Genomic DNA, 144,179 nt, shown 5'->3' with positions numbered 1-144,179 from the left:
CAACTGAGAAACAACTGAGCTTGATAATGAAAAATTTGTTGTGTGCTAGAGAACTGACGTATTGTAACTGAGTGTGTGTTTATGGAATATATATAATTAATCGCCTCTGGAGTTATGTCACGAGTTAAGTCACGAGGGCGTGATTTAGCACTATGACCAGCTTCTTATGTTTGAGTATATTATCACTTCCTGCTCTGGCAGTAATAAGCCTGTCTGCACACATTATTAATGACAAAGTAGTACAGATATTTAAAGTGGTTAATTCTGAATGTGAATGGCTTGTGGGTCCCTTGTAGGCCTATTCCTGTTTTAAATTTTTCTAATGTTTTAACGATTGTGTTACTCTGGATACTTCCCAGTTGCTGCGTGGTTTTATGTTGTTTCAGTGGTATAATCAGCGGTGCGCGTCGTCCGTTGTAGCTGGTCGTTTAACTGGGGCCAGTTTGAAATGTAACCGATAGCGCGGTCGCTGTATTTATTAGTAGACTCCAGTTCTTCAGCGAATTTGAGTATTTCATTATTTGTTCCTGGTGACGCCGAGGCGTCCGTCTTTCCTCAGTTTCCGCGCGCCCCTGATGTGTCGTTACTTGTCACTGAAATTTTGTTATACATGAAAGATGTCTTGCATTGTACAGGGTTTTTAATATTTTATTCAGAAAGAAACTGTGAGTTGTTTCTGCTGTTTTATCTTAAAAGGTGTCCCGATTCTGTGGAGGTTTCCTCAGTAAACTATTTATTGTTTGTATGGGTCTTAAGATTTATGTAAAGAGGATTTTAAAATTATTTGTTATTTGGTGTGGGCTTTGACGCCCGTAGACATTTTGTCTGTTTAGTAATGTTTCAAATTCTGGGTCAATTATGTATATTATTCTGGGGTAACAGCAGTTTGCCGTTGTCGTACAGTTGTTAAATATAATCTGTTGGAAATTACAAGCCAGAGTTTGTATTTGCGTGATAATTATTGCCTTGTCTTTATTGAGTTGAAGTATCCTTGAGCGTCCGTCCCACGTCTCACAGCGTATAAATCATGTCCGTCATTCCTGACTCTCAATGAGAATTGTTATAAAAAGAACAAACTGGGTGCTCTGAGACAGCAAAACAAATAAGCTCACCGACCAAATAATTATTCACACCCAGTAGACATAGCGCTAGTATCGCGTGATGCTGTCTCTACCGTTGATAATTACCTTACTTCGGAGAGTAATACAGTCCACAAGTTTCTTCTTAGTTCCTGTATAGTCTCCAATATGCAGGGATGTCAGCTGCTATTTTTTTTACATACTGTTCCAATTGTCCCAGGCATGTTATATGGGTTTAAAATCTGGTGTCTTCGAGGTGTTGGAGGATGCCAGAGTGTTCATCAAACCAGAACCTGTGGAGGTGGCTGTTGTCCTCTTGGGGAAGATGACTGTTGTCCTCTTGGAGGACGGGTGTGTCCATAGCGTACTCATAAAGAAGATGTAAAAAAAAAGGACAACACTTTGTCAACGAGAAAGTTGAAATAAATATCCCGATGGGCCCAATTATGGTGCGACAAACACCGCCAAAACATCACACAACCACCACCGATCTGAACTACAGCTGACACTGATCCAGTCCGCCCTGTTCTGGAGTACTGTTGTAAGGTATGGGATCCGTATCAGATGGGATTGACGGACAACATTGAAAAAGTCCAAAGAAGAGAAGCTCGTTTTGTATTATCGCGAAATAGGGGAGAGTGCTACGGGTATGACACGCGAACTGAGGTGGTAGTATTAAAACAAAGGCATATTTCGTAGCGGCAGGATGTCATGAAATTTCAGTCACCAACTTTGTCTTCAGAGAGTGAAAATATTTCGTTTGTGCCCAGCTGCATAGAAAGAAATGATCATTGTAATAAAATAAGACAAATCAGAGCTCACACTGAAAGACTAAAGTGTTCATTTTTCCCGTGCGCTGTTTGAGAGTGGAAAGGTAGAGAAATAGCTTGAAGGTGGTTCGATGAACTCGCTGCCATGCAGTTTACTGTGAATTGCAGAGTAATCATGTAGATGTAGACGTAGTTGTAGATGGCGTCATATGGATGCGATATAGAGGGACATGGTGTCAACATACCACTCTCTCGCCCGTTGTAGGCTTTTTAGGCCGTGGAGCCGCGTCAAGTAGCTCCTCGATTGACATCACCTCGTTCCTGCCCTCTCAAGAAGGAAAAAATCCCTGGTAGTACTGGCAAACGAACCGGAGTCCTTCGCATAGCAGCCAGACACACTGATCACTGAACTACGAGGAGCACTTCATATCGGAGATGTTTTTAGCTTTGAATTAACTTACAACAAAAACTTCACATGATGTTTTATAATTGCGTAGACATCCGCGGCCAGAGTCAGTAGACAAAAAAGTTTTCTGGTCACGGTACCGCGTCATAATGTATAAAACTACAGCTACTGAAGAAAAACCAACGTTTCCGCCGCGGTTGCAGCGGCCTTCTTCTGGTTCTACTGGTCTACTTTATAAATTATGACGCGGTACCATACGCAGAAAACTTTTATGTCGATTTACATTATGTTTGTTTAATTCTTTCACTTGCAGCTCAAATAAAAACATCTTAACGGAATACACACGTTAGTTCAAGTCGTGACCAACTCTAGAATATCGGATAGACAAGACAAAAGACATGGTCCAAATGCAGACCCGCGCTGCTAAGATCGTAACAGGTCACCATACGCCGTACGAGTAATGTCTATGCTGCATAGCACAGTCCAAACAGTAAATCTGGCAGAATACAGTGGTTTCGCTTCACACAAGTGGGAATTTTTCGGAATCCCAAAATCGCCAGTTTTTTTATTTACGATTCCATTCAGGTGACTCCATTCAGGTGTGAGCCAAATGCAGCCAATATAAAATCCTTCATTATCAATCATCGTGAGACTCTGGTACACAAAGTCAGCCCTCTGTTGCACACCTATGGCCTGATGGCTTTGGACTTGGAATGGAAATATGTGTACATTCTGTCGCAGTATTTTCTGCGTGCTGGAAGGCTTGAAACCAATCGCTGCTGCAATCCTTCGGAAGGATTTACTTGGATTTTACTGAATACTTCCAGAAACTGTAGCGACATTTCCAGGTATAACTACAGTTTACCTGTGGCCAACATTCCCCGCTACCACGTCAGCCACGCTGCCTGTCCATTGGAGTTTGGCGAAGAGCTTGTGAGTGGTTTTGGCATCGGGTCCTTTTGGAACTTCAAATAGTATTTGAAAACTGCATCTTGTTGCCACAAGACTGTGTTCTAATCTGTGGTATTCTAGTATCAAAAAACACGTTATTCAGTGGAATATATGATTTCAACCTCTTCCTTCGGTAAACTAACCTCGTTTCACGTTTCAGCTGTGGAACTGTTGGTCTGACCTGCGGCGCACAGTTTATAGGCACTAAGTACTGCGATTATAGCGCCACCGCTAGCAGCTTTCCTAACTAGTCCGAGGCTTCTGTATAAAATTCTCATAGCTTTCGAAGTAAACATACTGTTTGTTGCACTCGTCTATCGATCTTATTGCAGCGCCGTACGAAAGAACTCTTGAGACATTCGCGTCGCCAGTATAATGGGTTCTAGCAAGCCAAGACTTACTTCTGGAAGACGTCGAGCATATACCAAAACAGCTACGAAATATTAGATTACTTCACTAAAACTTGAACAGTCTGAAATACTTAACTTGGAAATAATTCAACTCCACAGAAACGTCACTTACGTATTTGTTACTTCCGCCGAAAACTATAACTAATCACTTGATGCGCCGAAGAAACTGGTATAGGCATGTGTATTCAAATACAGAGATATGTAAATAGAAAAACACGGCGCTGCTGTCGGCAACGTCCCCTATAAGACAACAAATGTCTGGCGCAGTTGTTAAATCGGTTACTGCTGCTACAATGGCGGATTATCAAGATTTAAGTCAGTTTGAACCTGATTTTATGGTCGGCCCACGGACGATGGAACACAGCATCCCCGAGGTACCGATAAAGAGTGGATTTTCCCGTAAGACCGTATCACGAGTGTGCCGTGAATATTAGGAATCCGGTAAAACATCAAATCTCCGACATCGATGAGGCCTGCAAGAACGAAACCAATGACGACTAAAGAGAATCATTCAGCGTGACAGAAGTGCAACCCTTCCGCAAATTTCTGCAGATTTCGATACTGGGCCATCAACAAGCGTCAGCTGCGAACCACTCAACGAAACATCATCGATATGAGCTTTCGGAGCAGATGGACCACTCGTATACCCCTGATGACTGCAAGGTGCAAAGCTTTACGCCTCGCGACGACATCGAAATTGGACTGTTGACGACTGGAAACATGTTGCCTGGTCGGACAAAAAGGTTCAAATGGCTCTGAGCACTATGGGACTTAACTGCTGAGGTCATCAGTCCCCTAGATCTCAGAACTACTTAAACCTAACTAACCTAAGGACACCACACACATCCAAGCCCTGGGCAGGATTCGAACCTGCGACCGTAGCGGTCGCGCGGTTCCAGACTGTAGCGCCTAGAACCGCTCGGCCACACCGGCCGGCCCTGGTCGGACAAGTCTCTTTTCAAACTGTATCGAACGCATGGACGTGTACACGTATGGAGACAACCTCATGAATCCATGGACACTGCATGCAAGCAGGGGACTGCTCAAGCTAGTGGAGGATCTGAAATGGTTTGGGATGTGTGCAGATGGAGTGATACGGGACCCCTGACACTTCTACACTCCTGGAAATTGAAATAAGAACACCGTGAATTCATTGTCCCAGGAAGGGGAAACTTTATTGACACATTCCTGGGGTCAGATACATCACATGATCACACTGACAGAACCACAGGCACATAGACACAGGCAACAGAGCATGCACAATGTCGGCACTAGTTCAGTGTATATCCACCTTTCGCAGCAATGCAGGCTGCTATTCTCCCATGGAGACGATCGTAGAGATGCTGGATGTAGTCCTGTGGAACGGCTTGCCACGCCATTTCCACCTGGCGCCTCAGTTGGACCAGCGTTCGTGCTGGACGTGCAGACCGCGTGAGACGACGCTTCATCCAGTCCCAAACATGCTCAATGGGGGACAGATCCGGAGATCTTTCTGGCCAGGGTAGTTGACTTACACCTTCTAGAGCACGTTGGGTGGCACGGGATACATGCGGACGTGCATTGTCCTGTTGGAACAGCAAGTTCCCTTGCCGGTCTAGGAATGGTAGAACGATGGGTTCGATGACGGTTTGGATGTACCGTGCACTATTCAGTGTCCCCTCGACGATCACCAGTGGTGACGGCCAGTGTAGGAGATCGCTCCCCACACCATGATGCCGGGTGTTGGCCCTGTGTGCCTCGGTCGTATGCAGTCCTGATTGTGGCGCTCACCTGCACGGCGCCAAACACGCATACGACCATCATTGGCACCAAGGCAGAAGCGACTCTCATCGCTGAAGACGACACGTCTCCATTCGTCCCTCCATTCACGCCTGTCGCGACACCACTGGAGGCGGGCTGCACGATGTTGGGGCGTGAGCGGAAGACGGCCTAACGGTGTGTGGGACCGTAGCCCAGCTTCATGGAGACGGTTGCGAATGGTCCTCGCCGATACCCCAGGAGCAACAGTGTCCCTAATTTGCTGGGAAGTGGCGGTGCGGTCCCCTACGGCACTGCGTAGGATCCTACGGTCTTGGCGTGCATCCGTGCGTCGCTGCGGTCCGGTCCCAGGTCGACGGGCACGTGCACCTTCCGCCGACCACTGGCGACAACATCGATGTACTGTGGAGACCTCACGCCCCACGTGTTGAGCAATTCGGCGGTACGTCCACCCGGCCTCCCGCATGCCCACTATACGCCCTCGCTCAAAGTCCGTCAACTGCACATACGGTTCACGTCCACGCTGTCGCGGCATGCTACCAGTGTTAAAGACTGCGATGGAGCTCCGTATGCCACGGCAAACTGGCCGACACTGACGGCGGCGGTGCACAAATGCTGCGCAGCTAGCGCCATTCGACGGCCAACACCGCGGTTCCTGGTGTGTCCGCTGTGCCGTGCGTGTGATCATTGCTTGTACAGCCCTCTCGCAGTGTCCGGAGCAAGTATGGTGGGTCTGACACATCGGTGTCAATGTGTTCTTTTTTCCATTTCCAGGAGTGTAGATACGACTCTGATAGGTGACACGTATGTAAGCATCCTGCCTGCTCACCTGCATCAGTTCATGTCCATCATGCATTTCGACGGACTTGTGCGATTCCAGCAGGACAATGCGTCACCTCATACGTCCAGAATTGCTACAGGAACACTCTTCTGAGTTTAAACACTTCTGCGGGCCACTAAACTCCCCAGACATTAGCATTACGGAGCATATCTGAGATGACTTGCAACGTGCTGTTCAGAAGAGATCTCCACCCCCTCGCACTCTTACGAATTTATGGTGTCATTTCCCTCCAGCACTACTTCAGACATTAGTCGAGTCCATGCCACGTCGCGTTGAGGCACGAGGGGGGGGGGGGGCAATGAGGTGTTTCCGTGGCAGCCACAGAAGATGCACCAGGGTACAGCGACGACGAGCGTGTAATAATTCTGCTAACAACTTTCCATCACGTGGCAAGGAGTGGCAGGAGGAAAGAAAAACCTCGAAGTCTTGATCCCATGTGTGGGAGGAATGGAATTTCTCGATGTCATTTATGAACATTCGCTCGAACCGTTCAGCTTCACTGTTAGACTGACGATGAAAAACAGCGGTAGTTGCATGGTGTATACTGTTGTCAACACAAAAATGTTGAAAATCGATAGACGTGTATTGCGGTTCATTGTCCGACACAAAAATTTCAGGAAGACCTTCGAGACACCAAATAGAAGACAAATCGGATATACACTAGTGTCAAAAACTAAAGCAAGAAACCGCTTTTTCTCTGCCCTATATCTAATTCACAATATAAACATACAGACAGTTCAACATATGTCCGTACGATCGTGTTCTGCACTGAAGATGACACTCCGGTCAACAACCAACCACGCCAACAATGACGTGAGGGCACCTATCAAGCGGAGTAGTGTTTGCGTGTAGTCCCACATCCACAATCGTTGTGCACACAGTCACAGTCGGTGCAATATGACACAGAGGAGAAGCCTACCAGACTCTCTGCAATGGAGGGCCATAGGAAAAAAGGAAGCAGTACAGTCGCAAACTGATGTTGCTCGATGGTTTAATGTGAACCATTCTGTCGTTTTTCGGCTATGGCGGCAGTTTATAGAAACCGAAACTGTATCTTGAAGATACAGGGCCGACCACATGTGACATCAGAAAGAGAGGACCGTTATTTGGCTGTAACGGCATCACAGTACCGCCTTAGTATTGCTAGGCAACAGGCATCTGACCTCGCAGCGTTCACTGGACGCGTTGTATCGAGGCAAACGGTGTACAGAAGACATCTGCACCGCGGTCTCTACTGTCGGAGACCTGCTGTATGTGTACCTCTGACGCGTCTTCACAGAAGGGAACGTCTAGAGTGGTGTCGTCAACATGGCAAATGGACGGTCGCACAGTGGGCCAATGTTCTTTTCACAGATGTGTTCCGATTTGGCCTGGAGATTGATTTTCGACGGATTCGTATCTGGAAGAAACGTGGAACACGATTTCGGGAGGCAAACAGTGTGGAAAGAGACCGATGTCGTGGAGGATCCCTAATGGTTTGGGTATGGATTGTACTGACCACTGGAAAACCTCTCCATGAAACTGTACAGGCGAATCGGCAAGGTTTAACTGCTGTCAGGTATCGTGACGAGATCTTGAGACCTAACGTGCGGTAGTTGCGAGGTGCTGTCGGCCCAGACTTCGTACTGATGGACGATAGTGCTCGACCTGATAGAGCACGGGTGGTTTATGTTTTCTTGGACACGGAAGATATTGCACGCATTGCTTGGCCTACTCTTCCTCCCGATTTGAATCCCACAGAGCATATTTGGGATGCACTACGAAGATGGATTGCATCACGTCAGCAGCCAACAATCACTTTCCAAGAACTGCGAGCAGCTCTGAAGGAAGAATGAGCGTTATTGCCTCAACATGAGAATGATGACATCGTTCACAACATGCCCCGTCGTTGTCTGGCCTGCATTGTTGCTAAAGGTGGTCATATGCAATACTGAGCACATAATCAGTTGTCGGAATGTGTGTGCAAATCAGTTAATTTGAAATTTTTTTTTACTATTATTCATGTTCTGGTTGTTTATTCTTTATATTGTTCCCACTTCACTATCACCTATCTATACTGTATTGTGCCAAAATACTGTATATGCAACCTTGTAAAATTTCCGTTTATTGCTTTAATTTTGGACACCAGCGTAGTACTAGCAGAAGTGGTGGATGTCATTGTGACTAGCCCGCATCTCGTGGTCGTGCGGTAGCGTTTTCGCTTCCCACGCCCGGGTTCCCGGGTTCGATTCCCGGCGGGGTTAGGGATTTTCTCTGCCTCGTGATGGCTGGGTGTTGTGTGCTGTCCTTAGGTTAGTTAGGTTTAAGTAGTTCTAAGTTCTAGGGGACTTATGACCACAGCTGTTGAGTCCCTTAGTGCTCAGAGCCATTTGAACCATTTTTTTTTTCATTGTGACTATAACCATTGCATGTTCCAAAATGGACCTGTGAAATCAGTATCGATACACTGCCACAGTATGGACGGACTTGGCCACTGAAAAAAGTCTGCCGGCCAGTGTGGCCGAGCCGTTATAGGCGCTACAGTCTGGAACCGAGCGACCGCTACGGTCGCAGGTTCGAATCCTGCCTCGGGCATGGATGTGTGTGATGTCCTTAGGTTAGTTAGGTTTAAGTTGTTCTAAGTTCTAGGGGACTGATGACCTCAGAAGTTAAGTCCCATAGTGCTCAGAGCCGTTTGAACCAGTTGAAAAAGGTTTTGCGGCAGTGGGGGCTGGTGCAATTGGGGGGGGGGGGGGTTCACTTGCTGAATCCGAGCATCCATGCCATGCCAAGTACAATGACTGTCTAGCAAACTGCTTTGTACGAATTATGCCCCAGTGACCTTGGTGCAACAAAGGCAAAAGTTATCGCTGGAGGGAGTGAGAAATCACAACCCGTGCACTGTCATTCTCTGAACGCAACAGCAGAACACCTGATTGCACAAAGAGTTTATGATCACGCAAAAAATAGAGACGTGCCCCTGCATTTGGAATTTGTTTCAAACTACATAGCCACTGAATGCACACATATTGCAGAATTACCTACCTGGTTCGGAAGCAGTTGCTCCAGTAATACGCCGAAAATTAAGAGGAAAAATTTTGAAGAATTGCAAAGTATTAAGTACTGATTTGATAACCTAATTCCTCAGACGAATAAAACACTATGTTGGTACCGACCAATAATCAAGACAAGTCAGTATGTGATTTCATGTTATGTTATGCATGTGTGGGACTTCATCACATAACATCACTGTTACTTTATCCACTACAACCCTTGAACCTGCATTGTCTTGTTAGACCTCTAATTACAGCAATACACTGTTTTAATGACTGTTTAAGAGAGCTTCTTTTGATGAAAAAATTTAAATTTTGCCGCAGCTACACTACACTTCATTATTTTCGTCATAAGCAATATCTTCCAGACGAGAATGGGGGCACAATTTAAGATATAGTCTCTACGCGTCAGTTCCGAAAGTCTATAGAAGCAAAGCAAGGCACAGCCATACGTGTAATGCTGTATGCTGTAAATTGTGCTTCGATTGCCGACCAGTTGTCTTGTTTACGCCGGCCGCTGTGGCCAAGTGGTTCCAGGCGCTTCAGTCCGGAACCGTGCGGCCGCTACGGTCGCAGGTTCGGATCCTGTCTCGGGCATGGATGTGTGTGATGTCCTTAGGTTAGTTAGGTTTAAGTAGTTCCAAGTTCTAGGGTACTGATGACCTCAGTCCCATAGTGCTCAGAGCCATTTGAACCACTTTTTTTTGGGGCCTCAGAGATACTTTAACATTTTGCAGGATGCACAAAATTATAGTAACATTATATTCGCAATTGTGACTATCGTAGGGCTGAAAATAGCCACAAAGTAGACCAGGGTAGAAGTCAATGCGCGGGAATAAACGGACACACTTCGTCGTCGCCATTGTGAAGTAAATGGTAGGAGGGACAACGTACTGGAGTACACCACTACCATCCTTGTCACAATTGTAGTGCCGGGCTTAAAAAACACTTGAGACAAAGACTAGATTTAATTCCAGAGGAAGTCGAGCAGATAAAAGAAAAACCAGAAGATACAAGGTACAAGACATTTTTCTTATCGGCCAATTTATGTTGAAAAAATTCGAAATTTTTTGTGGGACATTGTGGAATATTCCCGCTTTAGAACTATAGTTTCATGAAGTTCGGATAGGTGGCAGTGCTGTATGTAGCCTTCAAAATGGCGTCTGTAACGAAGGTGGATTCCAAGCAGAGAGCTGTCATTGAGTTTCTTTTAGCGACAAACCAGAGCATCGCAGATACTCATAGGCGCTCGCAGAATATCTACGGAGACCTGGCGGTGAACAAAAGTACGGTGAGTCGTAGGGCGAGGCGTCTGTGGTCATCGCAACAAGATCCCGTAAACCTGTCCGATTTCACGCGTACCGGCCGGCTGCAAACACCATCAGGAAATTGAAGAAACGATCTCAGCGTGTTCGTCGCCATGAAAATGTAAACGAATTTCTTCTTCTCCAATACAAAGGGAGAGCTCAGACAAATCTGCTCAACCGAGAGGAGCTTACAAAACAACCACAAAGTAGACGAGACTGGCATTCAATGCGCTTGGACTGTTCTTCCTCATACACCCTAAAGCCCGAATCTCGAACCTTTCGACTTCCACCTGTTTGGCTCAATGGAAGATGCACTCCGCAGGAAGCAGTACGTGGTTAATAGGGAGGTCACTGATGCAGCAAGACATTGGCCCCGAAGTCGACCGGTAGAATAGTACCATGCGGCATAAAGGCCGTCACATTAAGTTAGCGCAAGGCCTTCGCATTGAACGGAGACTGGAGCCCTGAGTAAAACCACTCTGCTTTCTGAAAATAAAGTGTTTCATTATTTATTGAAAGCCGCTCATATTAGATCACTTTATTGAAACTTGAGAGGTCTGAAATCTTTCACTTGGAAGCTGTCCACGTCCACAGAAATGGCACTAATGTATTTTTTACTGTCGCTGAACACTAACCTATCACCTGTTACATACAGAATGATAGTCTCATGTCAGTGTGCACTTGACTATAAACCTCGAGGTACAGTTCTGGCTTCTAGTACAACTCGCGCTGCTGGATCTGAAATGAAACAATATTGTTGTCACAGGCCACGACTAGGGAGTTTGTCGAGCGGCGCTGTGCTGTGACGTAAGTAATCTTCCGCTGCGACGGCGTATGGACCTTCTTGAAGGCGTCTCTACGCCGACACCTCTCATTCGTTGCTGCGTGTGGCAGCGACTGACCTTAGTTGTGGTTCTGTCGTGAGGTACCAACATTGACATGGGACCTCGTTCTTCGGACGACACCTCACTTACTTTTCCATTACTTCGCTATATAGTCTGTATGTATATACATGGATGTAAATATCATCTGCACTGCCATGCTAACTAGAAACGAACATTTGTCCTCCGATCACTTGCAGGGCACAACAAAAGCAGCTACACGCCCCTGCCTCGCGTGTCTGATCGCATTACCTGCGTGCCGCGTGAAGGAGCAGCTACGTCTCCTGCGATCACGCGAGTAGCCTTAATTACGGCTCCACGTGTTTCTATTCTTTCGCAATCCCGCCACGACCGCTAACCGTGGAGTCGGGCGTGCGACAGCCCTATTTAAAAATAAAACCCTACTTCCAACGAAGTTATCGATAACAAGCTCTGTCTGACAGCCCCTGGTCCCACTTTCCAACGATAAACTTGAGTGAACGCCGAAAGAAGGTGTCCAAACGGCCGGCGTATCCTAATCCTCTCGAGCAGTCGCCATCATAAACAAGCATCAGACGCGTCGTCGCCACTTAATTAAGACGCGAGCTCGTTTAAACGCTGAATGAGGCGTGCAGGTGTAAGTAGACAGCTATTAGCTACGGGAAGCGTGCAAAACACGTTTCTTCATTCACTAAGAAGATACTGCGTTTCCCAACAGGAAATACACGATTTATGACATTCTTCCTCCTTTTTCTTGCAATAATTCTACCTGCTCTGCTTTGTTAATAATAATGTCCTGACATCAGCAGATTTATCATAAAATAATTCATGCAATCCGAACATAGTTCTCTCTGTCCACTGTTCATTGAAGAACGCGCTCGAAAGCAAAGGTTGCAAACTTTGTTAAATGGATGATACAACTGCACAACATGTACACAAATAGCGAAACTTCCACCGCGTTCATTTGATCTCAGCAAAACACAAGTACGTATCCTGGAATTTTGCTGATGGGGACACTAATAAATTTCACAAGCCAGAACGAAATAATCTCGAAACCTCCTGAAACAAAACTGTGTGCCGGACCGAGACTAGAACTCGAGGCCTTTGCCTTTCGCAGGCAAATCCTCTCCGTTTGTGCTAGCCCAACCACAAATCAAGGCCCCTGCTCACAGCTTTACTTCCAGTAGTCTCCTACCTTCCAGGCTTCACAAAACTTAAAATTTGCGGTACTAGCACGCCTAGAAGAAAGGATCTTGTGCAGACGTGGCTTAGCCACAGCCTGGGGGATGTTTCCAGAATGAAATTTTCACTCTACAGCGGAGTGTGCGCTGATATGAAACTTCCTAACAGTTTAAAACTGTGTGCTGGACCCAGGCTCGAACTCGGGACCTTCGTCTGTCGCTGGCAAGTGCGCTACCAACTGACAACTGGTGAAAGGCAAAGGTCTCGAGTTCGAGTCTCGACTCGGCACACAGTTTTAATCTGCCAGGAAGTTTCATATCAGCGCACACTCCGCTGCAGAATGGTAATTTCATTGTTGAAATGTCTCGTTTGTCATTACTGCCGCGAACTTAAGAATGAATTTGGCGGTTACAATTTGACAGTTCACCTTTGCTCATTGCAAGCGGATATCTATAAGCCAAGGATCCGGTATCAAAAGTTCTAAAGTCACTAACATTCTTTCCTCTGAATATTCACACAGTAGGTAGCGTGTTGTCATAATTTCCTTTTAACTCACTTTTGGTGTGACAGGATTGCTAAGCAAATGTAAGAACTGGCTTAATCACAGTTGATGGATGAGCTCGAACGAACATCTTCGGAAGCTTACTTAAACATTTTATTATTACGGGAATGGCCTTCCTCAAACCGAAGACAGATAAAATCTTCGAAACTAGTTCCAGAAATGTGATATGTTTCTTCATGCAATAATAATAATGACCATTCAAAAGGATTATCGCTTCGTTGCCAGTAAACCCGTTTCCACAAATACACTCCGAAAACCATTCTACTGTGCATCGCAATGGAACTTCTTACAAACATCAGCCATTTTTCGTGCTTATGAATTTCCAGCTTGCTGGAATAGCTGTGAGTAAGCAACTTCTGTTCATCAGTAAAACGAAAAACCACTCAGAAGTTGCAAATTTTACTTTTTTTTATTCACTCGATCACTAGCTTCGGGCAGAGACCGGTTTTCAAATCATTGTAACTTAGTTAAAAATGTTATTTCCGAAGATGTGAAAACCACGCCAAAAATGTGCCATGGACAAATTTTCTGTTCGTTGCACATTTTTGACATGGTTCTCACTACTTCGGAAATACAATATTTGACTATGTTACGATGAACTGAAAATGGGTCTCGGCTCAAAACTAGTCATCGAGTGAATGAAAAAAGTAAGATTTGCAACTTTGGACTGGTTTTTCGTTGTACTGGTTTTATGTGATGTTCCGTTCGCGTATTGAGCGACAGAAAAATAACTGTCTATATGCCTCCATACGCACCATAATCTATCTTATTGAGATGACCTTTTCGCGAGATATATGGTAATGGCAGCAGAATGGTAGCAGAACCTTTCTCATATGCAGGTCCCTTAAATTTACCGAATAAGGTTTCGTGAGGACTACTTCGCCTTTCCCGTTCAAGGTTCCCTAGCGTTTCTGTTACACTCTTGTATGAGTTACACTGATCCGTAACTATCCTAGCCTCGCACCTCTGAATTCGTGCGAAAGCTGTTGTCATGCTTATCTGGTAATCGCTCCAAGCACAGATACAATAGAGTTGATCATTCTAGCGTCTTTCCTTTGCAGACTCGCTGCACATTTGCAAAGTCCTCCTTTCGTCTCCGTAGTATTTATTTCTGGGTACGACTCATCTCGTATTTCCGTGTGCATCCCATTTCGTATCGCTTCTTAGTATTGTCTCTGTTGTGTTCACAAAATACACTCCTGGAAATGGAAAAAAGAACACATTGACACCGGTGTGTCAGACCCACCATACTTGCTCCGGACACTGCGAGAGGGCTGTACAAGCAATGATCACACGCACGGCACAGCGGACACACCAGGACCCGCGGTGTTGGCCGTCGAATGGCGCTAGCTGCGCAGCATTTGTGCACCGCCGCCGTCAGTGTCGGCCAGTTTGCCGTGGCATACGGAGCTCCATCGCAGTCTTTAACACTGGTAGCATGCCGCGACAGCGTGGACGTGAACTGTATGTGCAGTTGACGGACTTTGAGCGAGGGCGTATAGTGGGCATGCGGGAGGCCGGGTGGACGTACCGCCGAATTGCTCAACACGTGGGGCGTGAGGTCTCCACAGTACATCGATGTTGTCGCCAGTGGTCGGCGGAAGGTGCACGTGCCCGTCGACCTGGGACCGGACCGCAGCGACGCACGGATGCACGCCAAGACCGTAGGATCCTACGCAGTGCCGTAGGGGACCGCACCGCCACTTCCCAGCAAATTAGGGACACTGTTGCTCCTGGGGTATCGGCGAGGACCATTCGCAACCGTCTCCATGAAGCTGGGCTACGGTCCCGCACACCGTTAGGCCGTCTTCCGCTCACGCCCCAACATCGTGCAGCCCGCCTCCAGTGGTGTCGCGACAGGCGTGAATGGAGGGACGAATGGAGACGTGTCGTCTTCAGCGATGAGAGTCGCTTCTGCCTTGGTGCCAATGATGGTCGTATGCGTGTTTGGCGCCGTGCAGGTGAGCGCCACAATCAGGACTGCATACGACCGAGGCACACAGGGCCAACACCTGGCATCATGGTGTGGGGAGCGATCTCCTACACTGGCCGTACACCACTGGTGATCGTCGAGGGGACACTGAATAGTGCATGGTACATCCCATCGTTCTACCATTCCTAGACCGGCAAGGGAACTTGCTGTTCCAACAGGACAATGCACGTCCGCATGTATCCCGTGCCACCCAACGTGCTCTAGAAGGTGTAAGTCAACTACCCTGGCCAGCAAGATCTCCGGATGTGTCCCCCATTGAGCATGTTTGGGACTGGATGAAGCGTCGTCTCACGCGGTCTGCACGTCCAGCACGAACGCTGGTCCAACTGAGGCGCCAGGTGGAAATGGCATGGCAAGCCGTTCCACAGGACTACATCCAGCATCTCTACGATCGTCTCCATGGGAGAATAGCAGCCTGCATTGCTGCGAAAGGTGGATATACACTGTACTAGTGCCGACATTGTGCATGCTCTGTTGCCTGTGTCTATGTGCCTGTGGTTCTGTCACTGTGATCATGTGATGTATCTGACCCCAGGAATGTGTCAATAAAGTTTCCCCTTCCTGGGACAATGAATTCACGGTGTTCTTATTTCAATTTCCAGGAGTGTATGTTCGATGTCCAACATAGAGGTGGCAGAAAGAGAACCGTCTACCATAGAAAGTAGTTGCTGGTATTGAGGTGGCTTGTCAAGCACACAGCAGCTGAAAAGCTTCGTCACAGCCTGACGATGATGTACTGGAACTACGACAGAATAATTTTGGCAACATACGTTAAATGGCAAAGGGCTTAAAGAGTTCTATCACAGATATATCTTTGAACACTGGTCTAGCTTGCAATTGCAGTGAACGATTACTAACCAAACCAGCAGTATGCCCAATCTGGCTCTGCTGGCAGCGATAGTAGATCAGTCCTGTCTGTCGACACACGTACACTGCGACACTCGGCGGATACTGCAACGCCGCGAGGCTATGGAACAGCTGACTGCTTGTGGCTGTGCGTCTGCTTAAACCCACGCTTGGCTGGTAAATGTTCATTTGCGAACTATTTGCGAGATGTCAGGCAGACGCAAGATACACTGAGGTGACAAAAGTCGTGGGATAGCGATACGCACATATACAGGGTTATTACAAATGATTGAAGCGATTTCACAGCTCTACAATAACTTTATTATTTGAGATATTTTCACCATGCTTTGCACACACATACAAAAACTCAAAAAGTTTTTTAGGCATTCACAAATGTTCGATATGTGCCCCTTTAGTGATTCGGCAGACATCAAGCCGATAATCAAGTTCCTCCCACACTCGGCGCAGCATGTCCCCATCAATGAGTTCGAAAGCATCGTTGATGCGAGCTCGCAGTTCTGGCACATTTCGTGGTAGAGGAGGTTTAAACACTGAATCTTTCACATAACCCCACAGAAAGAAATCGCATGGGGTTAAGTCGGGATAGCGTGGAGGCCATGACATGAACTGCTGATCGTGATCTCCACCACGACCGATCCATCGGTTTTCCAATCTCCTGTTTAAGAAATGCCGAACATCATGATGGAAGTGCGGTGGAGCACCATCCTGTTGAAAGATGAAGTAGGCGCTGTCGGTCTCCAGTTGTGGCATGAGCCAATTTTCCAGCATGTCCAGATACACGTGCCCTGTAACATTTTTTTCGCAGAAGAAAAAGGGGCCGTAAACTTTAAACCGTGAGATTGCACAAAACACGTTAACTTTTGGTGAATTGCGAATTTGCTGCACGAATGCGTGAGGATTCCTACCGCCCAGATTCGCACATTGTGTCTGTTCACTTCACCATTAAGAAAAAATGTTGCTTCATCACTGAAAACAAGTTTCGCACTGAACGCATCTTCTTCCATGAGCTGTTCCAACTGCGCCGAAAATTCAAAGCGTTTGACTTTGTCATCGGGTGTCAGGGCTTCTAGCAATTGTAAACGGTAAGGCTTCTGGTTTAGCCTTTTCCGTAAGATTTTCCAAACCGTCGGCTGTGGTACGTTTATCTCCCTGCTTGCTTTATTCGTCGAGTTCCGCGGGCTACGCGTGAAACTTGCCCGCACGCGTTCAACCGTTTCTTCGCTCACTGCAGACCGACCCGTTGATTTCCCCTTACAGAGGCATCCAGAAGCTTTAAACTGCGCATACCATCGCCGAATGGAGTTAGCAGTTGGTGGATCTTTGTTGAACTTCGTCCTGAAGTGTCGTCGCACTGTTATGACTGACTGATGTGAGTTCATTTCAAGCACGACATACGCTTTCTCGGCTCTGTCGCCATTTTGTCTCACTGCGCTCTCGAGCGCTCTGGCGGCAGAAACCTGAAGTGCGGTTTCAGCCGAACAAAACTTTGAGTTTTTCTACGTATCTGTAGTGTGTCGTGACCATATGTCAATGAATGGAGCTGCAGTGAATTTATGAAATCGCTTCAACCATTTGTAATAACCCTGTACAGATAGTGGTAGATCGCCCACACAAACTATAAAAGGGCAATGGATTGCGCAGCTGTCATTTGTACTCAGGTCATTTATGAGGAAACGTGTCCAACGTGATTATGGCCGCATGATGGCAATCAACAGACTTTGAACGCGGAATCGTACTTGGAGCTAGACGCAGGGGACATTCCGGTTTGGAATTTAGTATTCCAAGACGCAGAGTGTTAAGAGAGTGCCAGGAATACCACATTTCAGGCATTACCTCTGGATAACGCAGTAGCCGACGGCCTTCACTTAACGACCGAGATTTGCAGCGTTTGCGTTGAGTTGCCAGTACTAATAGACAAGCAATACTGCGTGAAATAACGGCAGAAATCAATGTGGGACGCACGACGAACGTAGTTAGGACAGTACGGCGAAATGTGGCGTTAATGGACTACGGCAGCAGACGTCCCCAGCGAGTACCTTTGCTAACAACTACTTAAACCTAACTAACCTAAGCGCGTCACACACATCCATGCCCGAGGCAGGATTCGAACCTGCGACCGTAGCAGTCGCGCTGTTACGGACTGAAGCGGCTAGAACCGCTCGGCCCCCGCGGCCGGCCTGCACAACCTCTCCCGGTCTCGTCACCATATCGATTGAACCCTAGACGACTGGATAACAATGGCCTGCTCATCGTCCGTCTAACTCCAACAACCAACCAGCCAACCATTGCCTGGTCAGAAGAGTCTCGATTTCAGTTCGCAACAGCTGTTGGTAGGGTTGGAAGGTGCCGCAGACCCCACGAAGCCATGGACCCCAGTTGACAGCAAGGCACTGTGCAAGCTGGCGGTGGCTCCATAATGGTGTGTACTATGTTTACATGGAATGTACTGGTTCCTCTGGTTCAACTGAACTGGTCATTGACTGGAAATGGTAATGTTCGACTACCTAGAGACCATTTTCAGCCGTTCGTAGACTTCATGTTCACAAACAACGATAGATAACAGTGGGCTATGTCACCGAGCAACATTTGTTCACGATTGGTTTAAAGAACATTCTGTACAGTTCAAGGGAGTGATTTTACCACCTAAATCGCCCGATACGAATCCTATCAAACATTTACAATACTGGCCATTAAAATTGCTACACCACCAAGATGGCGTGCTACAGACGCGAAATTTAACCGACAGGAAGAAGATGCTGTGATATGCAAATGATTAGCTTTTTAGAGCATTCACACAAGGTTGGCGCCGGTGGCGACACCTACAACGTGCTGACATGAGGAAAGTTTCCAACCGATTTCTCATACACAAACAGCAGTTGACCGGCGTTGCCTGGTGAAACGTTGTTGTGATGCCTCGTGTAAGGAGGAGAAATGCTTACCATCACGTGTCCGAATTTTGATAAAGGTCGGATTGTAGCCCATAGCGATTGCGGTTTATCGTATCGCGACATTTCTCCTCGCGTTGGTCGAGATCCAATGACTGTTAGCGGAATATGAAGTCGGTGGCTTCAGGAGGATAATACGGAACGCCGTGCTGGATATCAACGCCCTCGTATCACAAGCAGTCGAGATGACAGGCATCTTATACGCATGGCTGTAACGGATCGTGCAGCCACGTCTCGATCCCTGCGTCAACAGATGGGGACGTTTGCAAGACAACAACCATCTGCCCGAACATTTCGACGACGTTTGCAGCAGCGTAGACTATCAGCTCGGAGACCATAGCTGCGGTTACCCTTGACGCTGCATCACAGAAAGGAGCGCCTGCGTTGGTGTACTCAACGACGAACCTGGGTGCACGAATGGCAAAACGTCACTTTTTCGGATGAAACCAGGTTCTGTTTGCAGCATCATGATAGTCGCATCCGTGTTTGGCGTCATCGCGGTGAATGCACATTGGAAGCGTGTATCCGTCATCGCCATACTAGCGTATCACCCGGTCTGATGGTATGGGGTGCTATTGGTTATACGTCTCGGTCACCTCTTTATGGCACTTTGAACAGCGGACGTTGCATTTCATATGTGTTACGACCCGTGGCTTTACCCTTCATTCGATCCCTGCGAAAGCCTACGTTTCAGCAGGATAATCCACGACCGCATGTTGCACGTCCTGTACGGGCCTTTCTCGATACAGAAAATGTTCGACTGCTGCCCTGGCCAGCACATTCTCCACATCTCTCTCCATCTGAAAACGTCTAGTCAATGGTGGTCGGGCAAACTAGCTCGTTACAATACGCCGGTCACTACTCTTGATGAACTGTGGTATCGTGTTAAAGCTGTATGGGCAGCTGTACCTGTACACACCATCCAAGCTCTGTTTGACTCAATGCCCAGCCGTATCAAGGACGTTATTACGGTCAGAGGTGGTTGTTCTGGGTACTGATTTCTCAGGATCTATGCACCCAAATTGAATGACAATGTAATCACATGTCAGTTTTAGTATAATATATTTGTCCAATGAATACCCGTTTATCATCTGCATTTCTTCTTGGTGTAGCAATTTTAATGGCCAGTAGTGTATGTGACGTACTCGGAAGGTTAGTTCGTGCACAAAATCCTGCACCGGTTACACCTTCGCAATTATGGATTGCTATGAAGGCAGCATGGCTCACAACCTCCGCAAGGAACGTTCAGCTACTTGTAGAGTCCATACCACGTCGAGTTCCTGCACTACGGCGAGCAAAAGAAAATCCGACACGATAGTAGGAGACAAAAGTCACCGTAAAGTATAGTCCATGTTCTAAGCGCCCCATATGGGTCGGACCGTAACTAACGTGGATGGACAGGACTGGCTAAATGACGTACGGCAGAAGCATAATAACAGTCCATTATGTAATCCCTCTGTGGCATCTGATCGTAGTTACGCTGCGCAGCACAATAAAAGGATCACTTTTTTGAAACGCCGTAAATGTCTCCTATTCCGAGGCAGAAGTTTGAGATTTGGCTCAGAGGCGCCTACAGTCTTCCTCTGTAATAGAGCTAAAGTTTGGCGTCAACCTCGGGCTCGGTGACGCTTCAAAGAGCAATGTGTCATCACAAGCGTAAAAAAAGGCCAGAGCTTATAAGTTCACGTGGGGTGTCAAATGGGTTAATGATGTCACAGTGCCACCAAATTTCACCACAGTATTGGCCGAACCCACTCTGGACGTGTCACACGATAGGAAGATCATAACAACCCCTTTTACCACATCTCTCCCCTTCCTTTGACGCCTCTGCGATAGATTTCTGAACCGCGACAACCAGCATTCATCTTCGTTGATCCATTATGGATCGCCGGCCAATGGTAGCCGAGCGGTTCTAGGCGCTTCAGTCTGGAACCGCGCAACCGCTACGGTCGCAGGTTCGAATCCTGCCTCGGGCAAGGATGTTTGTGATGTCCTAAGGTTAGTTAGTTTTAATTAGTTCTAAGTTCTAGGGGACTGATGACCTGAGATGTTAAGTCCCATAGTGCTCAGAGCCATTTGATCCATTTGACATCACACACATCCATGCCCGAGGCAGAATTCGAACCTGCGACCGTAACAGCAGCGCGGTTCTGGACTAAAGCGCCCAGAACCGCTCGGCCGACTGGGAAATGGGTGGGAACCAACGCCGCATTGGAAGGGGTGGTTTATGGCATCCTCTGAAGCCTTTTCGTGTCAGTTCTGAGCGGCGGTGCGTCTGAAATCTTTTTCTCGGCCACTCATAAGAAAAATGGGTGATTTCAACGCCGAGCGTCGCAGTTCTGGCGTCCATCACAGAGACGTCAAAAGAAGCGCTGAAATGTAGCTAAGAGTGGCTGCGACGACCATCTCATCGTGTGACGCGTCCACGGTGGCGTTGGGTAAATTATGGTGAAATTTGGGGCCATATGACATCATCGGAATAGAGAGTAGATTTAAGTGTCTCAGGAAGTCGTTTCTGAAAGTATTTGTATGGAGTGTAGGCATGTATGGAAGCGAAACATGGACGATAAATAGTTTAGACAAGAAGAGAATAGAAGCTTTCGAAATGTGATGCTACAGAAGAATGCTGAAGATTAAATGAGTAGATCATGTAACTAATGAGGAGGTATTGAACAGAATTGGGGAGAAATCTGTGGCACAACTTGACTAGAAGAAGGGATCGGTTGGGAGGATATATTCTGAGGCATCAAGGGATCACCAATTTAGTATTGGAGGGCAGCGTGGAGGGTAAAAATCTCAGAGGGAGACCAAGAGATGAATACACTAAGCAGATTCAGAAGGATGTAGGTTGCAGTAAGTACTGGGAGATGAAGAAGCTTGCAAAGGATAGAGCAGCATGGAGAGTTGCATCAAACCAGTCTCTGGAACTGAATACCACAACAACAACAATGACATCATTAAACCACCTTGCAGTTCACATGAACTTTTGAGCTGTGGCCTTCTTTTCGCAAGTGTCGAACACCTTAATGTTGGAAGCGTCGTCGGGAGCGAGGTTGACGTCACAGGGCGCCACGTTTTTGCATCGTTACAGAGGAAGGTTATAGACACCTTGAAGCAAAATTTCAAACTTAATGCAGTTGCGCAGTGTACTTACGTGATGCGACGTGCCCTAGATGTTCGCCGCTAATTTTGCAATCGGGTACTTTCCCTGTCGTTAAGCAGGACCTCGCATTTAATAACATTTAAAGAGAGCTGCTATTCATTACACAAATTTTGTCAAAGCATTTCCGTATTTTCTTACGAAAGTGTAACAACGAGTCTCCGTAGACAATAGAAACGTCAGCGATCAGTCTTAGCTTATCCAATAAACCGTTTATGTATATTGTGATACAACAACAGGATGTAATTTCCTATATTCAGGGCAAGTGGACAGACCCGACAAAACCTCGCATGGCTGCTTCCGCATAACACAGAACTGGGAAAGGCGACTGTATTCCGATCGAGCTCTTTCTGGGGCCTCCTCAGTTGCGTTTTCCCGGACATTTCCAAGCTAATCGCAGCACTTCGATACTCAAATTTTTGTTAAAATTACTGAAAGCGCGTGTAAAATGACTCAGATGACCCATTTGTTCCCAAAAGAAATGTCCTACAACTGCCCCTTAACGATACAGCTACAATTTTGTAATTAATAATCTCTGTATATAAAAGGTAATATCTTGTCTGACTGACTGATGCATAATTGCCCAGCCCAGACCGATAAGGACAGAAACTTAAAATTTGGAGACGTGTGGATCTTATATTGTAGGCGTCAATAATGCAATACGGGATGAAAATTTTTAAGAAAATATTTCGTCACATTAAAAAGTTTAATAAAAATTTCATGAATATTGGTATTTCACATCTCGGTTAGATATAAAGAATTATTTGTTATGGGATGGAAGTTCCAATGTAAATATCTCCATTAGAACGCAAAAGGCATAATTAACAAAAATTTTATTAGAGCGCAAAAGATATAATCAACAAAAATTTTAGACTCCAGCTACCAGAATCGCTTTTTCATCAGAAATACTTATATTGCCTTAATTAGCGTGAAAAGCTTAGAAGGTGTTGCAATTTCTGTGCAACATAAAAATTCTATTAAATACAAACAAAGAAATCTCTGCAGACCATGCAATCTACACGAGCGAAGAAGCGGGCACTAAGTTACTGTATTATACAGGGTGGTCCACTGCTCGTGACCGGGCCAAATATCTCACGAAATAAGTGTCAAACGAAAAAACTACACTCCTGGAAATTGAAATAAGAACACCGTGAATTCATTGTCCCAGGAAGGGGAAACTTTATTGACACATTCCTGGGGTCAGATACATCACATGATCACACTGACAGAACCACAGGCACATAGACACAGGCAACAGAGCATGCACAATGTCGGCACTAGTGCAGTGTATATCCACCTTTCGCAGCAATGCAGGCTGCTATTCTCCCATGGAGACGATCGTAGAGATGCTGGATGTAGTCCTGTGGAACGGCTTGCCATGCCATTTCCACCTGGCGCCTCAGTTGGACCAGCGTTCGTGCTGGACGTGCAGACCGCGTGAGACGACGCTTCATCCAGTCCCAAACATGCTCAATGGGGGACACATCCGGAGATCTTGCTGGCCAGGGTAGTTGACTTACACCTTCTAGAGCACGTTGGGTGGCACGGGATACATGCGGACGTGCATTGTCCTGTTGGAACAGCAAGTTCCCTTGCCGGTCTAGGAATGGTAGAACGATGGGTTCGATGACGGTTTGGATGTACCGTGCACTATTCAGTGTCCCCTCGACGATCACCAGTGGTGTACGGCCAGTGTAGGAGATCGCTCCCCACACCATGATGCCGGGTGTTGGCCCTGTGTGCCTCGGTCGTATGCAGTCCTGATTGTGGCGCTCACCTGCACGGCGCCAAACACGCATACGACCATCATTGGCACCAAGGCAGAAGCGACTCTCATCGCTGAAGACGACACGTCTCCATTCGTCCCTCCATTCACGCCTGTCGCGACACCACTGGAGGCGGGCTGCACGATGTTGGGGCGTGAGCGGAAGACGGCCTAACGGTGTGCGGGACCGTAGCCCAGCTTCATGGAGACGGTTGCGAATGGTCCTCGCCGATACCCCAGGAGCAACAGTGTCCCTAATTTGCTGGGAAGTGGCGGTGCGGTCCCCTACGGCACTGCGTAGGATCCTACGGTCTTGGCGTGCATCCGCGCGTCGCTGCGGTCCGGTCCCAGGTCGACGGGCACGTGCACCTTCCGCCGACCACTGGCGACAACATCGATGTACTGTGGAGACCTCACGCCCCACGTGTTGAGCAATTCGGCGGTACGTCCACCCGGCCTCCCGCATGCCCACTATACGCCCTCGCTCAAAGTCCGTCAACTGCACATACGGTTCACGTCCACGCTGTCGCGGCATGCTACCAGTGTTAAAGACTGCGATGGAGCTCCGTATGCCACGGCAAACTGGCTGACACTGACGGCGGCGGTGCACAAATGCTGCGCAGCTAGCGCCATTCGACGGCCAACACCGCGGTTCCTGGTGTGTCCGCTGTGCCGTGCGTGTGATCATTGCTTGTACAGCCCTCTCGCAGTGTCCGGAGCAAGTATGGTGGGTCTGACACACCGGTATCAATGTGTTCTTTTTTCCTGGGACAATGAATTCACGGTGTTCTTATTTCAATTTCCAGGAGTGTATCTTGTATTAACATCGGTAGAACATTATGTAGGAAATCAGCATACATTGCACCATTTAGATTGCCATCGATAAAACGGGGGCCACTTATCCTTCCTCCCATAATGCTGCACCATGCATTTACTCGCCAAGGTCGCTGATGTTCCACTTGTCACAGCCATAGTGGATTTCCCGTTACCCAATAGTGCATATTATGCCGGTTTACGTTACCGCTGTTGGTGAATGATGCTTCATCGCTAAATAGAACGCGTGCAAAATATCTGTCATCGTTCCGTAATTTCTCTTGTGCCCAGTGGCAGAACTGTACACGACGTTCAAAGTCGTCGCCATGCAATTCCTGGTGCATAGAAATATGGTGCGGATGCAATCGATGTTGATTTAGCATTCTCAACACCGACGTTTTTGAGATTCCCGATTCTCGCGCAGTTTGTCTGCTACTGATGTGCGGATTAGCCGCGACAGCATCTAAAACACCTACTTGGGCATCATCATTTGTTGCAGGTCGTGGTTGACGTTTCACATGTGGCTGAACACTTCCTGTTTCGTTAAATGACGTAACTATCCGGCGAACGGTCCGGACACTTGGATGATGTCTTCCAAATGGCTCGGAGCACTATGGGACTTAACATCTATGGTCATCAGTCCCCTAGAACTTAGAACTACTTAAACCTAACTAACCTAAGGACATCACACACATCCATGCCCGAGCAGGAGTCGAACCTGCGACCGCAGCGGTCGCGCGGTTCCAGACTGTAGCGCCTAGAACCGCTCGGCCACCCCGGCCGGCGATGTCTTCCAGGATACCGAGCAGAATACATAGCACACGCCCGTTGGGTATTTTGATCACAATAGCCATACATCAATACGATATCGACCTTTTCCGCAATTGGTAAATGGTCCATTTTATCACGGGTAATGTATCATGAAGCAAATACCGTGCGCACTGGCGGAATGTTACGTGATACCACGTACTTATACGTTTGTGACTATTACAGCGCCATCTATCACAAAGCGAAAAAAGTGGTCCAACTAAAACATTCATATTTCTTTACGTACTACACGAACATGTAATAAAAATGGGGGTTCCTATTTTAAAAAAACTCTGTTGATATCCGTTTGACCTATGGCAGCGCCATCTAGCGGGCCAACCATAGCGCCACCTGGTTTCCCCCTTCAAGCTAGACGAGTTTCGTTCTTTGTAGTTTTTTCGTTTGATGCTTATTTCGTGAGATATTTGGCCTGGTCACTATCGAAGGACCACCCTGTATATAAGTGGGTAGCTGATAGTGTGCAGCCATAAGCCACTCATGCGCCAGGCTTTGATTGTCACTTCTACCTCACATAGCAGCGCTTATTGACTGAAAATAATTTCATTTTCATGTAAACGTCGATATGGATATTGGGCTATGGTGGAGCAACCTTGAATAATGACAGGTATGCCATTACCTAAAATACACTCCTGGAAATGGAAAAAAGAACACATTGACACCGGTGTGTCAGACCCACCATACATGCTCCGGAGACTGCGAGAGGGCTGTACAAGCAATGATCACACGCACGGCACAGCGGACACAACAGGACCCGCCGTGTTGGCCGTCGAATGGCGCTAGCTGCGCAGCATTTGTGCACCGCCGCCGTCAGTGTCAGCCAGTTTGCCGTGGCATACGGAGCTCCATCGCAGTCTTTAACACTGGTAGCATGCCGCGACAGCGTGGACGTGAACCGTATGTGCAGTTGACGGACTTTGAGCGAGGGCGTATAGTGGGCATGCGGGAGGCCGGGTGGACGTACCGCCGAATTGCTCAACACGTGGGGCGTGAGGTCTCCACAGTACATCGATGTTGTCGCCAGTGGTCGGCGGAAGGTGCACGTGCCCGTCGACCTGGGACCGGACCGCAGCGACGCACGGATGCACGCCAAGACCGTAGGATCCTACGCAGTGCCGTAGGGGACCGCACCGCCACTTCCCAGCAAATTAGGGACACTGTTGCTCCTGGGGTATCGGCGAGGACCATTCGCAACCGTCTCCATGAAGCTGGGCTACGGTCCCGCACACCGTTAGGCCGTCTTCCGCTCGCGCCCCAACATCGTGCAGCCCGCCTCCAGTGGTGTCGCGACAGGCGTGAATGGAGGGACGAATGGAGACGTGTCGTCTTCAGCGATGAGAGTCGCTTCTGCCTTGGTGCCAATGATGGTCGTATGCGTGTTTGGCGCCGTGCAGGTGAGCGCCACAATCAGGACTGCATACGACCGAGGCACACAGGGCCAACACCCGGCATCATGGTGTGGGGAGCGATCTCCTACACTGGCCGTACACCACTGGTGATCGTCGAGGGGACACTGAATAGTGCACGGTACATCCAAACCGTCATCGAACCCATCGTTCTACCATTCCTAGACCGGCAAGGGAACTTGCTGTTCCAACAGGACAATGCACGTCCGCATGTATCCCGTGCCACCAAACGTGCTCTAGAAGGTGTAAGTCAACTACCCTGGCCAGCACGATCTCCGGATCTGTCCCCCATTGAGCATGTTTGGGACTGGATGAAGCGTCGTCTCACGCGGTCTGCACGTCCAGCACGAACGCTGGTCCAACTGAGGCGCCAGGTGGAAATGGCATGGCAAGCCGTTCCACAGGACTACATCCAGCATCTCTACGATCGTCTCCATGGGAGAATAGCAGCCTGCATTGCTGCGAAAGGTGGATATACACTGTACTAGTGCCGACATTGTGCATGCTCTGTTGCCTGTGTCTATGTGCCTGTGGTTCTGTCAGTGTGATCATGTGATGTATCTGACCCCAGGAATGTGTCAATAAAGTTTCCCCTTCCTGGGACAATGAATTCACGGTGTTCTTATTTCAATTTCCAGGAGTGTATATCTCTGGCAGCCAAACGTGCTGTCCCCCTGAACTAAGCAACCGTACAAATTCTCATAACTTTATCTTCCATCCCTCCATTTGCGTCTATTACACAAAATCACTTGTGATGTGGTGAGTCCCTACACTCTCTGGAGAATAGATTAGTATAAGAACACAGACTCAGAGTAATAACAAATTTATCATAGGCGACAGGCAATATTCTACACCAAACCCGGGCAAATATCGACCCCCTCTGGCTCTAAATTTTGGTATTATAATTTCAGCAACCATATTTTTGTTCTCAGTTATTTCCCCCTCAACAATACGCCGCAACAGTTTCATAAGACTTTTATTTTCCACTTAATTAAAAACAGAATTAATACGGGAAACTTATGAAAACATTTGTCCTTTGTTCCTTCTTTGTGGCTGTTGCCTGTTTTGTTTAATATTTATTCTGTAAGTATTCTGTTCTGGCTTTCGCACTGCAAGTGCTTTCCTGAAGTAACCTATCTGATAGCGAATGTCGTTCGTGGATGACTATCTGCGGGAGTGGTCGCTGGCTGCTACTCAACTGCTCACGTACCGAACTCCTTAAGATTTGATAACTCGTGTCCTAATTTAATATCACCTGTAATAAAAATATCCAACGCGTTTTAACGAGAACCGTTACAGTGTGCATAAACAAGAAGTGTAACTTGCCTGCTCCGTTCCCCTCCCTGATAGTGCCTGCGAGACGCGGTTCAAAAATGAGTTACCTCGATTACACCGTTTGTTTCAGGCCATCAACAAAATTTGAGGAACAAATTTTTCACAAATTCAGGTTTTCCACAGCGAACGAATTCTTTTTAATAAGTCATTTACGAGCTATTCGCGTGAGAGGTCTATAACATTCTGAAGTAGTGGTAAGTTCCTATGGGACCAAACTGCAGAGGTCATCGGACCGTAGGGTTACAAACTATTTAATCTCAGACTAACTTACGCTAAGGCCAACACACACCCATGCCCAAGGGAGGACTCGAACCTCCGACGGGGGTAAACATTCTGAGAATGGATAACAGGGACAGTAAGTTACTGCTTATTACAGCAGTCTTAGACCTAGTAACTGCTACCTGGTAAATATGATACTGAAAGTAAATACTCTTCGTCTCGTACATAAAAATAAGTTACTCATCTTGTGCAAATTAATTTAATTTTTTTGATCTAATATACAGGGTGAGCACAAAGTCTTGCCCTGATTATAATAATTCATAACAGAATAACCGGTTGACATAATAAGTTACATTTGATGTCGTTACATAGGTTAGTGTTACCAGTTTTTTTAAGACCACTTACGTTAGTAAACCTCAACGTGTGCTCCCTCGGTAGCTCGGAGAATGTCGAGGCAGTATTCCAGTTCCCGCCAGATGTTTCGTAACATGTATTCTGTAACAGTAGCCACAGCAGCTTATAACCTAGCCTTCAGTTCGTCAATTTCAGCAACTGCTGTGGGTCGAAGACTCTGTCCTTGACATAGCCCCAGAAAAAAAAGTCAAGGGGCGTGATGTCTGGAGAGCGGGGTGGCCAGGGTGTTGGACTGTTCCTTCCAATCCACCGATCCGGACATTGCTCCCCTCTCCAGACATTACGCCCCTTGACTTTTTTTTCTGGGGCTATATCAAGGACAGAGTCTTCGTCACACCAGTTGCTGACGTCGACGAACTGAAGGCTAGGATACAAGCTGCTGTGGGTACTGTGACAGAACACATGTTACGAAACACCTGGCAGGAACTGGAATACTGCCTCGACATTTTCCCAGCTACCAAGGGAGCACACGTTGAGGTTTACTAACCTAAGTGGTCTTAAAAAAAAAACTAGTCACACTAACCTATGTAACGCCATCAAATGTAAATTATTATGTCAGACGGTTATTCTGTAATAAATTGTTATAATCAGGGCAAGACTTCGTGCTCACCCTGTACTTTAATAATAGTTTCGCTTGTCTTCAGTGGTTCTAAAAAGTAAGTGAACAGAATAATAATTATTTTCATAATTAATATTTTTATTGGGTCGTTTGGATACAGGTATACAGTGTTTCTTAGCAACACTTTTACGTTTCCCGTGTTTTGTATAGGACCATTGCCTGGGTATCATTGGTTTATACAAAGCTTCATTTATAAACATTTTTACTACTCCTGTCACAGCTGCCAGGTTAACTGAAGTTTCACGGGTAGAGGGTGGCAATGGTGTGTGGATGCTGGTTTCTGGAGGATGATGCCGTAGGGATGGATGAGAGGGGATGTTTTCCTAATACTTATTATGCTTTATGACACGTTGCGCATCAGTGAGAATATTCCCGAATGAAATTTTCACTCTGCAGAGGAGCGTGCGCTCATACGAAACTTTCTGGCAGAGTAAAACAGTGTGCCGGACTGAGACTCGAACTCAGGATCTTTACCTTCCCCGGGCATGTGCTCTACCGTCTGAGCTATCCAAGCACGACTCACGCCCGCTCCTCACAGCTTTACTTCTACTAGTACAAAGATTCCAAGTTCGAGTGTCGGCCCGGCACACAGTTTTAATCTGCCAGGAAGTTTCAGTGCTTTCAGGAAGTTTCATGCTTTTGTGATCATGAAGTGTATTTTCTTTATCCCTTACTGTCCTTTGTATTACCTATTCTTCATAGAGCGTTAGCACGCTCCTTCCACTATTTTTGTGAAGGACTGCCACGTCTGTTAATATTCTTATAGTGCACAATTTCTCTACATTTCACAATACAGGGTAATCATCTAAAACTTGCACTGCAAGTACGAGGGCAGTTCAATAAGTAATGCAACACATTTTTTTTCTCGGCCAATTTTGGTTGAAAAAACCAGAAATTTCTTGTGGAATATTTTCAAACATTCCCGCTTCGTCTTGTATAGTTTCATTGACTTCCGACAGGTGGCAGCGCTGTACGGAGCTGTTAAAATGGCGTCTGTAACGGATGTGCGTTGCAAACAACGGGCAGTGATCGAGTTTCTTTTGGCGGAAAACCAGGGCATCTCAGATATTCATAGGCGCTTGCAGAATGTCTACGGTGATCTGGCAGTGGACAAAAGCACGGTGAGTCGTTGGGCAAAGCGTGTGTCATCATCGCCGCAAGGTCAAGCAAGACTGTTTGATCTCCCGCGTGCGGGCCGACCGTGCACAGCTGTGACTCCTGCAATGGCGGAGCGTGCGAACACACTCGTTCGAGATGATCGACGGATCACCATCAAACAACTCAGTGCTCAACTTGACATCTCTGTTGGTAGTGCTGTCACAATTGTTCCCCAGTTGGGATATTCAAAGGTTTGTTCCCGCTGGGTCCCTCGTTGTCCAACCGAACACCATAAAGAGCAAAGGAGAACCATCTGTGCGGAATTGCTTGCTCGTCATGTGGCTGAGGGTGACAATTTCTTGTCAAAGATTGTTACAGGCGATGAAACATGGGTTCATCACTTCGAACCTGAAACAAAACGGCAATCAATGGAGTGGCGCCACACCCACTCCCCTACCAAGAAAAAGTTTAAAGCCATACCCTCAGCCGGTAAAGTCATGGTTACAGTCTTCTGGGACGCTGAAGGGGTTATTGTGTTCGATGTCCTTCCCCATGGTCAAACGATCAACTCTGAAGTGTATTGTGCTACTCTTCAGAAATTGAAGAAACGACTTCAGCATGTTCGTAGGCACAAAAACCTGAACGAACTTCTTCTTCATGACAACGCAAGACCTCACACAAGTCTTCGCACCCGAGAGGAGCTCACAAAACTTCAGTGGACTGTTCTTCCTCATGCACCCTACAGCCCCGATCTCGCACCGTCTGATTTCCATATGTTTGGCCCAATGAAGCACGCAATCCGTGGGAGGCACTACGCGGATGATGAAGAAGTTATTGATGCAGTACGACGTTGGCTCCGACATCGACCAGTGGAATGGTACCGTGCAGGCATACAGGCCCTCATTTCAAGGTGGCATAAGGCCGTAGCATTGAATGGAGATTACGTTGAAAAATAGTGTTGTGTAGCTAAAAGATTGGGGAATAACCTGGTGTATTTCAATGCTGGATAAAACAACCCCTGTTTCAGAAAAAAATGTGTTGCATTACTTATTGAACTGCCCTCGTATTTCGGAAATGGAAAGTATTAATAATGTGTGGTTTTCACCGAATGGATTAGAAGTCAGTGACTCCTATTGTTAGCCAATCGATAAATTGTAATAATATTTATAAAGTGTATTTCTTTGCAAACATACACTTTTTAAGCGCAGCAGTGGCTACTGACATTAGCAAATTAAAGAAGGGTAAACCAGAATGTCCGTGGTATTTGTTGCAGGATTCTAGTGCGAGTCCTTTAGGAGATATCGTATTTTGAAAATTTCCCACACCGACCCTTGTACAATACCTGTGGTAGCACACACTAAAGAACAACACATGTGCATATACTAGTTACATGGATTCTGACCAAAAAGGAGACAATTGACCTTTATAGGTTGTGTTCAAAACCACCACCGGTAGAGCCGTTCGGAGTGGCCGACCGGTTCTAGGCGCTACAGTCTGGAACTGCAGGACCGCTACGGTCGCAGGTTCGAATCCTGCCTCGGGCATGGATGTGTGTGATATCCTTAGGTTAGTTAGGTTTAAGTAGTTCTAAGTTCTTGGGGACTGATGACCTCAGAAGTTAAGTCCCATAGTGCTCAGAGCCATTTGAACCACCACCGGTAGAGGAAAAACTCGCTTCCAGTCTGGTACGAAACAACTGCTGCACATGTGATAGCATTTCATGTCCGAGCAGGCTGCAGTAATAAGTCGTTTGTCCTTTTAGACAACGTTTTTCAACTTTCCCCCCGCAGAAAAAGCTCTACAGGTATCAAATTCGGGGAACGGGCCGGCCAGTGTGGAGGTCGTCTGCGTCCAACCCAATGCTTTGGAAACTATTCGTGAAGACATGGTGCTGTACTTCGGGCGCTGTGGGCTGGACAGCCATCATGGTTCCTCCTAGACTGTAGAGGAACAACTGCTAGCAGCCAAGGAAGACAGTCTGTTAGGAGGCTGCGACACTTGTGCCCGTTCAGTGTTCCATCTATGAAAAACGGGCCTATGAGCTGATGGTTCACTATCCCACACCACACGGTTATACTCCATGGACGCTGACGTTCCACCTGACGAAGCCAACGGGGAGTGTCAGCAGACCAATAGTGCATGTTTCGCGGTTTATCTGGCCATGAAAGGAAAATGTGGCTTCATCACTAAACAAGATACATGATACACTTCGAGTATCCAGTCTTAATGGGTGTACAGAAGTTAAAACGATTCTCATAATCGTTTCCATACAGCTCTTGATAGAGAGTGATCGGTAGGGATGGAACCTATATCGATGGTGAATGCGTAGGACACTGGCCTGACTCATGACGCTTTACGTTGCGATTGCGCAGGAGCTAACGTGCGGATCAACTGCAACAGCAGCAGGAACATTAACTTTCCCCTCTTCTGTGGTCACTTGTTTCCTTCTGTTATGTTGTCTAGGTGTTACACCACCACTTCCACGTAACTCATTGACGAGGTTGATAAATAAATGCCGCAATGGTCGACATCTCTTGGGATGTACACCGTACAAGAACGTACTGCATTCTTCCTACACTCTCCATAGACCACGCGTGAGTCGGCTGTTTCTGCATTGGTAAATCCCATCGACCACTCACGACCTACTGCTTGGACTGCCACACACGAATTGACTAGAAATTCTTAATGCACTCAAGCAACTCACAAGCAGACTGTAAGCAAACATAACATCATACCTAGCAACTACGCAGGTTGAATGGTACAAACGAGTGTCGGTGAGAGAACTTTTCAAAATACGATATCTCGTAATCGACTCGCTCTAGAATCTTGCAATAGACTTCACTGACATTCTAGTTTAATCTATTTTTAGCGTGCTCCATTTAAAATTGATTTTCTAATTATTATTGGGAGACAATACTAGCCCATGACTACCAATCCATTCTCTGAAAGTCACACATCAATAGCACTTTCCATGGTTCAAAAATGGCTCTAAGCAATTGGGACTTAAGATCTGAGGTCATCAGTCCCCTATACTTAGAACTACTTAATCCTAACTAACCTAAGGACATAACACACATCCATGCCCGAGGCAGGATTCGAACCTGTGACCATAGCAGCAGCGCGGTTACGGACTGAAGCGCCTAGAACCGCTCGGCCACAACCACTTTCCTTGTGTTTTCAAATGCTCTTAGTTCTCTTACTGTTTTCCAGTGACCGCAAACATTGCATTTTCTGCCATTAGACATGTGATGCTCTGAGAAGTAAATGCGGGTCTGATTTCGTTATCTGTCGCACTGACGCCATGCACTGAGAGTGCATCTTCGTCACAACAGCGCTGGAAGAGAATACGGCTCTGCGGGACTTGAGATGGCGAGAATGTAAATACACTAATGGCCATTAAAATTTATACACCACAAAGATGACGTGCTACAGACGCGAAATTTAACCGACAGGAAGAAGATGTTGTGACATGCAAATGATTAGCTTTTCAGAGCATTCATACAAGGTTGGCGCCGGTGGCGACACCTATATCGTGCTGACACGAGGTAAGTTTCCAGCCGATTTCTCATACAGTTGACCGACGTTGCCTAGTGAAACGTTGTTGTGATGCCTCGTGTAAGAAGGAGAAATGCGTACCATCACGTTTCCGACTTTCATAAAGGTCGGATTGTAGCCTATCGCGATTGCGGTTTATCGTATCGCGACACTGCTACTAGCGTTGGTCGAGATCCAATGACTGTTAGCAGAATATGGAATCGGTGGGTTCAGGAGAGTAATACGGGACGCCGTGCTGGATCTCAACGGCCTCCTATCACTAGCAGTCGAGATGACAGGCATCTTATCCGCATGGCTGTAACGGTTCGTGCAGCCACAGAGTCAACAGATGGGGACGTTTGCAAGACAACAACCATCTGCCCAAACATTTCGACGACGTTTGCAGCAGCGTGGACTATCAGCTCGGAGACCATGGCTGCATCACAGACAGGAGCGCCTGCGATGGTGTACTCAACGACGAACCTGGGTGCACGAATGGCAAAACGTCATTTTTTCGGATGAATCCAGGTTCTGTTTACAGCATCATGATGGTCGGATTCGTGTTGGGCGATATCGTGGTGAATGCACATCGGAAGCGTGTATTCGTCATCGCCATACTGGAGTATCACCCGTCGTGATGGTATGGGGTGCCACTGGTTACACGTCTCAGTCACCTATTGTTCGCATTGACGGCACTTTGAACAGTGGACGTTACATTTCAGATGTGTTACAATCCGTGGCTCTACCCTTCATTCGATCCCTGCGAAACCCTACATTTCAGCAGTATAATGCACGACCGCATGTTGCAGGACCTGTACGGGCCTTTCTGCAAACAGAAAATGTTCGACTGCAGCCCTGACCAATACATTCTCCAGATCTCTCACCAATTGGAAACGTCTGGTCAATAGTGGCCGAGCAACTGGCTCGTCACAATACGCCAGTCACTACTCTTGATGAACTGTGGTATCATGTTGAAGCTGCATAGGCAGCTGTACCTGTACACGCCATCCAAGCTCTGTTTGACTCAATGCCCAGGCGTATCAAGGCCGTTATTACGGTCAGAGGTGGTTGTTCTGGGTACTGATTTCTCAGGATCTATGCAGCTAATTTGCGTGAAATGTAATCACATGTCAGTTCTAGTATAATATATTTCTCCAATGAATACCCGTTTGTCATATGCATTTCTTCTTGGTGTAGCGATTTTAATGGACAGTAGTGTAGTAAGGAATTTCGTTTTCTGACTGTAAATTCTTGCTTTTGTGTGACGTCTGTCCGCAGTCGAGACAGAGGTGTCAGCTATACATATACACTCCTGGAAATGGAAAAAAGAACACATTGACACCGGTGTGTCAGACCCACCATACTTGCTCCGGACACTGCGAGAGGGCTGTACAAGCAATGATCACACGCACGGCACAGCGGACACACCAGGAACCGCGGTGTTGGCCGTCGAATGGCGCTAGCTGCGCAGCATTTGTGCACCGCCGCCGTCAGTGTCAGCCAGTTTGCCGTGGCATACGGAGCTCCATCGCAGTCTTTAACACTGGTAGCATGCCGCGACAGCGTGGACGTGAACCGTATGTGCAGTTGACGGACTTTGAGCGAGGGCGTATAGTGGGCATGCGGGAGGCCGGGTGGACGTACCGCCGAATTGCTCAACACGTGGGGCGTGAGGTCTCCACAGTACATCGATGTTGTCGCCAGTGGTCGGCGGAAGGTGCACGTGCCCGTCGACCTGGGACCGGACCGCAGCGACGCACGGATGCACGCCAAGACCGTAGGATCCTAAGCAGTGCCGTAAGGGACCGCACCGCCACTTCCCAGCAAATTAGGGACACTGTTGCTCCTGGGGTATCGGCGAGGACCATTCGCAACCGTCTCCATGAAGCTGGGCTACGGTCCCGCACACCGTTAAGCCGTCTTCCGCTCACGCCCCAACATCGTGCAGCCCGCCTCCAGTGGTGTCGCGACAGGCGTGAATGGAGGGACGAATGGAGACGTGTCGTCTTCAGCGATGAGAGTCGCTTCTGCCTTGGTGCCAATGATGGTCGTATGCGTGTTTGGCGCCGTGCAGGTGAGCGCCACAATCAGGACTGCATACGACCGAGGCACACAGGGCCAACACCCGGCATCATGGTGTGGGGAGCGATCTCCTACACTGGCCGTACACCACTGGTGATCGTCGAGGGGACACTGAATAGTGCACGGTACATCCAAACCGTCTTCGAACCCATCGTTCTACCATTCCTAGACCGGCAAGGGAACTTGCTGTTCCAACAGGACAATGCACGTCCGCATGTATCCCGTGCCACCCAACGTGCTCTAGAAGGTGTAAGTCAACTACCCTGGCCAGCAAGATCTCCGGATCTGTCCCCCATTGAGCATGTTTGGGTCTGGATGAAGCGTCGTCTCACGCGGTCTGCACGTCCAGCACGAACGCTGGTCCAACTGAGGCGCCAGGTGGAAATGGCATGGCAAGCCGTTCCACAGGACTATATCCAGCATCTCTACGATCGTCTCCATGGGAGAATAGCAGCCTGCATTGCTGCGAAAGGTGGATATACACTGTACTAGTGCCGACATTGTGCATGCTCTGTTGCCTGTGTCTATGTGCCTGTGGTTCTGTCAGTGTGATCATGTGATGTATCTGACCCCAGGAATGTGTCAATAAAGTTTCCCCTTCCTGGGACAATGAATTCACGGTGTTCTTATTTCAATTTCCAGGAGTGTAGTACTTAGCACGACGCTATATGAAATTTATGCTTCTTATTTGATTCAATGACTAGTTCGTGATAATTTCTTTGTCACATAACAGCACCACCTGTCTACAAGAAAGTTATCGCAAGTGTGTGATGTCCCTAGGTTAGTTAGGTTTAAGTAGTTCTAAGTCTAGGGGACTGATGACCTCAGATGTTAAGTCCCATAGTGCTTAGAGCCATTTGAACTTTTTTTTTTTTTTTTATAAGGTGGATACATCAGTCCTCTGTATTTCGCCAAACTTCAGCGACGTGGACCGGGTATATCGAAGCAGCACTTACTACAGGTCTGGGTAACATGTGGGATTTTAGCAGCGGTTAGAAATGCCCAAGGCGACCAACAACGCTCCTTACCAACGTGACGCAAAAATAGCCTGGAGCTCTGCTCTGTGGCACGGTGGTTCTTTGGCTGTAGGATATCGAGTTTGAGGGTTCGAGATCGATGGTAGTAAGCAGATAAGTTGAAAGGGTACGGTACCGACTGACATTGAAAATAGGTACAACATACTTCATTATTTTTTTCAGAACACACAGTGGTGATATTTCACATTAAAGTGTAACGAAGGCTAGTCGAAATGCAAGTTCTTGTCGTCTAAATGTGTGACAACAGAGAAATGAGCAGTAGAGTAAGATACGAGAGCTACTGGTGGATTCAAGCACTTATTGCTAACTATTTATTGCGTGTATTGATATGGAGCCTGACTTCTACGTGTAACTAGTGTACGCAATTTTTTTCTTTTGTTGATTTTGTTTTGTATTTAGACATTGCCGTGTAAAGATTATTACAACGCAATTTATGAATGTCAGATTACTTGCTCTGTGTTTGGACGGTGAGCTATTTAAAATTTCATGAGTACAATTAGTATTTTTCTTAGTTGTCATAGAATTAGTGAAGTTTGGATTACTCCTAAAAATAACGGAGATTCCGGTAACTAAGCAAATTTTTATCTCACCATTATTTTTTATTTGTATGATGTAATGTTTTATTTGTCATTTGGATTGATGTAAATTTATATGTGTACGTTACTCCGGATTATGGAGAGTACAATAATGCAACAACTGTGTCAATAATTTGGTAAAGTAACAGCATTTGGTCGTTTATTTGAGGTCACCAGGGGCTAAGGTCTCCTCCTGGTTATTTTGATGACTTGCTACGTTTGTTCTAATACAGTTTTCTTAAAAAAAATGTTCGGAACTACCCTCGCATTGCAAGGATAGTACCGTGCCATTTTTTTCTGCATGGGTAGCCGGTGGTGAAAGGGTACAGTACCGACTGACATTGAAAATAGGTACAACATACTTCATTATTTTTGTCAGAACAACACATTTTTTTCGTAAAATAACTCAATTTCAATTAATACAGCGAAGCTGGATACCAGTGTGGGAAGGAATGACAATTTATTTATTTAATTGATCACATGTGCACTCCCACAAAGTAAATCCCTACATCCAGTTTGGTGAGATCTGTGAAATGAATGAATGTATGGTCGTCTGCTAACCGCAGATAGTGAATGTGAATATATGATCATCTTTGAGACGATTCTTTGGCCACCTTTGGTGGGACCAAAGAGATGAAATTTACCTGAGCTTTGAGCACCTGAAATGTGGCTGACCAATACGGTAGCATGGTCTTCCCCCACCTCGACAGAGGTGCGAGATGACCTAAAGAACGGCCATGTTTTAGCACTCTGCCGCTGGATCTTGTGCTGTTAAGACCTTTTTTAGTTGTGCTCCGTAATGACCAAAGAGTGGAGACATGGTATGCATGTGGAATATTTAAGAGTAGTTTGAAATAATGATTTCTCTATTTCAGGAACTTTTGTGGAGAGAATTAAGTGTCAGGCAGGTAATATTAATGGGATTGTAGTAATCTTCGGAAGTGACCAACGGTCACAATGAAACCACGTGTAGCAATAAGTTGAAATACTTCCGTGTGCTTAAGTTAAGCTGAATTACTAGCGTGTGTACAATAAGTTGAAATATTTAAGAAATAGCGTGTGTACCATAAGTTGAAATATTTAAGAAATGCCGTGTGCAGGACTTGAAATTAGAGACGAGTACTTCCACGTGGTGAGTACTATGTGAGTCTCAAACTGTGTATGAGACAAAAGATAAAGAGAAGTACTCGTCCATGGTATCAGTTGAGGACTCGCGTGTGTGATGAATACGTTCTTAATATTACTTTGCGTGATATGATTCCGTGTGACGCTAGATTCAAACTCTGAGAGAGAAGCAAGGTGAGTCGGCCGTCTATCCAGCAACGCCACTTGGCTTGCATTGCACAGGAAGACGTGCATATATCTCCAGAGTTCATAGTAGGAAAGTAGAATTACGAAGTGGGGCAGTGTCGTGTGAAACTGGGATAAATATTAATTGAAGTGGGAAAGCTGAAAGTGATAATGTTGTGACTATTCTCTGTGTAGTATTTCATATTGTAGTGTCGTGTATGACATGTAATTTGGGTATGTGTGGTTTACATGGGAGAGTAGCAAGGTAGTTGCAAAAGATTAGTGGGTTATGCTTGTTCCTTCTGTACTGCTCGGTCTGGAGGATAGTTTCGTGATGATGATTATGAGAGTCGAAGTGTGAGAAATAATAAAAGATCCACCATCCTATCCAGAAAGTGCACTGTAGCGTTAAATAATTACGAGACCATAATATAGAGATTCACCAATGTAAAGCCATGCCCACTGGGCGGAATTTCTCATGTGTTATTGTTGTAGGTTATAGAATTTGTGTGTTTAGGTTAGAGAATTTATCGGAATAAATAAGATAGTGAAAAGAAAAAGATTGGTGGACTTTTCCTTCGAATTGTATGTTGTCATAATGTCCCGAATTTATAATGTGTGCGCCATTCATATTCAGTGCGGTGGCCACGTGTTGACAAAAGCCGTTAAATAAAAGACAAAAAGAAAATGTGGTATTGCCAGTGCGTAGTGTACAGTCAGAGTTCTGTAAATTACTGATAGTCAGATGCGTGTTTCCGTTGCGTATTATTCATACAGGAGGATAATTTGTAACTTAAGTGTGAGTACTAGAGTTCATGTTACTCGATAAATAAGAATGAATCCACTCGCTTGGCAGACCACTCATCTTGCAGGCCTGACTGCTTGATGCCACAGTATGAGCAAGGCATGTGGGTGCCTCTCAAAGTGAAAGCCATTTTGATAGTCGCAGATATTGCCAGCGTCTGGTATGACCATTATGTCAACATGTACCCCATTCCTTTGGATAACCGACAGCGAGAGGATATCACTGAAGGTGGCGGCAAGGTTGCAACGTTGTTTGATCAGCCGATCAGGTTGTGGAGCCTTTCTGATATCAAGTCCGTGACGCCGGAGTTCCCCTTCTTTTCGATATCGAGGCGGCGAGGTTGGCGTTCCACCTCATCTGAAGCAACTCAGACTATCGTCACACTTGGATCCTATACAGCTGCAATTTCTTTTCACCCTTGAGAATTTGTAGTGTGTGGGAAGACAGTGATAAAGACAAGGGCGTGTGTGAAGGCAAATCATTTGTACACGCGTGCACTTCGCATGATTGTGAGGGGAGCTTGTTTTTGTACGAGATAAAGCAGACGTAAAGGTAAAGAATTAGCGCCTGTGGTCAGTCAAAATGTCCTTGTCGTTGGCGAATCGCTTTTCATAATTGTATGAAAGATCATAGCTTTAGAAACCCAATCATGTAGTCTCTGTATTAGCGCAAGGCATTCGTCTACACTCCTGGAAATTGAAATAAGAACACCGTGAATTCATTGTCCCAGGAAGGGGAAACTTTATTGACACATTCCTGGGGTCAGATACATCACATGATCACACTGACAGAACCACAGGCACATAGACACAGGCAACAGAGCATGCACAATGTCGGCACTAGTACAGTGTATATCCACCTTTCGCAGCAATGCAGGCTGCTATTCTCCCATGGAGACGATCGTAGAGATGCTGGATGTAGTCCTGTGGAACGGCTTGCCATGCCATTTCCACCTGGCGCCTCAGTTGGACCAGCGTTCGTGCTGGACGTGCAGACCGCGTGAGACGACGCTTCATCCAGTCCCAAACATGCTCAATGGGGGACAGATCCGGAGATCTTGCTGGCCAGGGTAGTTGACTTACACCTTCTAGAGCACGTTGGGTGGCACGGGATACATGCGGACGTGCATTGTCCTGTTGGAACAGCAAGTTCCCTTGCCGGTCTAGGAATGGTAGAACGATGGGTTCGATGACGGTTTGGATGTACCGTGCACTATTCAGTGTCCCCTCGACGATCACCAGTGGTGTACGGCCAGTGTAGGAGATCGCTCCCCACACCATGATGCCGGGTGTTGGCCCTGTGTGCCTCGGTCGTATGCAGTCCTGATTGTGGCGCTCACCTGCACGGCGCCAAACACGCATACGACCATCATTGGCACCAAGGCAGAAGCGACTCTCATCGCTGAAGACGACACGTCTCCATTCGTCCCTCCATTCACGCCTGTCGCGACACCACTGGAGGCGGGCTGCACGATGTTGGGGCGTGAGCGGAAGACGGCCTAACAGTGTGCGGGACCGTAGCCCAGCTTCATGGAGACGGTTGCGAATGGTCCTCGCCGATACCCCAGGAGCAACAGTGTCCCTAATTTGCTGGGAAGTGGCGGTGCGGTCCCCTACGGCACTGCGTAGGATCCTACGGTCTTGGCGTGCATCCGTGCGTCGCTGCGGTCCGGTCCCAGGTCGACGGGCACGTGCACCTTCCGCCGACCACTGGCGACAACATCGATGTACTGTGGAGACCTCACGCCCCACGTGTTGAGCAATTCGGCGGTACGTCCACCCGGCCTCCCGCATGCCCACTATACGCCCTCGCTCAAAGTCCGTCAACTGCACATACGGTTCACGTCCACGCTGTCGCGGCATGCTACCAGTGTTAAAGACTGCGATGGAGCTCCGTATGCCACGGCAAACTGGCTGACACTGACGGCGGCGGTGCACAAATGCTGCGCAGCTAGCGCCATTCGACAGCCAACACCGCGGTTCCTGGTGTGTCCGCTGTGCCGTGCGTGTGATCATTGCTTGTACAGCCCTCTCGCAGTGTCCGGAGCAAGTATGGTGGGTCTGACACACCGGTGTCAATGTGTTCTTTTTTCCATTTCCAGGAGTGTATATCAGTAGGGGCGTTTTATAACCTACTCACAAGTCACTAAGTAAGATGAGAATTAAAAACGTATTGGATCTTCAAAATGAATAAACAAGCGTGATAAAGATTATTATGAAAGAACTTAATTTTTAAAGCAGATTGGAATGAATTTAGTAAAAACAAAGACTTTTCAAAGTTTGAATGTGACCGTATGCGCAAATGGTAAAAAGACGAACTAAGAAACAGTTGTTCCGATTGAAAGTGACCAGTTAAATTAATCCTAGATTTTAAGAAACTCTTGTAAATATTAATACGTAAGTCAACTTGTAAACACAGTGTAACGTTATGAAGTGAGAATTTCACCGAATACAACGTTCATGCAGACGCTCACCACAGTGCAAGTGAAATTGTAAAGTTCGACGATTTTCAGTGGCAGTATTCTACTGGACAATATGTGTGAAAAAGTTGCAGCGGTAGCTATCACTTGCCTGTGAATTCGTAACTGGATAGCGGACAGGAAGTGATGTGAGGCACCTTCAGTGGAAGGAGCTCCCTCCAGCAATTTAAAAAGCACAAAGCCACGATCCGATGATAAAAGTATCGCACGGTACATCAAACGCGATTATCAGCGCACGGCAAGTAAGCTCCGGTAACGTGCGCGCGCAGACTGAATTATAAGACCGTTTGCAACACGGGAGGCCAAAAGCCACCATGTGACGAAATAATGCTAGCGTTCAACCACCAACAGCCGTTGCTGTGCGGTACAACCAGTACTGAAAACATTTTTTGTATATACCATGAACATTCTGAGAGATTCTAAGATAGAGAAATTAGCGTAATTAGTCCAATGACTGATCATTCACAGAAATAGGTCACAATGTCACCACAGAACACCGTTGAAATGCAAACTTTAACGAAAGGTCACGATTCAAGTGAAAATAAGCACACGATAAAACGTCAAAGGATCCTATCCTTTCTATATTCCATCCCACATGTATATAAAATTGGTTTTGCAAGCTATTCTAGTATAAGATATTTATTTGGTTCATATGTGAAATAACTCGGAGAGCCACTCTCAAGCCCTGAAAGTGAAAGATACGGACTTCCTTGTCGAAGCCATCAGCAGTGGCCGCTCTACAATCCAAGTCGGTGATAAATAGTTTATGTGCGATGGAAATAAATGTATAATTAAATGCGACCGAGCTAATGAAGCTTGGCAAAACGACAAATAAACAAATTGATAAGAGAACGAAAATATAATGAATATCATTAAAGAAGTTACGTACCATTTGTGATTGTAAAATTACTTTTGCAGTGACAAAAGATGAAGTGTGATATTTTTTTCTTGTAACATTTGTAAATATGTATACCTATATCATCAAGAAAGACTGAAACCATACAAAGACTGAAACAACACGGAACAAATTCACACTGATCAACGGTCAGTAATTGCAGATTGTTGCATCAATTCTTTTATTATAGAATGAATATGAAATGAAAACTCTTTTTAATAACCTATATGTTACACCCAAAAATTACAAATATTCCAGTTGGCCGGAGGATGAAAGTAATACCTTCGGTATTCCTTCCCTCCTCAAGGGAGGCAGTGTAATAATAGTAATTTTCGCCTCACAAACATTAGTATACGCTCAATAGTAAACGTCTGATGGTCTGAAGTTATCTAACAATTGTAATGTAAAAGAAATGAACCGTCGCATAGCAGCGACAGAATCTATTATTCTTTATCTTTGCCGCCCCTGCGCGGCAGCTGTGAATCTCTATGCACACGTATCGATTAATGATGTAAAAATAATTCTGTTGTTTCAAGACAAATGAGGCCTTGAGCGCTTCACCTATTACTGTTTCTATTCCAAGAAAGGCGGACGCGAACTTGCTGGGTTCCGCAATCTGTGTTTTGTAATCTGTGGAAAATATTCTGTTGTTGTTGTTGTGGTCTTCAGTCCTGAGACTAGTTTGATGCAGTTCTCCATGCTGCTCTATCCTGTGCAAGCTTCTTCACCTCCCAGTACCTACTGCAGCCTACATCCTTCTGAATCTGCTTAGTGTATTCATTTCTTGGTCTCCCTCTACGATTTTTACCCTCCACGCTGCCCTCCAGTACTAAATTGGTGATCCCTTGATGCCTCAGAACATGTCCTACCAACCAATCCCTTCTTCTAGTCAAGTTTGCCACAAACCCCTCTTCTCCCCAATTCTATTCTATACCTCCTCATTAGTTATGTGACCTACCCATCTAATCTTCAGCATTCTTCTATAGCACCGCATTTCGAAAGCTTCTATTCTCTTCTTGTCTAAACTATTTATCGTCCATGTTTCACTTCCATACATGGCTACACTCCATACAAATACTTTCAGAAACGACTTCCTGACACTTAAATCTATACTCGATGTTAACAAATTTCTCTTCTTCAGAAACGCTTTCCTTGTCATTGCCAGTCTACATTTTATATCCTCCCTACTTCGACAATCAACAGTTATTTTGCTCCCCAAATAGCAAAACTCCTTTACTACTTTAAGTGTCTCATTTCCTAATCGACTATATTCCATTATCCTCGTTTTGCTTTTGTTGATGTTTATCTTATACACTTCTGTAAACGTGCTAATTGTCTTCTCAATCAGGGAACATATATGTTTATGTAATTAATTACGACCAGGCACCATCAATAGGACATTAATGTCAAATATTGCCTGTTATGTGCAAAGCTTTTGTTAATACGCACCAGCTTAAACTGTAATATAAAAAGGTACGTAGCGTTAAAAAACGTGTTGTATATGAAGTGTGCTTACTTGGACAAATTATCCTTACCTATCTCCATCTCCTCATTACTTGAATGTTAATCTCCAGAACTTACGAACACACTGATGGACCGAACGCAGCATTGAGGCAGGAGCAACATTATCGTTTTCCTATCATTTCTGAATCAATCCTTTTTAATTGTGCAGTGTTGTTTTTCTTTTAAAGTCAGTAAACCTTTTGGTCCCTTAGTGTCGATCCGGGTATGACTGCATGGCGGTCATGAAAACGTGCGGAAATGATAATGTTGCTTCCTACCAATCTGAAATAAATTAATCTGCTGCTGCTATATGTCCAAAGAATGTCAGGTATTTAAAAATATTTACCAGGTGAAGTAATCATTACAGTGACTTGTTACAATAAGACTATTTCTTATTCTGTTGCCAATTTACACACAAAATTTCATTATATCTTCAGCACTATCTTTTATAACACTACACTAAAGCAGACTTGCAATACAATTAAATTACGAACAGCTTCAAGTTATTTTAAAGCACACTTTACGAATCCATCGCGTATGACAGCTTCGAAATAAACACAGATTTCAGATTTAAGGTTTATTCTGCAAGTCGTCATATACATGGACGGAGATACAGTTTATGTAACAGCGCATTAGCCTCGTGAAGTTGGCAGGCAGCGGTGACGTCATGTCCTGTCTCGCCTCAGCTTCGGTTGCGGGCGGCTTTTACACATCGGCGGCGGTTGAGGTGGCTTCACTAACATATTTCGTTTCAGTCTGAAAACGGGATATGAAATAAGCAAGAGTTTTCTACAAGCTGTGGAAACCACTATGGGTGCGTGGTCAGACAGACTCCCCGCCATGCCTATTTCCATACGCCGACGCCGCCACCTCCTCCTCCTCGGCTTTTGCACCACTGGCGACTTATACACGGCGGCGACGTCGTAGGAATCTCGAAGTCAGACTCACGTTCCTCTCCCAGCTGCGTTCCTTCCAGACTATTACCTGAACTCTCCTAGCGCCTTTTCTTTTATAGACTTACGACAATGCGAACCATAGTTTCCGTGGAAATGTGACCTGACGTCAATGCTTCTCCCATTGTCTACAACAATTTCCTCTTTAAACTATGGCGTTATCCACCAACTGCCACGCAGAGAAAGATTTATAAAGTTATTTTCAGAAATCTTGAGATTCAGCCCACCACACGTCTCTTACGCTAGCTGCACTCGTTTTTCCATTACGACTTTCGACTTCTTCGTGATCTAACGTGCCTCCAGTACTACTGCCTTTGAGTCCTTGGGGAAAAATAAAGCGGCAATCGATTAAGTCATTGTACTGCCGGAGGATATTACACTACTGGCCATTAAAATTGCTACACCACGAAAATGACGTGCTACAGACGCGAAATTTAACCGACAGGAATAAGATACTGTGATATGCAAATGATTAGCTTTTCAGAGCATTCACACAAGGTTGGCGTCGGTGGCGACACCTACAACGAGGAAAGTTTCCAACAGATTTCTCATACACAAACAGCAGATGACCTGCATTGCCCGGTGAAACGTTGTGATGCCTCGTGTAAGGAGGAGAAACGCGTACCATCACGTTTTCGACTTTGATAAATGACGGATTGTAGCCTATTACGATTGCGGTTAATCGTATCGCGACATTGCTGCTCTCGTTGGTTCAAAAATGGTTCAAATGGTTCTGAGCACTATGGGACTTAATATCTGTGGTCATCAGTCCCCTAGAACTTAGAACTACTTAAACCTAACTAACCTAAGGACATCACACACATCCATGCCCGAGGCAGGATTCGAACCTGCGACCGTAGCAGTCGCGCGGTTCCGGACTGCGCGCCTAGAACCGCTAGACCACCGCGGCCGGCTGCTCGCGTTGGTCGAGATCCAATGACTGTTAGCAGAATATGGAATCTGTGGGTTCAGGGGGGTAATACGGAACGCCATGCTGGATCTCAACGGCCTCCTATCACTAGCAGTCGAGATGACACGCATCTTATCCGCATGCCTGTAACGGATCGTGCAGCCACGTCTCGATACCTGAGTCAACAGATGGGGACTTTTGCAAGACAACAACCATCTGCACGACGTTTGCAGCAGCATGGACTATCAGCTCGGAGACCATGGCTGCGGTTACCCTTGACGCTGCATGGTACAGACAGGAGCGCCTGCGATGGGTACTCAACGACGAACCTGGGTGCACGAATGGCAAAACGCCATTTTTTCGGACGAATCCTGGTTCTTTTTACAGCATCATGATGGTCGCATCCGAGTTTGGCGACGTCGCGGTGAGCGCACATTGGAAGCGTGTATTCGTCATCGCCATACTGGCGTATCACCCGGTGTGATGGTATGGTGTGCCATTGGTTACACGGCTCGGTCACCTCTTGTTCGCATTGACAGCACTTTGAACAGTGGATGTTACATTTCAGACGTGTTACGACCCGTGGCTCTTCCCTTCATTCGATCCCTGCGAAACCCTACATTTCAGCAGGATAATACACTACCGCATGTTGCAGGTCCTGTACTGGCCTTTCTGGATACAGAAAATGTTTGACTGCTGCCCTGGCCAGCACCTTCTCCAGATCTCTCACCACCTGAAAACGTCTGGTCAATGGTGGCCGAGCAACCGGCTCGCCAAATACGCCAGTCACGACTCTTGATGAACTGTGGTATCATGTTGAAGCTGCATGGGCAGCTGTACCTGTACACGCCATCCAAGCTCTGTTTGACTCAATACCCGGCGTATCAAGGTCGTTATTACGGCCAGAGATGGTTGTTCTGGGTACTGATTTCTCAGGATCTATGCTCCCAAATTGCGTGAAAATGTAATCACATGTCAGTTCTAGTATAATAAATTTGTCCAATGAATACCTGTTATCATCTGCATTTCCTCTTGGTGTACCAATTTTAATGGTCAGTAGTGAGGGCCGGCCGCGGTGGTCTAGTGGTTCTAGGCGCTCAGTCCGGAACCGCGCGTCTGCTACGGTCGCAGGTTCGAATCCTGCCTCGGGCATGGGTGTGTGTGATGTCCTTAGGTTAGTTAGGTTTAAGTAGTTCTAAGTTTTAGGGGACTGATGACCACAGATGTTAAGTCCCATAGTGCTCAGAGCCATTTTTTTTGGTCAGTAGTGTAGTAAGGAATTTCGTTTTATGACTAAATTCTTGCTTTTGTGTGACGTCTGTCCGCAGTCGAGAGAGAGGTGTCAACTACATAGTATTCAACACGACGCTATATGAAATTTATACTTCTTATTTGAATGAATGATTAGTTCTTGATAATTCCTTTGTCACATAACAGCACCACCTGTCTATAAGAAAGTTACCGCAAGTTATCCGCAAAACCTTCGTCCAGCAGCCACGACAGCCATTTGTGGAAGAATTTTAGAACGTATTCTGGCCTTAAATGTTATGAGGTATGTCGACAGAATGACCTGTTAGAACCCAACCAGCATAAATTCCGAAAACATCGCCTATGTGTTACTCAACTTGTGCTGTGCTCCCATGAAATCCTGAAAGCCTTGGATCAAGGCATTTAGAGTAGATGCAATATTGTTTACTCTCGAAGATCATTTGACTCTGTAACACATGAAAGTTTATTAATGAAAGTTCTATCGTAGGAGTATTAAATAAATTTCTCACTAGAGTAAGAATTTATTGATAGGGGGGACGCAGTATATTTCCTTCAACAGAGAGTCATCGACAAATGTAAAAGGGTTTTCAGAAATACCCCAGATGTTGGGGCCCCTGCTATTCATTTATATATTAATGACCTTGCAGACAATCGTAATAGTAACTTCAGATTTTTCGCAGTTGATGTGGTTATTTATAGTGAATAAAAATTATAAACATAAGATTTAAAGGAGGTCCAAAAATTGTAAACTCGCTTTAAATGTTCAGAAATAAAAATTGTGTACTCCAGAAAATAAACTACAAATGCCCAATCAGAGAATGCCATCCATAAGAGTTCTACGCCAGAAGAGGTTATGTCAAGACTATCTGGTGTACAGTAACTCTATTAAATTGATGTATTAGGATCTTATTTACAATTACCGCTAGACGAGCAGTCTCACCAATTCAGGGATTGCACATGTACTAAAGGTAGCTTTTCGGAATCGCTAGAGTACCTCTTTCTAAGATATTTAATGTAGTTAAATTTTTCACTGGGATACGTTTTTGCTGGAGGACGTAATTTTCGAATTATTCGATAAAAACGTACTCAAGTGATCTTCAAACGCGTTTTTTTCGAATAACACGAAAACCGTGACCTCCAGCTAAAATGGATCCCAGTACAAAATTTAACTATATGAAATTTCGTACAAAGAAGTCCTGTTCGTTTTTTCTGTTGGACTAATAGTTTGCATTAACGAGCGAAAGAAAATGAAATTCTAGTGCGCCGCTTTTAAGGGCATTTTGAGGTCTATGAATTCCAGCAATGGGGACAGCTGAATCACCTCGCATCGAATCGTAAATGACATTAAACGACACAGCAATATGTGGAAGCTATAAAGACAATCTATGTGCCTATGAACCTAAGAGGCCTTCAGCAATGTCTTGGCTAAATATAATATTATGGAAAATTTAGGCCAAATCCAGTCAGATCGCCAGACCCTTTAACAATCTAAGCAAGTAAGATGCAAAATATTAATTGTCACAGGAGTGTCAGGAGGCTTTTTACAAGTTAAAATATTATCTAAAATCGGCTCGTTATCTGGAATCTTATGACCTGTCAAAATACCTCATACTGGCCGCCAATGTGTCTGAACATGGCATCAAGGCAGCTCTTTCTCACATAAGCTATGCTGGCCGTGAACAAGTCATCGCATACGCAGCTAAAATGCTCAGTTTAGATCAGAGCACTTACTCAAAAATCGAAAAGAAGCACTGGCTATCATATTTGGTACCCAAATATTGCACCTCTTAACACACCACAAACTATTTCATTTATATGAATGCGTGGTGTCTGTTCTTTCTGACACTTCCGAAAGAACAGCCTCCAGGAGGAATCCACTGCTGTGATACGTATTATGTAAATTGAAGCTACATCGGGCTACATCAGGACTTTGTGCGGAATCAGTGGCGACGAGTGAAAACTGTGTCAGACCAGGACTGTATCCGGGATCTCCTGTTTACTAGCAGCTGTGTTAACCATTGTCACGCACAAACAGTATTCATCGAAAATGCCCGGACTATCTCGGCATGCTCGCTGGTCGACTCACATTTCCACCTTGCAACACCTGTCTGCAGTCCCCATCCACGCCTTCCATGCATTTCGGACATATCCAAAAGGACAGTCACCACACGGGGTCGGACACACCCGAAAGAACAGGTGCCATACATTCATACAGGGTGAAAAGTATCTAAACCGACAAAATCTGGGAGGTCTTAGGGGACATCAAAACAAATATTTTTCCCTAATGTCATTTTTTCTTATGAGGATTATTTAAACCGGTGGAGGCCGTATTACGCTCTTCAGTTGTAAGCAACTGCTGTCCACCAGTGTAGTAGTGCATTGTCTCTGTTTACTAATGGAGCGATACACCGGGAGTGAGTACACTGATATGGTTGGTGCGTACTACATAGCGCACCACAACGGACGAGCTGCACAATATCCAACAACAATATCCTAATCGCCGTATCCCGCATCATACGACCTTTGCTGCTGTGTACCAACATCTGCGTGAGACCGGGTCATTTAGCAGATTACTTGGACAGGCACGCCGTCGCACGGTAAGAACGCTGCAATTTGAGGAAGCTGTCTTGCAGCATGTGGAGCGGGATCCTTCAATCAGCACTCGTGCAATTGCACGTAACGTGGGGACGAATCAGACGAACGTAAGAAAAGTCATTCGAGAGCATTTTTTACGTCCATTTCACTTACAGCGTGTCCACAACCTGGAACACGTTGATTATCCACCCAGAGCATAGCTTCCGCAGTGGTACCTGGAACAGTGTGAAATGCAAAAAAATGGTTCAAATGGCTCTGAGCACTATGGGACTTAACAGCTGTGGTCATCAGTCCCCTAGAACTTAGAACTACTTAAACCTAACTAACCTAAGGACATCACACACATCCATGCCGGAGGCAGGATTCGAACCTGCGACCGTAGCAGTCGCGCGGTTCCGGACTGCGCGCCTAGAACCGCGAGACCACCGCGGCCGGCAGTGTGAAATGCATCCTACATTTACATCCTCTGTGTCTTTTACCGATGAAGCAACGTTCGGGTGTGATGGAGTCTTCAACGTGCACAATTCGCATGTTTGGAGTCAGGATAACCCACATACCACAGTTACTAGCGCTCAACACGTGCGGTTCTTCGTTAATGTGAGGGTCGGTGTTGTTGGGGACTGTTTAATTGGGCCGTATCTGCTACTTAGGTCATTAAATGGCAGGCACTATTACAATTTCCTCGCCAGAGCATTGCCAGAATTGCTGGAAGACGTCCCGCTCCCTACAAGACAACGCATGTGGTTCCAACATGACGGGGCGTCGGCACATTTCAGTCGTTGTGTGCGTCGATTCCTGGACCGACGGTTCCCAGAAACGTAGATTGGCAGAGGTGGTCCTGTACCATGGCCTGCTCGATCCCCAGATATGTCCCCTCTGGACTTTTTTGTGTGGGGAGAGATGCGCAACCTTGTTTACGCAACTCCTGTTTCAGAAGAGGATCTGGTTGCCCGGATAGTAGCAGCAGCAGGAACAATTCAGGATACTCCTGGGGTTTTTGCCCGTGTCAGACAGAACATGATCCGACGGTGTAACCTTTGTTTACGTGTCAATGGAGGCATTTCTGAAAATCTACTGTAATTGAAATTGGGTCGTGTTAATGTGTTGTCTCGTGGTCATAAAAAAAAGGAAAAGTGTTTCTTGGTTTAAATAATTTACCGCCAGAAATATCTTCCTCTACCGGTTTAAATACTCCTCATAGGAAAAAATGACATTAGGGAAAAATATTTGTTTTGATGTCCCCTACAACCTCCCAGTTTTTGTCAGTTTAAATACTTTTCACCCTGTATACTTGATTCGCCTCGATGGGCAATGAATTTACAACATTCATTGTGAATGCACATTTACATTCGACCTCTAGCAGGAATCTAAAATTAGTGAACATTGGGGACATGGACAAGGACTGTGGATAGGTGGCGCTGGATGGGAGTGTGAGTCGGCCAGGGACCATATCGAGATACTCCACGCAAAAGTGTCCCAGTCTGGCACACATTTCCTATCATCTTTGCTGATTCCGCACAAAGTCCCGATACAGCTGAGATCATTAGTTCCTTCCCTTTCCTTTATTTTCTCCCCCTGCTCCTTCAGTTTACATAACCATTAATTTCCTTGCTCGGTCCTAAGAACTGCCTTCCACAAAGAACAGCGCAATGGCTACAATGGTGGGTCCTCTTCTTCATCTGTTATAATTATTCAGTTCAAAACATATTTTTATACGCTAATGGCCATTAAAATTGTTACACCACGAAGATGACGTGCTATAGACGCGAAATTTAACCGACAGGAAGAAGATGCTATGATATGCAAATGATTATCTTTTCAGAGCATTCACACAAGGTTGGCGCCGGTGGCGACGCCTACAACGTGCTGACATGAGAAAAGTTTCCAATCGATTTCTCATACACAAACAGCAGTTGACCTGCGTTGCCTGCTGAAACGTTGTTGTGATGCCTCGTGTAAGGAGAAGAAATGCGTACCATCACGTTTCCGACTTTGATAAAGGTGGGATTGTAGCCTATCGCGTTCGCGGTTTATAGTATCGCGACTTTGCTGCTCGCCTTGGTCGAGATCCAATGACTGTTAGCAGAATATGGAATCGGTGGGTTCAGGGGGGTAATACGGAACGCCGTGCTGGATCCAAACGGCCTTGTATCACTAGCAATCGAGATGACAGGCATCTTATCCGCATAGCTGTAACGGATCCTGCAGCCACGTCTCGATCCCTGAGTCAACAGATGGGCACGTTTGCAAGACAACAACCATCTGCACGAACAGTTCGACGACGTTTGTAGCAGCATGGACTATCAGCTCGGAGCCCATGGCTGCGGTTACCCTTGACGCTGCATGGTACAGACAGGAGCGCCTGCGATGGTGTACTCAACGACGAACCTGGGTGCACGAATGGCAAAACGTCATTTGTTTGGATGAGTTCAGGTTCTGTTTACAGCATCATGATGGTCGCATCCGTGTTTGGCGATATCGCTGTGAACGCACATTGGAAGCGTGTATTCGTCATCGCCATACTGGCGTATCACCTGGCGTGATGGTATAGGGCGCCATTGGTTACACGTCTCGATCACCTCTTCTTCGCATTGACGGCACTTTGAACAGTGGACGTTACATTTCAGATGTGTTACGACCCGTGGCTCTACCCTTCATTCGATCCCTGCGAAACCCTACATTTCAGCACGATAATGCACGACCGCAAGCTGCAGGTCCTGTACGGGCCTTTCTGGGTACAGTAAATGTTAGACTGCTGCCCTGGCCAGCACATTCACGAGATCTCTCACCAATCGAAAACGTCTGGTCACTGGTGGCCGAGCAACTGGCTCGTCACAATACGCCAGTCACTACACTTGATGAACTGTGGTATCATGTTGAAGCTGCATGGGCAGCTGTACCTGTACACGCCATCCAAGCTCTGTTTGACTCAATGCCCACGCGTATCAAGGCCGTTATTATGGCCAGAGGTGGTTGTTATGGGTACTGATTTCTCAGGATCTATGCACCCAAACTGCTTGAAAATGTAATCACATGTCAGTTCTAGTGTAATAAATTTGTCCAATGAATACCCGTTTATCATCTGCATTGTTTCTTGGTGTAGCAATTTTAATGGCCAGTAGTGTAGAACTTTTTTCTAGTTTATGCCAGTAATGTCTCCTGTAAAAATATGGCACACTTTTTTCAAAGTTCTGAATTTTTAAGACATTTATTTGTTTTCCAGCATGTTTCGGATCCCACTTTCACTCGTGCATTTAAACAAAACATATTTGTGCTTAACAATTGAATGGCCAAATCCCGTAAGAGCACCACTTTTAGTAATGTACTTGTCCGTTTCTCCAATAAAATCTGGAATTGAGACAGAGAGATGGTGTAGGCACACATTATGGCTTTTACAGTAGATGCTGTTGACTTGTTTTTGAGCCAATGAAATTTGCAATAGATGTCTGTCCCCCTACTAGCTCCTTTGGAAGTAAATCGCCGGCAAATATTTTTCAGTTACCTTCTTCTCTTAAATTGTGCCTCAATAAGGCGCACCGTAGACAACATCAAATGGTTCAAATGGCGCTAAGCACTATGGGTCTTAACATCTGAGGACATCAGTCCCCTAGACTTAAAACTACTTAAACCTAACTAATCTAAGGACATCACACACATCCATGCCCGAGGCAGGATTCGAACCTGCTACTGTACCAGCAGCGCGGTTCCGGACTGAAGCGCATAGAACGCTCGGCCACTGCGGCCGGCGTAGACCACACCGAATACAAAAAACAACCGATTTGCTCCAGTTGCCTATTCTGGAGGAAGTGTTTAATATTCATACTTTGGCCCTGTACTGTAGGGTAGTTACCTTAAGACCATCCTTCTGTTCGGTATACAAATGGTCACTAGCCCAAGGGCTATACAAAACACGTTATCCTACCTTTCTGTCACCAACAGAATCCGAGGTATGAGCCCCGGAATATTCCCATGTTTATGCGTGGCGTTTTGGAACACAGTGGTAGCGCGTGCTATCACAAGTGTACCGATTTAAAGAGGGAGTTATTTTGATATTTGTGGGTTTCTATATTTCTTCATTTTATAAATCGCTATGAAAAGCTGTTATACTGTTGTTGATTCGTAGTAAAAGACGGAGGATTGCGCAGTTTAATACTGATATCGGATTGGCTATGATGTATGTCAGTCAGTCAGACTACAGTACATTGCTTTGTGAAGTCTAGATTGAATTCGGAACTCAGCCTTCATCATGTTTGGAAGCGCGTATTAGGAGTTCTGAACAGACGGAATAATTTTGCGGAATAATGAGTAAAACTTAATTGTGGAGTGCTGCAGAGTAAACGCGAACAAGTAGGAAAATCGAATGCGTGAAATTCCTGTTTTTCTACGTAAACTCTGTCTTCTGAATTAGTTAAAGCCCACGTGGCGTTTTATGCAAGTCGGGACCGAGCACTGAACGTTCAAAGGGCTCGAGCTGTGGAACATTTGAACGAGCATTCTGTAACAGATAATCCGTTTTATAATCTTACTGGTAACAGGTTCGCTTGGATACTATAAGCTGGCTCTTTCGGGTGACTGTGGTAGCGTGTGAATGTCGAAACTGTAAATTAAGAGTAGCACGGGCTTGGCAGTGTTTTTGTGTTAGACAAGTGACAATGTATTGAAACTATCTATCCTTTAAGAGCTCAATGGTTGCCCCTTCAGATACATATAGTGGTACTGTTCTATTACAACTTATCCGGTAGATATTCGTTTCCCAGCTGAAAACACCGAGGAAGTTGTCGCAGTGGTTAGCACAGTGGTTCAAAATGGTTCAAATGGCTCTGAGCACTATGGGAATCAACATCTTAGGTCATAAGTTCCCTAGAACTTAGAACTACTTAAACCTAACTAACCTAAGGACATCACACACACCCATGCCCGAGGCAGGATTCGAACCTGCGACCGTAGCAGTCCCGCGGTTCCGGACTGCAGCGCCAGAACCGCTAGACCACCGCGGCCGGCTTAGCACAGTGGACTCGCATTCAGGAGAACGACGGTTCAAATCCGCGTCCGGACCACCCTAATTTAGGTTTCCCGCGATTTTCCTAAATCGCTTCACGTAAATGCCGGGATGGTTCCTTTGAAAGGGCACGGACGATTTCCTTCCCCATCCTTCCCTAATCCGATGGGGCCGATGACCTCTCTGTTTGATCCCCCTCCTTCAAATCAACCAATCTAACAGACCAGGCTTATGGACAGACTTCACCGATAGGTGAGTGGACGTTTTGTGTGGGAAGACCTTTTAATGGCGCCGTCGCAGACGGGTTACTGGATGCTGGGTTGAGATCTCGAATTCTTATCTGTCACCGTATCACAGACAAATGGTTCAAATGGCTCTGAGCACTATGGGACTTAACTTCAGAGGTCATCAGTCCCCTAGAACTTAGAACGACTTAAACCTAACTAACCTAAGGACATCACACACATCCATGCCCGAGGCAGGATTCGAACCTGCGACCGTAGTGGTCGCGTTGTTCCAGACAGTAGCGCCTAGAACCGCTCGGCCACCCAGGCCGGCTATCACAGACAACAGAGGCTTGCGTGCTGTGGAGCCACAGTCAATTGGGACATTGAATGGGATTCTGTGATGTTCAGCGAGGAGGAAGCTTATATAGTGGTCAAAATAAATGTTGCATACTGTGGAAACTTTAATATTGAATACAGTGATCGACAAATACAAGCGGAAACAGTCCATGTTTCTACCGTGAGGGAGCAATATGTGCAGCTTATAGCAACAATGTCACCTGTAAATATTGCATTACGTGCGCTGCGTGTCATTACGAAAGTTATATTGATTCAGGATGGTTCGGGCAACAGTAACATACGATCAGAGGCTCTGTATAGTCACTCTACTGGACCAGGCAATGAGACAGATGGACGTTGCAGCGAATATTGCTGTGAGTCAAAATGATGTCTCTATAATCTGGAACAAGTTTTTAGCGACAGGATCAGTTGAGGATCGTCATATTAGTGGCCGCGGAAGAGAAACAAGTTTGCAGGACCGATCTCTGCCTAAGCCAGCGAGGAAAAACCTTCCACACAATGCTCGACATCTACGGTGGCAGTTTCAAACAGCAATAGGAGTGCAGGTGTCAACTAAAACTGTACAATATAGGCTCCATGAGCTTGGCTTCCTTGCCAGAAGACCACTCAAGGCTCCTCCCCTAAATTGGTTTCGAAGAGAGGCTCGTGACGCATGTGCACGAAACCACTCTATATGGACTAGGCAGCAGTGAGACATAACACTCTTTACCACGGTTCCTTCCATTAGCAAAGTGGGTGCACTCTCCGACTAATCTGATTTATAAATGACAGAGTACAGCAATCAGTCGTCCTCTTTTGCAGGTTTTATTTGACAAATTTTGATTTCGGCTACTGCGTAGCTATTATCAATGCACTATTTTCTAGTCTCAATGCATGTCAGTTCCCTGTTATTCTTTGAATACTACCGTATTATACATGCAGGTTACGATATGGTTTATTCCAGCAGTTTAAAATACAGTAGTATTCAAAGAACTGTGCCTGACGCCCGAACTCTAGGGAACTGACATGCATTGAGACTAGAAAATAGTGCACTGATAATGGCTAGGAAGCTCGTGGTCGTGCGGTAGCGTTCTCGCTTCCCACGCCCGGGTTCCCGGATTCGATTCCCGGCGGGGCCAGGGATTTTCTCTACCTCGTGATGACTGGGTGTTGTGTCATGTCCTTAGGTTAGTTAGGTTTAAGTAGTTCTAAGTTCTAGGGGACTGATGACCATAGATGTTAAATCCCATAGTGCTCAGAGCCATTGATAATGGCTAGGCACTAGCCGAAATCTGTAAATGGCAAATAGAACCTGTAAGAAATGACGACTGATTGCTGTACCCTATCATTTATAAAACAACACTCTTTTCTGGTGAGACCCGCATCATTCTTCGCCTTAACAATACTAATATTCTTGCGTGGAGGCAACGAGGACAATGTTTACACCCTAACTGTATATTAGACCGCCACCCTTGTCGAGGCGGTTCAGTCACGTTTTGAGGTGGAACCACATATGGCTGCAGGTCACACCTTGTACCAGTATATGGGTGGATGGATGACTGGTGCGAAGTATCGGGATGACACCCTAGCACGCATTGTGGACCGATTTGGTAAACATACTGGAGCAGGATTCACGCTAATGGACGGCAATGCACGCCCCCATAGTCACAATCTTGTGAACACCTTCCTAGAGGAGCATAGACTTATTCAGACAGAATGGCCTATTCTCCAGATCAACTAGGACATGATAATATGAGCTATCTGAAGTCGTCCTGTCGCGCCTGCGGCCTCACAGGCCGCGGTAGAGGCTGCTGTGGAGGGATAAGACAATATCCCACAGTATGATCTGGACAACTTGGTAAGGAGAATGCCTAACCGCTTTCAAAAGCGTCTCCAGTTATGATGGGGCCAGTAGATTCATAACTAATGTGTTATGCAACACGGCAGTGAGTGATACTGTAGTGTTTGCAGTTGAAATTTTTGTAAGGTTTCTTTTGTGTTCTTTATTTTTGTTTCTTATGACTGTACCTGACAGAACAAATTCATTTTTGATGTATATATGCAGACTGAAGCAACTAATGAAAATTTTCTTCAAGGCCGGGATTCGAACCCAGATCTCCTGCTCACTAGGCAAATGCGCTAATCACTACGTCACCCTGGCACAGTGGGTTTGCACAACTTGCTCCATTCTGCATATATACATCATAGATGTCTGAGACTTGAAAAGGGCTCTGGAACCATATAGTTTCGGTTGATTAAAATCAGTTTTGTTTCCTATCATTTGTAATATTGACAATGAAGCAGTATGAAAAAATTATCCATAATATTTGTAGCGGCCAGATCAATACCAGTATAGCCGTAGAGGAGGTACAAAAAACTCGCAGGCCGACCGCTGTGGCCGAGCGGTTCTAGGCGCTTCAGTCCGGAACCGCTCTGCTGCTACTGTCGCAGTTTCGAATCCTGCCTCGGGCATGGATGTGTGTGATGTCCTTAGGTTAGTTAGGTTTACGTAGTTCTAAGTATAAGGGACTGATGACCTCAGCATACCTGTACAGCTTCCGGAATCTTGATGCGGGGAGGCTATTGGATACAACAGGACTGATCTGGCTGTTGTTGTTGAAGGGAGGCTGAATACCCGCCGGTGTGTTGCAGGGATGCTTAAACTTGTTGACATATCATTCGCGGCCAGGGTACTATATGGTATATTCCAGCAGTTTAAAATGCAAGACCCACAGTGCAGCGTATGGATCGATGACTGGCCTGCCCGGTCTCTTGATTTGTTACCACAGTGCATGTCTAGGATGCGACGGGAAAGCTTATATTTCAGTATCAGCCTCCAGCCAGCAGTCTTCAACAACTGACACAGCACGTGCATCAGGCACTGTAAGAAATTCCCAAGATGACATCCTGAGGCCGATTTCAACCCTGCCACAACAAATAAAGTAGCCGGATTTCCTGTTTATCTCGAACAGTCAGGCCTCCAAGACCGTCTCAAAATTTCTTTGTCGCCGATGTTTCCACTTATAATTTCTGAAAATTGCTCGAAAAGAAGGGGATACAGGTTTGATTCCCGCTCTGGCACAAATTTTATTAGTCACCAAGCGTGCATTACTATAAGGGGCGATCAAAACGTTTGAAGACGTTGCCGCAGTGCACATGGATTGTCCAGAAAGTAAGTTCCGATCAGTCCCGAAATGGAAAACACAGTGAAAATTAGAAATTGTTTATTTACAACCGTTAGCTACACCTTCCAGCTACTTCCCTGCATAGTCCCCGCTCCGACTTACACATTTATCACAGAGTTGTACTGACTTTACAATACCTTCGTCATAGAAGGCAGCCTTATGCCAATTCTCTACGTTGATCTGCAGGTCGTTGTCTGTTCCAAAAAATTGTCTATCTAGCCAGATGGTCGAGTGAGCAGATATGAAAATCAGCAAGCTATGTCCAGGTTGTATTGTGGATGATCAGATACTTCCCATCGAACACGCTGCAGGAGCAGTCTTCATTCCCCCTGCATTCTGCTGCCGAGAATTGTCGTAAAGAAGGGAATGAACCACGAGTACGTTATAAGAGGATGCATGGAACCAGACGAAATCTTTCAGTAGGCATCTATGCATGGCGGAAGAGACTATTTACTAGGCACTTTATGTGCTCACTGTGGCCACAGAATTGCTAAGTGCTACGTGACGCGATTCATTGGCTTTTCACCGTGGTTTCATTTAGTGACCGATCGCAAATTATTTTCTGGACACCCCTTGTAAATACAACGCAGCGCGACTCCGATACGGGTATACAAGCAGCGATATCTACGCAAGGAATTAGTGTGGCAATCTCGTCTTCCCGACGTGCGTGCGGTAAATACGGGAACGTGTACTACGGCAACGTTGTTATCAAACGGTTAAAAAGATCGAACAAACTGTTATTTTTTTCTTGGCTACCAAAGGACTAACACCAGTAGAGATACATCGGGAAATGAAGGCTGTGCATGGGACAGAATATCTGTCGAAAACCACAGTTGTCGATGGTGTACCAAGAGATGCTGCTGCTTCATGATAACGCACGTCCCCAGATCGCAAATATCTTAACACAGAAATTACGCCAACACAAATGGGAGACACTCGATCACCCGCCCTTTTGTCCTCATCTCTCTCCATGCGATTATCACGTTTTCGGTCCTCTAAAAATGGCTCTGAAGTGTCGACGATTCCTGTGGGTCGGAGATATGCAGCAAGCAATTAAGAACGTCTTCGCGTAACAGGACACGGTTTATTACCAAACGAGTATCTTCAGTCTAGTGCATCGGTAGGCTGATTGCCCCGCCACTCACTGTGACCTTTACTGATTGGCATACCGTTCCTGGACTTCGAACGGAAACTTTCTGATCACCCCTTTAATGAACTGCTTATATTATTCATCATACAAATTCTTTGCGAATTAGCAATCTTTGTCGATTTCCGTATACATTGAGGTAACAAAAGTCATGGGATAGCGATATGCACATATACATATACATATCGCGTACACAAGGTATAAAAGGCCAGTGAATTGGCGGAGCTTCATGTGAAAAGCTTTCCAACGTGATTATGGCCGAACGACGCGAATTAACAGACTTTGAAGGCGGAATGGCAGTTGGATCTAGCACTCCGACTTCAGTCCACAAGTGGCCCATCGGGACGACCGACCGTGTCATCCTCAGCTGAGGATGGGGATAGGAGGGGCGTGTCGTCAGCACACCGCTCTCCCGCTCGTTATGAGGGTTCCCTTTGACCGGAGCCGCTACCATTCAGTCGAGTAGCTTCCCAATTGGCATCACGAGGCTAAGTGCACCCCGAAAAATCGCTACAGCGCATGGCGGCCCGGATGGTCACCCATCCAAGTGCCGGCCACGCCCGACAGCGCTGAACTTCGGTGATCTGACGGGAATCGGTGTATCCACTGCGGCAAGGCCGTTGCAGTTGGTTCTAGACGGTTGGGAAATTCCATTTCGGAAATTGTTAGGGAATTCAATATTCCGAAATCCACAGTGTCAAAAGTGTGCCAATAATACCAAGTTTTCGCATTACCTCTCAGCACGGACAACGCAGTCGCTGACGGCCTTCACTTAACGGACGAGCAGCTGCGTTTCCGTAGAATTGTCAGTGCTAATACACAAGCAACACTGCGTGAAATAGCCGCAGAAATCAATGTGGGACATACGACCAACGTATCCGCCAGGACAGTGCAGCAAAATTTGGTGTTAATGGGCTGTGGGAGCAGAGGAACGACCCGAATGCCTTTGCTAACAGCACGACATCGCCAGCTGCGCCTCACCTGGTCTCGTTATCGTATCGATTGGACCCTGGAAGACTGGAAAACCATGGCCTGGTCAGATGAGTCCAGATTCCAATAGGTAAGAGCTGTTGGTGGGGTTCGACTGTGGCGCAGGCCCCACGAAGCCATGGACCCAAGTGGGTCAACAAGGCACTGTGCAAGCTGGTGGTGGCTCCGTAATCGTGTTGGCTGTGTTTACTTGCAATTGACTGGGCCTTGGCTATATTCGGATACTTGGAGACCATTGACAGCCATTCATGTTCACAAACAACGCTGGAACTTTTACCAATGTCGATGCGCCTCGTCACCAGGGCACGATTGTTCGCAACTGGTTTGAAGGACATTCTGAATAGTTCGAGCGAATGATTTGGCCACCCAGATCGCCCGTTATAGCCGCGCAGGGTAGCCGTGCGGTCTGTGGCGCCTAGTCACGGTTCGCGCGGCTGCCTCCGTCGGAGGTTCGAGTCCTCCCTCGGGCGTGGGTGTGTGTGGTGTCCTTAGCGTAAGTTAGTTTAAGGTCGATTAAGTAGTGTGTAAGCCAAGGACCGATGGTCTCAGCAGTTTGGTCCCATAGGAACTTACCACAAATTTCCAATTTTTCGCCCATTATGAATCCTATCGAACATTTGTGGGACATAATCGAGAGGTCAGCTAGTTCATAAATCATGCGCCGGCATCACTTCCGAAATTATGGACGGCTATAGAGGCAGCAGGGCTCAATATTTTTGCAGGCAATTTCCAAAGACTGGTTGAGTCCATGCCACGTCGAGTAGCTGCACTGCGCCGGGCAAAGGGGGATACGACACGATATTAGGCTGTACCCCACGACCTTTGTCAGCCCAGTGTAGACTGGTCTACATCTACATCTACATACATACTCCGCAATCCACCATACGGTGTGTGGTGGAGGGTACCTCGTACCACAACTAGTATCTTCTCTCCCTGTTCCACTCTCAAACTGAACGAGGGAAAAATGACTGCCTATATGCCTCTGTACGAGTCCTAATCTCTCTTATCTTATCTTTGTGGTCTTTCCGCGAAATGTAAGTTGGCGGCAGTAAAATTGTACTGCAGTCAACCACAACTGCTGGTTCTCTAAATTTCCTCAGTAGCGATTCACGAAAAGAACGCCTCCTTTCCTCTAGAGACTCCCACCCGAGTTCCTGAAGCATTTCCGTAACACTCGCGTGATGATCAAACCTACCAGTAACAAATCTAGCAGTCTGCCTCTAAGTTGCTTCTATGCCCTCCCTCAATCCGACCTGATAGGGATCCCAAACGCTCGAGCAGTACTCAAGAATACTGGAAATACCATTTCGTTCAACGTGTTTCCTCAGGTGGGTTGTACGTTCCTGTTGGTGGCCGTGTGCGAAGCTGCTGGTAACGGAGGAGACCTGGCGGTGGTGACGGAGACTGGTGGGGAGGAGACGACGCCCACAGCGGCCGACAACCCGTCCGTGGACCAGGCGTGGCTGATGGAGGCCATCAGGGACGTGGCGTACTACCTGCGCCAGCACAAGTTCTCAGACTTCGACAGGCGCTACTTCGCTAAGGAGGAAGGCGCGCCCAGGGTCAGTACTGCCTTACATCTACCGATACCTTACAAATTTTTAATCCTTGTTGAAGAAATACCACCAGTTTGTGACCATCGCAATTACTTACGAGGCTGACGAACATTTCTTTTAATTTAGATCAGTTGTACTTAACAGATCCACCAGATGTGGAAAAACTTCATAGACACTTACACTGGTTAGCCAAAACATTATGATCACCGCCCACTGCGACGATGGATGCCGCCTGGTGGCGTTGCGACATGTGACGCTTTAAAAAAGGTATGTAAGCGGAGTAGACACGGACGGGGCATCACCATAGCGATGATATGGGCTGTAAATGGGAAATCCATTAAAATAAGTGACTTTGACAAAGGGCACATTATTATAACGAGGAACCTGTGAACGAGTGTCTCGAAAATGGCGAACCTGGTTGAATGTTCACGTGCTACTGTCGTGAGCATCTATGGAAAGAGATAGAAGGACAGTGAAATTACTACTAGGTGCTAAATGGTTGGACGTCCACGACTCTTCACAGAACTTGCCGTTCGCAGGCTTGCCTCCTCTGTAAAGTAGGACAGATGGTGATCTGTGGCATCGCTGCCGAGAGACAATGCTGGTGCACGCACAAGTGATTTCGGAGCCCACCGTTCATCGCACGTTGTTGAACATTGATCTCCGCAGCAGACCACCCTACGTGTTCACATGTTAACCCAACCATACCGTCAGTTACGCCTGGGCACGGGACCGTCGGTATTCGACCGTCTATCAATGAAAAAGTGTCGGCGGGTGAATCACATTTCTGCTACACTAGGTCGCTGGTCGTCTCCACAAACGCCGTCATCGAGGGGAACGGCGACTCGAAACGTGCAGCGCGCCTAGGATGCAGGCTGGCGGGAGCGGTATTACCTTATGGAAAACATTCTTCTGCTCTTGCATGGGACCTGTAGTAGTAATAGAAGACACGCTGACATCTGCGAACCACCTGCATCCCTGCATGCTTGATGTCCACCACAAAGGCGATGTGGTCTTTCAGCAGTATAACTGTTCGTGTCTTGGGGCCAGAACTGTTCAAATGGCTCTAAGCACTATGGGACTTAACATCTGAGGTCATCAGTCCCCTACACTTAGAAACTACTTAAACCTAACTAACCTAAGCACATCACACACATCCATGCCCGAGGCAGGATTCGAACCTACGACCGTAGCAGTCGCGCGGTTCCGGACTGAAGCGCCTAGAACCCCTCGGCCACAACGGCCGGCGCCAGAACTGTGCTACAGTGGTTTGACAAGCACTATATTGAACTCACATTGATGTCTCGGCGACCAAATTCGCCTGATGTAAATCCTATGGAACCCATCTTGGTCGCTATCGGGCGCCACCATCGCTTAAGCGTATAAGCGGACCGTTATTTACGCGAATTACGTGACCTGTGCGTAGTATTTAATGCCACACACCTCCAAAACTGTTGGATCCCTGATACGCTGAATCAGTGATGTATTTCGTTCCAAAGATAGCCAAACACTCTATTAAGCAGGTGGTCACGATGTTTTGGTTCATCAGTGTATTTAAGTGCAATACAAAGCAATAATTTAACTTTACGAAGCAAAGCCTGTTGTACTGCTGTGATAATTCTAGTTATAAAACAATTTAAATGCATTACGTTTTCGAGTTTCTGTGAAACTTCGATATGGTGTCAAAGGAACTGCCCCTCAGGAAATTCGTTAATCCACGACATTATCTCGATGATGTTTAATGTGCTCTGATAGGCTGTTGAATTACATGTGTGCCCATGTATCAGATATCTTTCTGTACCAATTTCAACCCTTTGAAGTCTTTGTAAAGGGTGTCTTTCGTTCTAGTGTTGCATTACTGCTTTTACAATTTGTTTATAGAAAAGAATATGCAAGGTGATTCCATGATGATGTTACGAACTTTCAGGGATGATCGAGAAGGGTAAATTTACCAATTTGAGATAATGGCCCGGGTCCGGAAACTACCGAGTCGAAAGTTATAAACGAAAATCGTTCGGATACCTCTTACAGCGAACCTCTTCTGCTGAGAGCTCCTTGCTTCAGATATTTTGGGAGAAGGTGGTATGGACCAAAACAAGAAAAAAATTTCCTGTAAACATGACCTGTAAAATACATACCTCAAGAGCAATGAGCAATATTTCAGTACAAGAAATGGGTTTTATGGTAGCGAAAACATTTTTTTTTCTTGTATTGGCCCATACCACCTTCTCCCAAAGTATCGAAAGCAAAGAGCTTGCAGCAGAAGAAGTCTACCGTCAGAGGTATCAGAACGATTATTGTTTATAGCTTTCGACTCGGTCGTTTCCTTTACCTCAAACTGATATACTTACGCTTCTCCGTCACCCTTGAAAGTTTGTAGCATCATCACGGAATCACCCTGTACATGCAGGGTCGTCAGAAACAGTCTGGAAGTTTGTAAGTGTGTTGTAGGGTAGGTTGTGATGCGAAATAAATGTTGAGGAAAAAAGTCGATACGTTGCATCGTTTCAGAGTTAATTAGCATTGAATTTAGCCAACAGACCGTTGCGGGCGCAAATTCAAGCGGCCTGCCCAGAGACAGTGTCGCCAAGCGTGTTCTTCGTTTGGTTTACTAAAACCAAACAAGAGAGCGATACAAAAATAGAACATGGGACGGTGGTAAGGATCGAACCCGAGACAAAGACTGAGCAGCCTTCTGTGTTATCATGTGCACTATGAGATCAACTGACACTGTGTATCTGGAGCGCAGCTTGCGCCCAACGGCCTGTTAGCTAATTTCAATGCAAATTAACTGGGAAACGGCGCAACGTATCGCATATTTCTCTTAACAATTATTTCTCAGCACATCCTACCCTGCAACGCTCTCCTAAGCTTTTCAGACTATTTCTGACCACCCTATATATTCAATGCATGGAGACAATTGCAGGCCACCAACAAATGGGTTACGATGTTACATGACCTCTACAACGCACCCAAAGTTCCGGACATTCTTCCTTCGAGAGTCAAATATGCTACGTTGAAAAAGGGCACTGCTCTTGGTTATGATGAGTTGTCTGTTAATATTCTGCAGTTTGCTGGTGAAAATTCTTACGAGCACATGTTCACATTCTTTACTCCGTCTGCCGGCCGAGGTGGCCGAGCGGTTCTAGGCGCTACAGTCTGGAACCGCGCGACGGCTACGGTCGCTGGTTCGAATCCTGCCTCGGGTATGGATGTTTGTGATGTCCTTAGGTTAGTTAGGTTTAAGTAGTTCTAAGTTCTAGGAGGCTGATGACCTCAGAAGTTAAGTTCCATAGTGCTCAGAGCCATTTGAACCAATTTTTTACTCCGTCTACTAACCGTAAATCCATCCCAGTTTCATGGAACGAAGCAACGATAATACTACTCCACAAGAAATGAAAGGCCCACAATATAAAAAGCTATCATCCCATATGCCTAATCTGCTCTTTGTACAAAGTTTTTACAAAAATATTATTATACAGTTTCAGTCCCATTCGCGCACAGCTCAGCCTATTGAGCAGGCAGGATTCCGCAGCAACTTCAGCGCACTAGGTGATATTTTTGTTTTCGGGGAAGTGATAAGCAGAGCAAACGCTACCGGATATCTCTACGTATAGCTTTTGTAGATTTTGAAAAGGCTGTTGATTGAGTTAGAAGTCCTGCTGTCGTTAAAAACTTAGCAAAGCAAGGGGTGGAGGTGACCTACATTAAAATCCTGTAGCATATATACGAAACTTCCATAGCTTTTTTTAGTGTCTCGGAACCAACTCAACAGTTTCCAAATCAAAGAGAAGTGAAACAAAGCTGTCTCATCTCTTCCAAACTGTTCTCGCCGTCCTGGGAAAGGCAATGTCGAAATTAAACTTTGAGGAAGAAGGAATCAGAATCGGTTGGAAGAACGTTGACAGCCTGAGATTTTGTAGGTGACTTTGTACTGTTGGCAAATGATTTTGAAGAGTTCACCCAGGAATGTCAGGCAGTGGAGACGTAACGTAAACCTTTGCAAGACAAAAATTATGTCCAATAAGTGGTGCACATTAGGAAAAGGACAACTCAAAAATACACTGCATTACACTCTCAGAGAATACGATTATCATAGCCAACTTGTAAATGTGACTGGAGACATAAGATGGGAACTCTTTCAACGCATCAATCTAGGCTTGCAAGAATTTAGAAGACATTCAACCTTCTTCAGGCCACATATGGCAGTGAAATTGACAAAAAATAGCTTTTGATTAGCGTGTTTTCCGCATCTTCACTTACGGTTGTGAAGACTGGACTCTTCATGAATATACAACACGGGAACTTAGAATTGTACAGCAAGCATAGAATGGTCTATGTTGGTATTTGCAAGGAAAGACGAACAAAACAGGCAGAAGACATTAGATCAACTACCGACCTCAAAGACATCCTGCACATTCATTGCAGTATGAAATAACAATGGGGCAGCCACGTTGCCAGAAGAAATGACTGCTGTACAAAGGCGTCTCTGAGTTGGATTCCAACAGACAGGGAAAGGCCGTGAGGAAGACCACCAGGCTGAAGGGTCAATGACCTGTGGAAGATCGCAGGAATTAACTAGCTTACTATCGCACAAGCCCGTTGCTCATGGAAGAAGTAGTTGCAGTCGTACCTTAGTACTTGGACAGTCCACATCATTTAATAACAGAAACGGGTAATGGTAATGGCGACGTTAACGAGGTGGGCGGATTTCGTGCCTCAGTGATACAAACAGCTGTACCGTATATGCAACCACAATGGAAGTGTTATCTGTTAGGAGGCCAGACAGACGTATGTTGCCTGAAGATGGGAAGCAGCCTTTTCAGTAGCTGCAAGAGCAACAGTCAGGATGATTGACTAATATGGCTTTGTAACATTAGGCAACATAACCCTGCTATACTGGATGCGAACCGTTGAAATCAAGGGGAGACCTCAGCCGTTGTATTTCCCGAGAGCAAGCAGCTTTAGTATATGGTTAAGTGATGGTGGTATCATCTTGGATAAAATAGCCCGCCTTCGGATCTCCGGGCGGGGAGTATTTAGAAGGATGTCGTCGACAGAAGAAACAAGACTGGCATTCTACGTGTCAGAGTGTGGAATGTCAGAATCGGGTAGGCAGGCTACACAATTTAGAAAGGAAAATGGAGAGGTTGAAATTCATATAGTGGAAATTAGTGCAGTGCGATGGCAGGAAGTATAGAATTTCTGATCAGATGGGTAAAGGGTTATAAATATAAAAACAAATAAGGGTAATGTAAACATGGATATAATAATGAATAAGAAAACAAGAATGTGGGGACATAACAATGAACAGCACAGTGAACACACCATCGTCGCCAAGATAGATACGAAGCCAACGTCCACCGCAACGATGCAAGCCATTATACCAAATAACTCCGCAAATGATGAAGAGATTGAAAAAAATTATGAGGAGATAAAAAAAAAATGGCTCGGAGCACTATGGGACTCAACTGCTGAGGGCATTAGTCCCCTAGAACTTAGAACTAGTTAAACCTAACTAACCTAAGGACATCACAAACATCCATGCCCGAGGCAGGATTCGAACCTGCGACCGTAGCGGTCTTGCGGTTCCAGACTGCAGCGCCTTTAACCGCACGGCCACTTCGGCCGGCAGGAGATAAAAGAAATTATTCAGATAGTTAATGGAGACTGTAACATTATGTGATTGCCTTATCATTTTAAATCATTCATTAATCGAGCAGTCGCTCGGCAACAGCTACAGTTAGAAAATAATGTTGCGAGAATGTAAAAGGTGAACGACCTGTGACGTAACTTGTTTATTGTCGAAGCACCGTCAGAGATGCAGTGAAAACCACGGCGCGAAAAACGGACAGAAGAAGAACACTTTTACACATTTTTTTTTTCCTTATGTGCGAGATATTCTCGATGAACAGTTAGTTACTCATTCTTCCCTTGTCTCTTGTAACTTGTGTCGGACGCGAATGTCTTGCCGCCGTATTATTATCGTTAAAAATAACATTATTTTAGTGTAAAGTAAAAGTGCAATACTAAAAGTGCAATACTGCATAGCAGTAGATTTATTGTGCGACGTGTATGTGGAAACATCAAAGGAATTATTTTTATTACGAGAAGAGAAGTGCCAGTCAAAACGGCATCCATGTTAAACCTTTCATTGCAGCGTAAGTTCATCTATTAATTGCCATAAATTCAGATTTAAATGGAATTGGTGTATGGACTATTTATTTAATATAGAATCTGTGTCTCACTCCTTCATGAAGTTATTTAATTTTCTTTATGTTTCTGTCAAATAGAGAGTTCACAGTCACGAATTCTTTCGTCGAAATTGGACGGAAGTTGTATGCGGCGAAATATTTTCTCCCTGCCATATTCTACTGGTAAATGCATGATAAACTACGGTCCCTTAGGAAATTCATGTTGAGCTATCCAAAAATAATTATATTTTGAATAGGCATTTACTCTCCTCTGCAATGCAACTTCCGACTGATCAGACGATCCAACAAGAAACAGTCGCACACGGTCGGCAAATATATTTCCACCGCTGATTATAGCTATATGTTACAGCACAAAAGTAAACATAGTGTTATAATTAGCGACTACGAACGGGGACATTTATAACTGTATGTTTATGTATACACATTGCGTAAACATATCGTTATAAGACGAAAATTTAGTTGTAACGACACTAGAATTCGATAGAAGATAAGGATCAGAAGCAAAAATAGTACATTATGGAACGAGCGGAAGAAGCGGAAAAGCTTCGTAGTAGAATTTTGCACAGCGTGTATTTTAATCATTGCTAGTACGTGGTTTAATGAGCTGGAATGGCAAGCCAGCACTAGGCAAAGAAGAGGAAGCTTAAGGATGGAATTAATATATAGTGGGTCTATATCAGGGAAATATCTTGATGCCAGTATAATAGAAACGATAGAGGAAATGGAGGGAGATGAGTTGGCAGATATGACACTGAGGGAAGAATTCGATAGAGCACTGAAAGATCTTAATCGAAACAAGAGTAGACGTCAGTCTGTCAGAGCTGCTGATAACATTGGGAGAGCCAGCCATGACAAAACTGTTCCATCTGGTGTGCAAGGTGTATGAGATAGACGAAATAACCTCCGACTTCAGAAATAATGTAATAAATCCCATTCCAAAGAGGGCAGGTACTGACAGTTGTGAATATTATCGAACCATCAGTTTAATAATTTGTGTTTGCAAGTTACTGACACGATTTGTTTGAAAGAGAATGGAAAATCTGGTAGAAGAATATCAGTTTGGATTCCGGAGGAATGTAGAGGCACATGAGACACTACCGACAGAACGACTTATTTTAGATTATAGATTAGAGAAAGACAAACCTTGTTTATAGCATTGTAGATTCAGAGAAAGCTTCTGTTAATGTTGACTGGAATAAACTCTTTGAAATTCTTAAAGTAGCAGGCGTAAAATACTGAGAGGGAAAGTTTATTTGTGATATTATAAGAGTCGAGTTGCATGAAAGGAAAGCAGTGGATGATTAAGGATTGAGACAGAATTGTAGCCTTTCTCCGATGTTGTTCAATCAGTACATTGGGCAAGCTGTTCAAAAAGCCAAATAAAATACTTTAGAAAGATTTTAAGTACAGGGAGCAGAAATAAAATCTTTGAGATTTGCCGATGACATTGTAATTCTGTCAGAGACAGCCAAGGCCTTGGGAGAGCAGTTGAAAGTCATGGACACTGTCTTGAAAGGAGGTTATAAGATGAACGTCAATAAAAGCAAAACAAGGAATGTTAAAAGTAGTCGAATTAAATTAGGCAAAGCTGACGCAATTGGATTAGGAAACGAGACACATGAAGTAGTAGATGGGTTTTGTTATTTAATCAGCAGAATAACTGGTGAGGGACGAGGTAGAGAGGACATAAAACATAGAGTGGCAATAGCAAGAAAAGCGTTTCTGAAGAAGAAAAATTTGCTAACATAGGTTTTAGTGTAAGGAATTCTTTTCTGAAAATATTTTCATGGCGTGTAGTCATCTATTGAAGTGAAATACGGACGGTAAACAGTTTAGACAAGACGAGAATAGAAGCTTTTAAAATGTGTTGCTACCGAAGAATGCTGAAGATTAGATGAGTAGACCATGTAACTAGTGATGACGTTCTGAATAGAATTGGGGAGCAAAGGTTTTGTGGCGCAACTTGACTGAAAGACGGGATCAGTTGCTAGCACACATTCTGAGACATCATGGGATCACCAATTTAATATTACAGGAAAGTGTGTGTGGGCAGGGGGGGGGGGGGGGGGTAAGGAATCATAAAGAAAGACCATGAGATTCGAATGCACGAAGGTTGCAGTAGTTATTCGAAGATGATGAGGCTTGCACAATATAGAGTAGCATGGACAGCTGCATCAAACCACTCTTCTACTGAAGACAACAACAACAAGAACATATGTGCTGTATATTAACGGAGCCGACTGATACCTAATTGATGTTTCAGTATTTTCATGTCTGTGGGATATGTTAATGATAAATCCATGCTTATGCTAGTTTGTTTTCAGTATCTTCAGTACTGAAAATATCCATTTCTACCGATCAAGAATTCTGCGACTACACTATCGCTATTTTGTGTGTTTAACATTACTGGAACTTATCACCACCTTCGTGTGAGCTACATATACGAAACTCATAAGCTACCATTTTTTACTCTAGCAACACGCTGTCTGTTTTTGAGTCTTCCATTGGCACTCCAGAATAAACCTTTCACTGATCACTCAAAAATAGCCACTATGAGTTTTGAAAAACTTATGTAGTATTTGAAAGTGTACTAATTCTAAAGGAAACTTTAAAGCCACGCCATTATCTGCACAGGGATTTTTCGGCAGTTTTCCAACGCCGCCTCTGAGGTCATTCCATTGGGAAGTGCAGCAATACTGCGGAACAGACTTCTACGACTGCATCAGATATTTGCAAGAGGTAAGCATAACGTGAACACTGTCGTAGTAAACAACCTATTGCGGCAGCTATTCTAAGTATGAAATGTTACTGAAGAAACGCTTCGCCTTTCGTGTTTCCATGATTTAGCACTATCACTTTTCGCGAACTTTGAATACTAAGCAGGAAGAAGCGTTCCTAACAATGGAAGACGACCGTCTCTGTAAGCAAGCCGTACAAAACATTAGCCTCCTTCAGTATACATCTCGTTAATAGCGTGTAAAGCCATCTTTGCTCTTGAAAATGACCACAGTTCAGTGACGAAGAGAGTCCACGAGTTTCCCCAAGTATGGCATACTCAGCTGCCGCCCCTCTATGATCCCACAGAGACGCAAAGTTGCGATGATACTGATTGCTAAATTTCACCCGAAGTTCCAAATAGTCCCAGCAAGTGCTGCCTTAACGCGTAGAAATTCACATAGGGGAATAAATTGTGTAAATTTACATCAAACGTGACAGATGACTGATGAAAAAGAGGGAATATTTATTTCTACGCTCATTTACACTGTGCTGTGTGAAGTATGAATTGTGTCTTCGGTATTATTGCATAGTGCTCATGACTGCGGAATGCTGCACACAGCCTATCCCTCTCTAGTAGCAGAAGAAGAGCGTCCTAATGTCCTAACAGGACACATCAACAACGTGGTCAGAAACATTATTCTGCCTATCGGTTCGTGCGTGACACTGCACGGTACCAGTGTGTTCGAAATAGTCGCGCGCGAAAATGTGGTTTTTCAGGGAATCATAATTATCTCGGGTTCTGTTGATCACAGATATAAGGCGTCAAGTGCTTTGGGTAGCCCTTAGCCTAGCGACCATCGGAAGAAGGGCGTACTGTAACTATCCCTCAGTACAAGGTCAAAATTTAAACATTAGACATTTTATCCAGCCTAAGCAAACTGAGTAAATCGGTAGGTCCTTTTGCATAGGGAGTGGCCCAGGGTGGGCCTTAGGCAGCTTCTAAGAGCACCATTTGCTCATGGGCAGTTCCTGAGAAAACCTCGAAAAACCATTATTTTAGAGTACGACAAGTACCAATTGTAGAGACGGCCATTGCTATAATTTCTATTCGTGTCATATCGTCGAATATTTTACCATATGTTCTTAAGATAATGTTCTCGGGAAACTTCAAAACTTCTTTTGATATCATTATCCATTACCAAGATTCAGAGGTCCGAAGTTACTGTACTCATGCAGAAAACCGCAAAAACCGCCGTTTTTGCGCCGTTGGCCAAAGTTATATAAATAACTAACCATGCCAACTGGATCAAATTTTTACTGTACATTTTTTAGATATTCTTCTGGGAACACCATTTCCCAGTTCTTGAAAATCTATGTCCTTTATCCAGAGACATCCGAAAAACCATTATTTTTGGTTACCAGCCGGCCGCGGTGGCTGTGCGGTTCTAGGCGCTGCAGTCCGGAACCGCGGGACTGCTACGGTCGCAGGTCCGAATCCTACCTCGGGCATGGATGTGTGTGATGTCCTTAGGTTAGTTAGGTTTAAGTAGTTCTAAGTTATAGGGGACTGATGACCTAAGATGTTAAGTCCCATAGTGCTCAGAGCCATTTGAACCATTTGAACCATTTTTGGTTACCAGAAGTACCAATTGCGGGGATTGCCATTTATGTAATTTCTGATCATGGCAAATCGTCGAATTTTATACCAGATGTTCTTAAGATGATGTTCTCGTGGAACCTTGAAACTTTTTCCGGTCTCATCATCCGTTACCGAGATCCAGAGGTTCAAAAAAACCATACTACTCATGTGAAATATGTGCGTAATATCCCGTCTGAGATGTAAATATAGTTTTAACTGACGTAGTAAACACATGGCAAGGATTCTAGCGTCATCGTAAACAGAAGTACTGCAGTGACAAAAAATGGGTAAAATGGTTCTTAGTATGCTTCAAAATTTTAAAATGACTCCCAAAAAATTATTTAAAACTCGAAAGACGACAAATTCAGTAAAATACTTCTAATAACGTTTTTATTCTTTTCAGATACAAATCATACGTCTGACGTTTTCTTTTAATTGCGATCGATGAGCAAAGTATCCAGAAAAAATATAAAGCATACGATTTTTGTTAACCCCGTGTTATCGTACTTCTTTGTTGTTTATACACTGAGGTGACAGAGATCATGGGATAACTGTATGCACATATGCAGATAGAGGTAGCGAGCACACAAGGTATAAAAGGACAGTGGATTGGCAGAGCTGCCATTTGTAATCAGGTGATTCATGTGAAAAGGTTTCCGACGTCTTTATGGCAGCACGACGGGCACTAACAAAATTTGAAACTGGAATGGAAGCTGGAGCTACACGCATGTAACATTCCATTTCCGAAATCGTTAGGGAATTGAATATTCCGCGATCCACAGTGACAAGAGTGTGCCCAGAATATCACATTTCAGGCATTACCTTTCACCACGAACAAAGCAGTCACCAACTATCTTCTCTTGAAGACCGGCAGCAGCAGTGTTTGCGTACAGTTGTCAGTGCTGACAGACAAGCAACGTTGCATGAAATAACAGCAGAAATCAATGTAGGACGTACGACGAACGTATCCGTTAGGACAGTCCGACGAAATTTGCCGTTAATGGCCTATGGCTGCAGACGACCGAAGCCACGGACCCAAGTTGTCATCAAGCACTGTGCAATTGGTCGTGGCTCCATAATGGTGTTGGCTCTGTTTACATGGATGGGTATAGACAAAGTCTGCAGTGCCTCTTCTGGGCTCGTGACCTCTTCAGTTGGACACTAGACGACTTGAAAACCATTACCTGATCAGATGCGTCCCAATTTCTGTTGGTAGGGTTCGAGTGCGGTGCAGGCCCCATAAAGCCACGGACCCGAGTTGTCATCCTTGAAAGTCAATTTGTGATTGACTCTAAGCTGTTGGAAACCGTTTTATTGACTTTTATATGTAGCGGAACAGTCATATATTCGTTATTTCCGGCAAAATATTCTCTTTAATAAGTATTAAAAGAACAACTTTTGAACGCCTACGCAGCCGGCTGTTGTGGCAGGGCGGTTCTAGGCGCTTCAGTCTGGGACCGCGCGACCACTACGGTCGCAGGTTCGAATCCTGCCTCAGGCATGGATGTGTATGATGTCCTTAGGTTAGTTAGGTTTAACTAGTTCTAAGTTCTAGGGGACTGATGACCTCAGACGTCAAGTCCCATAGTCCTCAGAGTCATTTGTCATCAAGCCACTGTGCAATTGGACGGCTATAGACGCAACATGGTTCAAAATTTCTGCAGGGACTTCCAACGACTTGTTGAGTCCATGTCACATCGAGTTGCTGCACTGCACCGAGCAAAAGGAGGCCTAACACTATTTTATGAGGTATCCCACGACTTTTGTCAGCTCACTGTATGTGCCAAAATGTATAAATGTGTCGAAGTATATAAATAAATTGTCAAATTTTACTGACGTATAGAATTCGTTTTATTAGTACCAGCAGCACAGAAATTTTGAACACTTGGATATGGGACGAAAAGGTGTTTTGGACCTCGCAGAATTTTTTAGGTGCCGAGGTGTGGTAGAGAAAGTGGTACTGGGAAGAAAGGAGAAAAGGAGACAGTGTAAGTGAGATAGGAGACATTGGCAATAGCATGTACTGTAAGTCAATGGGAGAAAAAATAAGCAGTGTTGAAACAGACAATGGCAAAGAGATGGAGATGCTGAGTATGAAGGCTTAGCTACAAAGAGAGACTGGGTAAAATGATTTAGAATCTTCTGTGTTAAAAATGTGTGAATATGTTGGCAAGCCCAAATTGTTAATGAGGAAGGCGGAATGAGCATTAAGGCAGCTGGATTCCCACTTTTCTGTCATATTCTTTTAAAGAAGAACGTAAGTACTTTTTTTTTCACCGAGAGGAGCATTTTTCCGCTGGTTCTAAGAGTCTGTGTGCCGGCCGCGGTGGTCTCGCGGTTCTAAGCGCGCAGTCCGGAACCGTGCGACTGCTACGGTCGCAGGTTCGAATCCTGCCTCGGGCATGGATGTGTGTGATGTCCTTAGGTTAGTTAGGTTTAAGTAGTTCTAAGTTCTAGGGGACTTATGACCACAGCAGTTGAGTCCCATAGTGCTCAGAGCCATTTGAACCATTTAAGAGTCTGTTTGAAAGGAGGTAGAATGTACAACAGACAAACTAGTCGTGACTACTTACGAGGTTATAAGCTCGCCGGACAAAATATTAAGTGTACCTTTAAAAGACCACACAGGTTCCTTTGCAGCGCAGTAAGTGTTGTAGAACTGGTACCAGACGCTCCAGCGCTGACGTAAGTCGTAGCAGTAAAGTGGTTTGTAAGTACCAGTCGATCGTATCGATTCAGCACAATAAAATGGATCGATGCTGAGATGTAACAGAATGGCACACAGGAGTTATCGAGTTTGCACGTGCCCACGACCACACCGTAAGTGAGGGTGCCCAGTTTATTGGTGAATCAGCGCGGAGTGCGTTAAGCGTCCCAATGAGAATGGTATAGTGTTCGCTCTCAGTCATGTATCACAGCGTGAGAACAGAGGTCGTACAAAGATCATAACCGACAGGGCGAGGAGACAAGTGTAACGACTTGGGAATGAAAGTCGGTTTCAAACCGGACAGGAATATCCGCTGTCAATGAAAGCAGGTCCGTGAACAACATTACAGCTGCCGTGCAGGACGGCTAAGAATCAATTTCTCGTCAAGCAGTGTAGAACTGTGTGTAGATATTTACATAGATTTTGTCTATATGCATTTTCTGAGTTAGTGATATTAGTAACTTACATCTGCATCCCATGCGGTGTTAACGCATTTTGTGCAAAATGCTCCCTGGGCATGTCAGTGCACTGTGTCAGCAGTAATTCATAAAGCGCGCTGTGGAGGGCCCCTATAACTTCATGAAATACCCTGTAGTCACTTCTTGTGACGCAGTGGGGTAGATAGAGGAGGAATCACTTGCGCGACCTTCAGTTTGCAGACGTATGAAGGAGGAAAGTGGATGAACAGAATCCGGGGACCTACCATCCCTCTAGCTTCTACCCGAGACATCTCGCACCTCCACCCTGTCGCACCCCCGAAACACAATTTATCCCTTAATAACTCTCTACGGCACTTAGAAGTGGTACGCACATTAAATACCTATGTTTGACCCACCCCATTTAAAGACAAACATTAATTTTATACCGATGGTACAATATTCTTAATAATTTGCGATTTTTATCCCTTGAACTCAGAAACTATTAGTCCTAAAAAAAACATGAAGGAGACATTTTTTGTGACTTCATAAGCTTTCCAGGCATAATTAATTCTTGAAAGTCTCTTCGCCGGAAAAATCGGCAGTAGCAGAACACTGTTTAAATGAGGGACACAGTATGAAATATGATGAAACTGTGGTAGTTGCCAACATTTCCGGTTTTTGGAACAGTGTCTATAAAGAGGCGATTGAAATTAGGTTGGCGGATAATTTAACGAACAGAGACAATGAGTTTCCTCTTAGCAGGACGTGGAATCCTGTACTATCTCGCATCAAACCTGTCATGGAGGGCAGCAACCGTTATGGGCGGCGCATGCGCCGTGTACCGTGGCCTATATAGGACGTCGATTTGCAGCCTGGCGTCAGTTCTCAGCGGGACTCGTCAGCAGAAGCAGCATTCTCCATGAAGGTGGTTACTAGTTCGATCGCCGAAATGTCAAGTTCATTTTAGAATCCGGCAGCAAACCCGAAGAGACTTTCGAGGACATTTTTTGCATGACATTTAGGTTAGTTTAATTTTGTACTGGGAAACATTTCAGCCAGAAGCCGCTGTTTCCGATCTATTCGAAAAAAGCAATTAAAAAACTGACCTTTAAACCTAAACCCACCCCAACACTGACAACCGACCCGTCAGGATTTCTAAAATGTTGTTCAGGACACTCCTTCTTAGCACTGTGCAAAAATGTGCGATTATACGGCTTTTTATTCTAATTGACCTTTTTTAGTATTCGTTGACGGGGCTTGCTGGCACAGCGCATGTGAAAGTGCACAACGGTGTCGTGGAGACCAGTAAGACCCGTAGTGACAGAGGCCTAAGTTCAAATGGCTCTGAGCACTATGGGACTTAACATCTGAGGTCATCAGTCGCCTAGAACTTAGAACCACTTAAACCTAACTAACCTAAGGACATCACACACATCCATGCCTGAGGCAGGATTCGAATGGTTCAAATGGCTCTGAGCACTATGGGACTCAACATCTTAGGTCATAAGTCCCCTAGAACTTAGAACTACTTAAACCTAACTAACCTAAGGACATCACACACACCCATGCCCGAGGCAGGATTCGAACCTGCGACCGTAGCAGTCCCGCGGTTCCGGACTGCAGCGCCAGAACCGCTAGACCACCGCGGCCGGCGCAGGATTCGAACCTGCGATCTTAGCGGTCGCCCGGTTCCAGACTGACACGCCTAGAACCGCTTGGCCACACCGGCCGGCAGAGGCCTAAGTATGCAAACTCATATTTACTGCCGAATACATGGCCTACCAGGAAGAGTAACCAGTACTTCGACATTTTGTAGCATCGTCGGATGACTTTTACAGAAATTGATTCCTATCAACTTCTTCCTCAAAAAATGTTCAAATGTGTGTGAAATCTTATGGGACTTAACTGCTAAGGTCATCAGTCCCTAAGCTTACACACTACTTAACCTAAATTATCCTAAGGAGAAACGCACACACCCATACCCGAAGGAGGACTCGAACCTCCGCCGGGACCAGCCGCACAGTCTATGACTGCAGCGCCTAAGACCGCTCGGCTAATCCCGCGCGGCATCAACTTCTTCCTCACGGGACGCTATACAACCCCTTTAAGTGTCAACTTATCGTTTTGTTTCATCGTGTATACGTGAATGTAGATGTAGTGATCCACTTTAAATAAGTGGATCTTCACTTGTACATTTCAGGCATGTAAATGGCACTCTGAGTAGAACTGAATGTCAATGTCGTGTGACTAGGGCCTCCCGTGGGGTAGACCGTTCTCCGGGTGCAAGTCTTTCGATTTGACGCCACTTCGGCGACTTGCGCGTCGATGGGGATGAAATGATGATGATTAGGACAACACAACACCCGGTCCCTGAGTGAAGAAAATCTCCGACTCAGCCGGGAATCGAACCCGGGCCCGTAAGATTGACATTCCGTCGCGCTGACCATTCAGCTACCGGGGGCGGACTGAGCAGAACTGATGATGGGTATATACAGCCTGTTCGCGACAAGCTCGGAAACAATGTGTTACACATGGGAACGTCTTTGTTGCCTAGTGTAACGGCACAAAACGTCTTTGTTGCCTAGTGTAACGGCACAATCCAAAGGCAAGGGCTCATTGCTGAAAGAGTACTACTTACCTCAACATGCTGATGCAGCATTACTTCACACCGCTGCTTAGTAGTCGAAGCGCCTCCCCTGTCGATGACCAGCGAAGCTACCGTAACCAGGGACGCTTCAGCTGCAGCGTACGTGATATCTGCAGCGACCACTGAACAATAAACCCACTCTGGTACATGTAAACACTGGCCATTTGACCAGACTGTGCATCGAATCAGCGAGTCAGTGAGTCGGCGTCCGCTATATACTGTGAGTCCAGCACCACTCAGCCGGTATGCTGACAGAGCCACCTGCTTGGAGGTCCAACCGCAGCGCTGACGGGCTGAGGTTCCAGCCAAGACTCTCCCACCCACTGGGCGTCTGCCAGCGCCAGACACCGCTAGCTGGATGTAGTTCCGTGGTTCGTACCTGGATGCCTCCACTGCCAAGCGCCAGGGCCTTCCGCCAGCCAGCCTCAACTGTGGTCAAACCATCTCGAGCTGCCTCGGCCCACTGCTGAGACAGCTCTGCCGGTCACCTGCGGTTACGCAAGTCGCAAAATCACCTGGCCGCTGGGATGAACCAGATGTACTGCCTGCTGGGTACGTTTCCTCTATATATCGTGTATTGTGGTGCATGGGTTCGACACCCGGCACCAGTGGCTGGCTGACATAGGTGCAAGTCCACTATTATAAAAGGTAGACAAGTAAATACAGAATTAGTACTGCTTCTTCGGACTTACGTTGCTCACCAACCTCCAACAGAGAACATCTGCACCCATTCTCTGGTAAATCTTAAGCAGTACAGCTTGCTGCACTGCTTGCTCAGATTTACAGGTGCATACAGAGTCCATTCTGTGGAAGCGCTTTTCATAACTTTAGGAATCTGCCTCTTGCAACCTTGTTACATTAGAGAGAGTGGAGCGCAATATTTATCACATAAAGGAGATGCAGGAAGAATGACGAAGACATTGGTCCAAAGAGCAAGTTCCAAGGCAGACATCACTTCATGCATAATTCGAGAATCGTAGGAGTAGGATGCAGTTGCAACAGGACGATGGAGATTTGAATTCTTTCCCAGTGTGACCAAAATACTCCGGATGAAGTGCATTCTGTACTCGAGGGGTATGAGCCATTTTCTTATAGGCCATGGGCCAAAACCCACGTATCTTAGTAGATTGGGACGACGGTTAAACGGTGACTGTGACTGTAAAGATGCTGGACGCCACACTACGTTGTCCTGCACACAGTGGTGCAGTATTTTGTATGGTGCTCCATCGGTCGGTCAGAAAAGCTTCATATTGCAACCACCGCGCTCACCTAAACTGTCGCCGAACACTTCATTCAAATGTCGGCTGGTCCCTGACTGCCAGAGTGGAATGCTGCGGCGCATGCTGGGAGGAACATATCCCAACAGTAGGGGAAGTTCTACTTACAAAAATTGTAAACAGCTGAGTAGATTCAGTGCTGGAACACAAGGTTCAATCACGTCTTCTGCCCAGACAGCCACTGAAAACCTTTCCTGGTGACGATGTTCTTGAATGGAATATATTTTCATACACCCACTGATGACGATTGCAGACAAATAGTATGATCCGTAACTAGGATGAAGTGTGGTAACGTAACAATATTGGGGCACTGGCACAAGAATTTGCGTGCCATGGACAACCCTCTGTTTTCAGTGCTTGACACTTTTGTGCATGATGAGAATGTAAACTGTCTGTTCAACAAGTGACATCGAGTTCGTGGGCTACTTCTGTGATGCTGGTTAAAAGCATTCTTTGGAATCAATGGAGAATCTCTTCACAAAATTCCAGCATCCTCCTTGTACTTCGTTGTGCTCCATGAGCCGTTTTGAGTTCACTCATGACCAGTTCTCTCCAGCGACTGTCCACAGCCCTAAGGGTGTTGACTGCTGGTAGGATTCAGTTTGGGAAATGTTGAGTATACCAACTTCTCACACCCACAGGACTGAAACCCACTGCTGCATAAGCAATGTGAATGTTGACTAGCTCGTTGCTTGCGTACTTGTTCATGGTGACTTTGGTGTGGTACAGTACACAGTGACACAAGTACAGTGAAGCACAAGAAACCATGCCACAACACATGGCAGTTTAGTCGGAAAAAACAACACTAGTAAACACGCTTACTGGGCAGTCCTGTGTGCCCTTTCGCTGTCTGGGTGGCTTTTATGTTATTAGCTCCACAACAGTGCGTTTGCTTCTTGCGATTATATCGAAAAAATTTATCGATTCGATGTGCCCTACCCTTCTCTGACCAAATTATCAGGCTGTTATCCTCCAGTCTCTATGTACAGGGTAATGATAAAGAACATGAAATATTTCAAAAAATCGGTACAAATAAATGGCCTAGATCAACATTTTATAAATTTTCTGTGAGTCCACCTTTCGTCATACAGCACACATTTAACCGGTAGTCCAAATCTGCTATACCCCACCCAGCGTACCAACAGTAATGGTAAGACCAGCAGCTGCAATGGCGAGTCACAAGTCTTCGAGGTTGTGCGGTAGAGGTGGAACATAAATGTTACCCTTGATGTAAACCCACAAGACATTGTAGGTTTCTACATCGTCACGTACCACACACGGTCGACTGCCTGTTCTGACTCGCCCAGATGGTCCGAACGTTTTGCATCGCACAGGCGACCATCCTTCCCGAATTTGGTGTTGTAAACTAGTGGCGCCTTTATAAACTTACCACGGAGAGCTCTTTACACACTAACTAGCTATTGGCAATAAGCAAATACTAGTATACAAAATGCTGTCTTTGCCTGGTACGCTGACATTTTCTTCTGCAACTACGGTCGGTGATGCTCATAAATGAAGAATAATGCTGATATATGGTGAAACAACGCTCTGGTGGGCGGTTTGCGGGTTTAAATCACCTCGGGATATGACCATGCAGTGCATCTGACCTGCGTCATCGTACGGTGGCGCTGCATCAGTCCACATACGCAGAGGTGTGTTGGTGCATCTCAGAGTACAGTGCAGCGAGTAGGTGTGCAGACGTTTTCACACGTGCTAATGGTGACTGTGTGTTGAAAATGGCTCAAAGAACACATATTGATGACATTATGAGGGGTAGAATACTAGGACGACTGGAGGCTGGTCAAACCCAGCAGGTCGTAGCTCCGTGTGCCACGAAGTGTGATCTCAAGATTATGGCAAAGATTCCAGCAGACAGGTAACGTGTCCAGGCGCTACAGTACGGGACGTCCACAGTGTACAACACTACAAGAAGGCCGATATCTCACCATCAGTGCCCGCAGACGGCCACGGAGTACTGCAGGTAGCCTCGCTCGGGACTTTACCGCAGCCACTGGAACAGTTGTCTCCTGACACACAATCTACAGACGACTGAACAGACATCGTTTATTCGCCCGGAGACCTGCAAGGTGCATTCCACTGACCCCTGGTCACAGGAGAGCCTGTAAAGCCTGGTGTCAAGCACACAGTAAATGGTCACTGGAACAGTGGTCCCAGGTTATGTTCATGGACGAGCCCAGGTATAGTCTGAACCGTGATTCTCGCTGGGTTTTCATCTGGCGTGAACCAGGAACCAGATACCAACCCCTTAATACCCTTAAAAGGGACCTGTATGGAGGTCGTGGTTTGATGGTGTGTGGTCGGATTATGATTGGTGCACGTACACCCCTGCATGTCTTTGACAGAGGAACTGTAACACGTTAGGTGTACCGCGACGTCATTGTGCAGCAGTATGTCCACCTTTTCATGGGTGCAGTGGGTCCCACCTTCCTCCTGGTGGATGATAACGCACGGCCCCACCGAGCTGCCATCGTGGATGAGTACCCTGAAACAGAAGATATCAGTCGAATGGAGTGGTCTGCCTGTTCTCCAGACCCCATCGAGCACGTCTGCGATGCTCTCGGTCGACTTATCGCTGCACGTCCTCAAACGCCTAGGACACTTGAGGAGCTCCGACACGCAGTGATGCAAGAATGGGAGGCTATACCCCAGCAGCTGCTCGACCACCTGATACAGAGTATGCCAACCCGTTGTATGGACTGTGTACGTGTGAATGGTGATCATATCCCATATTGATGTCGGGGTACATGCGCAGGAAACAGTGGCGTTTTGTAGCATATGTGTTTCGGGACAGTTTTCTCAACTTATCACCAATACCGTGGACTTGACGAACTGTGTCTTGTGTGTTCCCCATGTGCCTATGCTATTAGCGCCAGTTTTGTGTAGTGCCATGTTGTGTGGCACCACATTCTGCAATTATCCTTCATTTATGAGCATGATGAGTTAGTCTTTGATGTACTGTATCATTTCTTACGTTATTTTTTATCCATTTACTTACGCCCCGATTTATCAAATATTTTATGGACTTAACAGTTACCCTGATTAGTAGCAGTAAGTAAATGCGCATGCGCAGGACGCTGTGCTGAGAGTTTGACGGTATGGCCGCCAGAAGGCGCTGCAGGCTGGGCTGCGCCGCCAGGAGGACACGACGGTGCTGATGCGTCTGCACAACTGGACGCTGGCCGACGCCGACGTGGCCGCCGCCGACGCCGACTGCCGGCGCCTGCGCGACAAGGACTGGATAGAGGCGCAGCCATTCCGTGGGCCACTCGAGAGGTTCCAGTGGCGGGTATCACAGTTTCAGACTCATCTTGTGACACACTAACGCACGTCAGCGAAATCAGCTTCCTAGATAAAATACATAGTGAAGACATAAGCTTCTTCCAGTTTTGGACGAATGTATTTCACATAGTAAGAGTGTTACATAAAAAAATAGTGCTTACAGTTCGTGTAGATTTCCTTGGGCTACGAAGGAACGCCTCTTGGAGACTCTCCATTGTTTCAGCTGCAACATTTGGGCGTCCAGAGCAATCTATGTCCTTGAACTGTCGACAGCACGGCAATATACACTAAAGGCCATTAAAATTGCTACACCAAGAAGAAATGCAGATGATAAACGGGTATTCATTGGACAAATATATTATACTAGAACTGACATGTGATTACATTTTCACGCAATTTGGGTGGATAGATCCTGAGAAATCAGTACCCAGAACAACCACCTCTGGCCGTAATAACGGCCTTGATACGCGTGGGCATTGAGTCAAACAGAGCTTGGATGGCGTGTACAGGTACAGCTTCCCATGCAGCTTCAACACAATACCACAGTTCATCAAGGGTGGTGACTGGCGTATTGTGACGAGCCAGTTGCATCGACCACCATTGACCAGACGTTTCCAGTTGCTGAGAGATCTGCAGAATGTGCTGGCCAGGGCAGCAGCCGAACATTTTCTGTATCCAAAAAGGCCCGTACAGGACCTGCAACATGAGGTCGTGCATTATCCTGCTGAAATGTAGGGTTTCGCAGGGATCGAATGAAGGGTAGAACCATGGGTCGTAACACATCTGAAATGTAGCGTCCACTGTTCAAGTGCAGTCAATGCGAACAAGAGGTGACCGAAATTTGCAACCAATGGCACCCCATACCATCACGCCGGGTGATACGCCGGTATGACGATGACGAATACACGCTTCCAATGTGCATTCACCGCGATGTCGCCAAACACGGATGCGACCATCATGATGCTGTAAACAGAACCTGGATTCATCCGAAAAAATGTCGTTTTGTCATTCGTGCACCCAGGTTCGTCATTGAGTACACCGTCGCAGGCGATCCTGTCTGTGATGCAGCGTCAAGGGTAACCGCAGCCATGGTCTTCGAGCTGATAGTCCATGCTGCTGCAAACGTTGTGGAACTGTTCGTGCAGATGGTTGTTGTCTTGCAAACGTCCCCATCTGTTGACTCAGGGATCGAGACGTGGCTGCACGATCAGTTACAGCCATGAGGATAAGATGCCTGTCATCTCGACTGCTAGTGATACGAGGCCGTTGGGATCTAGCACGGCGTTCCGTATTACCCTCCTGAACCCACCGATTCCATATTCTGCTGACAGTCATTGGATCTCGACCAACGCAAGCAGCAATGTCGCGATACGATAAACAGCAATCACGATAGGCTACAATTAGACCTTCATCAAAATCGGAAACGTGATGGTACGCATTTCTCCTCCTTACACGAGGCATCACAATAACGTTTCACCAGGCAACGCCGGCCAACTGCTGTTTGTGTATGAGAAATCGGTTGGAAACTTTCCTCATGTCAGCACGTTATAGGTGTCGCCACCGGCGCCAACCTTGCGTGAATGCTCTGGGAAGCTAATCTTTTGCATATCACAGCATCTTCTTCCTGTCGGTTAAATTTCGCGTCTGTCGCACGTCATCTTCGTGTTGTAGCAATTTTAATGGCCAGTAGTGTATTTATTCATTTATTAACATTACAGAATGACTCACCATCTTGGTAACTATAGTGGGTCTATTGCTGCTACAAACTAGACAATTTCAGAATTTTAGTACTTTCTTGATTTTTTACATAATTAAATGGTTAGTTAAAAAAAGACAAACAAAACAAAAAATAAAAACACAAGATACATAAAGTGCAATTTGGGAAAGGAAGGGGGGGAAAAATTGTACTACATTCTTAATAAGGAAATAATACAGGATAGGAAAGATTTAGATAGCAAAAGAGGTCCCTTTACCTAGCTATTTGAAGTGGAAGGGCTTCGGTAAACACTTCGAACCTGTCTCATATGAATTAGCATATCGCAGAGGTTGAAAATACCGCTTCAGTTGTAAATTAGGTTATTTTCGCACGACCGGTTTCGGACTGTTATAAGCCCATCCTCAGGTGTCGTATCTGTGCTGTGGTCCCCGAGCGCCGCGTGTACCATTAGCATATTCTAGTCAACTAGAGCTACTACTACAATATGTATGTATGTTGTGATGCTAAGTATACGTGATTTTTGTATAAAGTATGAAAGTATTACGAGGGCAGTTCAATAAGTAATGCAACACATTTTTTTCTGAAACAAGGGTTGTTTTATTCAGCATTGAAATACACCAGGTTATTCCCCAATCTTTTAGCTACACAACACTATTTTTCAACGTAATCTCCATTCAATGCTATGGCCTTAAGCCACCTTGAAATGAGGGCCTGTATGCCTGCACGGTACCATTCCACTGTTCGATGTCGGAGCCAACGTCGTACTGCATCAATAACTTCTTCATCGTCCGCGTAGTGCGTCCCACGGATTGCGTTCTTCATTGGGCCAAACATATGGAAATCCGACGGTGCGAGATTGGGGCTGTAGGGTGCATGAGGAAGAACAGTCCACTGAAGTTTTGTGAGCTTCTCTCGGGTGCGAAGACTTGTGTGAGGTCTTGCGTTGTCATGAAGAAGGAGAAGTTCGTTCTGATTTTTGTGCCTACGAACACGCTGAAGTCGTTTCTTCAATTTCTGAAGAGTAGCGCAATACACTTCAGAGTTGATCGTTTGACCATGGGGAAGGACATCGAACAGAATAACCCCTTCAGCGTCCCAGAAGACTGTAACCATGACTTTACCGGCTGAGGGTATGGCTTTAAACTTTTTCTTGGTAGGGGAGTGGGTGTGACGCCACTCCATTGATTGCCGTTTTGTTTCAGGTTCGAAGTGATGAACCCATGTTTCATCGCCTGTAACAATCTTTGACAAGAAATTGTCACCCTCAGCCACATGACGAGCAAGCAATTCCGCACAGATGGTTCTCCTTTGCTCTTTATGGTGTTCGGTTAGACAACGAGGGACCCAGCGGGAACAAACCTTTGAATATCCCAACTGGTGAAAAATTGTGACAGCACTACCAACAGAGATGTCAAGTTGAGCACTGAGTTGCTTGATGGTGATCCGTCGATCATCTCGAACGAGTGTGTTCGCACGCTCCGCCATTGCAGGAGTCACAGCTGTGCACGGCCGGCCCGCACGCGGGAGATCAGACAGTCTTGCTTGACCTTGCGGCGATGATGACACACGCTTTGCCCAACGACTCACCGTGCTTTTGTCCACTGCCAGATCACCGTAGACATTCTGCAAGCGCCTATGAATATCTGAGATGCCCTGGTTTTCCGCCAAAAGATACTCGATCACTACCCGTTGTTTGCAACGCACATCCGTTACAGCGCTGCCACCTGTCGGAAGTCAATGAAACTATACGAGACGAAGCGGGAATGTTTGAAAATATTCCACAAGAAATTTCCGGTTTTTTCAACCAAAATTTGGCCGAGAAAAAAAATGTGTTGCATTACTTATTGAACTGCCCTCGTATTTGTTACAACCACTCAACAGCGGAAGAGGAGCCTCGGGAGGTGACATCGAGCCTCCACTTCCCTGAAGGGCGCTTCTTATCTGTGTCATGCGCTTGTGTTTGTGTACTTACGTCTTATTGTATTGCATATAAGCGTTTATGCACAATTTTATAAAGTTCGCATGTTTTATAGTTTGTTTCTCATACATTTCAAAAATTACACAATTACATGTTTGAAAGTATTGATCAAAGGAGCGCAAAGTTATTTGTTTTACTTGTAAAAACAGATAAATTCGTTGTTATGTTTCTATTAGTAAATTATTTCTAACTTCCATGTACGTATCACGTGTAGTATTGTTGCAGTCGTGTGATCTGCTGCAATGTCGTATACGTATCTAATGATATTGGAGTGCTCACGTCATCATCTGTGTCTTATATGTTCATCTGTTTCCGTATCAGTCTTTAAATCTCTGTTGTTCCTTGCATTATGCTGTGGTGTAGGGTGTGTTTCGGTTTGTGACCTTGTATATGACCGTTGCTGCTTATAAGTCTTGTGTAGCGCTCTTGATTCTCATCAGTGATGGGGTTAAGCCTGCTCCAGTTATTTGGGTGTCTTAAAGCTTTCGTTATGTCTTCAGTTTCAGACGTCGGCCTTACTTTTGTGAGTTTGGTACATTTTAGTGTTACGTGTTTGGGGGATCCATGTTGCCCACATTCACACATGTCACTTTGACTAGGCCCAAAGCAGTGCAGATGTGTAGGGTAAGAGCCATGGCCCGTCAAGAAGTGTACCATACAGCGACTTGGGTCAGCGTGTTTGATGCTCAATCGTTCCCGGATTTTCGGGAAGAAGGAGAAAACACGACGGCCCTTGTCAGATGTTTCCCATTCTTTTTGCTATGTCTCAAACTTCCAAATATTTAATTGCCGTTTTTCTGAAATATGCTCCCCTGTTACCTCATATACCTTATCCTGTCTTCCCCTTTTGGGCCAGTGTGCTGGTGCCTAATGTTTATGTCAATTGCGTACGTTGCAAGTACGACGCATAGGGCTTCCACGGACGTGGTACAAAATGCCCCTGTCATTCTGAGCAATACACCTCTTTATCCACGCCTCACAATGGTTTTCTGGGTCATGAGCGACAGTCGGCGTTCCCGAGCACTTACTGCGAAACACATAGATTCAAAGAGGGCTCTACGATACATTCGCAGTGTCTGCAGTGGTAGTTTGTAAAGAGTTGAGTTTAGCGTGGCGAATCTGCGCATAAGCCTTGTCCCTTTTTCAGTTGTAAGTCTTATGTGCTCGTTGAATGTCAGTATCCCTAGGTATCTTGTTGTTATTTTCCTCTCTATGCTAGTGTTGTTCAGCCTAACGGTGTGGTTTCTCTGCAAGGCCCTTTGGAGTAAATATACTGTCTTGCTTGCCGCAACTGTGAGCTTATTATGGCTGCACCGGTCACTTACGTTTGTAAGGAGTTTTATAGCCTTGTATTTGAGTTGCATTCCCGAGTTTGCATTACTACTAGCTTAGGCTACTATACACTTCAACCAGACTGTGTAGAAGCGGGTATATGGCAATATCCCAGAAATCTGGCCCATAGTTTGAGCCTTGCGGCCATTCTTTTGTTATTTTCTTGATAACATTTTGTATTTCTGCTTGCCCCTGCAACACCCTAACTTTGCACTAGTCGGGTAAGCTATTGTGTAAGACTGTTGCTGTCTGCATCTCTCGTAGCCTTGCGAGCAAGGTAGACCACCAGAGATTTCGAAGGCGCCTGCTACATCTATTTCTGTTTCTGCTCAGTGGACCAGGTGAGTTTCTGTGTTGGAGCACGGTCGGTCTTTGGGATAGCTAATTGTTGTGCTTTTTGAAGCAGACCAGTCAGAATGTGAGCTTTATAGTCTATGTTACCATTGTATGTATGGAGGGAACATTCTTCAACCACATCCCTTAACTTTTGTCAGTCTGCCTCGTTCAGAAGAAGTCGTTTTTGTTGACGTGAAGTTAGTGTGTTCGTGTTTGTGTATGTGTTTGTGTGGATGAATATCGCGTTATGGTCACTGTATATGGTATTTTCGAGTACTTCTCATTTGCTAACGTACACTCCTGGAAATGGAAAAAAGAACACATTGACACCGGTGTGTCAGACCCACCATACTTGCTCCGGACACTGCGAGAGGGCTGTACAAGCAATGATCACACGCACGGCACAGCGGACACACCAGGAACCGCGGTGTTGGCCGTCGAATGGCGCTAGCTGCGCAGCATTTGTGCACCGCCGCCGTCAGTGTCAGCCAGTTTGCCGTGGCATACGGAGCTCCATCGCAGTCTTTAACACTGGTAGCATGCCGCGACAGCGTGGACGTGAACCGTATGTGCAGTTGACGGACTTTGAGCGAGGGCGTATAGTGGGCATGCGGGAGGCCGGGTGGACGTACCGCCGAATTGCTCAACACGTGGGGCGTGGGGTCTCCACAGTACATCGATGTTGTCGCCAGTGGTCGGCGGAAGGTGCACGTGCCCGTCGACCTGGGACCGGACCGCAGCGACCCACGGATGCACGCCAAGACCGTAGGATCCTACGCAGTGCCGTAGGGGACCGCACCGCCACTTCCCAGCAAATTAGGGACACTGTTGCTCCTGGGGTATCGGCGAGGACCATTCGCAACCGTCTCCATGAAGCTGGGCTACGGTCCCGCACACCGTTAGACCGTCTTCCGCTCACGCCCCAACATCGTGCAGCCCGCCTCCAGTGGTGTCGCGACAGGCGTGAATGGAGGGACGAATGGAGACGTGTCGTCTTCAGCGATGAGAGTCGCTTCTGCCTTGGTGCCAATGATGGTCGTATGCGTGTTTGGCGCCGTGCAGGTGAGCGCCACAATCAGGACTGCATACGACCGAGGCACACAGGGCCAACACCCGGCATCATGGTGTGGGGAGCGATCTCCTACACTGGCCGTACACCACTGGTGATCGTCGAGGGGACACTGAATAGTGCACGGTACATCCAAACCGTCATCGAACCCATCGTTCTACCATTCCTAGACCGGCAAGGGAACTTGCTGTTCCAACAGGACAATGCACGTCCGCATGTATCCCGTGCCACCCAACGTGCTCTAGAAGGTGTAAGTCAACTACCCTGGCCAGCAAGATCTCCGGATCTGTCCCCCATTGAGCATGTTTGGGACTGGATGAAGCGTCGTCTCACGCGGTCTGCACGTCCAGCACGAACGCTGGTCCAACTGAGGCGCCAGGTGGAAATGGCATGGCAAGCCGTTCCACAGGACTACATCCAGCATCTCTACGATCGTCTCCATGGGAGAATAGCAGCCTGCATTGCTGCGAAAGGTGGATATACACTGTACTAGTGCCGACATTGTGCATGCTCTGTTGCCTGTGTCTATGTGCCTGTGGTTCTGTCAGTGTGATCATGTTATGTATCTGACCCCAGGAATGTGTCAATAAAGTTTCCCCTTCCTGGGACAATGAATTCACGGTGTTCTTTTTTCAATTTCCAGGAATGTATATTATGGACTTCGAATCTGCTAGTGAGATGTTTTAATATTGATGGACTGATGCAGTATGTAGATGTTTGTCCTGCTTCGTTTAGAACAAAGAGGCTACATTCATTCATTGTGTCAACTACAATTTACCTCCTATTATCTGTTCTGTGTGCGTGACATAGAGTCGACCGTGCATTGATGTCACTAAGTATGAGTAATATTTTGTCCCTTGAAAATTGTGCTATATCTCTCATTTGGTTATAAAAACGCTCTATGTCATATGATTACTATGTATACAAGGATATGATAGTCCAAGATTCTCGTCCATGTGTAATTTCAGGTGTGGCTACACGTTCAACAAAGTTATGTTGTTTTTGTGACTGTGTAATCTATGTTCGCTATTACAGTTGTAGCCTTGGCAGTCTGGATCCTTGTAATTGCTATGAGATGCTTGGGAAGGCCTGGAATTCTCCCGCCACGCTCTTCGAGACAGATTATACTTCCTGCACTGCGTTCAAGAGTCTGCCCAATTCCACTCCAGCCGAAGCACTCCTATTGCAGTTTAGCTGTAAGATCTTCACAGCGGGAGGTATCTGGTAAAGGCATAGCACTTAGGTGTTGCCTCTTTAGGGTCGCAATAGAAGTCTTTATGAACTTTATCTGTGTTTAAACCTTCACCTCTTCGTGTGCATGCTTGTCGTAAGAGTCTGCAGAGTTCATAATGGTCGGTTGGCAGGTCTCTGTCCTGAGTGTCATTCTGTCGGTCTGCCCCGTTATAGGGAAACATATTTTTCCCCTTCAGAGTGACTGAGGCGCATCACCAGATGCAGAGCAAACTGGAAAATTTCCCTATTTTCTAACTACTTATGCGTGAGTTACCGTCAAGATTACCATAATCAGTTACGTTAGTATTGTGTTGTTTGGGGTTTCTGTGTGTGTCCTGTGAAACATCCTGACATTTGTCTTCCTCTATTGTTTACATACAGTAGGAACTGTGTGTGGATGAAGTGTTTTTAACTGTATTGTTAGGTAGATTGTTTGTATTTAGCAATGGATTTTCAGTACCTGTGTTTTTCGAATACTGTTTGCCTATCTCGAGGTTATTTGGTTATTTGGCAACTGAGCGTTTTCTTTGTGGCTGTTTCCCTGTGTGTCTGTGCTGTGTGTGCTGCGACCATATGTAAAACGTACGACGGGTTTTATGTACGGTCTGCATTTGAGTGTAATTTAAATGGTGTGTTTTGACCTAGTGCATTGTTAGCAGGTGCTGTATCTTTTTGTGTTTCTTGTACTGGTGTGTCAATATGACTATCTGTCCCTTGTTTTTCGGTGTTGTAAAATGAATATGTGCTGGTATCACTGAGGTGCCCTAGCGCGTCCTTTTGTGTTTGTTTTCTGATTGTTTTGTTACATCCCCCGTTACAATGGTAGAAAACGTCCTCTTCCAGCCCTTCCATTTGCATCAGAAGTCCGTTCTGGAAGATTGGAACATTTCGTGCCTTCCTCCTCGGTAGTCAACGGCTCCGTACACACATGTAATCAGTGATGTTAAAATATCTTTTCTGTATTATGTCACACGTTTGTAGCGATGTAAGAGTGTTCGTTTCTAGATCTGTTGAGACTTCTTCATTAAATTTTTTACTTAAACTGCTGAGTGAAATTGAATGCAAGTGAATCTACTTTCTCTTTGCTTATTCTTATCATGTCAACACTGACCCACAATATTCTAGCGCAACGCAATCTGACTGCTCAAAAAAAGGATAACCTGACTTCAAATAATTAATTCAAAAGAATGGTCCTGACTAAACAGAAATCTTAACAATAACCTATACATTTCATTACGTACTTACCTGACAAAAATCTTCATTACGCGAACTACTGCAATACAGCGAGCGTCGATACTGCCAGCTAAATAAAATATTCTAACTACTAAAGCCACTAACTACTAATAGGCATGTGGTTATCAAAGGAAAGATTTTGTTGCTAACCAAATAATGTGTTTCTTTACCTTAATAATGTGACATCCAGTTCAGACACAAACATAAATCGTCATTGACATCTAGTACAAAGATATATAATCATGAATAATATTCAATCTCCAAGTCGAACATGTACAGATCGTTAGCCTACGCTAACGCTTCAGACCTCTACCCTCCATCACTGCTAACTTCTCACATTTAACATCCATCACTGCTGGCTGTTCACCTCCAAATGCCCAACAATACTTCCATCACTGCTGGCGACCAACTTCCAACTGCTCAACCCTACTGGCGATTAACTTCCATCAACGAGTCCAAACAGCCTCAGAGTCTCTTACAAAGAAAGCGCAGTCAGAGATCCAATGCAAAGTGCTACACAGCGCTGCCAACATAGAAGCAGCCCACTTACACTGCTAATTGTGCTACATCCATGTTATGTCGCTAGGCGACTGCGCCCCGTCAATCTCTCGTTTTAGTGATGGAGACTTATGTTTGCGCTTGCATATATTGCTTCTTTGCGTATCTGTACCTGTATTTAAGGAGGGCTTTAGTGTCTGGCCGTTGAAGTTGTGATCCGTGTTAATGAACTTTATCGGTAATGTTACATTCGGTGTGTTCTATTTGCCTCTCGTACAGTTGCTTGTAGGTAGGGCAGTCAGGTCCCCCTGCCTTATCACATGTCCTGTTTCTATATTTGCATGGTATACATCCAACTGTGGATTCCTGTCAGCATTCTGACTTCACACATTTTCCACAGACTGGTTCTTTATCGTAACGTTTTGGAGGGTGACCAAGGCCTCAGCAATTGAACAGCCACAAAATCTTTGCTGTATAAGGGCTCAAACTGAATATAGACGCTTTTCCTTTGCAGCAGCAGAAAACGAATCCTTGGAGTGAATTCCGGGATGTTATTAACTATATGTTTACCTTTTGAGCCTGTTTTGAACTTTATATTGACTATGCAGTGGAGGTGAGGACCGCGATGCCCAGCGTTAAAATCACGCGGTTTTCTTATGGATGGCCGAGGAAAACATTTCAGCCACACCGCCGCTGAGACTAGACTGAAAAGGCCTCAGAAGGTAGCATAAAGGGACTGCGTCTATGTAACCATCCCTTTCCCTAGGGCGGCAATTCCCATACGTTGCTTGGCTCCCACTGTCGGAGGTTCGAGTCCTCCCTCGAGCATGGGTGTTTATGTTGTCCTTAGCGTAAGTTAGTTTAAGTAAAGTGTAAGCCGAGGGACCGATGACCACAGCAGTTTGATTCAATATGAATTACCACCTACCTACCTACCCCACACGTTTCGCGGTCCAAAACAACAGCTAGCAGTGCGATGACCAACAGTAAGACATTCTTGACGACTTTGAAACCACTGATACTCCCTGGTCGATTCAGCCCTTCTATAAGGACATCGTGGGCCAGCAACCTCGTGAACGTGGTAATACTATTTTGAAGTGTAACGCGACCGCAGTTTTTTCTTTGGTGTATAGGATGGAATCTCTAATGACCGTTCAGAAAAATTCGCCGAAATTTGAACATGATCTGAAACATGAAAGGGTGATTATATTTTTTCAGCCCTCCTCTTTGCACCCTCCACAGGAGTGATCATAGTGAGAGGGTGATGGGGGGATGACATTTATACATGTATGTATAAAATGGCAAATGGTCCCTCTAAGATGCTCCAGTTCGTCAACACTCTGTGTCACATGCAATCCTTTTTTTGAGCACTTTAAAACTGTACCCGCAGGCAGGCAGTGCCCTGGCACCGCTACGATCCTATGTGCCCACTTGCAAGGGCGGCAGTGTAACCTGCCTACAGGTACCTAGCACTCCGTCACAGGCTGTCTCTGTTCAACTGGCTCTGAGCACTATGGGACTTAACATCTGAGCTCATCAGTCCCCTAGAACTTAGAACTGCTTAAACCTAACTAACCTAAGGACATCACACACATCCATGCCCGAGGCAGGATTCGAAGCTGCGACCGTAGCAGTCGCGCAGTTCCGGACTGAAGCGCCTAGAACCGCTCAGCCACCGCGGCCGGAGCTGTCTCTGTACAGGTACATTTTTAAAAGGGCTCTACAAACGTGATCTGGTAGCACCAGGGGTCTTACCGAAGTGGGTGGTCTTGGAGATTCCTTTGCCGTTTTATGCATGCAAGTGTCAGTGTTGCACTCTTCCTGATCACACCATATGAAGGTGCGGAACAGGTCAGAAAAACCAGAAGAACTCTTTGGTGCTTCGGATCACGTTCAAATTTCGTCGAATTGCGTTGAACGGTGCTTATAGGTTCTATCCTTTATACCAGAGTTACTCTCCGAAATAGTGCATCCACATTCAGTGGGGTTGCTGTCCCAGAATATCCTTAGGGATAGATTGAAACCTGAAACCTCGCCGTGTATCAGCAGTCTCGAAGTTTGTCAACATCGTCGACCTGTTGCCCATTGCACTGTGAACTGTCATTTTCAACCACGAAATGCGTAGGAATCAACTCTCCAGGGGAAGGGGTGGTGTCATTAGTGCCCTTTATGCCACCTCCTGAGGCCTTTTCGCGACAACTCTGAGCCGAGGTATATCTGAAATTTTTCCCTCGGTCGCCTATTTCAACGCTAGGTGTTGTAATTCTGACGTCCATCGCAGAGACGTCAAACGAAAGGGGCGAAATGTGGGTAAGAGTGGCTGCAACGACCTTCTCGTTGTATGACAAGTCCACGGTGGAGTTGGGCACAATTATGGTGAAATTTGGTGCCCATCTTACAACTCACATGAACTTTCGAGCTGTGGCCTTTTTTAACCATGTGTCAACATCTTGCTGTTTGAAGCGTCGCCAAGGCGGAGAGCGACGTCTCAGTGTCTTTGCGCTTTTGTATAATTACATAGGAAGGGTGTAGACTCCTTTGAGCCTAATTTCAAACTTCTACATCGAAATGGAAGACAATTGCGGACTTCGAAAAAACTGACCTTTTAATTTTGTTGTGCAATGTGTAAGACGTGAAACCTGATGAGTCGTTGGTAATCACCAGTCACTCTTGAAAAACGCATACTGCTGCGTTTGGACTGGTAAGAGGTGGTTATTGTGGTGTCACCGCTAGACACCACACTTGCTAGGTGGTAACTTAAATCGGCCGCGGTCCTGTAGTACATGTCGGACCCGCGTGTCGCCACTGTGTATTCGCAAACGTAGCGCCACCACAGGGCAGGTCACAAGACACGGACTTGACCTCGCCCCAGTTGTACGGACGACATAGCTTGCGACTAGACCTACCAAGTATTCCTCTCATTTGCCGAGAGACAGATTAAATAGCCTTCAGCTAGTCCATCGCTACTACCTAGCAAGGCGCCATGTGTATCATTGCTAATTGCTTACTACTATGCAAGAGATGTATTTCAACAAGAACAAGACTACATTAAAGTTAAGTATATTAAAATCTCTCTTCTTTTCTTTATAGTTTTCATCCAGTCTCCTGTTTCAGACTTTACGCCCGTCTGCGTTAGTTTCGCGTGCACCTAGCCACTCATTGTGTCGAGACCTTAGGGAATCGACACAACAATATTTTGGCGCCGAGGAGTGGTGCCGCGCCCACGTTGCAGTCTTTGTGTTATACTTGCTCTAATTTGTTTGTGTCATGGCTTCGCCGCATTCTCCAGATGTACTGTCCGAATTTTTTCGCTTGCAGAATCAGCAGACGCAGGCGTTATTGGAAGCCCTTGGACAGCTCGTCCAGGGTCAACGTGCGCTGCAAACCGATGCGGCGGCAGCCGCTTCATCGCTACCGCAGCCACACAACGCTGTCGCACCGCCATTTAGGCCCTTTGAGGCCCATAACGAAAGCTGGACTGAGTGGGCCGATCAGTTCCGGTTCCACCTCACTGCTTATGGAATTCAAGGTAAAGAGCGGCAGCCGTTTTTGCTTTCTTGTGTCGGTGTGTCTACCTACCGGGTGATAGTGAAATTGTTTCCCCGACGCGACGTAGCAACTCTGTCCTACGAGGAAATTTTGTCGGCTTTAGATGCCTATTTCAAAGAAACAGTAAATGTAGTTGCCAAACGGTATACGTTTTTTCGTACAAAACGTACGGCCGGTCAGACTAATAGGGAGTGGGTAGCAACTTTGCAAGGACTTACTAGAGACTGTGCGTTTGCCTGTGAATGTGGCCTCCCATATTCAGATACTATGGTGCGTGATGCAATTGCACAGAACGTTTCTGATGTTCGCATAAGGGAACAGATTTTGAAGCTAGTTAATCCCTCCCTGCAACAAGTGATAGACATTTTGGACAGGCAAGACACACTTGACTTTGCTCAGGAATCATTTGAAACTTCGCCAGCAGTGTGTCACATTAATCGGCCCGCCGGGCCCGCTGCACGGGACGCTAAGCGGCCCTCGCGCCCGACTTCGCTGCGGCCGCCTAGCTTGCAACCACGTGCGCCGCGTAAGCAAGCAAATGCAGTGAAATCTTGCCCGCGGTGTGCAACTAGACATTCGCGTGAAAATTGCCCGTCACGCCAAGCTATTTGCTTTTACTGTCACAAGAAAGGACATGTACAAAGTGTTTGCCAGAAAAAGTTAAGATCAGACAATCACACAAATTCCAGGCCTTTTGCTTCGCGCCGGAATCGAACCCAGGACAATCAGGCTCGTGGACCTTCGCCCATGGACATTCATGTGGTTCATTCCCACCCGTCCAGTGACACTTTAGCTAACAGTGACTGTGTTCGTCCCACCCAAAGTGTGTGTCGACGTCGAAGGAAATCCCGTAAAGTCGCAAGTGCTTCTGTACCTATATCAGTTCAATTTGCACGTGACAGTCGCTCTTGTCGTCAGCAGGACAATAAACTTTTTGTGGACTTAGACTTTGCAGGAAAAGTGATACCATTCCAGCTCGATACCGGAGCTGCAGTTTCCTTGCTCAATCACGACACGTACAAACAACTGGGCGCACCGCCATTGCGTGCCGCAAATGTTAAGTTAACTAGTTACTCAGGACAGCATATACCTGTGTTAGGACAGTGCAGCCTTATTGCAACATACAAGGGACAGACAAAACTTGTATCATTTTACGTTCTTCGTTCCTCTCGTGCAGTGAACTTGTTTGGTTTAGATTTGTTTCAATTGTTTAATTTGTCTATTGTAAATCAGGTCCTATCCGTGAATCAGACTGTGCCTTCCGCCAGTGTTTCTAGTCTTTGTGAAGAATTTGCAGACATTTTTGCACCGGGCCTTGGTTGCGCTAAGAACTATGAAGCGCATTTGGAACTGAAAGACAACGCGCAACCAAAATTTTTCAGAGCGCGCAATGTTCCCCACGCATTGCGTGATGAGGTCGCAAAAACATTAGCCGAATTAGAATCTCAAGGTGTAATTGAACGTGTGCAGGCTTCTCTCTGGGCCTCACCCTTAGTCATTTTGCCAAAACCTTCCGGAAAACTGAGACTTTGCGTGGACTTCAAGGCAACTGTGAATCCACAACTAGTGACTGCTACTTTTCCTTTGCCCCGCCCGGAAGATCTTTTTGACAAACTGTGCCCGGGAAAATATTTTTCAAAATTGGACCTAGCAGATGCGTACTTGCAAATACCTGTGGACGAAGATTCCCAGCGCGTCTTAGTGGTCAACACGCATCTTGGCTTGTATCGCTTCAAAAGACTGCCATTCGGGTGTGCATCCGCCCCTGCTTTATTTCAGCAATATTTACAAACTGTTTGTGCGTCGGTCCCTACTGCTGCGAACTATCTGGACGATATTGTGATCTCAGGAAAGACAGAAGCCGAACATTTGCAGAATCTCCGGACATTATTTCAGGTCTTGCGTCAGAATGGGCTTCGCTTGAGGAAGGACAAATGTGTGTTTTTTGCTCGTGACTTACCGTACCTGGGGCATGTCATAAATGCCCAAGGTATACATCCGAGTCCAGAGCACCTTCGTGCCATTCAGGACTTGCCGTCACCGCAGAACTTAAAACAGCTACAGAGTGTGCTGGGTAAGGTAAATTATTATCACCGATTTGTGCGCAATGCTTCTTCCATTTCAGCTCCGCTTCATCGCTTACGCCGTAAAGGTGTTCCGTTCGTCTGGACGACGGAATGCGAACGCGCCTTTCGCCAGTTGAAATCGGCGTTACTTTCAAATACTTGCCTTACGCCATTCGATCCCCGAAAACCCCTTTTGTTGATGGTCGATGCATCGGATTTCGGGATCGGTGCTGTGCTTGCGCACAAAGATGGTTCGCATGATCGCCCTATTGCCTTTGCGTCAAAATTGCTCTCATCTGCGCAAAGAAATTATTCCCAAATAGAGAAGGAAGCTTTGGCTCTTGTGTTTGGTGTAACAAAGTTTCACGATTTCTTGTATGGTCGTCACTTTACCATCATCACGGACCACAAGCCTTTGACATCGCTTTTTCATCCGAACAAGCCTGTACCTCCACGTACAGCGCAGAAATTCATTCGCTGGTCACTTTTTCTCTCGCAGTACCGCTACGATATCTTGTATCGGTCCACTGCTAAGCACGGCAACGCTGATGCGTTGTCCCGTTTGCCTGTTGCTGAGGATAAAGCATTCGATTCTTCCGAACTTGCTTGCATGTTCATTGATTCGGAAACCGATGACGTGGTCGCATCGTTTCCGATTGATTTTCGTCGTGTAGCTGCAGCTACAGCTGCTGACCCTGTCCTTGCTCCCGTTTTGCGTTTTGTTGCTACGCAATGGCCCTTGTCAAAGTCACGGATCGAGGATCCTTTGGTTCGCCGTTTTTTTGCTCACAAGGAGAGACTTTTTGTCCGACGTGGTGTTTTGTTGTTGCGTTCCGATAATGATCAATCCCGAGTCGTGGTCCCACGTTCGTTACAGTCCTCTGTCTTACGGCTTCTTCACCAAGGACATTGGGGTATAGTGCGAACGAAACAACTTGCTCGACAGCACTGTACTTGGTTCGGAATCGATGCTGCGATTACGAATATGTGCTCCTCTTGCGTGGCGTGTGCCGAACAACAATCCGCACCGCCGCGGAAATTCTTTGCATGGCCGAAAGCCACTTCCCCTTGGCAACGCTTGCACATCGATTTTGCTGGTCCATTCTGGAATGCTCGATGGTTGGTTGTGATCGATGCTTTCAGTCATTTTCCTTTTGTTGTCCGGATGTCTTCCACGACGTCTTCTGCCACCATCCAAGCCTTGTCTGCTATCTTTTGCATTGAAGGTCTTCCGCAGACTATTGTTTCCGACAATGGCCCACAATTCATGTCCGCAGAATTTCAGTCGTTCTGCAAGGCCAATGGTATTCAACATCTGACATCCGCGCCGTTTTCGCCTCAGTCCAACGGTGCCGCGGAACGATTGGTCCGGACTTTCAAGTCACAGATGTTGAAATTGAAAGAATCGCATTCTCGGGAGGACGCTTTGTTACTCTTTTTGTCCTCATATCGCTCTCAGCCCCGCGAGGGTCGCTCGCCGGCTGCGTTGCTCCATGGTCGTCCTCATCGAACTCTGATGTCTTTGCTGCATCCGCCACATCAGGTTCCTGTGCAGCGGCAGACTCCTGCTTTTGCTCCTGGCGACGTTGTCTATTATCGCAACTATCGCGGTTCACGGCGTTGGCTCGCAGGGCGCATTCTTCGCTGCCTCGGCCGCGCGATGTATTTGGTTTTGGGGGCCTCTGGTGAGGTGCGTCGGCATCTCAATCAGCTGCGCCTCTGTCGTCGCCTGGGTTCTGCCGCTCCCCGTCTGCTTTCAGCGACGGAGCCGTCAGGTCAGCGCCCTGGGGACCCATCTACTGGCTCGCCTCATCCCCAGGTGTTACCGACGATGCCTTCCATTTTGCCCCATGGCGTCGCGCCGCCGCCGCAGCCGCCGCCGGCGCCGCCCGCAGCGGCCGCTTCGCTGCAGCCGCCTCGCGCCTCCCTGGGTCACGCGCCGCCGCTTGCTTCCCGTGACCAGCCGTCCTCCGCCATGGACTTCTTGCCCGCTCCGGACCAGATGTCGTCTTCGCCCGTCGGGTGCTCCGACCACATGGAGGTCGACCCTTCTGTCTCATTACGTGCGCATACACCTCATGTTGACGTGCACCCTGGACTAGGTTTGCAGGCGTTTCCTAGCTCCCCTCGGACCGAATGGCCGGGTGCGGGTGGCACAGCCTCGCCTGTTGTTAGGCTCCCCACCTCATCGCATACGTCAACATGGGGTCCTCCCCACGGCGGGCGGAAGCCTTATCTCACGACCGTTCGCCGATTTGCGGGGGAGGAATGTGGTGTCACCGCTAGACACCACACTTGCTAGGTGGTAACTTAAATCGGCCGCGGTCCTGTAGTACATGTCGGACCCGCGTGTCGCCACTGTGTATTCGCAAACGTAGCGCCACCACAGGGCAGGTCACAAGACACGGACTTGACCTCGCCCCAGTTGTACGGACGACATAGCTTGCGACTAGACCTACCAAGTATTCCTCTCATTTGCCGAGAGACAGATTAAATAGCCTTCAGCTAGTCCATCGCTACTACCTAGCAAGGCGCCATGTGTATCATTGCTAATTGCTTACTACTATGCAAGAGATGTATTTCAACAAGAACAAGACTACATTAAAGTTAAGTATATTAAAATCTCTCTTCTTTTCTTTATAGTTTTCATCCAGTCTCCTGTTTCAGACTTTACGCCCGTCTGCGTTAGTTTCGCGTGCACCTAGCCACTCATTGTGTCGAGACCTTAGGGAATCGACACAACAGTTATGTGCCCCTTCACGTAGTCATAGTGTAAAGGTGTGAAAAGCGAGTCGAAGTGGAGACGTGAGGGAATGATGGAAAGGAAAAATCGTGTTTGCGCGTGCCCATGACCACACTGTAAATTGGACGAGTGACGACTGGAACGCATTGTCAGTAACATTCGGTTTCAAACCAGGCAGGAGTTTCTGCTTCCATTAAAGGTAGACTCACTCGACATGAAAATCGAATATTGCTAAGGGAACTGCCTGCTATGGACATTTGTGGTCGGGCGCCTCGCAGAAAGCCACTGGCCACAGGTACACATAAAACTGCATATCTTCAATAGGCCAAACAACACAGAAACCGGACAGTAGCTGATTGGAGACGTGTAGTGTGGTCCGACGAGTTGCGATTTGCTTTCTTTTTAAAAGATGCACAGCGTCGAGTGCACTGAAGGCGTCCAATGATGCGTCACTGTGAAGAGTGTATTCCGGTGGGAGGCACTTCTGTGGTGTTTCTCGTACCGTGAATTTCGCTCTCTCATTCATGTTAACCACAAACATGATCAACGATGCTTGTTCCAACAAACTTTGTGATCAGGTGTTGCACTTTCCTTTACATCTTTGTAATGAGTATGGCGTGGACACTCCTGTCAAAGATAACAAAACCTGTGTTCATTGGGATGCACGCACACGTTCCAATCTGACGAACGCTCAGACACCCTGTCGCACGTCGACCGGCCAGCTAAATCACTCGATCTTAAACCCAAATAAATAGTTGTAAACTTAATTAATAAAGAAAAATACTGAGTAACTTGTAATGCGAAGAATTTTGTAAAATTACTTAAATGTGTTAAAGTTAATTGTAATGAAATCTGTAGGATAATAATGTACTTTTGTGAGATACTCGACTTTAGATAATCACTGCATGCAGTTCTATTAGCAGTGCGCTCGGAAATTGATTGATATGGACCTACATTCACTAACAACAGCAGTTCCTGTCTGGTTTGACGCCGATCGCCACTGATAATGTGAGACACCTGCGTCCGGTCCACATCACTTCGGATCTTTTTGCAATCACTATTCTTACACCTGGTTACATTGCTGCTAATGGCGCACTAGTTCTTCTGGACATGATGGACAGTCACAAGTTGATATAGCAACAAATATGCGAACTTCAGTCACGGTGTGAAACAGGTACGTCCGAACTCGATAGCTCCTTTAAGCCATTATGTTACGTCTTCATATCGACCCAGCTTATTCATTACATCCGACTGTCACATACACACCATTTCACTGCCCTGATTTAAGCCAGCTTTGGAGACTCACTTGACTGTTACCTGTTCTACGCGATCTACAGTGCTCCGAAGCGACCATCTCTTCGGCTGGCGAATAATATACTCTAAGACAAAAAAAAAGACGCTCCAACAAGGATTTATCCGAATGGAACGGAAATCCGCAGATGTGACATAAATGTACAGGCAAAACAAATGATTACAATTTCAGACAAATTGGATTATTTATCCGAGAGAAAGGGCTTCGCAAGTTGAGCAAGTCAATAATGCGTTGGTCAACCTCTGGTCCTTATGAAAGCAGTTACACGGCTTGGCTTTGATTGATAGAGTTGATGGATGTCCTCTTGAAGAATATCGTGGCAAACTGTGTTCAGTTAATGCCTTAAATCATCCAAACCCCAAGCTCGTCAGAGCTACAAATTCACAATGTCTCGGGCATCTACAGACACGTCTTCACTGGTCATCTGTGCACAGTTCGAAGCCCCACTCATCACTGAAGACAATTCTACTCCACTCACTGAGACTCCAGGCCGAAAATGCGCCTGGAGACGCCTCAGAGAGTGATGGGATACCAAACTGACTGTCGCCCACCATATGACCCAACAACCAGGAGTGATGGTGTGGGATGAAACCTTATTGGTAGGTAGTCAGAGAGCGCACTGGATAAGGTTAAGGTTGGGGATGGGGCCGCAAACAGCTACTGTGAGTTGCATAATCAAACACATAACTTTATTTTCCTAAGAACCACTTACTTACACATTGTCTTAAAAGTCCACTATCAAACAATACGGCTGAAGGCCTAGTTAAAGAAAACTTGAGATGCTTTCTGGGGTGAAGGCCCAAAACCACACAGCAAACACAAGAGCGGTTGACGGCCTGGCTTAGAAATCAAAAGCAATTAAAAACAGAAGGCAAATATTAAAAAAAAAAAACATGCAACGAAAACAATTAACGGCTGAAGGCTTACACTACACATCTGAAGGACAACTATAATTAAGGCACATTAATCAACAATTTTTTTAAGCAAGAAAATTTCTTTTAAACTACAACAGAACGGCCGAAACCTGATCAGCGTATTGCACGGCTGAAGGCCACAAACAAATTTGAAACAACGGATGAAGGCCTGAACAACAAGTCAGATAAATAATTTAGAACAAACCCCTCGCTTCTTATTAAAAAAATTTCCTTTAAAGAATACACACAGCTGAAGGGCTTATTAAGGGGTTCGTGTAAATCCTCAGCTGAAGGCCACACATAACACATGGAACAACTAACGACTTAGGGCCTGGATTACAATTTCAGATAGAACAATTTTTAAGAATTAAATCTTTTTCCTGAAACAATCAAATCTCAAAATTTTAATTTAACATGGCTGAAGGCCTTTAAGTAAAATTTTAAAAAACTGAATTAATACACGGCCAAAGGCCTCGCACAATACTTCAACAAAATGAAAACCACAATTTAAAATAAACAGAACAAGTGGTGCTCAGAAGTGTTCCAAGGGTCGGCCTGGGAAGGTAGCTCAAACGTAAGATGAGGTGAGACAGGCAACCAAGAGTTGAAGTTAGGTAATTGGATGGCAACACAAACTAGGGACGGCCCAAGGACCGACCAACAATTTAACCAATTCCCTTCCGTCCGACCAACGGCACGATGACGGAGAATATCGGGCGAGGACGAGAATACGAACAACATTACGCCTCCAGAAATTAGCGTCTAAAAACAGCCAGGGGGACAATAACCACTATAAGCAAATATGAACCAAACAACTTAAAAGAATGTCGAACTACACGTTCTGCTGGACAGCAACAACACAACGAGGAAAAGGCACACTGCCTACAAACTACACTAACGACCAGGGCAGGTAACTGGAGCGTTAACGGCCACAGGGCAGAAAATACCGCTGGTGCACTTCACTGATAAGTAACAGTCATTTAATAATTAATCACAGCATAGGAAGATGGCTGAAAGATTTCGCTGACTCCAACACGCCATACGATGCTGCTAGTCCGAACGGCCAATGGGGCAACAACCCGCGAATGGACGAAGAGATGTCATAGTAGTTGAGGTTTCATAACAGATTAACTGATAACTCAACTTCAGCGTCCAGGTTCGGTGGGCAACGAACTTGTCACTCTCTCAGTTAACTCCTCACGATCCAACAGCGCGTGCACACCACCAGCGGTCCCGGCCTGGCCTCACGCCGTGGAGACTTGCTTGCTGCTCCATCCCAACCGACTCACTGCATCCAACACACAGACAGCATTACAATCACTGGTGAGTCAAAACTACAAGTTACAAACGGTTCCGCGGAAACACTTCCACAAACAAGTCTAACGATACTAAAACCAGTCACTGAGAAACAACAAGGACGAATCACAAGTCGACACACACAGAGAACCAAGAAGTAGTCGACGACCAAATACACGTCGTCCGATGAGACGACTATCCGAACGACCGACCAAGGTCGTCCCCACTCAAGTCATGTGCGCCAGCAACGATCGGGTGGGTCATGGCTGTCCGGACCCCACTGCTGCTCCGTCCTGACTCTCTTCGAACGCACGCCGAAGCAGAGACACTGGCTCGAACCCAACCATGCAGAGGGAACACTTGCCCATTGGCCACCCGACATCTCCACACAAGCAAGGAACCGACCCACGTCCCGCAAGATGACCAACTGAAGGGGCCCAGAAGCGTTCGGTAGACCAAATACACGTCGCCCGATGAGACAACCGACCGAACGACCAACCAACGGTCGTCCGTGCTCAATTCTCCTTCCGTCGGACAGTGCATATGTGTCGCCAGCGGTTGGGCGAATACTGGCTGTGCAGACCTCACTGGAGCTTCATCCCGACTCAACTCACCGCACACCCTGACCCGGAAGTGCTAGCTCGTCGCTCGACAGTGCTCTTATTTATAGCGCTGCTGCTGCCACTCACGGGTAGGCAGGTCAGCAACTTAGTGACGCCAGTAAGTCGAATAAGAAACGGGACGGCGGTACCGCAAAGACAAGATGTCAAGTAATAAACGGCATGAACATGAGTCGTGCGCGGCTCATGGGGTGCCATTTCTTTTCGTAGAAGGGCTCCTTTGGTTTTCATGATACCTTTACAGCAGAGCAGTAAGTCGACGATATTCTACGCCCCGTTATTTTGCCCTTCATGGCAAGCCATCCTGGGCTTACGATTTAGCGACACCATGTATGCCCGCACACGGCAAGTGTTTCTATTCGCGCTTGCCGAAGGCTGCCTTGGACATCAAGGTCGCCGGATCTCTCCCAATTTGAGAACGTTTTTAGCATTATGGGCAAGGCCCTCCAGCCAGTTAGAGATTCGGACGATCTAATGCGCCAATATGACAGAATTTGGCCAATATCCAACGACTCTACTAATCAACACCAAACCGAATATCTACTTGCGTAAGGGCCAGAGGTGGACCAACGCTTTACTGACTCACTCAATTTGTGAAGCTTTTCCTCTTGGATAAATAATCCAATTTTTTTGAAATTTTAATAATTTGTTTGCCTGTACATTTATGTGACATCTGCGGATTTCCGTTCCATTCGGATAATTCTGAAATTGTAATCATTTGTTTTTCTTTACATGTACATCAGATCTACCATTACCATCTCATTAGCATGATTCTTTCGTGGTGCATCGTATTTTTCAAAAATGTATTTTGTGTGGTAAACTTATCTGCAGCGTAAAATACCCCCATTTGTGAATCCGTGAACACCGAACTCTCCCATCCCCTCTTTGCCTCACTTGCAGTTGATAGGAATCTGCATAGAAAGATTCAAGTCCTACTATGGACTGAGACCTGAAGCAGCTCACCCTGCCCGCTTGGACCAAGATACAATTGTACACTCATGCTCATAAATTAAGAATAATGCTGATACATGGTGAAAGAACGCTCTGGTGGGTGGTTTGCGGGTTTAAATCACCAAGGGGTATGACCATGCGGTGCATTTGACCTGCCGTCATCGCACGGTGGCGCTGGCAGCAGTCCACATACGCAGAGGTGTGTTGGTTCATCTCAGAGTACAGTGCAGCGAGTAAGTGTACAGACGTTTTCAGACGTGCTAATGGTGACTGTGGGTTGAAAATGGCTCAAAAAACACATATTGATGACGTTATGAGGGGTAGAATACAGGGGCGACTGGAGGCTGGTCAAACACAGCAGGTTGTATCATGGGCCCTCCGTGTGCCACAAAGTGTGATCTCAAGATTATGGCAACGATTCCAGCAGACAGAAAACGTGTCCAGGCGCTACAGTACGGGACGTCCGCAGTGTACCATACCACAAGAAGACCGATATCTCACCATCAGTGCCCGCAGACGGCCACAGAGTACTGCAGGTAGCCTTGCTCTGGACCTTACCGCAACCACTGGAACACTTGTGTCCAGACACACAGTCTACAGACGACTGAACAGACATGGTTTATTCGCCCGAAGACCTGCAAGGTGTATTCTACTCTCCCTGGTCACAGGAGAGCCCGTAGATCCTGGTGTCAAGAACACAGTACATGGTCATTGGAACAGTGGTCCCAGGTTATGTTCACAGTCGAGTCCAGGTATAGTCTGAACTGTGATTCTCGCCTGGATTTTCATCTGGTGTGAACCAGAAACCAGGTACGAAACCCTTAATGTCCTTGAAACTGTATGGAGGTCGTGGTTTGATGATGTGTGGTCGGATTATGATTGGTGCACGTACACCCCTGCATGTCTTTGACAGAGGAACTGTAACAGGTCAGGTGTATCGGGACGTCATTTTGCACCAGTATGTCCGCCTTTTTTGGGGTGTGCAGTGGGTCCCACCTTCCTCCTGATGGATGATAACGCACGGCTGCACCGAGTTACCAACATGGAGGAGTGCCTTGAAACAGAAGATATCAGGTGAATGGAGTGGCCTGCCTGTTCTCCAGAACTAAACCCCATCGAGCACGTCTGGGATGTTCGCGGTCGACGTATCTCTGCACGTCTTCAAACCCCTACGACACTTCAGGAGCTCTGAAAGGCACTGGTGGAAGAACGGGCGGCTGTACACCAGCAGCTGCTCGACCACCTGATCCAGAGTATGCCAACACATTGTGCGGCCTGTGTACGTGTGCATGGTGATCATATCCCATACTGACATTGGAGTACATGTGCAGGAAACAATGGAGTTTTGTACCAGATGTGTTTCGGGACGGTTTTCTTATCACCAGTAGTGTGGACTTACAGATATGTGTCGTGTGTGTTCCCTATATGTCTATGCTATTAGTGCCAGTTTTGTGTAGTACCACGTTGTGTGGCACCACATTCTGCAATTATCTTTACTTTATGAGCATGTGCGAATATCTTTTTTTTTAAAAAGAAAAGGTTCTTCGCTTTACACGTTAATAGCGTCGGCACTTCTAGGGCGGCGCAGACTACTTGCTGGCTGTGACTGTGTGCTGCAGACTAGCGCGAGCCTCTACCTGTGCTGGCACACGCTCCTGGGCCGCGCCGAGCTGGCGGCGCTGGGAGAGGTCTGCGACGACTGGGCCTCCTGTCTGCAGCCAGACGGCCGGAGCGACGTCAGAGCGAACGACACCCAGCCGTTCGCCTGCGCCCTCTACTCCTTCTGTCCAGGTAGCGGGCAGCCGAGGATAGAGAGCCTGTATAGGGAGAGAGTGGCCATAGGCGAAGTTGCCCGTGATTGGTTGATTAGCTTTGGCGCCATTTTCTGCCAAACGTCTCTCGCGCTTCCTATGTTCGTCGTGCTTTTGAGTTGAATTGAAGTTCAGAGGACTTTTGGAAACGATTAAAAGGTATTTGAATTACTGAGAAACTTATGCGTTGTGCATGCATGTTCGATTTAGTTGTATATCGTGTTAAGTGCGTAATTAGCGTTTGCGATCTTAAATACGAGTTGAAATAAAGAAAGCGTTTTGTGATGAAGTCGGTAGGCCTACTTGTTTGAAGTAGTTAGGCCTATTACAATTTACAGCATTTTTAATCTCTTATTTCTTTAACAGTTCGTGCATACTGGTAGCATCACAAGCTTTTCTGAAACCAATATCTGACAGTCCTTGCTGGAAACAGAAAGTTCCTGTAATTGTTGTGCCATGCTCATTCGACTTCATAGCGTCAAATTTTATTTCGTTCCGAATCAGAACACTATGCATTATTTTGGTTTCAGTATTATTGCCTGACTGTTGACGCAGGCAAGTTGTAAGCACGTTTTCTGCAGTTGTCGTGGTTGCTGAAACATTATTCGTAGTAAATAATTGTAGGTACTTTTGAAGACAGTTTTTAATAGGCCTACTTACTGTGGGGCAGAAGGGATACGGTAGTTTTCTTGTTATATTTGGTCGTTATTACAGTAGCCTATATTTAACATTACCTGATTTTTGTAATCTTTCTCGTTTGTTATGTACGAGAGGTATTCAGTATATATATATATATATATATATATATATATATATATATATATATATATATATATATATATATATATATATATATAATTTGTGTCTGTGTGAAAGAAAGTCGTAAGCAGTTGTTTACTTGGGACATGCGAAAAATTTGAAGACGTGACAAGAAGTACTAATACGCCTCACACTTTTTGCATGTCACAAGTAAACAACTGCTTACGACTTTCATTCATCTGACGTAATACAGGTACGTTAAATCTTGAGCGTCATGCACTTCCGATACAAAACAAATGCTGTACAATATATTTTTTTATTTGCGTTACTTTCATTGCAGTATGTCTAGTAAACGAACTTTAAAGGAGATAAATGCAAGTAACGAATAATTTTTACAGCCACTGTATCAAATTTTCCTGTGCTGTACGTAGTAGGCTACTATGAGTATATTATAGCTGTAAAGAAAGGCATTTAACGAATGATTTCGCCATATTGTTTTGTGCTTTTGAATCGGTGAAGGTGTACTCCACTACTCCACTACTGGCCACTCAAAAATCCCGCCCGCAGTTTGGCAGAAAAATGGCCGCCGTATCGTCCGGTTGGCCACTCTCTCCCTATACAGGCTCTCTAGCCGAGGAAGGCCAGCAACGCTATTAACGTTATAAGGAAATCGTGGTGACAATTTACAACGTGTCATACCAGAATTCGAGCCCGGAGTTCCTGCCCATCCAAACAGTCCCTTTAACCATTAGACTATCTGAGCATACCTCAAAGACTGCCTCAAACTTTCACTGTCTCTGATGCTTCTGCCTATGATTTCTGAACACTGTACCGTAGGGATCTCCATTGGGGTACATGGGAATAGCACCACTGAAGGGGAACTCAGTTGGGTCAGACCCATCTACATGGATACTCTGCAAATCACGTTTAAGTGCCTGGCAGAGGGTTCATCGAACCACCTCCACGTTGTTGTTGTTGTGGTTTTCAGTCCTGAGACTGGTTTGATGCAGCTCTCCATGCTACTCTATCCTGTGCAAGCTTCTTCATCTCCCAGTACCTACTGCAACCTACATCCTTCTGAATCTGCTTAGTGTATTCATCTCTTGGTCTCCCCCTACGATTTTTACCCTCCACGATGCCCTCCAATACTAAATTGGTGATCCCTTGATGCCTCAGAACATGTCCTACCAACCGATCCCTTCTTCTGGTCAAGTTGTGCCACAAACTTCTCTACTCCCCTATCCTATTCAATACCTCCTCATTAGTTACGTGATCTACCCACTTTATCTTCAGCATTCTTCTGTAGCACCACATTTCAAAAGCTTCTATTCTCTTCTTGTCCAAACTATTTACCGTCCATGTTTCACTTTCATACATGCCTACACTCCATACAAATACTTTCAGAAATGACTTCCTGACACTTAAATCTATACTCGATGTTAACAAATTTCTCTTCTTCAGAAACGCTTTCCTTGCCATTGCCAGTCTACATTTTATATCCTCTCTACTTCGACCATCATCAGTTATTTTGCTCCCCAAATAGCAAAACTCCTTTACTACTTTAAGTGTCTCATTTCCTAATCTAATACCCTCAACATCACCCGACTTAATTCGACTACATTCCATTATCCTCGTTTTGCTTTTGTTGATGTTCATCTTATATCCTCCCTTCAAGACACCATCCATTCCGTTCAACTGCTCTTCCAAGTCCTTTGCTGTCTCTGACAGAATTACAATATTATCGGCGAACCTCAAAGTTTTTATTTCTTCTCCATGGATTTTAATATCTACTCCGAATTTTTCTTTTGTTTCCTTTACTGCTTGCTCAATATACAGATTGAATAACATCGGGGAGAGGCTACAACCCTGTCTTACTCCCTTCCCAACCGCTGCTTCCCTTTCATGTCCCTCTACTCTTATAACTGCCATCTGGTTTCTGTACAAATTGTAAATAGCCTTTCGCTCCCTGTATTTTACCCCTGCCACCTTTAGAATTTGAAAGAGAGTATTCCAGTCAACATTGTCAAAAGCTTTCTCTAAGTCTACAAATGCTAGAAACGTAGGTTTGCCTTTCCTTAATCTTTCTTCTAAGATAAGTCGTAAGGTCAGTATTGCCTCACGTGTTCCAGTATTTCTACGGAATCCAAACTGATCTTCCCCGAGGCCGGCTTCGACTAGCTTTTCCATTCGTCTGTAAAGAATTCGTGTTAGTATTTTGCAGCTGTGGCTTATTAAACTGATTGTCCGGTAATTTTCACATCTGTCCACACATGCTTTCTTTGGGATTGGAATTATTATATTCTTCTTGAAGTCTGAGGGTATTTCACCTGTTTTATACATCTTGCTCACCAGATGGTAGAGTTTTGTCAGGACTGGCTCTCCCAAGGCCGTCAGTAGTTCCAATGGAATGTTGTCTACTCCGGGGGCCTTGTTTCGACTCAGGTCTTTCAGTGCTCAGTCAAACTCTTCACGCAGTATCGTATCTCCCATTTCATCTTTATCTACATCCTCTTCCATTTCCATAATATTGCCCTCAAGTACATCGCCCTTGTATAGACCCTCTATATACTCCTTCCACCTTTCTGCCTTCCCTTCTTTGCTTAGAACTGGGTTTCCATCTGAGCTCTTGATGTTCATACAAGTGGTTCTCTTATCTCCAAAGGTCTCTTTAATTCTCCTGTAGGCAGTATCTATCTTACCCCTAGTGAGAAAAGCCTCTACATCCTTACGTTTCTCCTCTAGCCATCCCTGCTTAGCCATTTTGCACTTCCTGTCGATCTCATTTTTGAGACGTTTGTATTCATTTTTGCCTGCTTCATTTACTGCATTTTTATATTTTCTCCTTTCATCAATTAAATTCAATATTTCTTCCGTTACCCAAGGATTTCTACTAGCCCTCGCCACCTCCACAGTTCTCTATTACTCCAATCTCGTATAGCGCGCGGAAAGAATGAACACCTATATCTTTCCATTCGAGCTCTTATTTCCCTTATTTTATCGTGGTGATCGTTCCTCCCTGCGTAGGTCGGTGTCAACAAAATATTTTCGTATTCGGAGGAGAAAGTTGGTGACTGGAATTTCGTGAGAAGATTCCGTCGCAACGAAAAACGCCTTTCTTTTAATAGTTTCCAGCCCAAATCCTGTACCATTTCTGTGACACTCTCTCCCATATTTGGCGATAATACAAAACGTGCTGACCTTCTTTGAAATTTTTCGATGTACTCCATCAGTCCTATCTGGTAAGGGTCCCACACCACGCAGCAGTATTTTGGACGAACAAGCGTAGTGTAGGCAGTCTCCTTAGTAGGTCTGTTACATTTTCTAAGTGTCCTGCCAATAAAACGCAGTGTTCGGTTAGCCTTCCCCACAACATTTTCTATGTGTTCCTTCCAATTTAAGGTTAAAAAAAATGGTTCAAATGGCTCTGAGCACTATGGGACTTAACATCTGTGGTCATCAGTCCCCTAGAACTTAGAACTACTTAAACCTAACTAACCTAAGGACATCACACACATCCATGCCCGAGGCAGGATTCGAACCTGCGACCGTAGCGGTCACGCGGTTCCGGACTGAAGCGCTTAGAACGGCACGGCCACACCGGCCGGCCCAATTTAAGGTGTTCGTAATTGTAATACCTAGGTACTTAGTTGAATTTAGGCATTTAGAATAGACTGATTTATCGTGTAACCGAAGTTTAACGAGTTCATTTTAGCACTCATGTGGATGACCTCACACTTTTCGTTATTCAGAGTCAACTGCCACTTTTCGCACCATTCAGATATTTTTTCTAAGTCGTTTTGCAGTTTGTTTTGATCTTCTGATGACTTTATTAGTCGATAAACAACAGCGTCATCTCCAAACAACCGAAGACGGCTGCTCAGATTGTCTCCCAAATCGATTATATAGATAAGGAACAGAAAAGGGCCTATAACACTACCTTGGGGAACGCCTGAAATCACTTCTGTTTTACGGGATGACTCTCCGTCAGTTACTACGAACTGTGACCTCTTTGACAGGAAATCACAAATCCAGTCACATAACTGAGACGATATTCCAAAGCACGCAATTTCAATACGAGCCGCTTGTGTGGTACCGTGTCAAAAGCCTTCCGGAAATCCAGAATTACGGAATCGATCTGAAATCCCTTGTCAATAGCGCTCAACACTTCATGTGAATAAAGAGGTAGTTGTGTTTCACAGGAACGATGTTTTCTAAACCCATGTTGACTATGTGTCAATAGACCGTTTTCTTCGAGGTAATTCATAATGTTGGAACACAATATATGTTCTAAAATCCTGCTGCATATCAACGGTAACGATATGGGCCTGTAATTTGGTGGATTACTCCTACTACCTTTCTTGAATATTGGTGTGATCTGTGCAGCTTTCCAGTCTTTGGCTACGGATCTTTCGTAGAGCGAACGGTTGGACATGATTAAGTATGGAGCTAATGCATCAGCATACTCCGAAAGGAACCTAATTGGTATACGGTCTGGACCAGAAGATTTGCTTTTATTAAGTGATTTAAGCTGCTTCACTACTCCGAGGATATTTACTTCTACGTTACTCATCTTGGCAGCTGTTCTCGATTCGAATTCTGGAATATTTACTTCGTCTTCTTTTGTGAAGGCAGTTCGGAAGGCTGTGTTTAGTAACTCTGCTTTGGCAACTTTGTCTTCGATAGTATGTCTATTGTTATCGCGGAGAGAAGGCATTGATTGTTTCTTGCCGCTAACATACTTCACATACGACCAGAATCTCTTTGGATTTTCTGCCAGGTTTCGAGACAAAGTTTCATTGTAAAAACTGTTACAGGCATATCGCATTGAAGTCCGCGCTAAATTTCGAGCTTCTGTAAAACATCGTCAATCTTGGGGATTTTGCGTCTGTTTAAATTTGGCCTGTTTGTTTCGTTGTTTCTGCAACAGTGTTCTAACCCGATATACAGCCGATATACAAGTTGGGCATAGTCTTTCTCTGACTACAAAAATTTATTATAAGGAGCTACGCTAGATACGTCTGCGCAGTTTGTTGCAAATGGTAACTTAACTCATAAGTTTTCTTATGAACATACTTCTACATGTGCTGCGTTTGTTAGCCCTAGAACGTCTAGGCAATATTCAATTTTATGTTAAAGTGCCTTAGTTATTCCGAATTACGATGCAGTGTCATTTACGACTTGCATGCATACCCAAAGGAACATTGCATCGTAATTCAGAATAACACCGACACCGCGATATCGTATTTTTCCACGACACCGAGCAAGCGACTTTCAAGTAAAATGTCTCCCCTATATGGGAAAATACATAATGGATGTCGAATACGGGTTGTAGACACGTGGATGACGACATGTGGAAGTTTTGGTCTGGCAATGAGTCGTGCTCGGATAGCCAAACGGTAAGGCGGCCGCTCGCGATAAACGGTACATCTGGGTTCGTGTCCCAGTCCGGCACAAGTTTTCATTGTCGTCATTCCATTATACAGCTCATGACTGTACGTATTCGCAGCTGCGATTACATTTCAGACATTCAGTTTCTCTCCGCGTTTTTGCTATCATCTCTACTCTCACCATCTCTACAGCATCTTGTATTCATGCTTTAAGAGTCTGCAGATCAGGAACTGTTGAACTGGATGCTTTATCCTTAACGTAGCTGCTCAAAGTTAAGAGCTCGTATATCAGATGAACTTAGTGGCCATGACGTTGTACCGTCTCTACAGACCCATTTGTCCAGAAATGTTACATCCAAGAACTGGTGAACAAATACTCCCCATTGCGGCGGTGCATCATCATTCCTATGACTGAGATGCAAAGTATACTTTCAACATGTCCAGGTAAGTAATTGCTGTAATGGTAGGCTCAGTGAAAATGAACAGTCCATTACCTGCGTTGTGCATTAAGCCACACCACAGATTCATTTTCGAGCTGTCCCTTATCTGCTGTACAATGGTACGTGGGTTCTCCATCCCCCAGATATGGACATTACTTCTGCTGACTTCTCCAGAGATGCGATAAGTCGCTTCATCGAAACAAAAGTTATTAATGTAGTGGTGGTCTCCATATATTTTCACCAGCACGTTCCTAACAAATCAGAACATCTGAACCTATCATCTGGCTTAAAAGCTTGCAGGAACCGCACTTTGTATGCACGCGATTGCTGCCGTTTGCGTAAAATCCTCACCATAGTGCCCTGAGGTATGCCTGTTCATCTGAAAACATGACGTGTCAATTCCTGCGTACAGCGTTGAAATGCTGTATCCGTGGTATCAATGGTGTTGTCATTCACTCCAGGTCTACCGCGTCTTGCCTCATCGCCAACACTGTTGGCATATTCAAGCTTCTGATACAATCTTTCGACGCTGGCAGATCTCAACCATAGGCAGTCTGGAACTGTCGCTGAATTGTAAGAGACCACCATGTTTGAAGAAGCCACAAAACACATTGCGATTTTTCCTGGATGAACGCCATTGCAACAGGCAGTACTCCTAAATTAAAGGCATCACAGGAATCGAACTTGGGTTTTCCTCTAGTTGTGAGAAAGAGGATGATAGTGGTGTGCCCACGGTTGGTGTGCCCACAGTTGGTTCCTGATGACAGAATAACAACATTTATTGATAAACTGAAATACAGGGTGATTCAAAAAGAATACCACAACTTTAAAAATGTGTATTTAATGAAAGAAACATAATATAACCTTCTGTTATACATCATTACAAAGAGTATTTAAAAAGGTTTTTTTTCACTCAAAAACAAGTTCAGAGATGTTCAATATGGCCCCCTCCAGACACTCAAGCAATATCAACCCGATACTCCAACTCGTTCCACACTCTCTGTAGCATATCAAACGTAACAGTTTGGATAGCTGCTGTTATTTCTCGTTTCAAATCATCAATGGTGGCTGGGAGAGGTGGCCGAAACACCATATCCTTAACATACCCCCATAAGAAAAAATCGCAGGGGGTAAGATCAGGGCTTCTTGGAGGCCAGTGATGAAGTGCTCTGTCACGGGCTGCCTGGCGGCCGATCCATCGCCTCGGGTAGTTGACGTTCAGGTACTCAGACGATAAGGTTTCATAACTAACCTTTTTCGTAGGACTCTCCATACAGTTGATTGTGGGATTTGCAGCTCTCTGCTAGCTCTGCGAGTCGATTTTCCTGGGCTGCGAACAAATGCTTGCTGGATGCGTGCTACATTTTCATCACTCGTTCTCGGCCGTCCAGAACTTTTCCCTTTGCACAAACACCCATTCTCTGTAAACTGTTTATACCAACGTTTAATACACCACCTATCAGGAGGTTTAACACCATACTTCGTTCGAAATGCACGCTGAACAACTGTCGTCGATTCACTTCTGCCGTACTCAATAACACAAAAAGCTTTCTGTTGAGCGGTCGCCATCTTAGCATCAACTGACGCTGATGCCTAGTCAACAGCGCCTCAAGCGAACAAATGTACAACTAAATGAAACTTTATAGCTCCCTTAATTCGCCGACAGATAGTGCTTAGCTCTGCCTTTTGTCGTTGCAGAGTTTTAAATTCCTAAAGTTGTGGTATTCTTTTTGAATCACCCTGTACATTAGCTGTTGATCCTCCGGATATTCTTGGCAGTGACGAAAGTGGCCAGCCAGACGCTCACGACGTGCGCCCGCTGCTGAGACTGTAGCTGCGCCGGAGTAACTGGAATACGCTGCTCTGGCAGCGGCGTTACATACAGCCTTGCTGGATCGTACCGCGGCGGCTGGAACCACGCCCTCAGGCCTCTGTTGTAATCATTGCTGGGGGGCGTGGCGGCGGCGGTAATGGGACAGGTCAGTGCCCTGTCTCAGGGACCATCTATGGCGGCGGCAGTCTGGCGTCAGTGGGCCAGGGTCCCCGGCTCCAGCCCCAGTCATGGAGGCAGCGTCCCAAGACGATGGCGACAGTACATTACCTCAGGGTGATGAATGCCATTACAGGTGGCTGCCTGCTGACAGAGAGGGCTGCATGGACTTATCCTCTTCTGCACCCAGTTGCAGCCTAGCACTGAGTGTTATTCAGGGCAGTCACTTACTCTTGTACAAAAAGGTGTGCATTATTCAGGAACACACATTTTCAATAATTGGCCAGCAGCCACAAAGACTTAACAACCATCCGAAAACCCAGGCACCACACAAGCCGGGAGCAGACTCAGTACAGAGCTTCAGACGGCAGCTACAGCCGTGAGAGATTCCGCGACAGTGAAAAACAGCGGAAACTAGCGCAGATGGAATACGAAACGCCGAAAGATGAATAGCACTGCCAGAAAAGGTCGCAGCGGGCGCGGACGGCGTCGGGGACGCCAGACACCGCCCGGGTCCAAATGGTTCAAATGGCTCTGAGCACTATGGGACTTAACAGCTGAGGTCATCAGTCCCCTAGAACTTAGAACTACTTAAACCTAACTAACCTAAGGACATCACACACATCCATGCCCGAGGCAGGATTCGAACCTGCGACCGTAGCGGTCGTGCGGTTCCAGACAAGCGCCTAGAACCGCTCGGCCACTCCGGCCGGCACACCGCCCAGGCATAAATATGGGACACAGTCAGCCTGTTGATCTGTCAGAGGAAACAGCTGATGAAGACGCCGAGTTACCACGTCGAAATATTGTATTGGGAAGACGCAGACCCCCAGCAGTACAACCGGTTCTACGAGATGACACCGAATCGCCGGAGAAATCTAAGGAAAGACATAAAATAGTAGACTGGGAATCTCTGTACACTCAAAAGAGAAGCGAACGCATTTTTTGCTGCCCAATCTTTCCACAAGTTATTATCCAAATGCAAGATTTGGAGGCTTTTGTTAACCGTTTCAATGTAACAATCTTAACTTTATTTTTACGGCATGTGGATAACTGGTACACTTCGATAAATACAAATGTGGTTGTGGAAGTTCTACAGTGTGAGTACAATACAGCTAAGGTATGACATTGTATGGAACAATAATAATGCTTTATTGCATGAATATTTACACAATAAAAAGTACACGTCTGTTCTGGCTGGAAGCTAAGAACGCACTAAAGCCCGCGGTAAAGACACAGATATTCCACTTATGGTACATCAGCGATGTGTATCGCAGAGGATGTTCCCACAGAGTCTCTTTCTCCCCTCCCCCTCCCCCACAGTTCAGAGTGCTGAAGGAAAGACAAAGAGTGCAATTAGTGACTGCTTCAATGGTGGGTACTGATATGAATGACCAATCGTGCCATGGCTGGCACTTCTTCTAGGCCCAACTTGACCTATTTTCGAAGTGTTGTTATACAGATGAATGCAACCAGTTGTGCCATGACTGGCACTTTCATGAGTCATGACCGTTTTTCGAAGTGGCTGTTGTTGTTGGTTTGGTATGAGCACTGAATGATTCGCATAGCTATAGCTGGTGTGGGAAGCGTCTGATGTCTCCACACGGGTCGCCAACAGTACAACTGAAGGGATAGGATGGGGTGTTGGTGGTGAGGATGTCGGCATGTGGATCTTACGCACACCAGAGAGATTTTGATCCGATGAAAGGAGTGGCATATGTTGGGGAGCAAGTGCAGTTGACATGAACTAGTAATTTATTTGCCAAATCGAACTTCAATGGACGTAGTGTGTGCAGAGGCCATTCATAGCAGAATGGGGGCCGCGGGGAGGCAGGAACACAGGGTACCAATGTGTTTTTGATCGTGGTTGAAGTGGTGTAGACGGAGATGCTATTGGAGAGTCCAGCGTTGTTGTGTTGAACAAGTGTCGGGAAGAGCCATTGTGACTGCCAGTGGTGGTTGAAGACGAACTGTGCAGTTGGAAGTGGTGAAAAAGGCACCATATAGCATTTCGTTCCTCTGAGTGTTGCGGCGTCATAGAGGATTGTCGGAGTGTGGTAGTCGAATATGGAGCCTAGTGAACGTAACTAAATGTGTGTGAAATCTTATGGGACGTAACTGCTAAGGTCATCAGTCCCTAAGCTTACACACTACTTAACCTAAATTATCCTAAGGACAAACACACACATCCACGCCCGATGGAGGACTCGAACCTCTGCCGGGACCAGCCGCACAGTCCATGACTGCAGAGCCTTAGACCACTCGGCTAATCCTGCGTGAACGTAACTGGTGGGGTCAGTGTTGTCATGTGAAGATTGGCAATGGACAGCAAAATTGAGCTGCACTGCTGCGGGTCATGTAGAAGAGAGGGGTGCCTGATGATAGTAGCGATGGCATAGCCAGATGGTGGGGCATGGCGTGGTGTACAAATGTGTGTGCTTCACTGTGTGCCCCAGGTCAGTGACAGTGGAGGTGCTAGGCAGAGGGGGAAGTGGGCAGAATGAGACAACAGTTGGGTGTGACTGGTTGGTGGGTCTGGGGCCTCACATGCACTTCCAATTGTCATTTTCATGACAGTTGTGTGCCAAGGCCATGAGTTGCTCGTGCACCAGCTAAGTGGTAGCAGATATGTCATTATTACATTGCAGGAGCAATGTGTTCGTCATACAGAGTGTGTACAATGATGCACGACAGTTGGCATAGCATTGGTGAATCACCAGGGGCTCGTGAGCAGAGGAGCCACAATGCCTGAATTAGTTGATGGATGTACAATTGTCTTCGTGTTGTTTGTCTTGAACGTTTATTGTACCAGGTAGGAATTGAGATGCCAGGGCAAAAGGTCATGAGATGCTGTGGCCTGTTTCAAAGTACAGGAGGATGGCATGTTGTATAACCAATGAGGTGTAGAATTGGCATAAGAAGTCCATCGCTAGGCTGATTGTGTGATGTCCATAAATAGAATGTCCATGTGAGGTGGTGAGACAGTAACCTGTTGTAGTGTGTTATGGAGCCCTACACTTTGATCAACAAGCTGGCAGCCTTGTGCAGCAGTGTCATAGGTTTATCCTTTGTCAATAAGCCAACATGTTGTATATGGTTGATGTCAGAACTTATTTCTGCCAAAAGGCAGTTCACGAGAGGGAAGGAGGCAAGCAGGACTGCTGAAAACGAGGTTCTTGCAAGTGGGACCAGTGGAGATAGAAGCTGCATGGAACACTTGTCAGAGTCCAAGTCAATGAGAAGAATATGTTCATGTGCAAAATCGGAAATGTGAAGCTGGTAGCAGTCATTGTCCTTGGAGTGAGAGAATATTTGTTGCCATGTGGAGCATTTAGAAAACTAGAACAGTCTTCTCAACTAGATGTGGTAGGGCATGACTTAAGGTTTCTCAATGCGCAGTGGGTGTACGGCATAGTCAGTCACAAGTTTCAGATACCTGGGTGCAACACGGTTGACAATTATCTGTGCAGGCAAGGGTGCAGCATGCATATTGGGATTCTGTGCAGGCCGAGGTGCGATGTGGATGATGACAAAGTGGAAGTTTGTTGATGTTGCATTGAAGTTGTAGCTCCACCCGGGGCCAGTGACATCAGAGTCAGAAGCATGTTGAGGCTGATGCTGTGGCAGATGGCTGCCAGCATTGTTATCAACAATATCAACATGTTATCAATGTTCGATGGAATGTTCTTGAAGTAACTGTTTCTTTGTGATGTCAATCATTACAAATAAGCTTTCAACAATCATGGACCAAGCTTAAAGTTGGTCCAGGCAAAATTGAATATGTTCCTGATCTGTCTATGATGATGGACAAATGTTCAAAATCTATACAGACAGCAGTTGCAAAGGCAGGTTGAATTAATTTGTGCTTGGTACAGAAGAAACAGTATCAATGGTGAAAGAACACGAATCTGAGCAGCTGGAATGTTGCAGTTAATCAGTTGCATAGTGTTTGTGCAAAATGGGAATGCCAACAAGGCCCCAAAGTAGATCTTTTGTTGTTTTCAATTGTTTGGGATTATTGTCAGAAGTTGAACCACGGTGTTGAAGCACATTACTTGTGGAACTGATCACTGCAAGTGGTCAAAGAGTTAATGGAGAAGCACTGCACTGTTAAGAATGGGAAATGTTGGTGTGTTGCGCAAATTTTGGCACATGGCCAGCTATACATGGATCACATTGTCAAAGTGTAATGTTCAGTTTAGTACATATCTGGCATAATTCTTGGTTGTTATAGGTCAACAATGTGGAAGTTGTGTGGTGCGGGTACAATATAATTTAGGTATGACATGGTACAGAATGATAATAATGTTTACTGCATGAATATTTACACAATAATAGGTACACTTCTGTTCTGCTTGGAAGATAAGAATGCACTAAAGTCTGTGGTCAAGTCACAGATATTCCACATGTACATCGGAAAATTATATTGCAGTGGATGTTCCCACCTCATCATCTAAAAATTAAGTTAGCAGTATTTGATAAACAATAGCTATTTAACAGAACTTAAGAAAAAACAGTTTCTCAATGTTATTGTAAATACACAGTATGTGGTTTTAAACTATAGCTGTACCAAGATGATATCCGCTGCCCCTTGTAATACTACATCTCTGCAATTCATTCTACACTCATCATCATGTGCATATGAAAGACATGTCCATTTGGGTATGACTGGCAGGCCCTGCAGAAATGACTGCCCAGTGAAATTTTGTATAAGAAGTAATTTGGTTAAACATTTAACACAGTCATTAGTAGAGAAACTTAAGACTTTCAATGCTTTAACCTGTGTTAGAGTTTCATTCACAACAACAACAAAATATCTTATAAATCATGTAAGGCATAGTTCTAAAGCTCTTTGACACCAGATGATTGAGCAATGCAGTTCATGGCCAATGGCAAAGCATACATTTGTTTGCATTTGGTTTCAACTTGTTCTGTTATACACAGGAAAAATGACTCGTTTTTACAAAAAAGGAATGAGCGAGTTAAGTAGGCAGCACTCGAGTGTAACAAGCACCCTTTGCCATATTAATCATTTTAGTGACAGATGTCTGCTTGTAGGCACAAGATGGGAACATGAGGGGTAGAAGAACTTATATTCCTCTATACCTCTCCAGGTTAATTTTCAAACAACCTTTTTCTTGCTTTTTTTCACTCAATTTTTGTAAATACACCCCTCCTCCTCTCTGTGCCTGTACCATTTGTGGGGGTCTATCTTCTACCTTTCACCATCTTGGTACAGCTCTGCTGTCATGTCTGCAAACACAATATTAGTGAATACCTAAAATAGCATTTATGATAATGTGCTATCCAACTAACATTTTCACATGGATAACAGTGGATCAATTTATTCAGAGTAGTGTGTAATACTGGCCACTAAGAGAAGAGCTTGGTACAATTGCTACTCTGCCCACAACAAAGGAGTTTTAGTTACCATCCAATTGTATGCCACAAAAAGAATGTAGATGTTTAGTGTCAGTTAATAGTTAACACAATGAACAGATTAGTTTTGAGCACCTGCTTTACTTTGTTAATGTATATGTTCTGTTGTGACTGTGTAATAACCAGAGAAGAATATATATTCCATGTATCTGAGATCTCAGTTTTGATGTGATTTATGAAAGATGTTGAACAGATGGATGCAGTGTCAACTTAAAAATGCCTGTAACAGATCCCTGTTGCCCACGGCTAAAGCATGTGTCAACAATAGAGGAGTGCTGGCAAGATGCTGAAGGAAACCCTTGCTGGGAGGAAGCACCAGAGGGCTCTAAGGAGTGTTCGCTGCCTTTTGAGCTCAACACTGACCTAGATGAACTGAGACTTAATCACTGGAATCTTTCTTGCCAATGTAGTCAGCCTGGGTTTGCCTGTAGTTCCAGATTTGGCATATGCATTGGTTAGTAGATTTTCCATGTAACCATTTGGGTAAAAATGCATCACTTACTGAGCAAAGGAATGCAATAATTCTGGCACAAAAATTTTAGTCTGAAATACATGTTCATGCACCCATTCTAATGTCTTTTATTTCCCAATTATATTACATTATATTATTTTATAATTTTTACAATAAAGAGACTAAAAAGTTGTTGAAAATGCTTTTAGGATTTTTGCATCTTGCTTAGTTCTGGCACAATTTCATGTCTGTAGATCCAATCGAGAAGGAGATCCTTCAAAGATGTGCAATGAGCCAAGATATATGAGTGATGGACCAAAATTGGAAACACCACAAACACCACACATTACCATACCAGTACCTAATATGTTGTAGGAAAAACTTTGGCATTCAGAACAGCTTCATCATCTTGGAATAGACAAATACAATTCCAGTTGGGTTTTCAAGGGAATTTTATACCATTCATCTGTAAAATAGTGGCATGTTCAGGGTATGAAGATCATGAACACCTTTCTCCAAATTAGACTGCAAAGGCTCAATTCTGGTAACCATGTTAGCCAGGGGAGATATGACAGTTCATCCTTGAGCTCACAAAATGAGTCCTGGATGATGTGAGCTGTGTTAACAGGTGCCTTGTTGTCTTAGAATGCATGGACATTAATGATAAGCCATATGGTCTCATAATCCTTGCCAGTAATTTGCACAAGCAGAATAACCATGGGGTCCAAGTAATAGCATGATAATAAGACTGCCAAAATTATCATGGAACCCCCACAATGTTTTACTCTTGGTACATAAGCTCAGTGAGAAGTTGGACACAGTGTGAAACAAGACTCATCTGACAATGTTTCTTCTATTGCTCAACACTCAAAGTTATATGGCTTCAGTACCACATTTTGGTATTACAAGCATTTGCTTCATTGATGAGTGGTAATGATATTACAGCTCACTCTGCAATTTCCTGCATATGGAGCTCCCTTCATGTTGTTTTGGTGCTGGCAGAGCTCACAAGTGCAACATTCAGTTCTGCAGTGACTTTTGTACATGTCATCCTCTTATTTTTTGTCAAAATCCTCTTCGATAACTGTCATGCACATGCAACACACACTTTTGTCTGCTTTGTTACTTAGTGGAAGATGTTTCTCCCCCTTCACTGTATGTGGTGTAAATCATCAATAAGGTGCCTCTTAAAACACCAAACACTTCAGCTTCCTTGGTTACAGAAGCACCCACCATACAAGCACCAACAGTTTAGCCTGTTCACATACACTTAACTCTGACATAGCTACACAGAACATTGTTCTGACCATGACTGGTGTATGCAACATGTTGAGGACATTGCACAGTGCTATTTGTGACCACGTACAGCAGCATATCCTGCGCATCTGCATTTATGTTCAAGCATGCATTTCTCATGGTGTTTCCATATTTTGGTCTAACCCTTTTCATTAAACAAAGACAAACACAATTGTCTTCATATGGAACCTCACAGTCCACATAACAAGTATATCATTAAAATATAATCTGCCACACTGTATTAATAATATACTATCATTACATTGTTCAATGCTCTTTGCACTTGTGCCAGCTGAACTTAACAAGAAAAATAAGATGTAAAGGTGTTACTTTAAGAAAAAATATAGGAGCTGCTATTATCTCAGTTGTAATAAATAGATGTTGGTCATCTTCTGTTGGTAGCAGAATATTAATTTTATCACATTGGTTTTATTGACTGAAAATATGGTCTTAACTTGATGGGTAATAACATACATAATGCATAATACCGACACTATTTATAACTGGTTTCTCTTAATTTTGTAATACTTCTTTCATCCTATATCATAATAAACAGGTTCTCGTTTCATGGTACCATCTACAGAAGACAATGTAAATAAATGAATGATACATACAGCATTACTTTTAGGCTACAGATAGAATCAATCTTCCTATTTAAAATAACAGGCTTAAAATTTGTCTTTGTCTTATATTTGTTCACTCACTGTACAGTAATCTGCTTGTTGTAAGAATGGGAGCTTCCAAACTGTTAGCATTATAACATGCTGTACTGCATCATTGAAAAAAATTACCATCAGTATTAACAATTAAACTTGATTCTGGCAAAAAAATAATTAAATACTCTCTGATAACCCAGTCCATTATATACACTGTGAAATTACGGTATCTAGGATAGTAGCAAGAAAAAGAAAATATTATGTACACGTGTGATAAATACTGAGAAAAGAGAGGAGCAGTTTATCAATAATGTTAATGCTTTCTGTAGAAATATTGTTCAACATTCATACAACAGTATATCATTATTTGTTGCAGATATCGATGAATGTTTGGAGGGTACACATGAGTGTAAGAATGTTACTGAAGCATGCCTAAACCTGCCAGGCACTTACGACTGTACCTGTGCTTATGGTTATATATACAGTGACACAGAGGAATCCTGCATATATAACAGTCTCCTGAATTCTGGCTTAAACAAAGAATATTTAAATGCAAAAGTGAATATAGCCTCAGCTTTAAGAGGTATTATTATGTGTGACTATTATCTATAATTTATTCCTACTATTCATTGCTTTATGATTTAAGTGTAACATCTCTCCTATAGGCTAGTTCATTGTGGTGCTGAATTCAGATCTCTTCAAGTTTCTGTAGGTTAACAAGTGAGTGCACAAGATCTACCATGTCACAATTTAATGTTTATGAGATAGATGAACAAAAACATAACAGCAATCTGGTTTTGCTCCTTGTCAATGTTCCATACATAAGATACCAACCAAACTGTGCCCCAATGGCAGGTTGCATCCATCACCTCACACATTTTAATATCTACTGAACTATTATTTTTTTTTCTTCCTGTACTGGTAGACAGGACAGCTTGGCTGTGGAAGTGGAAGGGTGGCCCACAACATAGACAACTGTATTCACAATTACAAGCACCCAAGCTTTAATGATCTTCCAGCAATAAAGGCTCTTAACAAATCTCAATTAAGCAAGGACATAAACTTGGTTACAAACATATGTTAACCTTAAACCAGTGAATAACACCAATAAAAAATTACCAATCAATAAAACGTAGATAAAGGACTGCTTTACAAGAATGCTTAAATTAAATAAAATCATGAAAGCTAAGTGGCAAATTTTACGTTAAGCTTCAACAGGTGAATAACCCCAATAAATAATTCTCATTTAAATAAAACAGATAGGAAAATGCCTTACCAAACTGCTTGAATTGTGTAAAATCATGAAAAGCTCAGTTACAACTTTTCTCACAAACTACTTAGGAATTTACTGCAAATAAACAAATTTGATCTGTTTAATCAGAAGGTAACTGCCAAGTCCAAGCGACCGAAGCCACTCAGAGCAGACGACCGTCCCAACGCTGGTCATCAACCAACATCGTCATGGCCCAGTGGCCACCGTGCTAAAACAGACTAATGTTTCGGTAAGCAACCGACAACAACACGGGAGTAACAGTGACTGAAAATCGGTGTACACCTTACGAAACACGGCACACCCTGAAGTGGGAGCAGGCACAGCTGACCAGCGGCCATACAACTGCGAGCAAACAAATCTCACGCCGCCCATACTAATGCGGGAAATGATAGCGAGCAACAAGACACCACACGTAAAGCAGCAACCGTGCCTACCCCTCGACCACAGAATGTGCCCTGTTTCCTTGTCTATGGTAATACAATTTATAGCACACAAGAAACGATTTAATAATGGCATTAGTTCAACGCAAGATTAGTTAACAGTTAGGTCCAGTAAAGATTTACCCACGGATTTACCTTCAAACCAACTTCCGGACCACAGGCGGAAATTAGTAAACTTGGCATAAGTTTTCACCAGACCGATAAACAAGAAATCAAATTAAACAGTAGCCAAAATACAGTCACGATACGCAAGCCCTTCAAGACCTTGCTATCTTACAGTTATCATTAACGGCGAAACATACACAAATGAATGACAAATTCACCATTGAAAGCAAAAAAACACACCACAAAGGTTAAATTAATTAATTTGCAGACGAGCCAGTCACTGAAAGCTCAGTTTCACAAGATTAGGGCTAACCTCACTCAGCAGCAATACATTTGTGTGTATGATAACTAGGTTGCCCAAACAGGACTCCAAAACCCAAAACAGGTCGCACGTTAGCTGTCTTGTTCTCGGATACTAGGCACCACCGGGCTAAGACAATCACGACGAAAAAAAATCTCTGAAATTACAGCTGCCTGCAGCAAAACAAATCAGTCAGGGTGCATGAACGTAAAGCACACGCCACTGTTCCAGCCAGAGTGTAACCTTTTCAATGCACATACGGACAGAACAACACATGTGGGCATAAAGGGAGCAGCAGATGCGTACCAAGCAGACTATACTGCGCCAAAATACGACCCACGTCACGTCCACAAACCGGAGCACTGCTCCTGGAGCTGGTGTCTGCTCGCTGGACTCCGCAACTCTCTGTCCCCTGGAAAGCGATGCTGACTGCCGCCTTGCTCAACGCTCCCTTCTCGGCCGTGCACAACAACTTTTCTCTTGTCGCCTCAGAGTGCAGCCGCATGTCCGTTCTCCCCTGCTGTCCACCCCAGACTCTCTTTACTTGTACTCACTCCCCGTTAGGACCCGCTCCAACAGGAGGCGCTCGCGATCGCACATAGTGCCAACCTCAACCAGAGGAGTAATCGATAGTGTCTTGCGCCCGAGAGCCGCACCACGGGTCACTTCCCTTCCTCCTTTCACCAATTGGAAGACATGAAAGTGCGTCTACATTACATGTTGAGCTGTCGAACGATACACAATCTCATACTGGTATTGAAACAACAACAAAGCCCATCTTTGCAATTTTTGGGAAGTTCATACAGGAACTGGCTTCATCGGATGAAACAAGAACTTCAGTGGCTTGTGATCCATTACTAAGTAGAGTTTTTTACCATACAAATAGTGGTGGAATTTGGTGACACCATACACAATAACCAATGCCTCTTTCTCTATTTGTGAATAGATTCACTGAGCTTTGGGCAACACTTATGATGCAAAAGCAATAGGCCTGTCTTTATCACCAAATCTGTGTGAAAGCACTGCACCAATTCTGTAAGAAGAAGTGTCAACTTGTAACACAACTGGTCTTTCAGGATCAAAGTGAACCACCCATCAATCACTGAGCAATGCATCTTTAAGTTTTTGAAAATCTACTTGGCACTCATCTGTCCAAACAAAGGGGACATTCTTGTGATGCATGAGATACAATGGGTCTACGATTTGTGCAGCATTCAGTATGAACTGCATAAATAGTTCATTTTCCCTAAGACTGACTGCAATTCTGTGACTTTGCAAGGAACTGGTAGATCACTTATGGCTGACAAATATGACTAAAGAAGATGTACACCTTGACTGTTTATGACATGAGCAAGATAGTGCAACTCAGGTTTACAAAAATGAAACTTCTCCAGTCTACACTTTAGTCCTGTATCAGATCACATACGAAACAGGGCATGCAAATTTGCAATGTGTTCTTCAGATGTACAACCTGCTATGACAATATCATCCAAATAGCTTGAACAGTTTGGTACTTGAGCAGCCAGCTGTTTCAAATACCATTGGAAAATGGCAGGTGCAGAAGAACTGTCAAAAGGCAAACCCAAACATTTAAACAAGCTGAAATGAGTGTTTACAACACACACAGTTTGAGATTCTTCATCTAGTGGTATTTGAAGATATGAGTCATGCAAATCAATGCCTTATCTGTCTGTGAGATCCTGTGGGCATGGCAATGGATAAGTACCAATCACAATTTGTGGGTTGACTGTAGACTTAAAGTCAACACAGAGGTGAAAGCGGGTTTGGGGAGCAAAACCTATGGACTTGCCCATTGAGTAGCTTGTATGGGCCCAATAGCTCTGCTATGTTACAATTCTTTAAGTGAAGCAGCCACATTGCCCCATAATGCAATGGAAACAGTTGTGGCCTGGCAAAATTTTGGATGAGCATTGTCTTTCATAGTAATATGTGCAACAAAATTGTTAACTTTTCCTAAACCTTCAGAAATTAGATCAGGGGATTCTTTCAGCCATCTAGCTACACTGTCTGTGGCACTGAATTCAGTCACTGACAACACATTGCCCTGAATTTGAAAGCCAAACAAATGAAACGAATCAAGGCTAAATATGTTCTCACACTCACATGAATGTAGCACAGTAAAAGTCACAGTTTGTGTATGCGAGTCATACATGGTAGGCAAAGTACATTTTCTGAGAACAGAAATATCTTGTCCACTACAAGCCATCAGGTGATTCTAGTTTTAGAGAGGTGTGGGGAGCCTAACAGTTCATATGTGTTATGATTCAGCAATGTAACAGAGGCACCCATGTCCAACTGAAATTTCACACGTTTTCCTCTAAGATGCAAGTGAACAAATACGAGGGTAATCCCAAAAGTAGGGTCTCCTATTTTTTTATAAGTACAGAACTCTGTTTGTGTGGGAGTTGGTCACACTGTTACGAAGAGTGCTCCACGCACTGTGTGTAAACATGCTCACGCCACTCTGAGGTGCTCAGTCTTGGCTTGGCAGCCATTGAGAATGGAGCTCCCGCCAAGTGTGAATTGCGCGCACAGTTATTCGGTTTTTGAATGCAAAGGACACTGCGCTGATTGAATCCATCGCCAATTGATGGAAGTGTATGGTGAGTCATGCATGGATGTCAAAAATGCCCATAAGTGGTGTAGAGAGTTTGCAGCTGGTCAGACCGAAATTCACGACAAACAAAGGAGTGGGAGACCAGCAATGTCTGAGGAGACAGTGTTGAAGGTTGAGCAAAGCATGCGTGAAGATCGGTGGATCACTCTGGATGATCTCTGTACATTGGTTCCTGAGGTTTCCTGAAGCACCACTCACAGAATTTTAATGGAAACATTGAACTACCAGAAGGGGTGTGCAAGATGGGTGCCACACATGCTGACTGAGGACCACATGCGGCAATGAGTTGATGCTTCCCATGCATTTATTCACCATCTTGCAGCTGAACAGGACAACTTTCTGGACTCAATTGTCACAGGCGATGAAACTTGGGCATACCACTTTACACCTGAGACCAAGCAACAATCAACCACATTATTACTGCACTTGGCTTCCTGTGGCCATTATCGGAAACATGCAGTAACGTTACAGTAAGCAAATACAAAGGTAACGAAGGAAACTGCATTATGTTGTGAATAATTTCAAGATAGTTGTGCATGTGCTATCAAGTGGTCAGCAAGTACTTGTGAAATATCATGATAAAAACTCACAATAAGCTGATCCCAGCACTCCCAGTCCCAGGTGCAATAATGTTGTGGTCAACTAATACCATCATGGTGTTTTCATGAGATGTATGCAGGAAGAAGCAATATATTAATAAATCTTCTTGGAACACATGCCCTCAGAATTTTAACATCAAACTGCACCATGATACACAAAGTATATTTTATAATGTAAATGGATAGATAAAAAATCTACTAATCCCAGGTGCAATAATGTTGTGGTCAACTAATACCATCATGGTGTTTTCATGACATGTATGCAGGAAGAAGCAATATATTAATACATCTTCTTGGAACACATGCCCTCAGAATTTTAACATCAAACTGCACCATGATACACAAAGTATATTTTATAATGTAAATGGATAGATAAAAAATCTACTCACCAAGCATGGCAGGAGAATACACACACAAAAATAGTTTAAGTTTTACAAGCTTTCAGAACCAGTGGCTCCTTCTTCCGGCAGAAGAGTTGAAGGGGAAGGAAGAGGGGTGAAGGAAAAGGACTGGGAAGGTTTAGGGAAAGGGGTACAGTTCAGAAAAGTCACCCAGAACCCCGGGTCAGGTGAGACTTACCGGATGGAATGAGAAGGAAAGGCTGATTGTTGGGGACTGCACCAGATGAAATTTGAAAACCTGAGAGCTTAAAAGTGAAAAACTGGGTAATAAACAAGTCAGAGATTACTACTAAACCAACATAATAAGAGTGAAAAGCTAAGTGCATTGTATGTAACAGAAGTGAGAGGGGGGACGGCGAAAAATAGACATGTCAGAAAACGAAATACATAGAAGACTAAAATCGAGTGAAGAAAGGAGTAGCTACTGTGAAGAAAGCCTGAGATGGAAGGAATTAATGTACATAAAGGCAAGGTGGGAGTTGAGAACCAAGGACATGTAGCACTAGTTCCCATGTGCGGAGTTCTGAGAAACTGGTGTCTGGGGGAAAAATCCAGATGGCACGTGCGGTAAAACAGCCACAGAAGTCATGACCGTGCTCTGCAACAGGATATTGTGTGTTGCTGGTATACACCATCTGCCTATGCCCATTTATCCTGTCTGATAACTGGATGGTGGTCATATTTATATAAAGGCAGAGCAGTGTTTCCATAAGAGCTGGTAAATGACTTGTCGTTTCACAGGTGGCTCTCCCTTTGGTAGTATTCTTTTGCCAGTAACAGGGCTGGAATAGGTGTAATAGGAGGATGGACAGGGCAAGTCTTGCAGCATAGGCGGTCACAGGGCTAGGAGCCATAGAGCAGGGAGATGGGTGCAGAAGGAGAATAGGGTCTGACAAGGTATTGCAGGGATCGGGAGGGCAATGAAAAGCTATTCTCGGTGTGGTGAGCAATATCTCAGACAGAATGGACCTCATTTCAGGGCGTAATTTTAGGAAGTCATGGCCTTGTAGAAGCAGCTGATTAATGTATTCGAGACCAGGATAATACTGGGTGACAAGTGGTGTGCTCCGAAGTTGTTTTTTGGAGGGATCAGCAGTACCAGGATTGGATGTGATGGCCTGGGAAATCTGCTGCTGAACTAGGCTGTTGGGATAATTACGTCCAGTGAACACAGTGGTTAGAGTGGTGGTGTACTGCTGTAAAGAGTCTGCATCCAAAAAAATACATTTGCTTTGAATGTCAAGGCTCTATGGGAAGGAGCTCTCATGCTTATCAAATGGACCCATGACAAAACTGATAGCTTTTCTTTGGATCTTCTCCATTTCTTCTTTCGACCCAACATGGAGGAATCCCAGACAGACAAACAATACTGAAGTGTTTGTCCATCGAGGGTTTTGTAAGATACCCTGTAAGTAGGCTGTTTAGGTTTGTATGTTGGTAACGCCATGTAGCGCTCTATATGAAAATCACTGACTGTGGTGTGTGAAGGCTGTGGTTGGTTTGCATTGTTGGAGTAATATTCGCCATTGTAGTGTTGGGCAGTTGCCTGTTAACAGCGCGTAGCGTTGCGCAGTTGGAGGTGAGCTGCCAGCAGTGGTGGATGTGGGGAAGTGAGATGGCGGATTTTTTGAGAGCGGATGATCTGGACGTGTGTCCATCAGAAACAGTACATTTGTAAGAATGGATGTCATGAGAACACTATTAAGGTAAATACATTGTTTGTTCTTTATCAAAATCTTTCATTTGCTAACTATGCCTATCAGTAGTTAGTGACTTCAGTAGTTTGAATATTTTATTAAGCTGGCAGTAGTGGCGCTCGCTGTATTGCAGTAGTTCGAGTAACGAAGATTTTTGTGAGGTAAGTGATTTGTGAAACGTATAGGTTAATGTTAGTCAGGACCATTCTTTTGTAGGGATTTTTGAAAGTCAGATTGCGTTGCGCTAAAAATATTGTGTGTCAGTTTAAGCACAGTCATGTATAATTGTTCGAAGGGGACGTTTCATATGTCGACCCTTAACCGAGGATACCTCACTGGAATCTTCTGATTTTTTCTTGCAGTGTGTGTGTAATTAGTGTAGCTTTTGTTTATTGCTAGCACGTAATTGTAGAGAGAATCTCCTTTGTAGTTGCAGTCTTTCATTGTTGTACAGTAAAACAGTTGTGGCATGTATGTAGATTTGCACCACGTATTTTGCAGCTGCACTTGCGATTAACTAGATATTATTTTCAGTGCTATGTTAATGTGTTTTCTTATTTTTGCTCTTCAAATTGTGCTTTTCTGTGTTATCGTGTGAAATATTGTGACAATTATGCCGTGTGAAAAACGTAATACTAGGCTCCAAAGTAAACTGAGAAATAACAGTGAAGACGAAAGCAGTGTGTTAGCACCACCGTGTAATAAATTAACTAATGTTCAACATAGTAATTTGGTAATTGTGCATAGGGAAATGGAGCAGGTGGCAAACAATGGTGTAGGCAGTGAAACAATTAGTGAACAGGGAAGCATTATTGATTGATCGGTCGGCAACAGCTCACCTCAGGAATCCGAAATGACAGGACACAATGTTGCAAATACTGTAGATTCAGGTTTTGCGTCCTCACCGTTTTCTCAAATAAGTCAAGACACATTTTCTGCTTTTCAAAATGCGAATATTGCCGGATCAAATGCACTGCCGAATAGCACTGAGGAACATGTTTCAGACACCAGTGCATTGTTATTACAGTTAATGCAACAAATGGGACAAAGGTTACAAAAGTTAGACACAATGGAACAAAATCTTCAAAAGTTAGACACAATGGAACAAAATCTTCAAAAGTTAGACACAATGGAACAACACCAGAGACAAACACAGCAACAGTTAGATGCAATGAAACAAAAGCTTGAAAAGTTAGACTCAGTGGAACATACGCTTGAACAAACACGTGAAGATTTAACTACTGAGTTACATAAAATCGAATCGAAGTGTCAAAAAGTCTGTAATGACGTAAAAACACAAATTTGTCAGCATTTCCAACCTATTTTTTCGCAGCATGAAAATACGTTACAGAATCACGAAGCAGTCATAAAAGAACTGCAAACTATTGTTCATGAAAATCATGAGACCTTGCAAGCTAAAATTGACTCAGTTGCATGTACTGATTCGGTTATGCAACTTGCAAAAACTCAGGAAAACTTAAAGGATACACTAGATATGATTTCAACACAAATGGACACTGTGAAACTTGGTTCAGAAAAACACACTGAGGAAATCTGTTCATTATCGGAGAAAGTAGCCAAACTTTTGGATCAGTTCACTAACTTATCTGCAAAGGTAGATGATGATCTGAATGACACAAGACCTGTAGCCATCACTGACACAGAAGAGTATGAACAAATTAAGAAATTCAAACAAAATCAGAATCAAATTAATACGCAACACAAAAGAGAAATCCGGGAAGTACAAGATCAGTTGGCACAAGTAATACAAAAATTACATATTTCAGAGGACACTCGCGCTCCAACACGGGAAGAGGGACTTAGAAATACGGAAAAGCCACAAAATAATAACACAGGGCATTTCGGAAATTATGAAAGAAATTGGCAAGGTGCACCAAATTTTGAGATGGAACCGCCGACAGGACGTAACAATGACCGATATGCTACTCGCCGACACGATGATTTTGACTATAAGCTGTTCATTACTACACGTAAATTCAAAACATTTAAGAATTCTGGCAACGACATTCATCCACGAGTGTGGCTCCACCAATTCTCTCATTGTTTTCCTCCCGACTGGTCATTAGAGCGCAGATTAGAATTTATGTGTGGCTACTTAGAGAATGAACCAGCTGAAAGAATGTGATCGGTCATTCACGATTGCCACAGTGAAGAAGAATTTTATCATGCCTTCTTCTCAGCATATTGGTCTCAAACTACACAAGGCCGAGTAAAACATAGCATCATCATAATGATGAAACATTTCGAACAATCTGAATTTTCCAGTCTTGTGAAATATTTTGAAGACATGTTGCACAAGAATCAGTACCTGTCAAACCCATACAGCCCCTCAGAACTCATCCGCATTTGCTTAATCAAATTACCTGAACATTTATGACATATTATTTTAGCAGGACGTTGCAAAGACGACATTGAAGCTTTTCAGGGACTCTTACAAGAATTAGAAATTGACACAGACTGTCATGGGATGCGAAAACAGGAAAGCAATCGTTACAGGTCACATCCGTCACAAATCCATGACGACAGAAACAATAACTTTACACGACAAGGCTATTCTTACAACGTAAATCGTGACCAAAACAGACACAGCCCTTGTGACAACCGTTGGTAGAATAATAGTTACAGAGAAAGATCGCATTTCCGTAGTAATGAATATGACAGAGATAACCATAGAAACAGACAATATCGGAACCAAAACAATTATTACCAAGGGAGACGGAATGACTTCAGACGCAACAGTTCAGCGCGCAGTTACGATTCCAGGAGAAATTCTCCACCACATGACCGACAAAAAAGAAACTATGGAAACTACCGACTTGACGACAGACGATATAATCGTAACGACAGACCTGAATTTCATCAGAACTGGCGGGATTCAAACAGGACAGGGCCCTCTCGGCAAGGTGAATTTGTAGAAGTTAGGCCTCCTAATCCCAATAACGATGCGCACCAACAAAGAGACAGACAATGACTCGCATCGCAGGCAGCCACGTCCGCCAGCTGGCTCAGGGAAAAATTACATAGACGCTAACCTTGAGAAAAATTCCAGTATTCCTTACCGACGTATACGACATGATAATTCCGTTGAAGTTCGAGCTTTGCATAGTAGGAAGAGTAAAGGCTTGCACCACATTTCACATGTAAAACCGTTTATTGAGAGATAATCTGTTTTTTAACTTAGTCTTTGCTATAAAATTTTTCACTTTACATTACTAGTATGCTTTGTCAGACATAGAAACTGTTAACATGCAACTATGTTTTAAAATTAACTATCCAGTCTAGAACCTAGGGAACATATTTAGACAGTAATTACAAATGCATTGTTACAGTGAACAGAGCACACAGTGTTATTGTGTGTGTACATTCTTGCTTGTTAGTTGTATGATTACGTAACGACCATAAGGCTCACATACTTACAACATGTACTGGTACTGCTAATGAGATTTTAATGCAACATTTTGGTTTACTTGAAAATACATTCTGGGCTTAAAGTACTTTCTGAGAGATACCAGATGACACAGTGGTTAGTTTGTGTGACAGCTACACAATTATATCACGACGCTACTAATGATTGACACAATTTATATTATTGCGCTGTATCTGTTTTATATCTGCACAGTTTTTCTGAATTCTGCTGGAAAGGAAAATATGTTTTAGTAGTAACTTTTGTGGTATAGCTACAATGAGACAACCTTTTCTGTAGCACAACAATACGTTACAGTACAGTACTTACTTCATCATGGCAATAAGCGTAACAACTACGATATCTATACACATAGCAATTGACTTCGTTTATTACGAGGTAAGTACATTGACTTCCACAGAACTTTGCTTACGGACGACGATAATTACGACACTTGGCACATTTTTTACCCTCAAGTAATGACAGAGATTATGTTACAACAAGACGCACAATTTAGTGTCGCAGTACACGTATTTGAGTGATTAATTTTGTACCTAGAACATTTATTTTTAAAGATTTATGAATTATAATGATACAAAGGTTTTCCGTGATACATTTCATTCCATTGCTGTAATCTGTAACACCTGAGGGTATAATTACATTAACCCTCAGGGGGGTACACGCTTACTTTGTGTACCATGTGTTTGGCAAGCACAAGGAGCCCTAGCTAATATGGTATTTGCTTATACAACTTTACACTTCGGTACCATATTTCTCTAACACATAAATTACACAGCTATCTGATCATTTAACTGAGAGAAACAAACATTTTTTTTTCACGTCAGTGACAGAAGTTTACGCAATTACACAGTTGGATAATTTCACACTTATGAAATTGTATTTTGTCTGTACTTCGTGAACTGTTCATATTTTTTTTTTTTTTTTTTTTAACCATTGTGATACTATGAGAGCTTTGAATGTCGCATTTGGTATGGGGTCATGATTTTTAAAGTATGTTTGAGGTAGATGACACTATTGAAATAAGCAGAGAATTTTTTTTAAGTTTTGAAATTATTGCAGAAAGCTACGACGTTTTTGAGATTTGACTGAGGTGTTATGACATTATTACGACGACGATGTGTGTTATGCTGTTGAGGTATGTTTATGATCAATAAGCTGATACTATATGAGGAATTTGATTATGCTACGTATCTGTTATGATGAAATATTGTAAAAGTGTCGACGATATGTATATGTACAGGTATAATAAGGTAAGGAATAATGAGTAGCGGTTAGCGACTCTGACTTATGAAAAAGGATGTTGGAAACCAAGAATCGTACTTTAAGAGTTATGAAATGTGTGTAAATGAGTGAATGTACCACAATGCCGGCGAAAAATTTTTGGACACTGTTATATTTATAGGATTTTGTTTCTACAGATTTGTAACGCAAATATTTCGAGCTGTGAAATTTTATTTGTATCAAACTGTCACTGTAGCGGAAACTGATGTCATAAATATTTCGGTAAGGAAGGTAGATCACTGTAAGCACCCAGCTGCGCGACAATCGCCTGGAAAAAAGCCATTAGTGTGTGCCTTTCAGAGGCACAGGTGGAGAAAAAAAAAAAAAAAGAGAGGCCATTATCCTCGCTATTGACATTTCTTTGTAGAAAGCATCGCAAATACGACACGCTCAAACTTGAAAACATATGATTACACTGTGGAGCTCTTAATTTATGATATTTACTAAAATGCCTAATGAAATGATGAGAAACATTTTACATCTATTGTCTTTCTAGTTGAGAGATTGCTCATTTTGTTTAATATCTGGTTTCCAGCTGTGTTGCAGCATTGGTTTTATAAAATAAAATTAAATGCATTTGCTAATGTGAACACTTTCTGTCAACAGATCTATTAAATAATTACTTTATGATCCACATTCTTCGAAAAAGGAGCTCTTGGAATGGAAAGAACAATAAGAAGGGACTAATAACAGTAACTGCATATATAATTTTCTTTTCAAGTACTTGGTAATTTTTTGTAGAATTAGTTTTTGTGGTGCACCACTTTAATGACATAGATATTAAGATGTGAACAGACATTTCCCTTATCTGCGTTGTTGTCTTTAGTGTACTATTTTTTCTGCTTGAGCTTTATCATGTTTAGGTATAAGTTATTTCATTTGCTGCTGCTGGTTGCGAGGCATAGTGTTACTGAATTTGACTTTGTATTACTCTGTTAAGCCAGTTTTACTACTGATTTATTTTTATTGTTTGCTGCACATTGCCTTATATTAGTTGTAATGTTGCATTTGCTCTGCTAATCTAGATTTACTGCTGCTAGCTTTGCCAATTTGCATTTTTTGTCATTGCTGTTTGTGTTAATTGTTTTGTGCTGCTGCATTGCCTAATCCCTGTTTATGCATCTGAGCTCAGTAGATTTAAGTTAGCTTAAGAGGGGGTAGACTATATAAGAGAATGAGTTGCGATGAATTGGAAGAAATGCATTGAGAAGTTATACGAAAAAAGTACAGAGAACAGGTATAGATAGGATTTTTCGGAAATAATGAAGAACGAAGGGAGATCTCTGAGAAGTAAAGAAAGTTTTGTTTGCAAAATACTGCAGTAAAGTGAACCCTGTCCTTTCCTTGTGTTATCCAACTATGTGTTTGTGTACCCTTGGGTATTTATGTTCTTCCTGTCTTTATGTGTTTCTCTGATGACTGTTACGTTGTAGAATTTTTCTGATAATATGGTATTTACGTTGTAAAGATGTTTAGACATTATTTATTCTGATTTGTTGTAATGCTCACATGTGAAGTTGATGTTTCAAAAGTTATTCTGATCTTGTATGTATTTACTTATGTCATAATTCCTGTAACACTGATGTATATGTTTATTTCTATTCTTTCGTAAAGCCCCTATTGCTTCAAATGTTATCTGTTCTGTTATGTTCTTTAATGATGTATTTTGTACCTTTGTAATTGTATTCTTATGTTGTAAATTTATAATTGTATAGACACCAGTTCTTCAAATTAAGTATCATTTCACTGCACACGTTTCTGTTGGTCATAATATATGCACAGTATGTGAGAAGTAGGGATTGATAGTATTTGCACATGTGTTAATAATTCAGCAAGGGACTGGTTAACAGCATTGCTGGGTCTAAGGACAATTCCAAAAACTTTGTGAGTACACAAGTGGTGGTTTATGGACTTGCTATATTGTCCGCAAGACTCTTCGATGGTGATTGTGCACCTGCACAGTTGCAACAGATGGCTGCTGGCCGCCTCTACAAGGACTACAGTGGGTCTGAATCTTTGATGGCCCACCAATACCATTATTTCTACAAGGACTGCAGTGGGTCAGCACCTCTGGTGGCCCATCACTACCGTAATCTCTACTAGGACTACAGTGGGTCTGCTCTGTGATGACCTACCTACCAATATTCTTCAAAACTGACTCTGCTGTGGGTTTGCTCTGTTGTGGCGCATTACCTGTCTGCATGTCAAGACTCAGCACTGTCTTTCCGTTGGAAGGACAACAGTACTTCTTCAAGACTGCATGGAAATCCACTGCTTCTGTGTGCAATTTCTTTTACTAATGAGACTTTGTGAAAAAAAACTGTAATTACTATTATGATGAATGATCAGGACTGTCTTTATGGACTGTGAGAAAATTTTAGCTTTTGACCAACATTGTATCAATAAGTGTGTGCATTTGATTTCTTTGTTATTGTGATTGTGAAAAAAATTTAACAAATACGTATTGGCCAGTGTCCAAAACAATTTGAAAAATTTTTTGTGGGGAGCGTGGGGGCTATGTAAGTAGGCTGTTTAGGTTTTTATGTTGGTAACGCCATGTAGCGCTCTATATGAAAATCACTGACTGTGGTGTGTGAAGGCTGTGGTTGGTTTGCATTGTTGGAGTAATATTCGCCATTGTAGTGTTGGGCAGTTGCCTGTTAACAGCGCATAGCGTTGCGCAGTTGGAGGTGAGCTGCCAGCAGTGGTGGATGTGGGGAAGTGAGAAGGCGGATTTTTTGAGAGCGGATGATCTGGATGTGTGTCCATCAGAAACAGTACATTTGTAAGAATGGATGTCATGAGAACACTATTAAGGTAAATACATTGTTTGTTCTTTATCAAAATCTTTCATTTGCTAACTATGCCTATCAGTAGTTAGTGACTTCAGTAGTTTGAATCTTTTATTTAGCTGGCAGTAGTGGTGCTCGCTGTATTGCAGTAGTTCGAGTAACGAAGATTTTCGTGAGGTAAGTGATTTGTGAAATGTATAGGTTAATGTTAGTCAGGGCTATTCTTTTGTAGGGATTTTTGAAAGTCAGATTGCGTTCTGCTAAAAATATTGTGTGTCAGTTTAAGCACAGTCATGTATAATTGTTCGAAGGGAACGTTTCAACCCCTATAGTGGGTGGACTACACTTCCTGAAGATTCTTCCAATGATTCATGATCCTGCATTTGCCTTACCTACGATTAGTTTTATGTGGTCATTCCATTTTAAACATATCTGTGGGTATGCTGCAAGGCATTTACTGGATGTCACTGTTTTAGCTGATTGTCCAGCGATTGTATACCAAATGATAACAGGTCTTTCTGTCTATTTATGCACAACAAGTTATATCTGTTTAGGCTCCAGATTTATTGCCAACCCCTGAACTAAGCATGAATCATATGCAGGTGTTCCTGCATTACACTACAAGTTACTAGCATTATGACTTCTAAGTATACATAGCAGCAGCATCTGTGAGCAGTCTCATGGAGCTTCCGATGTTATCCAGTAGTTCATTTCCGTAAGAGGATGGTTTGATAAGTCTCATATAAAAGCAAAGAAAACTGTTTGTTTTGTACAAAACTCACCTTACTTCTTGACATAGTTTCCTCTGAGGGATATATACTTGGTCCAGTGGTCCTCCAGTTTTTTCATCTCACTGTAAAAATAGATTCTGTCAAACTGTGCAAAACACACATTGACTGCAACTAACACTTCCCCAATTGATGTACATTTCTTCCCAGATTAGAGAACAGGAATAAATCACTTGGGACTATGTTTGGTGAATAGTGTGTGTGCCACCTTTGGTCTTTTTTCAGCCAACACAAGTTTCAAATGATCAAACAATGAAGCATAATAGGATCCAGTTATGGTTCTGTCTTTTTCCAAATGATCTATGAGAATTATTTCTTGGGAATCACAAAAAGCAGTGGCCATAACCTTACCATCTGACAAAATGGTCTTTGCCTACTTCTGTGCACTTTCACCAGCTTTTGTCCATTCTTTTGACTGCCATTTTGACTCCAGTGTGTCATGATAGATTCAGATTTCATCAACAGTAACAAATCAGTGCAAAATGTCTTGTGGATTGTGGTTAAACATTGCCTTTATGATGCTTGTCCAAAAACACTTAAATTTATTAATCCAAAAGTAAATGGTCTTCAATGATGGTGCAGAGTCAGCATGAAATTCATTCGGTTCTGTTTTGATCTGTGTAGCAATTCAAAACTTCAAATGAAAATGTTTAATAGCAGCAGCAGTTTTCTGCATTTTCAATTGCAGTGGACACACTGACCAATTCAGACAGCTGTCAACAATGAAATGTATGCTATGTATTGTTGAAATTCTTTATATGATCCTGAGAATAATCAAGCTTACCAGTCATGAAGCCACAACACAAACGTTCCTTTTTTTTTTTTTTTTTCAAGGAGATTTACCAGACTTATCAACACAACCTCATATCTAGTGGATAGCAGTTGTCCCATAACACCCTCTTTGGGGTTTGCCCGATGTTCCACTTTATGTCTAAAGTTAACTCTCCATTACAAATGACATGATATGTTCTGTTTACTAGGAACTCTTCAATCCAATCCCAAAGCTAGTCTGATATCCCTTATGCTTGTATTATGTTTATTAAGTGATAGTGCAGAACTGCACTGAATGCCTTCTGGAAGTCAAGAAACATGTCATCAACATGAACACCAGTATCAGCCTACTGCCTTCTATATCTCATAGACAAACACATTTCCACAGAGCTGGTGTTCAATATCCAAAAAGTTCATAAGATGCATTAAACACAATCCACAATTTGACAAAGTACTGATGTCACTGATGTAAGTATAGGGAAGGTATATTTAAGGTGTCACATTCCATCGATGATAAAATGGACAAGCTTTTTAGAGGTGGGGCATAAGGTTCGATTGCAGTAGGATGGGGAAGGAAATGAGCCACACTCTTGCAAAGGGACCATCCTGGCATTGGCCTAAATGCATATCCACTGTGCTGACACTGGTGTCACATCACTTGTTATTAGTGATATCGTCATCAGGCTTTCACTCTGCCCAGTACACTGCCATGCTCTGCCATGCTACACCCCTGTGGAGACTCTGAAAATTAACACCCCTGTGGAGACTTTGAAAATTAGAAACTGACCAGTTTATCAACTTCTAAGCTCAATAACTTATTTGTTCTAAGAAGACAAGTGGTCTAACTAATTTAAAAAGTTTTGTTAAGGCTTTGTGTAGCCTCACGATAGCCAAGGCCTTTGATTATGTTGATCATAAAATTCTACCAGTGAAACCAAAACTGAACTCCATTAAAGACATATCCCATGCCTGGATGGAATCATATATTAAAAACAGATACCAAAAGTTCACATTAACAAATGACACAACAGGAATGTGATAAATCTGGAGGGGGAAACCTTAAGTAATGTTCTTTTCCTGTGTGAATGATTTAAAAAAGATGTTGGAAAACTGCTCAACTGTCATTTTTGTTGATGACAACCATATGGAATACTGATAAATTCCCCAAACACATGCATGTCAGACACAGCCAGCAGAATACTAGAACAGACTTACAATGGGTTATCACTGCAAAGTGCTTAACCCCTAATCTCCCAAAAAATCATATTACACAATTCCAAATGAATAAAAAAATTCTTAATTGCTTTAAATACAGAGCTTGATAGGAACATACTGCACGAGGCTTCATGACTAAAGTTCCTTGGACTAAAGATGAATAATAAACTTAAGTGGCACTAGCTTTGCTTTCTGCTTTGCACTTAGAAATTTCTCTCACTGTGTTGACAAGCCGCATATATTGCGTACTTTCACTTGGTACTGTCTTATGGCGTAATCTTTGAAGGCATTCCAGAAGAGTTTGCCACCTGAATTTATTATCTATATGGATGCTGAGGAACTTCATACATGGCATCTCGTCCAGTTTATACACCTTGATCTCTACTTCTGATATGTAAGTCATTTTTATTTGTTTAGAATTCCACCATAAAAGTGTTTTTAATATCAAAGGTCAAAGTGTTTGCTGTAAACCAGTTGTAAGCCTGTTCCATTATTCTCCTGGTTGTGTGGTACAACTGTTTTTTGATCTTTTATCAGTATACTTTTCTTCTTGTTATAATTGTACTAAATTTCTTAAAAATCTTTATTTATATTTGAAAATATGTGTAAGTCATTTGAATACTGTTTATTACTTGACATTTTCATAATCTTTTTCATTATACTGTAATGAACTTAAGCATTTATATTATTTTCTTTTTGTGTTTTAGGGACTAAGCTACAGAACACTATTCTGAGCATAACATTGAATCAGTATATTCTAATGTCACCAGCATTCATCTACATTTACAGAAAAGTATAAATGAAATAAATCATGGAAATTATGCAATTTATACCATAGTTCATAGCGTATAGTTTTTAATACCTCTACAAATGAAGTAACCACTGTATAACCTGATAAGAGAGTATAGATCAATAGGATTTTTAAAATGTTATGATCTTTGCTGTGGATGAAGCCTATATTGAAATCAGGAATAATTATAATGAGATCAAGTTCATTACACTGATAAATCAAGAACTGTACAATTTATTTTATTCTGCTGCTTTAGCAGTCTGTGTAATTCATATATAAATAGGTCTTCAAATTTGTTCCTCAATTTTCTCCCTTAAACTAAGGTACTTCCAAGTTTAGAAGAGAAACTTATCCCTTGTGTGATTAAAACAATGTCATTAAAAGAGATGCCACTTCATTTATCTTACTGCTAATGTCTGAAATGTTTCATTTGATATTTGACCTATTATATCAATAATGATTTGTACATTATTCAAGGTGCTAACATCTCTTATTGATTTTCAACTGATATTTAATTTAGTTCTGTATGAAGAATAGATTATGCAATTTCTTATGAAATGTATTAAAATGTAAGCTATGCTGTAGCATTATCTTCTAAAATAAAATTATTGTATTTGATATTTTAACCAACATTAATCTCTATTAAAAAAAAAAAAAAAAA

At 44.7% G+C, this 144,179-nt stretch overlaps 1 protein-coding gene across 1 annotated transcript; it reads left to right on the top strand.

Annotated features, from left to right (window-relative positions):
- The first annotated feature begins 52,193 nt into the window (after positions 1 to 52,193).
- LOC126260353 (uncharacterized) lies at positions 52,194 to 143,527 on the top strand. The gene is made up of 8 exons (XM_049957679.1): positions 52,194 to 52,205; positions 62,757 to 62,990; positions 71,834 to 71,938; positions 83,734 to 83,913; positions 108,373 to 108,544; positions 122,809 to 123,033; positions 125,359 to 125,565; positions 143,436 to 143,527. Exons 1-8 carry the CDS (start codon positions 52,194 to 52,196, stop codon positions 143,525 to 143,527), a joined length of 1,227 nt encoding a protein of 408 aa, XP_049813636.1.
- Positions 143,528 to 144,179: the final 652 nt, after the last annotated feature.

This window comes from Schistocerca nitens, chromosome 5 (genome assembly GCF_023898315.1).
Source record: "Schistocerca nitens isolate TAMUIC-IGC-003100 chromosome 5, iqSchNite1.1, whole genome shotgun sequence".
NCBI classification, from domain to species: Eukaryota; Metazoa; Arthropoda; class Insecta; order Orthoptera; family Acrididae; genus Schistocerca; species Schistocerca nitens.
Note: the sequence above shows the minus strand (reverse complement) of the source record. Positions and strands in the feature narration are given on the sequence as shown.

Coding starts and splice junctions, on each gene's coding strand:
- LOC126260353 (XM_049957679.1), top strand. Junction 83,914..108,372: donor TCGAGAGGTTCCAGTGGCGG/GTATCACAGTTT, acceptor TGTGTGCTGCAG/ACTAGCGCGAGCCTCTACCT. Junction 123,034..125,358: donor CAGATTTGGCATATGCATTG/GTTAGTAGATTT, acceptor TATTTGTTGCAG/ATATCGATGAATGTTTGGAG.